The 109,761-nt window shown below is 49.6% G+C and overlaps 33 protein-coding genes across 33 annotated transcripts; 14 read left to right on the forward strand and 19 right to left on the reverse strand.

Moving 5' to 3' along the window:
* Positions 1-4,838: 4,838 nt before the first annotated feature.
* Positions 4,839-6,125, forward strand: KY384_007360 (uncharacterized protein; the record flags this gene model as incomplete). Its single annotated transcript, XM_044815851.1, has 3 exons — positions 4,839-4,939; positions 4,994-5,302; positions 5,357-6,125. The coding sequence occupies 3 exons, from the start codon at positions 4,839-4,841 to the stop codon at positions 6,123-6,125; spliced, it is 1,179 nt and encodes a 392-aa protein (XP_044667725.1).
* A 2,769-nt stretch (positions 6,126-8,894) lies between these two features.
* On the forward strand, positions 8,895-10,292 carry KY384_007361 (uncharacterized protein; the record flags this gene model as incomplete). Its single annotated transcript, XM_044815852.1, has 1 exon — positions 8,895-10,292. One exon carries the CDS (start codon positions 8,895-8,897, stop codon positions 10,290-10,292), a length of 1,398 nt encoding a protein of 465 aa, XP_044667726.1.
* Positions 10,293-13,742: 3,450 nt separating this feature from the next.
* On the reverse strand, positions 13,743-14,531 carry KY384_007362 (uncharacterized protein; the record flags this gene model as incomplete). The annotated part of the gene is made up of 3 exons (XM_044815853.1): positions 13,743-13,999; positions 14,080-14,267; positions 14,314-14,531. 3 exons carry the CDS (start codon positions 14,529-14,531, stop codon positions 13,743-13,745), a joined length of 663 nt encoding a protein of 220 aa, XP_044667727.1.
* Positions 14,532-16,098: 1,567 nt separating this feature from the next.
* On the reverse strand, positions 16,099-16,982 carry KY384_007363 (uncharacterized protein; the record flags this gene model as incomplete). The annotated part of the gene is made up of 2 exons (XM_044815854.1): positions 16,099-16,360; positions 16,411-16,982. 2 exons carry the CDS (start codon positions 16,980-16,982, stop codon positions 16,099-16,101), a joined length of 834 nt encoding a protein of 277 aa, XP_044667728.1.
* A 387-nt stretch (positions 16,983-17,369) lies between these two features.
* Positions 17,370-19,716, forward strand: KY384_007364 (uncharacterized protein; the record flags this gene model as incomplete). The annotated part of the gene is made up of 4 exons (XM_044815855.1): positions 17,370-18,167; positions 18,222-18,328; positions 18,601-19,435; positions 19,687-19,716. 4 exons carry the CDS (start codon positions 17,370-17,372, stop codon positions 19,714-19,716), a joined length of 1,770 nt encoding a protein of 589 aa, XP_044667729.1.
* Positions 19,717-20,213: 497 nt separating this feature from the next.
* On the forward strand, positions 20,214-21,082 carry KY384_007365 (uncharacterized protein; the record flags this gene model as incomplete). Its single annotated transcript, XM_044815856.1, has 2 exons — positions 20,214-20,978; positions 21,044-21,082. The coding sequence occupies 2 exons, from the start codon at positions 20,214-20,216 to the stop codon at positions 21,080-21,082; spliced, it is 804 nt and encodes a 267-aa protein (XP_044667730.1).
* Positions 21,083-22,580: 1,498 nt separating this feature from the next.
* Positions 22,581-27,416, reverse strand: KY384_007366 (uncharacterized protein; the record flags this gene model as incomplete). The annotated part of the gene is made up of 2 exons (XM_044815857.1): positions 22,581-25,266; positions 26,602-27,416. 2 exons carry the CDS (start codon positions 27,414-27,416, stop codon positions 22,581-22,583), a joined length of 3,501 nt encoding a protein of 1,166 aa, XP_044667731.1.
* Positions 27,417-28,340: 924 nt separating this feature from the next.
* KY384_007367 (uncharacterized protein) lies at positions 28,341-29,596 on the reverse strand (the record flags this gene model as incomplete). Its single annotated transcript, XM_044815858.1, has 2 exons — positions 28,341-29,239; positions 29,404-29,596. 2 exons carry the CDS (start codon positions 29,594-29,596, stop codon positions 28,341-28,343), a joined length of 1,092 nt encoding a protein of 363 aa, XP_044667732.1.
* Positions 29,597-30,201: 605 nt separating this feature from the next.
* On the reverse strand, positions 30,202-32,630 carry KY384_007368 (uncharacterized protein; the record flags this gene model as incomplete). The annotated part of the gene is made up of 3 exons (XM_044815859.1): positions 30,202-31,052; positions 31,110-31,833; positions 31,884-32,630. 3 exons carry the CDS (start codon positions 32,628-32,630, stop codon positions 30,202-30,204), a joined length of 2,322 nt encoding a protein of 773 aa, XP_044667733.1.
* Positions 32,631-33,306: 676 nt separating this feature from the next.
* On the forward strand, positions 33,307-34,314 carry KY384_007369 (uncharacterized protein; the record flags this gene model as incomplete). Its single annotated transcript, XM_044815860.1, has 1 exon — positions 33,307-34,314. One exon carries the CDS (start codon positions 33,307-33,309, stop codon positions 34,312-34,314), a length of 1,008 nt encoding a protein of 335 aa, XP_044667734.1.
* A 440-nt stretch (positions 34,315-34,754) lies between these two features.
* On the forward strand, positions 34,755-37,209 carry KY384_007370 (uncharacterized protein; the record flags this gene model as incomplete). The annotated part of the gene is made up of 4 exons (XM_044815861.1): positions 34,755-34,988; positions 35,044-36,228; positions 36,399-36,565; positions 36,810-37,209. The coding sequence occupies 4 exons, from the start codon at positions 34,755-34,757 to the stop codon at positions 37,207-37,209; spliced, it is 1,986 nt and encodes a 661-aa protein (XP_044667735.1).
* Positions 37,210-37,440: 231 nt separating this feature from the next.
* KY384_007371 (uncharacterized protein) lies at positions 37,441-41,099 on the reverse strand (the record flags this gene model as incomplete). The annotated part of the gene is made up of 2 exons (XM_044815862.1): positions 37,441-40,842; positions 40,887-41,099. 2 exons carry the CDS (start codon positions 41,097-41,099, stop codon positions 37,441-37,443), a joined length of 3,615 nt encoding a protein of 1,204 aa, XP_044667736.1.
* Positions 41,100-42,197: 1,098 nt separating this feature from the next.
* Positions 42,198-43,446, forward strand: KY384_007372 (uncharacterized protein; the record flags this gene model as incomplete). Its single annotated transcript, XM_044815863.1, has 2 exons — positions 42,198-42,388; positions 42,465-43,446. The coding sequence occupies 2 exons, from the start codon at positions 42,198-42,200 to the stop codon at positions 43,444-43,446; spliced, it is 1,173 nt and encodes a 390-aa protein (XP_044667737.1).
* Positions 43,447-44,122: 676 nt separating this feature from the next.
* On the reverse strand, positions 44,123-46,244 carry KY384_007373 (uncharacterized protein; the record flags this gene model as incomplete). The annotated part of the gene is made up of 2 exons (XM_044815864.1): positions 44,123-44,754; positions 44,864-46,244. 2 exons carry the CDS (start codon positions 46,242-46,244, stop codon positions 44,123-44,125), a joined length of 2,013 nt encoding a protein of 670 aa, XP_044667738.1.
* Positions 46,245-47,375: 1,131 nt separating this feature from the next.
* KY384_007374 (uncharacterized protein) lies at positions 47,376-49,267 on the forward strand (the record flags this gene model as incomplete). Its single annotated transcript, XM_044815865.1, has 3 exons — positions 47,376-47,954; positions 48,006-48,580; positions 48,643-49,267. 3 exons carry the CDS (start codon positions 47,376-47,378, stop codon positions 49,265-49,267), a joined length of 1,779 nt encoding a protein of 592 aa, XP_044667739.1.
* Positions 49,268-52,529: 3,262 nt separating this feature from the next.
* Positions 52,530-53,696, reverse strand: KY384_007375 (uncharacterized protein; the record flags this gene model as incomplete). Its single annotated transcript, XM_044815866.1, has 1 exon — positions 52,530-53,696. The coding sequence occupies one exon, from the start codon at positions 53,694-53,696 to the stop codon at positions 52,530-52,532; it is 1,167 nt and encodes a 388-aa protein (XP_044667740.1).
* A 2,699-nt stretch (positions 53,697-56,395) lies between these two features.
* On the reverse strand, positions 56,396-57,262 carry KY384_007376 (putative secondary metabolism biosynthetic enzyme; the record flags this gene model as incomplete). The annotated part of the gene is made up of 1 exon (XM_044815867.1): positions 56,396-57,262. One exon carries the CDS (start codon positions 57,260-57,262, stop codon positions 56,396-56,398), a length of 867 nt encoding a protein of 288 aa, XP_044667741.1.
* A 2,163-nt stretch (positions 57,263-59,425) lies between these two features.
* Positions 59,426-66,017, forward strand: KY384_007377 (Type I Iterative PKS; the record flags this gene model as incomplete). The annotated part of the gene is made up of 5 exons (XM_044815868.1): positions 59,426-59,712; positions 59,761-60,049; positions 60,097-63,495; positions 63,552-64,276; positions 64,331-66,017. 5 exons carry the CDS (start codon positions 59,426-59,428, stop codon positions 66,015-66,017), a joined length of 6,387 nt encoding a protein of 2,128 aa, XP_044667742.1.
* Positions 66,018-66,386: 369 nt separating this feature from the next.
* KY384_007378 (uncharacterized protein) lies at positions 66,387-67,379 on the reverse strand (the record flags this gene model as incomplete). The annotated part of the gene is made up of 1 exon (XM_044815869.1): positions 66,387-67,379. The coding sequence occupies one exon, from the start codon at positions 67,377-67,379 to the stop codon at positions 66,387-66,389; it is 993 nt and encodes a 330-aa protein (XP_044667743.1).
* Positions 67,380-67,420: 41 nt separating this feature from the next.
* Positions 67,421-68,202, reverse strand: KY384_007379 (uncharacterized protein; the record flags this gene model as incomplete). Its single annotated transcript, XM_044815870.1, has 2 exons — positions 67,421-68,068; positions 68,119-68,202. The coding sequence occupies 2 exons, from the start codon at positions 68,200-68,202 to the stop codon at positions 67,421-67,423; spliced, it is 732 nt and encodes a 243-aa protein (XP_044667744.1).
* A 991-nt stretch (positions 68,203-69,193) lies between these two features.
* KY384_007380 (uncharacterized protein) lies at positions 69,194-72,275 on the reverse strand (the record flags this gene model as incomplete). Its single annotated transcript, XM_044815871.1, has 2 exons — positions 69,194-71,614; positions 72,030-72,275. The coding sequence occupies 2 exons, from the start codon at positions 72,273-72,275 to the stop codon at positions 69,194-69,196; spliced, it is 2,667 nt and encodes an 888-aa protein (XP_044667745.1).
* Positions 72,276-72,967: 692 nt separating this feature from the next.
* Positions 72,968-76,406, reverse strand: KY384_007381 (uncharacterized protein; the record flags this gene model as incomplete). Its single annotated transcript, XM_044815872.1, has 4 exons — positions 72,968-73,911; positions 73,961-75,018; positions 75,065-75,335; positions 75,905-76,406. The coding sequence occupies 4 exons, from the start codon at positions 76,404-76,406 to the stop codon at positions 72,968-72,970; spliced, it is 2,775 nt and encodes a 924-aa protein (XP_044667746.1).
* An 830-nt stretch (positions 76,407-77,236) lies between these two features.
* Positions 77,237-78,599, reverse strand: KY384_007382 (uncharacterized protein; the record flags this gene model as incomplete). Its single annotated transcript, XM_044815873.1, has 4 exons — positions 77,237-77,614; positions 77,725-78,213; positions 78,275-78,379; positions 78,597-78,599. 4 exons carry the CDS (start codon positions 78,597-78,599, stop codon positions 77,237-77,239), a joined length of 975 nt encoding a protein of 324 aa, XP_044667747.1.
* A 1,390-nt stretch (positions 78,600-79,989) lies between these two features.
* KY384_007383 (uncharacterized protein) lies at positions 79,990-83,461 on the forward strand (the record flags this gene model as incomplete). Its single annotated transcript, XM_044815874.1, has 7 exons — positions 79,990-80,247; positions 80,300-80,408; positions 80,460-81,004; positions 81,057-81,667; positions 81,850-82,381; positions 82,448-83,093; positions 83,190-83,461. The coding sequence occupies 7 exons, from the start codon at positions 79,990-79,992 to the stop codon at positions 83,459-83,461; spliced, it is 2,973 nt and encodes a 990-aa protein (XP_044667748.1).
* A 1,173-nt stretch (positions 83,462-84,634) lies between these two features.
* On the reverse strand, positions 84,635-85,609 carry KY384_007384 (uncharacterized protein; the record flags this gene model as incomplete). The annotated part of the gene is made up of 1 exon (XM_044815875.1): positions 84,635-85,609. The coding sequence occupies one exon, from the start codon at positions 85,607-85,609 to the stop codon at positions 84,635-84,637; it is 975 nt and encodes a 324-aa protein (XP_044667749.1).
* A 1,576-nt stretch (positions 85,610-87,185) lies between these two features.
* KY384_007385 (uncharacterized protein) lies at positions 87,186-88,454 on the forward strand (the record flags this gene model as incomplete). Its single annotated transcript, XM_044815876.1, has 4 exons — positions 87,186-87,437; positions 87,504-87,651; positions 87,702-88,195; positions 88,269-88,454. 4 exons carry the CDS (start codon positions 87,186-87,188, stop codon positions 88,452-88,454), a joined length of 1,080 nt encoding a protein of 359 aa, XP_044667750.1.
* A 1,844-nt stretch (positions 88,455-90,298) lies between these two features.
* KY384_007386 (uncharacterized protein) lies at positions 90,299-91,549 on the reverse strand (the record flags this gene model as incomplete). Its single annotated transcript, XM_044815877.1, has 1 exon — positions 90,299-91,549. One exon carries the CDS (start codon positions 91,547-91,549, stop codon positions 90,299-90,301), a length of 1,251 nt encoding a protein of 416 aa, XP_044667751.1.
* A 3,677-nt stretch (positions 91,550-95,226) lies between these two features.
* Positions 95,227-96,527, forward strand: END3 (endocytosis defective- protein; the record flags this gene model as incomplete). The annotated part of the gene is made up of 2 exons (XM_044815878.1): positions 95,227-95,466; positions 95,532-96,527. The coding sequence occupies 2 exons, from the start codon at positions 95,227-95,229 to the stop codon at positions 96,525-96,527; spliced, it is 1,236 nt and encodes a 411-aa protein (XP_044667752.1).
* Positions 96,528-97,154: 627 nt separating this feature from the next.
* KY384_007388 (uncharacterized protein) lies at positions 97,155-98,534 on the forward strand (the record flags this gene model as incomplete). Its single annotated transcript, XM_044815879.1, has 3 exons — positions 97,155-97,451; positions 97,512-97,777; positions 97,880-98,534. The coding sequence occupies 3 exons, from the start codon at positions 97,155-97,157 to the stop codon at positions 98,532-98,534; spliced, it is 1,218 nt and encodes a 405-aa protein (XP_044667753.1).
* Positions 98,535-100,125: 1,591 nt separating this feature from the next.
* KY384_007389 (uncharacterized protein) lies at positions 100,126-101,238 on the reverse strand (the record flags this gene model as incomplete). Its single annotated transcript, XM_044815880.1, has 1 exon — positions 100,126-101,238. The coding sequence occupies one exon, from the start codon at positions 101,236-101,238 to the stop codon at positions 100,126-100,128; it is 1,113 nt and encodes a 370-aa protein (XP_044667754.1).
* Positions 101,239-102,123: 885 nt separating this feature from the next.
* Positions 102,124-102,750, reverse strand: KY384_007390 (uncharacterized protein; the record flags this gene model as incomplete). Its single annotated transcript, XM_044815881.1, has 1 exon — positions 102,124-102,750. One exon carries the CDS (start codon positions 102,748-102,750, stop codon positions 102,124-102,126), a length of 627 nt encoding a protein of 208 aa, XP_044667755.1.
* Positions 102,751-103,331: 581 nt separating this feature from the next.
* KY384_007391 (uncharacterized protein) lies at positions 103,332-106,428 on the forward strand (the record flags this gene model as incomplete). Its single annotated transcript, XM_044815882.1, has 3 exons — positions 103,332-103,777; positions 103,843-105,415; positions 105,541-106,428. 3 exons carry the CDS (start codon positions 103,332-103,334, stop codon positions 106,426-106,428), a joined length of 2,907 nt encoding a protein of 968 aa, XP_044667756.1.
* A 797-nt stretch (positions 106,429-107,225) lies between these two features.
* KY384_007392 (uncharacterized protein) lies at positions 107,226-109,014 on the reverse strand (the record flags this gene model as incomplete). Its single annotated transcript, XM_044815883.1, has 2 exons — positions 107,226-108,790; positions 108,858-109,014. The coding sequence occupies 2 exons, from the start codon at positions 109,012-109,014 to the stop codon at positions 107,226-107,228; spliced, it is 1,722 nt and encodes a 573-aa protein (XP_044667757.1).
* Between the last annotated feature and the right edge of the window lie 747 nt (positions 109,015-109,761).

Genomic DNA, 109,761 nt, shown 5'->3' on the forward strand with positions numbered 1-109,761 from the left:
TTTTATGTGCCCTGCAAGACTTTACCAACGCCGAGGCAGTGCATGAGGAGCTTACGCGTACCAAAACTCTGGCAAACCAAATATCCAGGAAGCTCGACTTCCATGGTCTGGTTTGGTGGTGTTCTCGTACCCCAACGTCGCCTGGAGGCAGGTGACTATGTCTCCATATTACGGACTTTGATATCGAGACTACAAAATATCAATTTCGACAAAGTTAAGCGCCGCGATTGAACGTTGTCTATAATCGATGAAACGATGTCTATGATCGATGGAACGATGTCTATGATCAATGGAACGATGTCTATGATCGATCGCTCAACTGTTGATCATGATCGTGGACGATCATTTTCTTTTGTCGAGGGGAGATTGTCATGTACATATGCGTGTTAGCGCTATTACTTTATGATCGATATCGATCGTGAAGGAGAATCAATCAATACTCACCCAATCTCAGAATCGCTCTTAATAACTGGTAGCAACACAGATTGCTCTTGCTTAATTGGAGTTAGATTTTTTGGGTTGAGGTCAAAACTCGACTATCTAATTGATTTACATCCGAAGGGTTTACCCAAAGCGTTCCAAGCACAAAATGTCCTAATTAAAGGCGAAGTTTCTATTATGACATGCACAAGTTATTGTGTACTTCATTCGGCAGATGGAAGCTCGCATGCATGCCGGGAATCTGACAGCCACAATAGATCCACATTTATCAGCCACATGGCCGAAATTGGATACACTGAAGAATCACGAGGTGCTTTGTAAAAAGCATAATGCACACAAACAAGTCGAACGATGTTTTTAACGTGTCGCTTTGAGTAGAAGCCAGAATTAGAGGATAATTGGCGAGCACAAGAGGGTACCCTCGTACGGAAACACTTCTCGGTTATGATTTCTCGCACATTCTCCCTTTCTGGAACCCAAATATCTTGACGACGTTGCAAGGGAGATAGTGTCAAGAGGGTAAGATTGGCAAGAGCCACCAACCAGCGTAAATATATTGGTCTTGTAAATATCCTTAGTCCTACATAGACTACAGTACAAGGACTATGATGACGAAATAAGTCACAGAATTTTCTACGTCTAACAACGTATTGAGTGCCAGATGAGGCGGCAAAGCGGGACATGGTGGAGTCACAAATTCAATTACAAGCATTGTTTACCCCATTTGATACTCTTGTGGCGTCTGTGAAAGTGGGTACTTACCAGAACGGTCGTATGTGGCTTGCTTTGTGCCTATGGCTGCTGGTCAAGTGAGTCAGGTCGTCGATTGACTTCGGAAATTTGTTAGGTGACAGGTGTAGGCCCCACTTCTAATTATGGTCTACCTATCATGTTCTGACGACCTGGTGGAAACGGGTACAGTTCTGAGTTCTAGGTACTGGATGACTTCTATCATTCTACGAGTCTATTGGTCGCCTTCATTACTTTAACTTCTGTGACTCTGTGACTCTGTGACCAAATCTGCTGCTGCATTTCTCGAAGGTATTGTGGAGGTTGAAGTGGCTTGGAGTAAGGTTCTCAATAACAAAAATTCTCTAAAGATTTTCCTTGGCGAGGACTATATATTGCATCGTCCTCCCACTCCCTTTCTTGTTCTCTCCCTTTGGTAATAGACACCACTGGGACCCCCTTCTCGACGGCTACAAACAGAAATCATCAAAAGATTATCAAAACTTGCCATTACGAGACGCTCCGGCAGCTGCCAGGTGTGAGCCCTGTCCGGAGCACCTTCTTGACCATGTCTCATGGTCACCCACCTCGCTCTTACTCTCCTCCCTCCCCTCTCTACTCTCTCCCTACTCTCATCAACCATCTCCCTCGTCTCGAAGCCGCTCCTAGCCGCTTCATCCCTTGTGACCTCGGTCCCCCTCCCCTCCTCCACACTCTCCTCACTCCCCTCTCTTTTCCCCTGCTGTGTACTCGCCCCGTCCTCCGCACCGCCACCACCGCCATCGAACCACCCCACGTCGGAGACCCGCCGACTTACCCGAACCCCAAATCACCTCCCTCAAGCGCCTTCAGCCTCCTCCCAAGGACACCCGGCATGGCTTTGCCAGAGACACTCATAACCTCGCCAACGAGGTCAAATGGTATGAGTTCCGGGCTGCTATCCAAAGGGAGCGTAGCGAGCTCGAAGCTGAGAGAATCGCCTTGAGGGAGGGGAAGAGGGAAGCGGCGTGGTCGTACGCATATGACGCTTGGGAACATAAGGTGCAAGCCTTTGGCAAGGGGATGATGGCGGTTAATGCAAAGCACACCGCCGAAAAGGCGGCAAGGGCGGCAAGGAGGGCGGCCAAAGAGGCCAGAAGGGCGGCAAGGGAGGCTAGGGTGAGGAGGTAGGATCGGGACACTTCCTCAGTGCGCCCTCAGTCATGTGACGTTCTCCGGCAGAAACACCGGGGTTCGGGCTTTTCTCAGGTCCACAACGAGATCAACGTGTACGTCGTGTGGGCTACGAACCCTCTGGTGGATCATGAGTTTGGCTACCCACTGGGACAATCAGACTCATGATCCATTCAAAGGAGCCAATAGATCTCAATTCATCATATTCAGGAATGATTCCTTATTTCAGCATTTCTGTGTATTTTTTAGCAACTTATTGAACCAAAGAAGCCGCAAAAGAAACAGAAGCGGCTGAAAGATTGCTGTCGCAGGTAGTGGCAGCGTGAGTAAGCTGTCGGCTGGGCAACCTACCTACCCTTACACATGACTAGTCAGATGATAGGCCTAGACAAGCTCACCTCAACAATTGCTCAACCGCCCGTTTTCAATTGTGGCGGACACAATCTTTACCCATACTTATCCACATGTATGCCTTCTCCTCCGAGGAGTCCGTCGTCATACGCCATTACAACTTGAGATGAGTGAAATTGATTACACCAAGGCAGTACAGGGCCCTTCAGAGCTGCGTACAAAATATCCACGATTGACCCCGTAAGACGCTTCTCGTGGGATTCAAAATGCCGAGTCCAGCACACTGAGTGCCCGGTACTCAGTGGGTCAGGACGCTAATCTCTCTCGGGACTGGCGGCTTGGCCGGCGGTGTCCCAGCGATTGTACTCCAGTATTTCAATCAACTAAGTTACTCACCGACTTTCAACATAGAGAAGTTTTATACTGAGGTGATGTAAATATCGTCGATGGTGTGAACCTGACCTATGATTACTAAGACACCAGGATCGCGTTAGCATGTGCCAATATGTCAATGCGAACTTCCTGAGCTAATAATTATCATTGCATTAGCCTGCGACGCCTGCATTGTACATGGCCGCAAGCTACTAGTCTTAGCTGATTGGCCGGTGGTCCACAGGAATACCGTCTCTCTCCAGATGACACGATCCAATGTGATGAAACTTTTACCATCTTTCAAGATTGCGAGCATGACATGCATATACTATTCCGAAATTGCCCCAGCAGAGGACCCGTCTTTGCTCTCGAGGAATCTGGAGGCTCAAATGGCGTCGGTATCGACATGGGGGACATTATATGGCTTTGAATGAATCTCTAGCTGCAATTGTGCCTACTCAGCCTGAAAACTACTTCCACTCATGTGTGTCATTCAGGGTCATAGCATGTACTGACGAGCTGATTCTCGTTTGTTGACGAAAACGAGCATCAGGTTGCACATCTCCCACCACGGCTCGATTGGAACTCAGAACGGCAGCAATTCAGCTGACAAAGAATGTGGACTCAGCTTCAGTCGTCAGATCTTCGAGTACATTGATGTCAGCGACTTAAGCCGCAATGCCACACACTTTTCCAACATCAATTTCATGAGAGCGTTGCAAGCGTGAATCACCCAAACAACAAAGCTAACACTCACGCATCTTGCGTACGCATTCGCGAAAGAGGAGCACCTGGAAATACATAGTGACCTTCCCCTTCATTATCATTCTGAAGGTGAACAGACACTGCATTCGATGGCTTCGAGACTCTTTTCGAACAACGCCCTCGGCAAGTGGTCATATACCTACGAATTTTTTCCTGAGGGTGATCTACAAAGAGCTTCCTAATCAGGCAGTACGCATGCATAGCACCCGCTTGTGGCTGCATACTCGCTCATGAAGGTGGGAGGGCACTGCGGGGTAGTGAGCAGTACAGATAGAACGGCATGGTCGCTTCTTTTACATTCTTCTACCTGTCTCACCTAGCAAAATTGAGTTCACTCGGTACGCTTCCGTCTCCTTTGCTTAAACATACCATGCACGCCTGAATAACTCTGTTCTAGGAGACGCGACATGGACGATCCAGCTTCGAGCCTCGTGCAGACGGCGTATCTTGCGTTTACCTTGAGAAACGTCCTAATTTCATTGCTACCACTTACTGCGACATTATTTTCCTATCAGATCATACATTACCGCTATTTTCACCCTCTTTCTCATTTCCCTGGTCCGTTCTTGGCAGGGGTGACACGACTATGGATTGCTTATCAGGACCTGATGGCCCGGGAGCCGATGGTGTGCGACGAACTCCGCAAAAAATATGGCAAGTCCCCATGCTCCTTCACTAGTATTGCAAGAATTATGGAATCCATTTACTGTGGAACTTGTTACTGAAAGCGGCCGCTTAAGGTCCTGTTGTTCGTATCACACCAACGGAGTTACTTGTCAGCCCTAGCTCAGCATTACCTATCATCTATCATCGACGTGCAGATAAGGCAAGCCAATACGTCGGGGGTAGCTTTGGTCCGATAGAGAATGTCTTCAACACGAAACCCTGGGCTCAGCACGCTCGTCAGCGTAAACCCTTGGCGGGATCTGTAAGTAGACAGATCTTTGCCATTCATATTGCAGTGAATACTAAAGACCAGATAGTTCAGCTTCAGCAATGTCAAGAAGATGGAGCCTCTTATCGATGTTCAAGTCAAGCACTGGATGAACAAGATAGGCAGCACAGTTTCCGAGAAGAATACGATACTTGATCTTGACGCTTGGCCGAGGTTTGTGCTTCAGGACGTCTGACATGACATCTTTTGCTCATGAAACACTATCAGATACCTAACATTTGATGTGATAACCGATGTGGCTTTCGGCGCGCCTCTTGGCTGCATTGAAACAGCAGGCGATGTAGGCGGCATCGTTGAAAATTTCCGAGTCGGCCTTACCCTAGCTGGCCTTTTCATGCGCTTGTATCCATTCACAGAGTGGATAAATACTACCTGGATGGGCAAGTACCTTCAAGTGAGGCCTACAGACAAGACGGGCTGGGGACTCGCCATGCGGCTTCGTGACCAGCTGCTAGAGCAACGACTCAAAGAGCTCGAAGACGGTACTTTTCGCGATCATACTGACTTACTGCAAGCGTATGGGCACTTTGTTTGCACTTCATGATCCAGATACTGATGATGTCGACGCAGGATTCTGGACGCACGGAATGACGACGGCACCCCCATCGAGCTCGAACGCATCAAAGCGGACCTTTTCCTCATACTAATGGCAGGAGCTGACACCGCAGGGACGGCTATCCAAAGCATAGTACGCCTGACCGTGACCAATCAGCCTGTTTATCTCAAAATGATAGCCGAGATAGACAAAGCAACCGAAGCGGGCGACTTATCAGCTATGCCTCAGTATGATGAGATTGTTCGACATTGCCCATACTATATCGCTTGCGTCAAAGAAGCTCTGCGCCTTTACCCCTCTGCGCCGAACTTGTTCGCCCGCGTGGCACCGCCTGAGGGTTTAGTCATCGAAGGCATGAATATCCCCGGTGGTACGCAAGTGACCTGCTGTGCATGGATCACAGGCCGAGACGAGGCACTTTTTGGGCCCGATGCTCACGTTTTTCGACCAGAACGCTGGCTTGAAAGCGCGGAGAAAGTGGCATTGTATGAGAAATACAGTTTTGTGTGGGGCTATGGAACGCGGGTTTGCTTGGGTAAGGAGATTGCCCTTATGGAGCTCTATAAGGCACCATTCCAGGTAAGTGCTCTCAGCATCAAAGTCAGAATGTCCATGTCGATGAACGCTGATTATATCGATGTTTCCCAGTTCATCCGAGCATATGATGTGGAGTTTGTGACCGAAGGCTTTTTCGCTTCTAGGGCAGGCGTTGGAGCTTGGGAAGACTTCAAGATACGAGTTCGACCACGTACACCTGGCCAGGCTGTCATTGAGACTCAGTGAGACGATGGCCTCTCAAATTACCTTGATTCTTCCGTGTCAGTAGCAACCATGGGATTGGTACTCAAATTGGAGTGGGCAAATCCGATGCGTAATTCAGGATGATATACCAAGCCGGATTGGAGTCGCGAACAATTATGAATGCTCAATAATGACTAGTATCCACATTCTCTTCGAGACACGACGGAGAAATTATGTCTACGAAACAAGAAAGCCCCTCTCTTTGTCCGTACGAGCTTCCCCGTTTTGGTATCTCTCGCCGACTTACCAATGACCTCAAATTGTGCTAAATATACCGAATCTGGCTGCATGTCTCTCGCTCTTTCATCAACTTCGGAGACACGCATATGCGCGCCCAAATCGGCGACAGAAGCCAATCGGAAGGATTTTGCGCATCTTGTTTCGAGATATGAATACGCGCAAAATACTACCTCATGGGGCGAATTCTATACCAAGACATTTCCTTTCGTCGATTTCATGCACTTATCCGCAGCTAATATCCATGCCTTTTCTCATGTTATGATCTTAGCATGCTTCTCCTGAGCCGTGATATCACCTTGACAAATAAGCAGTCTTCTCCAAACTCAAGGGCTCGATGTGGTGGATATTGAAGCAAGAACACACTTGAGGCAGTCTAGAGAGCAGGATAATATCTACCATAGTCATCGTCGAGTCGGGACAAAATCGACGAGTGGCATCAAATGTACGTGGAAAGCCCAGCAACAATGACATTCCGCTATTGGACGCTCTTCGCCTTCATCATATCACACGCCTTCACTTCACCAGCTCCAGCACCAACACCAGCATCAGCACCACCACCACCAGCTTTAATACCCTTAAACTCCACCAACGCACCCCAACCAAATTTTGGACCAATCTGCTACGCCGACCCCCTCGTACCCACAAAACGCCCGCCCATGACCAAAGCCGCGTGCCGCGCCGCACTCACACGAATGAAAGACCACCTCGAAGACGAAAGCCACAACGGGAAAAATCAGTTCTGCCCGTCAGAAAAAATCCACTTCGACGCTGTGGACGTGCCGTATTCGCTGCACGAAGGCCACTGCAACATCACGGTGGATATCAACGGGGATGAAGGCCAGCCGCGTGTTTGTATCCCCCTGGATATTGAGGCTATGGTGGCTGCTGTGAAGACGGTCATTTTTGTTTGTGTGGTGGATGGGTTTAGAGGGGGGAAGAGTGCTTTTGGGGAGGGGAATGCGGGGAGGGTTTTGGTTTGGGGGACGTGGTCGGATTTTGGGGAGGAGGGGGAGGGGGAGGGGGGGTGATGGGGGGTTGGGGTCTGGGAGCGTTGCTGGTAATGAGACGGGTGTAGAGCTTGCTGATACTCAATTTGTTGAACGGTAGAAGCATCAGAATTTCAGTACTACATCTGTATTCTTTTGGGAACTTATGTTTGACCGACGAGTGACAGGTTTTCACGATCCTGCTCCTATCACAGTCACAAATGCACAAAGCCATAGCTATAGTACGAGCGCTGCGTTCGAAGGTCTTGCTCATTGCATCGGATCAATGGCTAACAAATACGAAGTCGCTTGCATTGAAGATCTCTCAACCACCAAGCTCACCTAAAAGATGTTACCTTGCGGAATACGTGATTTTCAGACCTTCGATTACCACTACAGTAACAGTGGCAAGAAGTCTCGCTCCTGGCGACAAAAAAATCCTTTGACTAAAATTTCCAAGAATACGATGCAGGAAAGCAATCGATTTATCCACATCATCATACATAGAGCGAAGATAGTGGTGTAAATGAAGGATCAATTGACACTCAAGCATGCTTTACCTACGTCCAATCCAATGTATGAGACTCCTATTTTCTGTTTGCATTTATCATACCAGCCCAGTATTCCAAATAAGCTAGGTTGTGTCATACCTTCCAAATAGCCTCGTATCCCGAACATAGAATTCTCTTTGGTAAAATGATATCGATGGTCCAGAAATCTAGATATAGATTGTGCAAGTCCTTGATGATTGGACCTCAAAAGGCGTAGTTGGCCTTCTCATTATCACTCAAGGGAGAGGATACTCATTTGCTGGGCGGTGCTCCACATCCCCGGCAGGCTTCGCTCTTGAGGTGTGGATAATTGCACACCTTGCCATCAGGCTTGAGGATCTTGCACTTGATTTGGTGCACAACGCACAAACCACCTCTTTGACGACAGTTGCTTTTCATCCCTCCTCTTCCGCCTGGGCAATGGTGGCTTTTAGTCATGTCGGGTGGATGGCCGTTGAACTCGGTGCCGGATTGGATAATTCTGAGAGAGCTCGATCGATACCAAATTGATCCGAAAGAGCCGTGTTGCAGAGCATTGACTCAGCAGAGCTCGACATCTTATGTGTCGGGGATCACATCTTGAACAAAGACAATGCCAGAAGCGGACCCTCAATGTGTTCATTGTGCCGAGAACGGACACTATCAGGCACAACTCTTTGGTCGACACGGGTGGGAACATTAGCGAAATGATACTACCTGTTTGTCGTAATTGAAGTGTTTGTTTCATCGACCTATCACAAAGCTGCATGCAGAAGTCCCGACACGTATGTTCTTGGAGTTGCTCCTTGCATATTCTCAACCCCACTTCCGTGCTTTGTTTGCCTCGCAAAGACTTTCTCAACAAAAGAAATTCCGGCGATTCCTTTGGTCCCCATTGTTATTTAGCGGTGTCTCTAAATAAGGATCTTAAGATGTAGTGAAATCCTCGTCCACCCAGAGATCAAGGTTTCCAAATCAGCCTATATTCAGGTACCATGAGCTCACATAGCAAGACGCTTCGTCATGAAGACGACGATAAGACATCTCTACATTCGCGAGCATCAGGATCGAGTTCAACATCTTACCCCGAAGGAACTGAGACTTCAACACTCCGCTACTGCCAAGAACCCTGGGATGTCTACCGCCCAAGGGTCGAAAAGCTATGCCGCACGTTATGGCCCCCTCAGCAAGGTCTCATGAGCCGTGTGGCAAACAGTCGAATTCTAACATGGGCACGAACAATCAAATTCGCTGACGCCATCCTACCCGGCAAGCACGAGCCGGTGATTGAGCGAATGTGTGGCGGCGATTACAATCGTATTACAGGAATTACTCTACCACGGCACCCAAACTTGCCATGCGACCGACTGATCCTCCGCAAACCACGTGAACCCAATTTTGGTCATCCAGATCGAGATGAGGCACTCCTAAACTTTCTGAGGGAGAAGTCTTCGATACCAGTCGTACAGAGCATTGCACATGACTTCAGCTCAGACAATCCACTCGAGAGTCCATATGTCATACAGAAGAGAATTCCTGGAGAGAGCCTTGAGCAGATGTGGCCGTCACTGAATCAGGAACAGCGCTCTACCATTGCATGTGAAGTTGGCGCGATGTTTCGAACGCTGTTTACCCTTCAGAGTCCCGTGACAGGCATTGCAGATGTGCCATCATCAGACGAAACAGGATCACTGAACGTCATCGCTTTCGAGCTCATGGATGGATGCGGCGGATTAATCAAAGACCCTGGTCGAACAGACCTGATGAAGCTCAGAGAATCGCCAAATTACAAAGAGTCAACCCGATCCTTCTTTGAGACCCAGATTGCTCGATGGCGAGCACATGATGTTCGTAGAAATTTGAGCGAAGAGGCTCCAAGCGTCCAGCTTTGGGACAAAATGCTCGATATTGTGCGTGAGATGGATACCGCGAACATCTTCTTACAAGATAGCAACTGTCTTTGTCATACTGACCTGGAGCCAAGGAACATTATGGCTGAAACAAAATCAGACGGCTCGATCAAGATCACGGCAATTCTGGACTGGGATGAAGCGGTTGTTGCTCCAAATTTTGTCAATTGTAAGCCTCCACTTTGGCTATGGAGGCACGAGACTTCCGAAGACACCGATGAGGATATAGACCTGTGGCCATTAGAATCTGCGCGCGGAGGCGAGGTGCCCGATACGGAAGACAACAGACAGCTCAAACAAGTTTTCGAGGAATCTGCAGGGCCTGAATATGTGCGCATGGCTTACGATCAGAAGTATCGGCTGTGTAGAGGGTTGTTCGCACTGGCTACGCGCGGGCTTACCTGTAGCGACACATGGAAGGCGGCTGACGCAATCCTGGCCGAGTGGAAAGTCCTTCGTGAGAGCTTAATCGCAAAATCCTAGATTGTTGTTGTAGATCCAGGGATAGACAGCGTAGAATGAAAATATGGTTTTTCGAATCAGTACTGACAAAATGACCTTGTTTGCGATAGATCCACCCACGTAGGTCTGTTTCACTTGTGTATAGGAGCTCCTTTCGATATATTGAATTGCGATGAAAGTGTTTAATCATTGATTGAGTAAATTGTGGACTTTCATCGCTCTTGAGGCCCATCATATTCTCGTTCCTCAAAGACCGCCCCATCGCGATCTCAGGGGAATAAGGATCTACCATTTTCAGCGTGAACGCGGCAGAGCTTCATCGACATATTGAAGAGGGCCTTGTCTCACTGATATAAAATGTCACTTTATCCACCTCGCACCTTCGCGGCCGGCCTCCTCAGTAGAAAATACAACAAAGTATAAATAAATACACCAAAAGCACAAAGGGCGGATATCACCGAGAATCCCATCAAGTACTTCGGCCCATCTTTCTCCGGAAACAGATAAGCGCCAAAGATCTGCGACAAATTTCCCATCGAATTAATAAAAGCTAAACCAATAGCCCTGACTTCCTGTTCCTCGTCACCTAGAGTACTCGAAGCCCAAGAAAGACTTATAGGATTAGCCGACCACAGCCCGGCAGTAATGAACACCAAGAGCACGTATCTTGCTTTGAAGTCATAGGCAGCGCACACAGCGATCGAGCAGCTCATGGAAAGCGCAAGCCAGCTCGCTACCACTGGTCCACGGTGCTGAGGGAACTTGTCGCAGTAGTAGCCTGAGAAGGCGTTGCATGTGAAAGCGACGGCATACATTGGGACTACCATGTACTGAGCTTTCGTACCTTTGTAACCCAGACCAGCCACCAGGGTTGGGAAGAAGTATGTTAGAACGGACGCGCCAACAATGGGCATGTAGCCTAGGGCGAATAACCAGACTCGGCGATCTGAGAAGGCTGTCTTTAATGCCTGGAGGTGCGATGGGGTTAGCTTATTGAGTCTTGAAAGAGGTTCGACAGAATATGATTTTGGCTCCAAATCATGAAAGCAGAATATCCCCCATAGATACATTGAAGATGTGCGAGGAAAGGGAGAAGTGAGGGAGTAAAGAGGGTATGGGTTCAAGAGTATAGACAGCGCGGACTGTATACATTGCGTTGTATGACATAGTACCTTACTGGGAGTGACGTACCTGTGATAGCTGCAATGGGGACCGACTGCCAAAGTCACTGGTGTCATTTCTGGGTCTGAGACGCGACACAGCCAAGGCCTTTTCCTTTTGCGAAAGCTGGGAAGAAGTGGCTGGAAAATCCAGTAGAAAAAAATGCGATGCAAAAGCCCAGATGATCGAGACGACTCCCTCGATAAGAAAAAGCCACCTCCAGCCCCTAATGCCACGTGATCCTTCCAAGCTCGAGATGATGCCTCCGGCAAGCAATCCACCAAATGCTCCTGAAATGATCGCAGCTGAGAGATAGATTGCGAAACGCTTGGCCTGCTCTTCCTTCTGATACCAGGACGAGAAGAGTAAAATTACGCCTGGAGAGAAGCAGGCTTCCAGAAAGCCGAGGACAATACGTAGTCCAATTAGCTGCGAGTAGCTTTTCACAGCTGCCATACAAGATGTAGTTGTACCCCATAGCGCCATCATGATTGGCAAGTAGACAGAGGGTCTGGTTCTTGAGAGAAACATGCTAAAAGAATTATTCGCAACAGTTTCCCAGTGGGTTTTGGAGTCGGGTTTCATACTTGCTTGGGATCTCCGTCATTACATACATGACGAGAAAGACTACCAGCAACAGAGAGTATTGGCCTGAACTGAAATGAAGGTCATCTTCCAGCCCTGCAATCCTAGCATTGCCGATGTTGGTCCGATCGATGTAGGACAGAAAGTACATAATCCATAATGTGGGTATCAAATGCCAATCAATCTTCCTAACAAGATTCTTCTCGTCCGTCGCGCTATCATTGTCGTTTATAGCTTCTACGGAGCTTTTCGAAATCGTCTTCATATTGAAATCCAAACCAGTGATCCTGCCAGATCCAGGCTATCTAGACATTGAGATACCGATAAAGACCGTCTATGCAAGCAAGTTATGTAGAAAACCACACGATTTATGTTTAACGATTGGTTTCGAGATCATGGCAAGTGGCGTACATCTCGATCGGAGAATAAAAAATCAGATCCTCGGACATGGTCGGGAAGATCACAACGAATTGGTTGCATACAGGCGTTCCAGTCATTTCGTTGTAGGTAGGCTGCCAAAGCTTATACACGAAGAGATTGACCTATCTTAGAGACCCTCCGAGTATTAAGACCCACGAGGTCATCTCGGTAGCCTCCCAGGCGAATTCTCATCTCTACCAATCGAAGGTCAATCTAAAATGACGAAACTCTGTGCCAGGAGAGCAACATATCGAGCCACGGGTTATCGATGGATTGTAGCAAGCTCAGTAGAGCAGCTGTGGTCGTGTTTGAGGGCGTCGATGGCAAATCTTATAATATGTAAAAGGTCGTTGTCGCTTTTCGAAGGCGATGAAACCTTTGGAAGTAGCTAAGGCAAAGAGTTTACACAAGAATATCAAGCTGAGAAAGATCTTCAGACGATGCTTCTCGGGCCATGTTCGGCATCGCCAGGTCTCCTCCGAGATCTTGGAGGGGGTGACGCTGGAAGCTTTGCTCTTGACAATTTCGGAGGAAACGCGGGCTTATTCTTTGTTCACGCCCTGACAGGTAGTTCATGAGAGCTTCTCTAACGGCCTTTTTGCGCCAGGGAATGTGTGAAAAACATATGTGATGCCGAATCAGAGAAGCAATATCCGAGGCGATCGAAGCCATCAGACTTTGCCAAGAATTTCTATTTGAGGTCTTCGCCTAATTGAATCTAGCGCTACATAATGCCGTCATAAATTTAGTGCATTCATGTTGATTTACTCGCAGTCTCGTTCCATCACACCCTCCTAATTTCAAGATGTGTAAGAAGGGAACTTGCACGACTTGTCGTAAGTGCAATCCGGCCTACTCGGGGGTCTTGCTTGTTAGATTGCCTTCTGGATATAGCTGACGCGCTCCCTATCACAGAGAAGTCATCTTGGTGGGGATGCGGCATGCACGTCCGTCGATCAAAGACGACCAAATTGCCCCAAAATTGATTGACGTTAGGTTCCGGTCGTGATGGATAATATCTCAGATGACGACTGGTGCACCTGCGAGCCGAAAGTCGAGAAGGGAGGCAAATCCTACCCTCCAATGGCTGCGAAGGCAGATTGACTCCCAGGCTGGCTGTGCAACATGTTGGTGAAATCGGGAGAAGCTCGGGGACAGTAAGAGAAATAACAAAAGGAGCACAGGCCAGCCGCTCGGTAGAGCTTATACCTACGAACGGAATGTCGGATGAAACCAAGATGAGATGAGTACGGATGACGCAGCATTATTGCTTTCAGACATGTATACAATCGCTTTCCCACCTACTCAAGCCTTCGTAGCTTTCGGATGTCGCACCATGACTACCTGTTCCTCAATCTTGTGGCCCCCATGTGGGCTCATGTCCAGGAAAAATTTATCCACGTCCTCGAATCCCCACTTCACATACATTGGGTACCCAGCTGGTGTGGGATCCACATGCGTTTTTGCGCCTGCTGCATCTGCTGCTTCTAATCCTGATGCAAGGAAAAGAGAGCCCAGCCCACGATGCTGGTGTGAGGGCAGGACACATAGAATGTGGAGAACTAGAGTGGATTAAGTCAAGTGAAGAACGCTGCATCGAATTTGCCCGGTCAGTGGCTTCGGGAGAAGCAGCAGTACTTACAGTACATGGTCTTTTCATCGTACCATCTTTTTCTTCCTGTCCACAAGTTGTCATAGTATTCATCTGACAATGCTTTATTCGAGCCCGCTGGAAGTGCTCTGCGGATTCTTGCTGCGGCAGCCTTCTTCTCCTCCAGCTCAGGTGAGAGATTGATGGGATAGACCCAGCGAGCAAACGCCACGGCTTTGCTATGATACATGAGCACAAACATAACGCAAAGCGGAGGCTATATACCCTGTTGTACTCTCTACAGCTTTGGACCAACGTGCCCCGAAGGTTCCGCCCTGCGATAAGATGGTTTTGAAGTATTGGAGGTCATGCTCCCATTGTATGTCTTCCGGGACATTAGAGTGAATATGGCTCATGATATGATCATCAGCGAAGGCTTGTCGGAAGATGTCCGTGATGACTTCGGCGTCGTCAAGATCGACTTGCTGGATGGTATACGCCATCTTTGATCATACAAGCGAAGACTCGGGACACTAGAGTTGATGATAGCTGCTCACACAAGGGTTTGAACTTAGGTTTATGTACATATACTCCCAGATCAGCGTATTGACTCATGAATTGAGCCATGACGATCGATTCTGGCACAGCGGCTTAAATTTGTAGACCCTGCTTGATTAGGAAGGACTTTCCTACGCAATGAGCACATCTATAGATGTCTCTAGCATTCCATTCTCTTCTGTGCTATCTTGAGAACCCTAAATTTGACAATGTTGATTGAGTCATCCAATGAACCTTGCATTAGCGCCGACCGATCAGCAAATAGTAGCTGACCTCAATGCTTCTGCTATGTAGCACTCATCCCTTTAATGCAACAACATGACGTCGAATGCGCAAGCTGCTGATTCAACGAGCACTCCTTCTCCTCTGATCCACCCTTACCTCAAGAGTGTTGCACCGCCGACCGCCCGAATGAGCCCACCTTCGCCCAACCCGTGCTCTTTTCTCAATGCCTCACACCTTCAGCACCCTGCACCCTGATGACTAGAGTATGTCCCAACCTCCCACCAAACAAATCAGCGCCCCAACTCTCACCTCTCCCCCTCCCCAAACGAACCCTCCCTCTACCTCCAACCAAACCAAAATATGCGTCTTCTGCGCCTCCAGCTCCGGCAACTCTCCTGCCCATCTCGAAGCCGCACGCTCCCTCGCTCGAGCAATGCATAAGCAAAACATACATCTGGTCTACGGCGGAGGGACGAGAGGTCTCATGGGCGAGCTCGCACGAACACTGGTATCGCTGAGTGGGAAGGACGCCGTGGAGGGCGTCATTCCCCAGAGCATCGTAGGACTAGAACGACCCGAGGATGCGGCCACCGTGAAAGAAAGAGCGCAGTACACACATACCGGTGGGGGAAGCAAGAGCCTCTGGACACGTCTACAGCGCCGTCTCCTACCCAACCCGTCCAATCCCCAAAAAGGCAGTAAAGTAGCGGAGCACCACCCCCACCTCTCCACCTCAACAACAGGATCTACCCACGGCCCCATCACCCTCACGCCCACCCTCTCAGAACGCAAACTCCACATGGCGCGCACCATCGCCGCCGCGGGGCCGGGCAGCGGCTTCATTGCCCTCCCCGGCGGGTTTGGGACGATGGACGAGGTTATGGAGATGATTACGCTGTATCAGTATGGGGTGCATAGACGACGGGTGGTTTTCTATAGCGTGGAGGGGTATTATGAGGATGTGGGGCGCTGGGTTGGGAAGGGGGTGCGGGCGGGGTTTGTGAGGGGGGAGATGTGGGCCGGGGAACGGGATGGGGTTGTGGCGGTGAGGGAAGATGCTGAGGGGTGTTTGCGGTGGTTGGGGGAGGGAGTGTGAGAGCATGAGAAGCGGAAGAGAGATGATTCGGGCTGTGGGAGAGGAAGGTTGGGCAAAGAGTGGTGGTTGTATATTCGGCCTGTCCTATCGAATCGGGACGGTGAGTGGTGTATATCTGCTCTAACCTAAACTACGGAAATCGAGAGGTGCGTGTACTCTTTCCTGCTCTGCTCTTCAATACGGGGCACCTATCACAAAATGTGACCATCACTTTGCTCTGGTATGTCGATGTTGCTGCGGTTGCGATCTTCACTGGACTCTAACATCTCTAGGGTGCTGGAGTTGTGAGCCTCACTCGAATCCGAGATGTCCATGTCGATGCTTTGATTATCGGTCACGGTATCTCCACCTCCTGAGTCGTAGCCCTTGAGAAATGCTGACATCCACCAGTCGTCCTCGCATATTTGTTGCTTTTCTGGAAGTGGATCCGAGCTACTTGGAATCCTCGGGTCACTACCGAAGCGTCAGCAACTTTTTTAATCCCACTGCACCTGGCCACTTACCTCTTGACGACACGAGATTTCGGTACGGGTGCCTGTTCAGGCGAAGACCCAGCAGCCGGTTTATAGCGGGCTATCCTCAGGTGAATATTCGAAGGCAGGACCAGCCCCACCAAACCAGGCTCTGGGACTTCTTTATTCAAGCTCGCATTTTGGGGCTCATTAAGACTCCGCTTTTTGTAATGCCATGTCGACTGATCGCACTCAAAAGCATCGTGCCACCGCTTCCCTTCCGGATTTCCGTTTCTCTCTACGCAGACTGGAAAATGCTTTCGAACTGATACTCGGTTTTTGAAACCGTCTCCACAAATGGAGCATTTGACAGGCCAGTCTTTTCTATCCTGCGGTGGTTTTCCATTGTATGGAATTGGAATTCGCTTCGGCGAGTAGCCTCTAGGGACTAAGGATGGGGAGACCACACCGTTGACCGCTTCGAGACGCTTGTTGAGCCACATCTGCCGAGTCAAGAACTGCGAGGTAATGGAGGTATCGTCTTTGTGGGAACGGTAGCGCTTTGGAGGCTTCTCTGGGATGCAGGATTCTGGTGACGTGAGCATATGGCCAGAGAGGTGCATGGCGAGTATGGTACCTGCTGGCCTCTTCTGTGGAGGGGCAGAATCGCAGTATAAAACATTGCAACGAGCGTTGTGTTCCATTTGCATACTAGGGATCATCGTATGATATTGTATACCTACTTCATGTTGTCGGAACAATGAGTAAATAACTCCTTCATCCTCATCGGAATTGCAACAGCATTTTGCTAAAGAGATTTCATTTGTGTAAACACAAGAAGCGGGGGTGGCAACGGTGATTGGGCATCATCGTTATGTGTTGACGGCGGTATCCTGATAAGTGACTTCTTTGTTCACGCACGATACTCAAGTCTTTTACCACGCGTCAATATCATATCCTGGAGTTCAAAGGCCCAGATCAGCTCTAGCGACTTCCTCATCCCGGTCGCAATGGCTCAACCAGCTATCAAGGGGCTGTGGAGTGACATCTGCCCTCGAATTCTTGATCATGTCTTGAACTTTGACGATGAAGAATGTCTTATCACCCTCTACGGTCTGCGGCTTACGAGTCGCTTCTGGAGCGCTATTTCTCGAATTCCTCTCGAGGAGCTGCTGTACTCAAACTACTTCAAAAAGCTGAAAACTATTCCTCCCCTTGACGGTATTAATCCCACAACACTGACTGAGATGGGTCCAACGGCTACAGACACATACTTAAGATTGTTAGACTTCATGAAGAACATCGGGGAAATACCAAAGAAATTCCAATCTTCCGCAGCATATAGATTTGCCCCGAATAGACCCACTATGTTTCTGGATCGCTCTGAGTATTGGGAATTGTTCAAAAGCCCAGGCTTTATCGAAATAAATATATCCATTAACGCAAGTCTTCGTCGCCACTGGGGACAGTACATCAGGACTATGATTCAAGAAATCCCGGGTTGGACCTTTGTACATCTTGACCTGCCCCTCTTGCTCGCCTTCAGAGTGCTGAACAAGCATGTCAAGGTCAAATATGTGGCAGGAAAAAATATGTTCGTGGTGTGGAAGGAGAGATACGATATCAAAGCCGCGATCGTCAAGCGGTGGGTGCGAGAGCGTCAAGATTCAGTATTGAGGGTGGAGAAAGCACGTTTGAGGGGCTGTGGGGATGATTGCGAAGTCTGTGCCATTAAATGGGACTTGGAGCAACAAGACTCGAGGTTGGAGTCAAGCAGTCTGAGGGAGGCAGAAGAAGCGGAGTTGAAGGTCTGTGATGATAATTGTGCAGTCTGTACCATCAAATGGGACTGGGGCTTCTAGAAAAGAGATTACATCCAACCGTCTGCCGTAGCATTTTACAAAGTCAGGATGGACGTGATACGTGAAGACCAGGTGGCGAAAGCGGGGGACTTGCCACAATCCAATGCGTGTGTTTCTGAAGTGTCCTTTTTTACAAACCATAGCCCGATACTTCCTTCAACGAATTGTCAAGACATTTCAAATTCTCCAACATAATATGCCCAACTTAATTGCCGACAGTAGCTTTACTTAGTCAGCTACATCATAAATCCTCACTCGAAGGGTCAGGTATGGACAAACTTCCTGGCGAGTTGCAGGCAGATATCTTTTGTCACCTGTCGACCCTCAGTCAAGAAGATCAACTCAAGGCGCTGTATGGTCTGCGATTGACAAACCGTAGTTGGAGCAGGCTTGCACGTCGCCCGCTGGAGAAATTCTTGTTCTCAAAGTACCTGCATACGCTAGAATTACCCCCGTGGGTGTTGATACCTCCATGGCCCATGCAGCTGCACCGGATGGAATACACCAGGTTTCTACTTCACTCTATGGAGGAGTATGTCGTGAGCGTGCAGGCCTTACCGAAAAGGTTTCAAAGCTCCGCAATATTCAGAACGATGCCTGATAGGCCATTGAAATTTGAGAGTAATGTAGCAAGTGAATACCTCGTCGAAGGTGATTTCGCGGAGACGTTGGAAGATCGTATGTTGGATCCCCTATGCCTAGTTGGAAAAGACTATGGCAAGACACAAAACGAAAGGAGAAAATTCGAAGAGGACAATTTTGGGGACCTCATCAACGCGTTTCTGGAAAGCAATACAGATTGGAGATATAAACACACCATGTTGCCAATGCTTCTCATTTTGAGACAGAAATGCAAATATTTTCGGATGAAGACGGTCAAGGACACGGATACCCTCGTGATTTGGAGAGAGAGGCATAGTTCTATAGCTACCAGAACCAAGCTGCAAAGGCTCCAAATGCCTGGAGAAAGGCAGGTCGATGTACCTGTAAAGAGGGTCCCGCCGAAAATTGAAGAAAGCAATCAAAATTCAGAAAAGACACCACAGGGATCTGAAGGACGAAAGATTGAAGGACGCCAGCGCAAGGAACCATTGACCCGCGAATCTAGTGAATGTATTTTTCTGGCTAATGCTGATAATGAGCCAATTTTGGAAGCACGGAATGTCAGACGAAGGACGAATCAGTGGCGTTTGTACAACCCTCGAGAGACTAGAGTATGCTCGGTAGACTGTCCTGCTTGTGAAATCGTGTGGCATGGCGGCATGGAAGATGACTGACAGACTTGGTCGACTTCTGGAAAATGAGGAAGTTTTTATTGTCCACTGGCCGAAAAGACGGCCGAGACATTTTTGTAGTATTCCGACGCTCGCCCTGCATACAGGGTGAAAATTCACATTCGCCGTACTTCAAAGCAGCAGAATTTGCCGTTGGTTGAGAGAGGAACGTATGCTTTTAGGATCTACAGCATTTCTATTGCCTTCCTGCGATATTGTAACGTGGAGCTATCGATTTTATGATCCTTGCTTCACCCCATGCTATTTTTTTCGATTGTTTCACAAACTTGCACTACAATGCCTGGATATATCGAGATGGAAATGTCACCATCCAGGCAGCAATTCATGGTTCGCAATTGACACATGTTCCTCAAGTTGGCTCGAAAAACGGAAGCCAAAACGCGTGGTATGAGTAGATTAATGTCAGTCTTGTCGACATCGTGTCTCTGCTCATCTTGGGGCACTTAATCAACAACACTTCGCTAAGACATCGAGGTATTGTGTGGTCTCACGGCCATCTTTTTGTCCAGTCATAATCGACTTCCGCTGAATGATTGTTACGACACATCACTTTTAGCTATGATATATGTTTGACAGATGGAGTGATTTACGTGTCTACCTGAAGTGTTGCATTTTATCACACTTCGTCTTCTGTCTTTCACACAAAATCAGCTTTTGACATCACCCAAACTCCAACAAACGTCCACTGACCGGGAACATGAATGGCCTAGCTATTGATCAGCTACCACCAGAGCTATGGCTTCAAATCATAGAAGACCGACTACACAATGAGCCCGATGAGTTCAAGGCCTTACACAACCTAAGGATGACAAGGAGATGCTGCGACACCGCTCGCGAGCTCCTCGAGGACCGACTGCAGCAAACCCACTTTGGGAAGATCGAGCAAGTAATCGCAACATCAACTGAAGATCGACGCTCACGCGACTCGAATCTGAAGAGATTCTTGAACAGCATAAGCCGCCTGCCACGAGAATTCCAGTCCTCTGCCATCTTCAGATTTGCGCCAACCGAGTTCCGCACCTTCCAGCTTGCGCGGACCAGGAATAAGACAAGCAAAAAAGTGAAAGACCTAGACGCGAAATCAGGGCGAAATCGGCTCGTTAACATGCAAGCAAATTTCCACAACGAAGGGCAAGTTTGGATGGTAGACAATACTGAAGCACAACTGCTTCTGGACTTAGTCGGCAAGTGCTACCATCTGAAGATAGAGTACAATGACAGCGGCGATGTCGCTGTTGTTCGGAAGGAGCTGTATGATGAGTCGACGGTTGAGGAGAGGAAGCTAGAGCGGCTTCAAGCCCCTATGGGAATTCTGTCTGAGTGGATGGTGGAGACTTCAAATAAGAAACGTACACAACGATGGGTCGTGAATTTCTTCACGAAATGTGCGAAAGCTGTGAGCGCACTCTTCACGACATCTGGGAGGGTCGCGAGCACCTTCTTCATGTATTGTGGGAGGTTTGTGAGCACACTCTTCGCTAACTTGGTTCATAACATAGAGACCTTTCTCGAAGGAGGGCCCTTCAGATCACCGTGTCGCCATTTCGGGATTCTCCTAGCCATTAGTTTTATGACGATTTTGATCATGATTATGATCACGGCGTTGTTTCTGGAGTATCACCCTGAGATCTTCTGGCCGCCGGCAGTACAGGAGTTATTCGGCCCATCGCCGTCTCAAGTCAGGAGAAATGTGCATCGTGAAATGGCTGAGCGATGTCAGCGTGAACTAGCGATGCTCAAACGCAAGGAATGGGGGGTTTCTTCGGGTTTCGACAAGTGGAGATCCCACTGTTGCCGAGATTGACTGGACAACAATGGGATATGGAGGTGGGTGTTGGGAGAATAAGTACAGGATAAGATGGGAAATTACTCGGGAATCACTTTTCGAGTATCATGTTGGGATGGTCGTGAAAATTGTGTTCGATCTACTTATCAAGAGGCAAAAGCCTACCACTTGCATAATCTTGCATACCATAACTACAAAGTTGAAGATGAAACCCATTCGCTTGACTCTCTGTTCATGCCATTCCGCTCCCCCCACCCCGCCCTTGACCGATACCACAATTACCCCAGACACTGCATTTGCCAACAGACGATCCCCGTGAGGCAATCGTACATTGTGAGGAAAATGAATGAAGATCCAAGCTGCCATACTCCTCGATATTGTTCAGAACAATTATCTCTCTATCATCCCCGTCATGTCCGTCCACCGTCGATCTTGTTCAGAACAAGTATTTCTCTGCCACCCCAGTCATATCCTTCGCTTGTAACCTCTCTATCATCCCAGTCATATCCCCCCATTCTCGATCTTGTTAAAAACAAGTATCTCTCTGTCATCTCTGCTACATCCCACCATCCTGGTTCAGCCAGACCTGACCACCGCCACCGATTTCCCAGACACAGCCAATACTGACAGACAGTCACCAAAAGATGACCGTGCAATGTCAGTAGGCGCATCCGAGGAACGGGTGCGTGGATACAAGTCCGGCTAAATCACCATTCCCAAAATCCCAAACTCGCAAAATCAAAAAAGTGGTTCTGGTGTCGTGAGGAGAGGCAGCGATGATCACGTTGTGTAAATGATAGAGGCAGCTGATGTCAGCCATCATATCAAGTACAGACGTATCGTGCTGTGCCGAAGGAAAGTTGAAGGTTGCGAATCCCATCCGACGGTGATGGCAGCGGCAGCCAAAGATAGCCATCATGCGAAATGCAGTCGTTTGATATCATTCGAGGAAGAAGTGAGTAGTTGCGAATCTCGTTCGATGAGAAAGGCAGAGGCATCTGTTGAAAGCCATCATGCCAAGTTTACCGAAGCAGAAGATATCGACACCGTTGAGATGTAGGGAAGAGTGAATGATGATGATAAAGATCTCGTGGAAGGTCGATTGCAAACAGAATCGAGGCGAAATATGTACCTGCAAGTGATAGTGCAGACGTAAAGGTGACAAAGCAAATGATTTTGTGCCTCAAATTAGGTGATAGTTGGGTATTTTCGTCGGGTAAACAATAGGGTGAGGATTATTCGTCGACATTCTTTGTCAGTGGGATTGTGAACCCACATTTAATCTTCCTCGTCTTCGTCGTCGTCGTCAAAACCCGGAGGCATTGCTGCATTCGTGGATGCCTCCCATACATCTGTAGCCTCCTGACTCATAGCAATTGCTGCGAGGTCTATGCCCCCGTTACTTGATCCCTGAGCTACTCCGCTGGCAGGATTGGAAGTGCCAGTAGCAGCACCAGCTGAGGCAGTTGGTGCTGCAGCTAGTATGGGATCGAGCTGCATTGGATCCGGTTCTTCATTCGGATCGTAGGTGGGCGGAGGTTGATTGGAGGTTGGTCGCCATGGAGGTGGATTGAAGCTCCACCTAGAAGGGGCGAATGTTGATATATCGTCATTGGGGGACATTGAGTATCCGGAGGGCTTCAATACATTGTGACTGAAAGGCTCTGCTACATTGGAGGTTTGCCTATTCGATGTGTACGGATTGGCGGTAAAGGGGTTCGAGATATATGGATTGGCGGTGGATGGGTTAAAGGTGTAAGGAGTAAAAGCAGAAGAGGTGGAAGTGTGAGGACTGGCGGTAGATGGGTTCGATGTATGAGGATTCGTGGTAGACGTGTTCGTGATATAGGGATTGGCTGTCGACGAAAGCAGGCTGCCAGGATTGAAAGTGGACGAATTCGAGGTGCCAAACCCAAAGGTAGATGATTTCATAGTGTTGGGATTGAATGCGGATGAGTTCCGAGTGTTGGTACCGAAACCAGTCCTTTTTTCGTGTAGCTGTTCATGAAGTTCAGGCTTTAGGGGCCCATTGCTCATCTCCACGTCGTCGTTGTTGCTCTCTACGAGCTGAGCGGCGGTGTGGCTTATTGCCTCTTCTTGAAGAGCCTTGCCTGTGGTTTTCATTTCCACATCTTCATCCTTGCTCCCTACGAGCTGAACAGTCTGACTTGTTGTCTCTTCGTGAAGACTCTTGTCTGCATTTTCCATGTCGACATCTTTGTCGCCGCTCTTTACGAGTTGAACCGTCTGACTCGGTGCTTCTTCTTGAAGACCTTTGCCTGCAATTCTCATCTCAATATCTTCATCCTCGCTCTCTTTGAGCTGAGCGGTCTGATTTATTGCCTTCTTATGAGGAGCCTTGCCTTCTTTATCTATTTCCACATGTGTGCTGCTAATATCTTCAGTTTTAGCTGCCGGACTTGCTGTCTGTTCCTCATGTTCTTTGCCTGCATTATCCGTCTTCACGCTTGAGTTGTTAGTCTCTGAAATTATCGCTGTCGGACCTGCTGCCTGATCCTGAAGATCTTTGCCCGCCTTGCTATTGTCAATGGGTCTGCTGCCCTCGACATTGTCTTTTGTAGACTCAATAACTTTAGTCGCTGTATGAACCGGTTTGAGGGCTGTTTCGAATGCTTTAGTGGTAGCCTTAATCCCGACCTTGCGTCGTAGACCATCTTTGTCAGATTTCCCCAGAGGTCCCAACTGCTTTCTCTCCTTTGGCGTGGCGGCTTGGCTTCCGCTAGTATCTTTCACTTTGGGATCGAAAAGAAAGGGCGGCTGTTGTACCATGTCATCTCTTGGTACTGCAGTGACATTTTCCTGTGTTATATGTAGAATAGGCCGTGTCTGCGAAGGAAGCTTCTTATCTGCGTTCTTGCAAGGAGCGTTTTGAGGATGAGCTTTTTCGGATGTAATAAGGCAGCTTGCTGGATTCTTGGGGGCTTGTCTTGAGGTATTTATGTTATCTTGAGTAGTGTGCAAATGTTGAACGACAGGTGTGTCATTTGTCTTTGCTTCAATGGCTTTAGAAGTTGGAACTGTATTATCTGTGCATTGTACGATCGCCACTGCAGCTCGATCATTCAATTTGCGTACCACTTGCTTCACTTCCGAGAAAAACGGGTCAAACGGTGTGACATGGTGCTGGTATGCCCATCCGTGCTGGATATGGTGAGAGACCTTCAGACTCTCGTGGATGGCAGCAATGATCTGGATTAATCTCTGATGAACGGGATCGATGACTGTGTGGAACTCTGATATGTCTATTTCCTTTAATTTCTCAAGAACGTTCGCCTCACTCTTGGTCCAGGCCCACTCCTTCGCTATTCTTTCATGTTTGGCAAGAGTTTGGCTTAAAGTCCGAACCTGGATTTCGTGACCACGTTCTATAACCTTTCGATCCTTCTGAAGATTCTCCTTCTCTGAAATCCAATTTTCAGATTCCTGGGCGTGGTCTGCGTTGATACATCGAACTTTCTCCGAGTGTAATTCATCTTGAATACTGGTCGCATTGATCATTTCAAGGGTATGAAGCAGTTTCTGTTCCTTGATCTGGGCCTTGTACTCTTTTGCCTGCGCAACTGCCATCTTTTCGCGTTTGATTGCCTTCTCTACGCATTCACGAGCCTTCCTCGCTTCTTCTCTCGACGTCAACTCCCCTGTTTTGGACTCTGATATCTCGTGGTACAAGCTCTGTTCTACCTTTCTGGTGATCTCGGCTTGGATTTTTGCTCTCAAAGCGGGTATCACTTCAAACTTAAGCCGGTCAATCTCTTGTCTGGCATCACCAAGCGCCCTCTTATCCTTTCTCTGCATCCGTTCGGTAATCTGATCCTGCTGACAAGACTCGCACGGTGCTGCTCGTCGCTCAGCCGCCTCGCGCCTGAAGCTTTCGACTCTGCTGTTTGCTTTAGAAACATTCCATTCTTCAGTCACTAATTTGCCTCTCAGGTGCTCAATTTCCCTCTGAGAAAATTAGCTCCTGCGTACCTCCAAGAACGACTACTCACGATTAAGTCACCCTCGCGTGGGCTAGTGGTCCTGTGAAACTTTGGTAGGTTGCAGATTTTCGGGATCGATAAATAGGCAAAAATCAAAACAATCGAGATAGAGGCAAAAATATAAAACATGGTCAATTTGTTGAGTTCTCCGATGAGGAGACGAGCAGCGTATCCAGTGAGCATAATGATGATATGCTATTTGAATCAAGAATTTTTGGTTGGGAGTGAGATGTATGAGCGAAGAAGGAAAACGAAGCGGACAGAATCTTGTACCACCAAAAAGCGGGGCTGGGAGTGGCGTTGAGTGTAGAGTCGAAATAGGCAAATGAAAATGAAGTGTAATGACGGCCAATTTGCCACTATCTCGCGTCGCGGTCACAACAGGACAAGTGCGGGCGGGGAGGTTCCAGTATCAGTGTAAAGCTTCAGTTACGGGGAAACTCGAGGGCTGGGCATGATCTGTGCTCTAAGAAGGCATTCCTATCTTGGACAATGACGGTCGTCTTGAGCGGAAAATCAGGCAATCTCTTGAGCTACCTTTGTAAGGCAAACAAATCACCATCACACTTGACGCGGGAACCTTACGATAGAGATAGCGGGATACATTGGAGAAGATTCAATCCAAATATTCTCGCGGACAGAAACCCAGATGTTCAGCATGAATCCATAAGGCCATTATGGCTCTGAGTACAATCAAACCGCCTCCAATTTTTTCCGTCAGCTGAGAATTTATGAGTGAGCTATGCCCCGTAAATGCTTCATTCTCTCTTCGCCAACGGTCCAAAAGTCTCCACGAGGACTCCTATTGACACGGAGCTGACGAGGATCACTGAAAAGTTCCTTGCCGTGAAAGTACATTTGCTCTGGTTGCCCCTGAAATTACAGCTTGCGTACTCTTCCATGTACGCAGATTTGGTTTTTGAGTTCCATTTAGGACATGTAGATTTTAGTGAAAGGTATTGTTGACGGTGCAGAGTGAGCGAAAGTGGGACAGACTTTGTAGCTGTTCTTCACGTACGCACACAAGCAGAGATCTAGATAGAATATTGAGAGAGATTGTTGCCAAGGGCGACAGCATCATCTGAATATTGATCAAAGTCTTTGCTGCCCCCGTAAATGAGCTGCAGTCTCACGCATGATTTACATTGACAGCCTTGTGACTTCGCGAATTACCCTTCATACCGTTACAAACATTGTTTTAAAAGATAGAAAAGTAGCCATACACTCTTTGTACGGTGACAGTGTCTCATTTGACGTCTCGTCAAGTGTCTTTGTCGTTACTCGGGATAGTGACCCACATTGAACTCTGTGGCTTATTGTCCATGGCAGTGAATGTGTGCCCTGCGACGACAGTCCCTAGATCCTGTCCGCGATAAAGGCGTATGACCGTGGGCGTGGCTGCAACCGGATCACTTTCAGTGCGATGCTGTGATCGGTGATAGATCGCAAGAAAGCATGGTATCAAGATATAAAGGCATATAACGAAACCTGTAAGTCCAATGATATCGAGATTTCCCTGGCGAATTGCCCCGCGTAGATGATGTTGCCTTTTAGCAGCTCCTTTAGAGAAGTCCCACCATATCATTATCATGTCCCCTTTCTGGCGATATCTGCACTGTAAGTAAGGGCACGTGGGGTCTTCGAGGAAGTGATGAATCAGATAAGCCTTGCCCCTTTTCAAAGTCCTCCACTCAGCCCAGGGCCAAAGATACTGCACGTTTGGTGGATCGTTCACGATTGATGTTTCAAAGGTAGACAGCTCTTCATTCCACGAGAGACCAATCGGTTGAGAAGGGATCGTGCGGAACATTACATAGCGTCGATACTTTTCAGGATGCTGCCGGAAACTCCAGTAGTATGCTTCGAGAGCGTTAAGTTGCCACAGAGACTCTCTAATATCTTCCTTTTGTGTCCTGCTCTTCATCCATGGCGGCAATACTACCATGCTAAAGTATTTTGAGTCTAGGATCTGATCGAGAGCCGGCTTTGCAAAGGCGTGCCACTGTCGATTCACGTGGAGAAGGGTTTGGAGCGTCACAATTTGGTCCTCAGCTTCGAATGTTTGAATTTGCTCTGTGATGAGTAGCAGAATCTCGGTTGCTAGGGTATTCATCGACGGAGACGATCTTGTCGATAGCCCTATGGCTCTATTCTAGTGTTGTACTATCGCAGAGAAATCGTGTATACTGAGACGAAGACGACGTAGTTGCTGAAGCATTCGAAAGTATGGTTCGTGGTAATGAGGAAATATGTTGGTAGACTTGGATCGCCAGAGTTAAATTAGGCTGATGTGTCAGTTCATTCAAGACAACATATCTTACGTCATTGTTTATGAAGACTTGACACAACATCTACAATGAAACTTATACTCGTAGAATTGGCTGTGGATCGAATTCTTTTGGTAGATCAGAATCGATCGAAGACATGGAAATTACTTGCAAGCAAAGCGTACATTCAGGTTCCGTCCCTCCATGGGACCCATACAATCATTGCAAACATGTTGTGACCACTTCCCTCCCCCGACCCATCATGCCCGCATGTCGTGCCTCTTATGTTCCATCCCTATTGCTTCGAACCTTTCCTTGACCTGACGAACAATTCCTTCGATAGTGGTGGCATCTTCAGCTACCTACAACGCCGAAGCGGAGGCAGCGTGAAAGCCCGCAACACTACGAAACTAACATTCCCCTGTGTAATCCATGAACCAAGCATTGCAGATGTCTTTTTACTAGTGCATCCCTTCAGTCCATTCACCTTGTATGTCCTCCTCTGCCAAACAACATTCCAATAGTGGCGGCATCTTCAGCCACCTACAACGCCGGAGCGGAGGCGGCATGAAAGCCTGCAACACTATGGAAATAAGATCTCGTGTACAACATTCCTCTATCCCGACTTTTGATCAAGGCTGCCAAACATTTTCGCAATCTTTACACAATAATGAGGGCATCTTGACAGCCTACAACGCCGAAGCGGAGGCAGGTCGAAAGCCGCTGCATTAAGTGAAGATGCATGAGACAAAGTCGATAATCAGTCATAGTTAATCTGATGTAGCGGAGGTCGAGACATCAGCCGCATTAATTGCCGTTTTCCGGCTCTTTCGCATATTACGTCCAGCCCTGTGGCCGTGGCGCTTGCTCTTTTGCTTCACTTCGGCATGCTCTGGAGCGGGAGCAGTATCGGTGACGGGGCCACTGTCGGTGGTGGGGGCAATTTTGGTGACGAGAGCATTGTCCTGGTGGTCAAGATGCTTCTTAGGCTGATCCGAATTGGGAGTATCGAATTTCACTTTATCTTTCGCCGCGTTGCGACGTCGTCTCTTGCCTTTTGTCCCGCCTGGAGTAGGTGATTCGACGTTACTGACAGATTCCTGTTTAGCGTGTTGTCGAGGGCTGCAAGATCCAGGTGATGATGCTATCAGTTCTTTGTTAGAACCCAGAAGGTCTACCTTTCTGCCTTGAAGTGGCATCACAAAAATTTTACCACGTGCTTCCTCCGGATTGACATCCTTTTTCCCTGTATCAGCCCCATTTTGCTCTACAAAGGCTTCGTTTTCCTCCAAGTTAGGCTTCTGATGATATGGAGTGGCGTCTAGTTGCTTCGACTCGGCATTCTCGTGCTTTGAGTTGGAATCATCATGCTCTAGCTCGGCTTTACCTTTTCCTAACATGGCCTTCTCATGCTGTGCGTTGGCGTTCTGATTTTTGGACTTGGTGTTTTGCTGCTGCAAAGTGCTCTTGTCGTGATTTGCAATGGGCTGGTCCAGTTCTGGAGTGGGTTGGTGTTGCTGCTCATTGGGCCCTTGGTGCTGCCCATTGGGCTCTTGTTGCTGCACATTGGGTTCCTGTCGCTGCACATTGGTGACTTCTCTGGTCTTGTGGCTCGTGGTGCTCGTTATGTTTTCGGTCTGTTGCAATGCATTCTGTCTTGCCACGTGTGCTTTGTTGCGTATAGAAAAAGGCCAAAAGTATAATGTCGATATGATCATTATGAGCAGCAGCGCTACGATAAAGGGCCAGGGAAAATCAGCTTGGGGGCCGGGGTCTGGTATGTGCGTGTGGGGGGTTGGGAGCCCTCGTTGCTGAAACGTTTCGCGTGCATACTGCAGACACGTAATTGCTGCTTGGTAGGGAATCCGGGATAAATACCGTTAGTCCATCGTCGTGAGTCGTTATAGCCAGCGCAGTCTTGGAGGAAGTTGTCGGTGTCGCTCATTGTGTCAGGTAAGAACATGGTCGGGGCTTGGGAGATGGCCAGCCACGCCCAGAACCCAATCTGGAGGAGTGCAAGTGCCATGATGGAATCGACACGAGTTCGTTTAAGAGTGATATCTTGACGGTGGTTCAATGTAGGTAAGTCTAGATCGCGGTGGAGTCAAATGTTGTTGTAAGACGAAGAGAAGAATGTGAGGGAAGTGAAAATTTCTGTCGAGACCCCAATGCGCGTGAGGGGACGAAAGTGTTATGACTGGTGTTCACCTGTTTAATTGGACAAAGGAGATGATACCCGCGAGTGGCAAATGAACACCAGGATTGTCTCCTAACACCAAGAATCTCGGTCCAATACCCCGGCAGTCTTTGAAGAGGTTTGTATGGCAATCTTGTTCGCGAAGTATCACTTCTATTTGAATTGCTTTGAGAATGCAAATAGTGAATTTAGGGTGTGTGCATCAAGCATTCATAGAAGACATTCACATTCACGTAACAGTGCAAACGCGAGCGCCTGCCTCCATAGGGAAAGGTCCATCTTCCGGTTGACTGCATCGCTGCTGTTTTGAATGTGATACATCTTCCGCATACTCACAAGGAGCGGTTGTACAAGCTCGCGCTGCCACTCATTCAACAATGGTACAGATGCTGAAGCGCTAGGAAAATGCCAAACACTCCTACCACGACAACTGCTTACTTTGCCATGCTTCCCAGAATATCGACCTGTCCCTTCTTTGTTTCGATACTCTTGAATTTATCTCCACTCGTCCCTTCGCCCTTGGCAGCTTTAGCGTAAGCTGTGGCACTCCTGTCAGTCAATGTCTTAAGATCCTCTTCACTCAAGATCTCCGCTCCTTCCCCAGGATCGTAGTTCTCGAATTCATCCTCCGCGAGGATATCCTCAATCTCCTCATACTCTTCTTGTCTGCTTTTCTTGTCAAGTATACTACGGAACTTGTCCTTCTGTATGACGAGCTTCTCGAGTCGTCGCTTACCGTCCGCCTTTTCAAGTAACGTTTGCTCGACAGTGCCTTTAGTGGCGAGGCGATAGACGATGACTGGCTTCGTTTGGCCAATGCGATGTGCTCGATCTTGGGCTTGAAGATCTTGTTGGGGGTTCCAATCAGAATCAAACAGAATGACGGTATCTGCTGATGTCAAATTAATCCCAAGGCCACCAGCCCTGGTGCTGAGCAGAAAGAGGCGGTGAGAAGCTTTGGTGTTGAAGGCTTCGATGGCTTCTTGCCTGTCATCAGCGCTCACGGAGCCATCTATTCGACAAATAGGCCACCCCCTGAGGGTAGCCGCCCATTCCTCGAGAATATCAAGCTGTTTACTAAATTGTGAGAAGAGAATTACTTTGTGCTTCTGTTTGAACAGATGAGGTATCAATCGGTCAAGCATGATCATTTTGCCGGAGTCAGTGACCAATGTCTCGTCAGGATCCTCGGTACCCCAAGGCCATGAGAAGTGGTGCGGTGAATTGCACGCCAAACGTAGTTGCATAACAGGATTCTGCAATTTCTTATTGGAGACTTCTTTGCCTATCGGTGCATTTAGTACTTGTTGTCAGGAGTCCGACGGCTTTGATAAATACTTACGAGCCTTGGCAAGGGTATCAGCCCTGTCCTTCTCCGCTTCCTCCTCTGAGTCCACAGCATCGCTTTCACTTTCTTGCTCGAGAGCTTGGAAGTATTGTGCGTCACTGACCTCCTCATATGTCTTACGTCCCTTGCCTCTTCGAACGGAACGAATGCTGCTGGCTGGCGTTGTACTTCGCGATGTTTTCGCACTCTTGTTTGGTGTAGACAGACCACTGCTCCCTTTGCGCTTTTTGCCTTTCATTTCGCTCACTCTAGAGTCTTCAAGCTTTTCCCCAATACGCTTAATAGCTTGTTGTTCAAGATAGGCACGAATGTCGTCATCCTTGATCTTTCTGTACAGCTCTTTCTGCGCGGTGGTGAGCGGAGCGTAAAGTATATATTCACGTTTCTTCGGGAGGTTAGTTTCAACATCATCCTTGACACGGCGCAAGAGGAAAGGCTTCAGAATCGCATGCAAAGAAGCCACTGTACGCTGCTGGCGTTCCTTCGACATAAATTGCTTGTGACTCTCCTTGTCATGCACATCTGAGAAATCAAACATGCTCTCGAATTGTTCAAGGTCCGAGAACGCTTCTGGTAGAAGAAAGTTGAGGAGCGACCAGAGTTCAGCAAGATTGTTCTGTAGTGGTGTGCCTGTCAGAATGAGGCGACTCTCGGAGGGATACTGCTTCAGCTCTCTGACAAGCTTGCAATTAAAATTCTTCAATCGATGACCTTCGTCCTTTGAATTGTCAGCGCTGCGACTTTCATGTGTAAAAACCTAAAACTTACGACGACGATGAATTTCCAAGGATAATTTGCCAGGTACTTCTTGTCCCGCATGCAAATCTCGTATGATGTACACACAACAGGGAAATTTGCACCTTTGGCGTCTCCTTTCATTTGTTGCCTGCGGATCTGCGCTCTAGACTGGGGATTACTATGATACATGATTGCCGGAATCTGTGGAGTCCAGAATTTGAATTCCTTCAGCCAATTATTAATAGTACTCAACGGTCCCAGGATCAAGAAGGGACCATTTGTGCCGTGCTCCCTGAGAAAAGCGAGAAACGAGATAAGCTGGATGGTCTTTCCAAGACCCATCTCATCTGCTAGAATACCATTCAACCCAATTTGGTAGAGGCACGTTAGCCATGTCAAGCCTTCAAGCTGGTATCCCCGCATTGTTCCTCCTGCAACAAGGCTTGGTTGCTTGGTCGTTTGGGTCTTGCGCGCTTCTAGCGCCTGGCGCAATTGATCCATGATGGTTCCTGAGAACCCTTGACTTCGGCTCAGAAACCAATCCAGATCTCCAAGCGTATCTTTGCTGGATTGTGCCTCATCGCCATTCTTAGCAGCCTTCCTGTCTTCCTGTCTTTGGCGTTTTGACTCGGCTGCTAGCTTTTTCTCTTCTTGCTGCGCTTTTTCGATGGCGGGGTCATACGCAGAGTCTACCGCAGACGGAGGGGACGATGGGGGGCTTGAGCCCTCAGCGGCGTCTGATTCTGATGATCTCCGCGTCATGGGCGAGGATGACATGCCGCAAAAGATTCGGAGACGATGGAAAAGACAGCAACAATCAAGGAGGCTGAGGGGGGGTAGGAGGTGTTGACGTTGGGAGTTCGGCGTGGGTGCTGTTGTCAATTCAATTCACTTCGCCCGGTTTGAAATTCACTCGAAAGGGTGGCAAAGTCAAGCGCAAGCAGTCAGGAATGCTCGCTGCTGGAATTCCACGTTGTCACGAGCTCCGTGTGAGTCCCCGGTCAATCAAAAACACTGCCAGAAACAGTGTACTATTATACGAGCCAAGGGTCAACATTGAATTCAGGAGAATTTGCGGTTCCTGCATATCAAATTATCCATAATGTCGTCACGCGTTGAGGCTAGCGCGTTTTTGATTGGGGCCTTAGATGGAGGATCAGATCCTACGGCCAGGACGTCTTGCACAAAATTTGATGTATCAGCTTGGCGTTGATATGCATAATTCATGCCTTTGAAAATGACAAAGGAGGCTCACGAGCTCATTCCACATCATCCCCTTTGACGGTGTCATCTATTCAACATTCACACCACATGATCTCATCCTCTAGTCACAAATTTCAAATGCCTGTTCTGTAGGACTCTTAAGTCGCTGCCATTCTCAACTATGACACTTCGCAATCTACCCCACATTCCCATAGCTCTACCATTCACTCTTAGGACATAACAGCTCACGATGACCTCTGAAAGCTACTATTTCATACCTCTCGAAGATCAAGCCAGATACTCGGTGAAAAGCATGGATCGACCCCATTCCCCCGCCCAGCTCTGGTCTTACCGTGTTCCCTCTCCTCCACGCCTTATTGTACCTCCACCTAATCTCTCTATTACTGGGACACCGGAGCTCCAGATATTGCAGAATGCTGCTCATAATTTTGAATCCTCTGGCTTCGCCAACACCGAATTTCTGAAAACCGTCACGTACAACAACTTCATCAAGACGAATACGATGCTGGAATGGCAGTACGAAGACCGACGGAATGCTCAGCAGGTGCTGCCATTCCTGTACCTTGGTCCAAGTTCTGCCGCTCGCGATACACAATTCTTGCTAAGAGAGGGGATCACAATGGTGATAGCTGTCAGAAACATCCTGATTGCCCAGGCACGGATGCTGTGGAGCAAGCCTGCAGAGGCTCTGAATTTGGAGATGAAGGCCATCGATGTAGCAGGAAATCAAGAGTTAATCGCACAATTTTCAAGAGGGATCGAAATGATCAACGAACATCTGAGCCGAGTCTATCGGAATACTGGCCCCACAACGGCGAACGGGAGCGACGGTGTAGGGAGAAAAACGGGAAAGATCCTGATATTTTGCGAAACCGGAAACGAACGCTCGGCTGCTCTCATTGTCGCCTATATCATGGCCATGTACTCGCATGATGTCGTGACCGCTATCCAGATCGTACAAGCGCAGCGTTTCGCGGTAGCCTTTGATGATTCTTTGCGCAACACACTTTTGACATATGAAGGGATTTTAAAGGCGCAAAGGGATTCAGTTCAGGCAACAATGTCTCAAGCGAGCCACAAGCAGAAAGCTGTGGCGTTGGGACCAGCAAATGGCAAAATTAAAAGGAGCTATGAGGACTACGATGACGAAGACATGGATATGGAGATGGATGGGGATGGGCAAGTCGAAACAAATGGTGTTCTCAGCAGGGAAGGGTATGAGCCTTTCCATCAGTGAGATCATAGTGCAGGCGCACAGCATGATAAGACGAACTATAGAAGCATGAGATACCCCTGCATAGATTATTGACTTGCCACTGGCTAATGCGATACCAAACTTCACAGTCCGCTTCTTGATGGTCGTACAGATCGTGCCCCGCATCTTCTTCATTTTGTTTGACACGTTTGAAGAAGCGTGAATGACACAGCCAATGGTGTTAGTGTACGGATTCCGTACCTTCACATCTCAACCCGCATTCGGGTGAGACGCGCCTTCCCAAGCAATACCCAACTCGTATCACAGGTCACGCAGTGTTGAACAAATATGCCAACAATGGACTACTCGAATACATTGGTCGACATCTTGTGCGCGACATATCATATATCAACAATCTATTTATACTTCCACCAGCAGTGCCACACGAAGTCTACTGGTGAACAAAGTTGCAAAGGAGCACAATGGCGGACGAGGCGCCAAGTGGACGAAACCTACGACCCAATGTTCGGCGTCCCAGGACTGACGAAGAATTATTCAATAACATCACGCCCCCAGAGCGACCTCGACGTTATCAAGCATTCACTGGGGGCGAGTCACACCCCGGCCCATCTCAACGATCGCAGCGGAATAGCAGAGGTACGTCTTGTCCAACACAATCAATACCACCGACTTCCCTTCTTACCGCTCTATTGATTGTGGGTAGCATTCTGTACTACTTCCAGCTAACGTGGCTGCTGCATAGCTGACGAGACTGATGATCGTGTGGAAGTTCCACAACGAGAAACAAGACAGCCTGGAAAGTTGTTTGCACCCCGCGAGTACAGCTATCAGCAGCCTACGCAGCCTACAGAGGAGGCCATAGTGAGCGTGGAGCCGTTGATTTTTGACACCGACAATTTTGACATAGACAATCAGGGCACAGACGATCTCGGGTCAGACGATTCTGACCCCGACAAGGTCCCAATAGGCCTGCAACCCTTGCAATTTGGTACAGACGAGGATCCTCAATACACATATCCGTCTGCCAACTCGGACGATCAATCCGAAATGAGCTACTTCTCCGACAATCAAGGAGACAGTGCAAGGCTAATGACGGAAGACGACGACTCTCTAATCCCCCCTGGTCGAGAGCCATTCGTAAGGCGAAGCCGCTTCAGAACCAAAACACCTTCACCGCCTTGGTATTCTCCAAGCGAGCAATTCTCCCAGGGTGCCGATCACTGGAATAGCACGGTCAATCAAGAGGCACAGTTCATGAACGAAATGGAAGATAGTGACGACGAACCCCCTGGGCAAGAGCTTTCCTTCAGGACACCAACGGAATGGGAAGATCTTTCTGATCGCCTGCAACAGGATCTGATTAATAGCGTGGCTGCCATCACACCGAGAGCAAATGAAAAAGACCGCCTAGACAGTATTCGATTATTTCTTCGTATCAGTTTGGAACAATGGCGGCAAATCAAGACACGAGTACTGCAGAGGCAAGTTGCCTGCAACGAAGAGAATCAAGCTATTTATAATCTCATGCAAGAAACGCATACCAGAATACTGGCAGGGGATAGAAGTGTTGGAAAGCAAAGCGTCCGCGAGGCAACCAGGGATCGTCATTTTGAACCCCTGATAGAGGAGGATGCCGATGAGAAGGGTCCTTATACGGAGGACGAGGCAAAAAGGGCCATGGATTACTGGACATACTGCGGATTCAATATCAACGACCTTAAATTGAGTGCCGAGATACAGAAGACGCGCGTGTATTGCTCCTTGTTTACCAAAGACGATCAGCCCACCATAAGTGAAGATCAGACGCCTACACAGCCCTCACCTAAGCGACCGCAGCCTGTATCATCAGTGTCGGGAGGGCAGATGCCGACTCCTGAAGCGTCGCCCAAGTCCCCTCGAACCAATCCAGGACTTGCAGAAAGTGCTAGCGAGCAAGTGATAGACAAACGTTCAACCCAGCGACAAACTCAGCAGCCAAGCTCACCCCAAACGAATGACGCATCTCAATCATCATCATCATTATTACAGCCGACCATCCATGACAGATATCCCCTGACCCAGCCTCAAGGCCTTAATCGACCACCTCAAACAACTCAATTCAGCAGCTCAATGCGGACACTCCCTCACCAACCAAAGAGACCCAGCCCACTGACTCTCGCCCCAAGAACGCCAACATTAATGTCGCCCTCGCTGACACCGTCGACCTCGAGATTGCGGAGCCCGACAAATCCCTGGCCGCAACCAAGTCAAGACTCGCCTTTGGCACACAAAAGTCCTGTCCCACCAGCCACTCCGCAAGCGCCCTCATCAAGCGCCACTCCATCTCCGCATTCCCCACCCCGGGCATCATCCTCGCCCCTTCCCCTTCAAGACGTCGTAACCCGGCACGCAGCAACCCTCTCGCACGACCTCGCCAGCCCATTTGGGCTTCTGCCGCACCCTGCGGCATACCAGAGCCCCACCCTTTATCAAAACCAGACTCAACACCACATCCCTACCTATCCTACCCAACAAAGCACCCAGCAGCCTATTCAACAACCCGGCCCATATCCCAACCCCTACTCCACCCAACAGCCGCGCCCACAAGCGCCCACAGCTCCCATGACCCCCTTTTCCTCTTCACAGCAGCAGGTTGAGGCGGTCAGACTGCACGCTATGGTGGTTGCGAGGCAGAACATGGCACATAATCGGATGCAGACTGCTATGGCGGGGATGGGCAGGGGACAGCCTCCGGTGAGGGGTGAGGATGTGGGGACAGAGCCGAGGTCAGAGGGGGAAACCGATAGGGTAACAGGAGGACTTGAGGAAGTAGAGGGGGAAGAGGGGAACGAGAAGCCTGTGGGAAAGGTGGTGGGGAAGGGTGTCGTGAAGGAGAAGGGGAAGGGGAGGAAGAGGCGGAGAAGTCCCGAAGCTTGAGGCATGTGGATGGGTGTTTGTGGGCAGGTTTGGAGGAGAAGGGGGTGAAAAGGGGGGTAAGGGGTGGGTAAGGGATGCGTAAGGGATGGGATGGGATGCGTGGAGGGAAGGTAGGGAGAGATATGCTGGTTTGTGATAGTGGTTTGGGTATGTAGGGAATTTTTGAATATGTAGATCTTGATGCTTTGTATCTTGAATTTTGTCGCTGAGTTTTTGCATACAGTGCGTGCTCTACCTCTTCACCCTTTTACCCCCTCCCTTCCCCTCATCAATCCCTCCAACCCCCTCCCCCTTCCTCTTCCGTCCCTCCCGTCTCCAGTACTCCTTCCCCTCCCTCTTCTCCCTCGCCTCCTTCATCTTCCTCCCCTCCTCCATCCGCTTCTGAAACGGCAGCCTCCGCTCCTCCTGCTTCTTCCGCCTCTTCTCCACCTTCTCATTCCTAATCGTCAGCAATTTCTGCATCAGATCCCTCGCCCGTCTCTCCTCCCCGCCGAGCACGACCGCTCGTTTCTGCATATACGTCTGCTTACGCTGCGGTTTCATTGTCGCAATCTGCGATTTGAAGGGCAGATCTGCGGCGAGCGCTTTCGGGACGCGCAGGGGGTTGAAGTGCCGGTCTTGGCGGTCGATGGGGCGGTAGGAGGAGTTGGGGAGAGAGGGGGTGGGGAGGGAGGCTGAGGCGCGGATTTGGCCCGTGAGGCGCATCAGAGCTGGGGAGTGGGTGGGGTTGGGGCTGAGGTTGGGATCTGCGGGATTGGTGAGGGTGGAGGAGGAGGGGGGGTTGTTCGCGGCTTGTTCGAGGAGGTTGGTCACCGGGTTGTAGAAGCGGTGGGGCCGAACTGGGTACCAGGCGCGCAGGAAGACGATGTCGCTCATGAGAACTTTGTCTTCGAAGGTGGCGCGGAAGTGTCCTTCGGGCTTGCTGAGGGCGCGCTTGATTTGGCCGCGGATGCCGGAGACGGTGCGGATGCTGGCGCCTTCGAATTTTGCGATTTCCAGCGCGGAGTTGAACATTTCCCGGATGAAGGCTGTGTTGCGGAAGATTTTGTAGGGTTGGCCGGTCAATTTGAGCTTCTTGACGATCTCAGTCGTTTCGTCGACGTTGAGAACTACGCCTGTAGCTGCGATGCGGAAGTTGGGATTCTTGTTTGAGAAGGATTGGACGCAGCAGAATCCGGTGTTTGGGGCTATCAATGGCCCGTAGAAGGTGCCGAAGCAATGCATGTGCTCAGGAGTGTATTTAAGCATACGGTTGCGCGTTCGGGAGTCCGAGATGCTGTATGTTGGGAGAGTCTGAAAGCGCCGCCATCCTAAGGAGAAGATCAAGGGGTCGTTGGTTTTGAGAATCTTCTTATGCCACCGATGTCGCTTGATGCGGATTTGCACAAAGCCAAAGCGGGTTTCGGTCGGTGCCAGGCCGCCGATGATGACAGGGTTACGAGGGTTGAACGTGAAGGCAAACTCAGGAGGAACATTCTCAAGGACCAACCGCACATACGTACCGGCTTTATAGCCCTCGACTCTAACGCGGGAGCGTTCATCAAGCGAATCGAATTCGGCGCGGTTGATGGTGAGCTGCTTCTGAATCTGAGCCTTTTGGGCTTCATACCAGTCGTCTTCACCAAACTCCTCATCTGGGTCCTTAGCTGCTTGATCATTTTGCCGACCAAAGCCTTCGGCATCCTCGTTTTCAAATCGTAGCTTAAGCTCTTCTTTACGACGAGCATTCTTTTCTCGCTCGGCGTCAAGCGAAAGCTCCTTGTCTACCTTTTCTGGTTTAGGAGAAGAGTTGTCTGCCGCTTCAAGGTCTTCGAAATCGCCATCGCCTTCATCAGAGTCTGCAGCTTCTCCATCACTATCCTCTTCTTCGCCCTCATGCTCCTTGAATGGCTTTGCAGCTGCGAAACGTTTTCGTAAGGCCTCGAGATTGTCTAGATCTTGCCATTTCTGGGTGAGAGCGTCGTAATCGTACTTTGGCATCAGTCGATCCTCTAGGGCCTCGTCTTCATGCTGCTGCGTTTTCCGAAAGAAGTTCTCATCGTCTGAGTCTTCGTGTGCCTCCGCTGATTGCTGATCCACTGCCTTTCCTTTCCACCTGCTTACGACTTGCGCCGCCGTTAGGGACTCGTCATATAGCATCTTTGCTAGGTCAGGAACAAAATATTGTCTGTTTGAGCCGTGGATCTTTCTGACATTTGCTGTCATGTTTTCTTTCCATCGCAGAGCGGCATCCTCTTCATCTAAATCATCTTCACTTCCTTCAGACGCGCTTTCGAGCTCCGGGTCTTGTGCACTCGACAGAGACCCAATATCTGAGTCGCTGTCGGCGAATGCGACGTCACCATCCACCAGCTTTCCATGTGTAGTGATATTTGAGTCCTTGAGAGCTTTCCCACGCTTTTCCGTTGAAACATCATCGTTTGTATCAACATCAACACCTTGTTTGTCTTCACCACTCACGAAGCCTGCATCGTCAGGCATTTCATCCTCATCCGCAGCTTCTCTTTCCGTGATTCGAGCTTTTCTTGGCTCCTTTCTCCCCATGTCGACTTCTGGGTCGTCCTGCATGAGATTACCATCAGTGAAGAGCCTCACCCCATTTTCGGCCTGCCCGAGTAGCCTTCTCTCTCCTTGCAAACCCACTACCATCTGTTCGCCTAGCCCTCTTTCTTCGTCAGGTTGAGCGTCTTTATCGAAAGTGTTGGTTTTGACATCTATGTAGACAGCGTCTTTGTCCACCATCACTCCACCAACATCAGACATAGGCGCAAAAAGCACCTTCTGTTTCTCTCCCAGTCGTTTTCTTTGAGTCTTCCCTGTCACCTTTGCGACTTCTGACTCCATAGACGGCGTGGCACAAGGATCTGGCAGTGCTTCAATAGCACTTACGTCCAAATCCCCGACTCCTGGTATGTGCACCTGCGCGCCCTCAGCAGGAAAATTCGTCCCTCTCAGATACCCGTATAGCGCAATCGTGCGATCACACTTCTGATTTTCCTCGATCTTCGTAGGCGGCGTAACATCCAGCATTCTATCTGCTAGACAGTAGGGATGACTGTTTCTCCATACCAGCGGCCTCGGACTCTTCATCACACTCAAGAAGCGGGAAAGATTATGCACCTCGCGATCAGGATATCGACCATTGATCACACCAGAAAGATAGAAGAGCTTTGCACCTTGATATAGTTCGCTCCAGAACCTATGCTTCAGCCTCTTTTTTGCATCTTTGAGGGCTTGCGGCTTCTTGAATAGATCGAGATGGGTAAGGATGCCAAAGATGTTCCCTGGCATGCCTGACGCTGACAGCACGTTCAAGAATTCCATCGTCTCCATCTCGAAGCCGTAGTTGCCGTCTATCATCAGGAGAACTATATCCACGACCTTCGCCACATCCATCATGGCGGCCAGAGAATCGGACGGGCATTCTATGAAGGTCAGGCGCTTCCGCTTAGAAGTGACGACTGTGAGAGGCCCAACGGGCGAGGAGAGGGTTTGTTTGGTATATCTTTTGATCAGAGACTTGACAAGGGTTGTCTTGCCCACACCGGGAGGGCCAACAACCGCAACGACTTGGGGTGGTGGGTCTGTGGGGAGGCGGTCGATGAGAGGGACATGGAGGCGTTTCTCTTTGATCTGATGGCGTCAATGCAGCCTGCTTGATTGAATGAACGATTTACCTCATGAGAGCGGATTGCCTGTTTCTTGAGCTTCCCTGGTTTGGCGAAGGCGAAGGCTTTTGGATTTTTATCTGCACGAACCGTCAGCTTGTGAATAGAGTGCAGAGATTGATCAGCCTGCCTCCATCGTGCTTCTTCTTTTCCTTTTTCTTGCGATGAGTACGATTTTGTTGCTCCTCCATCGTCGCAGTCCTGGCTTCCCTCCACTCCCATCACAGTAGAATAACAGAAAAGACGGTAGATATAAGTGGAAAGATTAGGCGAAGTCAGGGTCTCTGCCTGGCTTGGCGTTGACGCACGTGTTCAGCCGGGCCGAACCCTGCTTCTCTAGCGGCATGTATTTGCGTGGGCTTGAGTGGGGTTTATCAAGCGTCAGATTACGCAAGTTTCTCTTGTAAGATCTCATTATATTCTCTCATTTGGCCGCCCACGCTTTGACCCAAATCCTCCCAAAAAGTCTCCGTGATCTGGTACAATCATCCTTCTTTCAACCCACAAGAGGAGACAGTATCAAACCCGCAATACCGCAATTATGCCTGTCATGTTCAACGTAAACAGCCATCGCGAATGACGCTGGTGGAAAAATAATTGCTGACTTATGTGCTAGATCACGCTCAAGCAGGGTGGAAGCGAAGACCAACTTAAAAAGTGAGAAATATGGGTAGAAATCGCGTGCATCACGGACTAAGACATATCTCAGGGCCAAAGACACCGCCGTCGAGAAAGGCGGCATCATCCGCCATGAGTACAAGCTCATCAAGGGCTTCACGTGCGCACAATCTCTGGCATGAACGCAGTACCATCCTGATAAATTACAGTGTCGAGTTCCAGAATGACACAGTCCACACCCTTGAGTCCAATGAGCACATCCACGTGGAGCAGGATGGCAAGATGACGACGCAGTAGGCATCTTTGGGAAGATAGTCTGGCTAGCTCCATGGGTATCTGGAGCCAACAAATGTGCTTCGATAACGGATCAAAAGGGAAAAATTGCATTAGCCAGGCGCACGGTCACTACAGCATCACTAGAAAGGGACATATCATCTGGTCGCCAGCGGAGTGGCCGCAAAACAGTACGCAACTATATATGTTGCCAAAGTGAAAGTGATACAAACAAGGACTGTGCGAACTATGTAGTCTAATGAGTTCATCAATATACATATTCACTAAATATTGGTCCCCTTTCCTCTAAGCCAGGATCCCTGCCCTTCGCATGCAAGGCCGTTGGCCTGATCGTCGGAAGCGCCAAGACGAACGATCGCAGCATCCAAATTCTAGACTCCTGCTATCTCCAACCTTGCTGCCTCCTTCATGGCTCTACGAGCCACACATAATATTCTTCCTTGGAGACCCAAAGCTACGCTTTTGATCAGCGGTTCGAGATGCCTTTCTGCGGCAGCAAGCCCAATTGCAGGTTCGGGTCAAGCCACGCCCGGTTCAAATGCTTTGGACACCGTCGACAATGAGACTATTGCGCGACTTGCTGCGAAACCACTCCATTCGTTGGTTTTGGCCGATTTTGTGAGGTAGCTCCTCCAACAATGTCTCAATTGGAAGTACCCCTGATGATTGATGCAGACATGGCCGCCCACCGCTCTCCACCTCCTCCCTCCTCGATAGCGCCAACTTCTCCCTCTCCCTCATCCCCATCCGGCTCGCTCACCGCCTCAAAGCACTTCGAAACCTCCCCTTCATCGTCGTCTCAAATCCTCATATTGCAAGAATTTACAATATCTATATGCACTCCCTATCGACGCTTGTTGGGTACTCCAACCGCACAATTCAGTCCTTGGAGGAGGAAGAGGAATTCACAAAAGTAATGGCCGATCTCGTCCAAACACATAACAACACAATCCCAATTCTAGCTCGCGGCTTCCTCGAATCCCGTCGCTGCATCAGCCCGGCAGCTGTAACTCAATTCCTTGATGAGCATCTACGCGCAAGGATTGGTACCAGATTGATCGCCGAGCAACACATCGCACTACACCTGTCCTCACAACCTCACTGCGGCAGCCAAGGCTCAAGTACCACTAGCAAACAATACGTAGCGGAAGACACGCCATCATCACAAATCGGCGTCATTGACACCGCCCTCAAAATATCCGACCTCGTCCGCAATTGCGAGTCCTGGGTCGGCGAGCTCTGCGAACTCACATACGGTGTGCGACCAAGCGTCATCATAAATGGCCAACCAGAGACCAAGCTCGCGTATGTGCCAACGCATCTCGAATACATAATCACGGAGCTCCTCAAGAACGCCTTCCGCGCAACAGTAGAGAAAGGGCACGAGAAAGAGGCAGTCGAAGTCACGATCGCCGGGTCAGCAGTCCCCTATGACTCCTTACTCCAAAACGCACCCATTTCAACCAAAAGACCACTTGATGTCGACAATGCGGCAAGCGAGGAAGCAGCCCCAGGCGTCACGATCCGCATCCGTGACCGCGGCGGCGGTATTCCCCCTGCCGCTCTCCCGAACATCTGGGCATATAGCTTCACAACGTTCGACTCTGCCACTTCCTCCGCGCCCTCTCCCTTCTCTCACCAATACCTCTATGAATAGCACCACTGACTTCGCATCACGGAGCCAGCATAGCGGGACGTCCGATGCGCTGAACATCATCTCGGGGGCGGGAGGAGGTGGTGGTGTGGGTGGTGGAAGCACACTCGCGGGCTTGGGGTACGGATTACCACTTGGGAGAGCGTACGCGGAACATTTTGGGGGTGGGATACAGTTGCAGAGTCTGTGGGGGTGGGGGACGGATGTTTATGTTAAGGTGAAGGGGTTGAAAGGGATGGGTGATGGAGGAGGTGGATGAGAGGGTTTGTGGACTCGAGGTTTCGTGCACATGTGTGAGATTGTTTTGGAGTCTGGTGTGGTTGATGGGCAGGGGTGAGAAAAAGGGGAGCGGAGGGATATAAAACAATTTTCATAGATATCTTTGTATACATGGATCAATGATGAATATGACTTACGAAGAATAGTCAATCCTGTCAAATGAACTAATTTTCGAGGATCAAGTATGTAGCCACCTCATGCGATGGAGGACGTCATCGGCACTTAAAACTTATCGCACGCTGACAACGAGAACCGAAATTGTCCGAGAAAGAACGCGAAAGCGTGAATGAACTCGCTATACAGTCTATATGCCCCCTCCCCACCCTCCATTTTTCAAACGACCCAACCTACCCAATCATATCAACCAAACTCCCCCGTCTCTCTTTCTCCTCAATAACCCTCAGCGCCTCCTCAACCGCCCTATCCACACCCTCCTCATCCTCCTCCCCCCTTCATCGCCTTCCACCCACACGGCCGCCGGGTCCTCAAACCCCACCTGCTGAGACCCATTAGCGAAGGCGTTTTCCTCCCCCAGCACCCCGGACGGCACCTTACCCGTCTTTGCACCTCTAACATCGCCCACACCAACCACGGCCCCTCCGGCCTCCGTCCCCGCCTCAACAGCCTTCCCACTCCCCTGCGCAACCAAGGGATTATACCCTTTAAACCTCACATGCTGCTCCACGGCCCTCTCGACGAGGAAATCGTCGCCCTGCCCCTGCTCAGGCGCCAGGCCCGTGGCTGCGGCGTCGAATTCTGTGAACGTGGGCGGCGACTCGATCTTTTCGACGGGATTGGAGTTTTCGGATTTCGGAGAGGAGGGCGCAGTGGAGCGCTGGGAGGCGGGTTCGGAGGATGCGGGGATGGAGGAGGGTGCGGATGGGGTGGGGGAGGAGACGGCCGAGGCGGCGCGCGAGGCGGAGGCGAAACCGTAGTCTTTGTTGAAGCGGTCCGAGGGGTCGTACTGTGCTTTGAGGGAGGCGAGGCGGGGGTAGTTCGTTCCGAAGATTGTTTGCGAGGAGGCGCCTGTGCCTGTGGGGTGGGAAGCTGGTTAGCGTTGTGTGTTTCTGGGGAATGAAGGAACAGGGGAGGGAGAGAGGGAGATGAATGCAAGAGGAGGGCAGGGGGTGGGTGGACGAACCGTCGTAGTTTCCGTACTCGCGGATGTCTTGGGAGGCAGCTGCGTCGTTGAATGTTTGTTTTCGCCAATCGATCTCGAGTCTGAAGCGCGAGTGGATGTGGCGTCCCCAGGCGCGGGCGGTCTGGTCGTGTTCGGCGTCTATCCAGTAGGGGCCGATGATCACGTTTTGATAATCGCCGCGATTGTAGAAGGACATGGCGTCTCGGGGCACGGAACACCACTTGTCGGTGGAGTACATGTCGATGTTCACCATGGTTCTCCTGGCTTGGTTGTTAGGGAGCGATTTTTGGAAAAGTTCAAGTTCGGTAAGAATGCTGGCGACGAAGATTGGCGAGAGAGGGTAGATGGCTGAGGCACCCTTGGTGCACTTGCGTCCGCCGTAGTCGGCGACGTTGTTGAGCATTGAGTTCATGGTGCAGTATGGACGCATGCCCAAGTCCTTCTTAATGGCAGGTATGACAAGAAATTCACCGAAGACCTCTTCTGCTTTTTCCTGTGGACCTCTGTAGAAGCACGTACAGACAATACCGGGTCTTGGCAAGAAAGGAGGTGGGCCTAGAGCCATCGCGACACCTGCTTTCGGGTCGTTAGTAGCCTTGAGGTTATTCATGGCTTGTACGACTGGTTCCAAAGTCTCAGCGGGATTGAAGACGATAGCACCAGCCCAGATGGGCTCCTTTTGCTCTACACCTTGGAAAGTGAACTCGGTGGCGACACCGAACGAGTGGCCAGCACCACGGATAGCCCAGAACAAATCGGAGTTTTCTTTCTCAGAACACTTTTTGATGCTGCCGTCAGCCAGAACCATTTCAGCTTCGAGAAGATTGTCAACAGTGAGACCGTGTTCTCCTGATAGCCAACCGTAACCACCACCAAGAGTCAGACCACCGACACCAGTGTGATTGACCGTCCCACCAACCATAGCCAGACCGTACTCAGCGGCGGCTTCATCAACATCTCTCCAGATGCAGCCACCTTGGACACGCAGCGTCTTGCTTTCGGGATAAACGGTGACCTCCCGCATTTTAGCCATATCAATGACTAGGCCGTTGTCGGTAGATGATGCCCCACTAGACGAGTGTTTTCCACCAGCAACGACAAAATCAATTGAGTGCTGTTGGGAAAAGGCAAGGCATGCCTTAACATCTTCAGCAGTCTTTGGGTAGACGACGACCCCTGCGGTCTTCTCGATGGCATCACTCCATCTGATGATAGCCTGCTTGTAGCCAGGACGCTGTGGTGTGAGTACTTGAGCATTCTCGCTTAAGCTGGTTTCGAGTTCTTTGATGAGGGTGTCATTTTGGTCTACTGCCCATCGGTTCTTGTCTGTGATGAGCTCAGCATCCGACAATCCTGAAGTGATGACACTAGGTAAAGACATGTTGAGTAGCGATATCAAACCCTTGGGCGAAAATTGGTCACACGGTGTATAGTATAAGAATGCTAGAAAAGGCGCTGGAAAAGCAATTAGAATGGAAACAATCTTAGTTGCCTACCCTTTGTTTCACCAACGTAGGCAAGAAATCGAACAAAGAGATGCATATCGTGGCCTACAAAGGGTCTTCTAATCGTGTGCCCTGAAGTGTTTTCGCTGAACCCTCATGATCCCCGAGCACCGGTAAGCCTGCATAGCTTGGCTTGAGGTCTCGTAAAGCGAAAACGCAATTCTGTGATACTCATAGCCAGCCTATCAACAGAACTGATCGATAGACCTATCGACATCAAATCCACAACGTTGTGGATAGGCTTTGATATGTAAACTTCATCGCTGTACGGATGAGGGTGAGAGCGAAGAAGCATCCGCAAGTTTCCGAAGAATAACGCGTGTACCTTGCGTAATCACGAATATCACTCATCTCTGTTAGATCCAACTGCATGGTTGACGACGCCGTAGCACAGCCGTAGCTGTGGAGAAAGGTATCGCTGTTCGTTTCTGCGAAGATGGAGGATGAAGTTGCCTTTTCAAAGCGCAGGAGAGTCAAATCTACGGGAAACCCTCTTAGCCAATCGGATGAGACTATCGGCCCGGTCGATCTGACTCATCCATAAAATCTTGGCGACGAATTGACTTTCGCTCCCCGGACATGCCCAATACAACCTCGCTGCCCTTCGTGGCCAACTCTGTCGGCAATTCTTTTTGATCGACCAGAGCAAAACTTTGAGATCCATTGAGGATCCAGTCCGTTGTGTGGGCGCTGTACACTCTAGCTCGTTGAACGGGCGAGGAGATGCAGGGTCTAGCGAAGCACTCAGGGCAAAAGCACGCATGTGCTTACGGTTCCTTCGGCTCATTGTAGCATATGGCACCCACATGAGACCGTTCGTGTATGTTGCTATACCGGACTCCGCTACCATGCTGTGGAGGCGTTTCCGTTACTACGTTTCAATGTGATATCACGTTCATCCCGTCGTCCAGACATTCCCTCCATTGTTGCTCTGATTATCAGTTGTCCCTGGGTCAAGACTGTTCTCCCCTTAGGGTGTCGTTCGTTGCATTGCTTGCTCTCTTTCTATGGCGTCTCTCAACTTCACATATCCTAATCGCAAGAGGTTCTCGGCTACTGACAGCATCAAGCGTGAATCTAACAGAGTTTCGAGCTTGTTCACAGACCTCAGCATTACCCCTCACATCCTCCCTTACCTCTTCGACCATGACATTACACACCGGCCGCTCTCGTCGTTGGCAGCTCCTCAAGGTACCTCAACGCCAGGACACATAGATGACACGATCGGTACACCTCTCCATACTTATTCAGATACAACAGTACATACCCTACAGACAGATGGCGGCGAGCTGGAAAAGCAGTCACCTACGGGGACTACCCCAAGAACAACAAGCACAAGTACATGTACAAGCGATCTGAAGCCAGGAAAAGATCCCAATCTCATTGAGTTTAGTGACCTCGACCCCTCCTTGGAGCCTATGAGATGGAGCAGCGGATACAAATGGGTGGTCACGGTCATCATGGCGATATTGACTTTGGCCATAACATTCACGAGCAGCATGTTCAGCACAGGTGCCGAAGCTGTAGCCGAGGCATTTCATATCAGCAGGGAAGTCACCGTGCTGGGAACTAGTCTCTACGTTGTGGTGAGCTTGCTGCATCCTTCTCCTCGCTCCGCATCTTGACGTTGTCAATAGGGTTTCGCGTTCGGACCAATCTGCTGGGGACCTATGTCTGAGCTCTTCGGCCGTCGCGCTCCATTGTTGATTGGCGTCTTTGGCATGAGCTGTCTCCAGATTGGTGTTGCGGTAGCACAGAATGCCTACACAATCTTCATCTGCCGCTTCCTGGCGGGGTTCTTCGGCTGCTCCCCACTTGCCGTCATTGGAGGCGGCATCGCTGATATTTGGGACGAGACTGAGCGAGGGGCCGCGATGGGCCTCTTTGCAGTCATGACCTTTGCTGGACCAGTCATAGCGCCTGTGGTTGGCGGTTTTGTGGTCGAAAGTTATCTCGGCTGGCGGTGGACAGAGTGGTTGACAGTAATCTTTGGTTTCTTCTGCTTGCTGATAGGTGCTATCTTCATGCCTGAAACATACGCACCAGCTGTACTGCATCGAGAAGCCAAGCGACTCAGATACCAGACCAAGAATTGGGCTATTCATTCGAAAGGGGACGAAAACTATATTAGCGGCAAGGTTATCTTGGAAGTGTACTTGACCCGGCCATTCAGGATGTTCTATTTGGAGCCCATCCTCGTCCTCATCACGTTGTAAGCCCATCAATTTGCCCCTTACGTCCTTCGTTCTATCTATCCACTTACCTTTCTCGCAGATATATGAGCCTCGTATACGGCATCCTCTACCTGTTCTTTGTCGCCTTCCCCATCTCCTTCAACGAAGACCGCGGCTGGTCTTCAGGCATAGGCTCCTTGCCATTCCTCTCGCTCTTTATTGGCGTTATAGTTGGCGGAGGCTACATAGCCATCTGGAGCAAACTCGTCTACATGCCCAAACACCGTGCCCTAAATGGCCGTGTGTCCCCCGAAGCTCGCCTTCCGCCCATGTTTCACGGCGGCATCGTCGTCACCATTGGCATGTTCTGGTGGGCCTGGTCCTCCTTCCCAGACGTCAAGGCGCTGTGGGTAAGCCAGTGTATCGCTGGCATTCCCATTGGAGCGGGCATCATCATGGTGTTCGTGCAGTCACTGACGTATATGGTCGATTGCTATAAGTGGTTGGCGAACAGTGCCATTGCGGCGAATACGTTCTTTAGAAGCTTAGCGGGAGCAGGGTTCCCATTGTTCGCCACCGCGATGTTTCATACGTTGGGAACGCAATGGGCAACTAGTGTTTTGGGATTTTTATGTGCGGCGATGATTCCTGTGCCGTTGATTTTCTATAAGTATGGGAAGGTGATACGGAGGAAGAGCAAGTTTGTTCCTGATGTGGGTCCGTGAGTTGGGTGAGATGAGTTTGTTCAGATTATCTCTCCTGATAAACGGAGGTATGAAGTCCCCCCTGCAATTCTAGAAGGGGCAGATATAAGACTAAATCGGGAGGACAAAAGGCCTGGATAACAAGTCTTCTGCATTGTCCACCTACTCAGCACAGAATGCGGTGGACTGCCTGGCCCTGAGAGGTGACCATGCTTCACTATCCCATTGTCACCTCACCCCTCTCACTTTCCTGCATAGCAACCATACCACATGGCCATCTACTCTTCTACTCTTAGTATTTGACTTGGTCCTGCCGAATCTAGGAAAAACGATACATACACTCCTCCATTTCTATCCACCGAGACGAAAAACGCTGCGCTGGATCCCCTTCCACTCACCCTTAACGACAATGTCATCAATACTTGTCAAAAAAAGGTACAATCTCCGATCACCGTCCTTCCAGTCCCTTCTGTTCAAGATCAAAGACGGGAAGGGTCGATCGCCGATCGGAAGTCGGGCAACCTGGTGACCGAAGCCACTTTCAGATCAGGGTTTTGTAAGCCTGTACTGGGAGGAATCTGGGGGTACAGCAGTATTACCAGTGGTATATTTATTCAGTGGGTGAGCCGATAAGCTTTATTGAGTGTAGTATGGAGGCAAACTAATAGCTTGAAGAAGGCTGATCCCAACTAGGTTTAGCCTGCTGCTCTGTCAAGCTGAGCCTGCTGATCACTTATTAAAAAAACATATCCTCGAGAATATGATTTTCTCCAGGAATTGAACTTTAGTATCGAGATACATACTAGTCATACTGGTAGTGGAGAAAGTTGATACTCGGTATAATAATACTCCGAACCACTAGTATTACTGGTAGTAATGCCGGGAATACTACTGGGTTACAAGGAAATATTTCTAATTACCGTATCTATTGATGAAAGTCGGGGCCTGTTACACCACGCATATCATCTACATCCCTATTGATTAGAATGAATGGAGTTTTCTAATTGGTGACTCTAGATTGGGACAACATGATTGTACAGTCCTTCATATGCGAGAGGATCATGATCTTGTGTCTTACATTGCTCACTGTCGGAGTTGAATTGAGCTTTGAGCTTGCTAATGCTCAGGGTACAAATGAAGTGTGTATATGGACCCGTGGACATTTGCACGTCAGAGCCACCCTGGAAACATCGGGTTTCGTGCTACGGCCGTGATAGCAAATTACTCACCTGCTTGGATTGCGAGAGTATTTGCTTTTCGCTGTGGCGTGACGAAATCAAGGGCTCAAGATGGCGAAGATGAAGGCTCGCCTGGGCTTGCATGACGACCACGTTTGTGTAGATCGCACGAGAAAGAAGCGAGGATACCTTGGGGCGACATAGGGGCAAGACTTTGGTGTAATGGTATATAAAGTGGTGTTCTGGCGGCTTCCTTTCTTCCTCTCATTGCATTTTATTTTGCGATACAAACACATTCTATCATCTCAGATCCGTAACAGCATCGTCGAAACCGAACACAACCCCTCCATTTTGTTTCCTCCCCGCAAGGTGGTTTCCTAAAACCACCTGATCTACCGCCGTCTTCGAGTGCCGACGACTACATCTACACGATATCCTCCAATCTGCCTTAATCCGAGCGCGGTAATCGGCTTTGACTTGCTCCACGAGACAAAAACGACTTTCGTTTAGAGAAACGCTTTTCGACACGAAAGCCCCTTTTTATGGTAGAAGGTGCGCTGACCGAGCATTTCCCCTCATGTGCCAGGCCTAGGATACTCACATAATTCTACAGAGTACTCGTATCCACGACGATGACGGAGAAGACAATGAGGGCGAATAAAGGAACCCCTGACTTTTCAACAAGCGCTCCTGACAAAGACTGAGAAAGGGCTGTTTCTGTTTTGAGACATGACGGAAGGTAGACAGAAGTAGATGTACGCGCTCGGTATGCGGCGGTTATAGCCATCTCCCCCCGCCTTATCACGCCGTCTCCATATTCATAGAAATCGGCAAGGACGGCGGCGTCTGCAGCGGTATCTGATTCAGCACATCTACACGCTTTCCACACAATAGAGTATAGATTTCTGAATGGAACATGTCATAACTTTATCTCCTCCCCAAAGAACCTTTACGTTTGCCTTATGAGCCAGGAAAAGGGGGTCCAGGGGTCCACACCTCCTCAGCGAAAGTAGGCACGAAAATTAGCACTAGCTTATGCTTCCTGACCCAAGCCATCTCCCAACCCTGTCGGTGACTGCGTTCTCCACGTATCCCAACCAATCAAGGAGGGACAAAGCAAGCAGGGTTCTGACTGTTCGCTCACCGGTGCCCCACGGGCCGTCGTTTATCGCCTTTAGGGGAGAGGCCGAGGAAAGGTAAATTGTACCTTACTTTCGACGAACAGACGTTGACTATTTTGGGCGACTCTGTCGGCGGGAATTGTCAGGATGGGCTCTAAACTCGGCCTTCGGGGATAGGTGGGAATAGGGGGTGGGAATAGCTTCATCTACTCTCGCTGGCCGAAAGGGGGAGGTACATCCGCATCCCCCTCACCGCCCCCGTTTTGACGCGATATGCGGTTCTCGCACGCTCGTTCATGGGGGCTCTCGGTGAACCACCCGTCAACACTCCAGATATATAAAGACTCCTCTCTTTCTCTACCTTCGCCGGCCTTTGGAGAATTGAGGCTCTTTTGCTAGTTCAACATGGCAACGACACGCTTCTTCTGGTTCAAGTATTCTTTCGCGAGTTTTACATCGTTGTTTAAACCCCGGCAGGTCGAGTTCGAGGCGAAGAACGCTGCTTGGGCGGCACCGAAGCGGGTGGGACGTGCGAGAGTCTGATGACGTGAAGCTCGACTTATTTGCCGTGACGAGAGCGTCTCTATGCCTCCCTCGAGGAGATAATGATGCGACGAAGGTTATGAACAGATACGAGAATAATGCCAGCAGAAACAGAGTGAATACAAGTTCAAGGATATCATAATACATTCAACATGTGACTGACCAATCGTCGACGATTTAAAGCCAATGCAGCGGCACCAGGCGGGACGAAATTCCCACCATGGAAATGCTTTCGACCCAAAATCCAAACCAGCTGCCATTGAAAAAACTCCACGGATAACCACCGCCAGCTTTTTCTGCCTTTAATTCCCCACGCAATGATGATCGAAACCAACAAGCATTTCTTTCCCACTTCCCAACGCAAAAAATGCCAGACCAACCTCCCCAAATACCAAGATACATACCAACAATAATGGTACGTCCCCGAACCCCTTCTTCCTCTCAAACAAACGCGCTCATAGCCCCCCTTGGCATCTCCATACTAACCCTCAACCGCTTCTGCAGATAAAACACCATATCGTCATACGCCTTTGCCTCGAACATTTTCTGCGGCTCCCGCACCGCCATGACCCCCCCATCGCAATACTTCTGCTCGAAGGCCCTCAACAGCTGCCCGACCTTCGACAGCTCGATCTTGAAAATATCCCATTTGAGCTTCTCCTCGTCTTTTTGATCGAGGCGGTATGTGCCGAGTGTCAGGCGCATCGGGAAGGCGTGGGTGTGTGGGGAGTTGAGACTGCTGCTGAAAGGGGGCGTGTTGGGTCGAGTGGGGAAAGTGCTGGAGGGCGCGGACATGGAGATTGGGTCGATTTGCTCGGAGGCCATGTCGAGGTTGTGAAAGGTGGTTAGGTGGTCTGTTGTTAGGGCTGCGAGGTCGTTGGGGTTTGGGCTGGGGTTGGGTTGGTTGAAGGGGTTGTAGATGGCGTCGTAGACGGAGATTACTTTTGCGATTAGTGCGGTCAGGGTTAGGACGAATGAAATGTCGTGGTGGTGATGTGTTTGGTCTTCGAGGATGTTATGGCATAAGTTTATGATTTGTTTGTTTTGATTGAGTGCTTCGTCGTAGGCGGATGAGATTTCAGGAATGGAGGAGAGTTTGAGGAGGTGTTGGAGAATCTTTTGGTTGCAGGAGCAGGAGGCTACGGGACTACCTCTCCGTGAGGTGGGTTGAGACTGGTTTGTGGAGGTTAGGGTGGAGTTGGTTAAGGTTCGGTTCTCAAAGTAATCAGGGAAGGTCTGTGGGCTGCCTCGGAAGAAGCTTTGGTTCATAAGATGGGAAGGGTCTAGTGACAGATCGGAGGGTGATCGCACTGCAAAGTCGTCGCTGTAGTGTGCTGAGAATTGTTGATGTTTGAATTTATCGGTCTCGAGATCCATTCCAGTTGGCATCAAGTAGGGGTTGCAGTCATCGGCCAGAATTGAAGACCAATCGCCATTGGCAGGCATTTGCTCAATCATCGATGCTACAGTAGCGTCATACGGTTCAGGCTTGACCTCTGAAAAGTTCTGCCGTGGAGTGTCCTTCAAGGACGAATGTCTTGATGCCGCAGATTCTGGCTTTGGCTTCTGGATGTTACTCCCAGCCGCGCGATGTTTTCCCGCTCTCATGGATACCCCATAGATGCATTGGACTCCTTGAATCTAGTACGTAAAGCGTCAGCCCTACCAATCCATAAATGCCAGAACTTTGTTAAAGTACGCAATGTCGTGTAGTATCACATTCGAAAGGGTCGGCAGGCCGTGAATGGCGCTCACCTCACATCTCGTACACGAAGGTCGACCTTTAGAGCACTTGACTTTGGCAAGGTTGCACGAGTCGCATGAGTTTCTCAACTTCTGTCCCGTAGGCGTTGTTTGTGGCATAGTGATCGCTTTGTGGAGGCGTTGTTGTACGATAGATTGGGGTGTCTAAAGATCTCGCAGCGGATGCTTATCGCAGCGAATAGTATACCCAGCGAAAATCAACTTTAGATGGCCAAATCCACCACGTGCAATAAGATCTTCATTCAACGGTGCTGCTAAGATTGTAGATGGAGAACAATGGTGGCTTGCAGCAAGGCCAAATATAAAGCCAAGTAGATGTCAGGAAGACAATTGGAGCCTCGCATGGAGGATCCTTACGATCGGTTCCTTGTACTTGCCGTTTTTAGTAGGTGTGTATAGCCTCAAATCTCACTGGCTATGTCGGCTACTGCTGGCCAGAGAATTAAAGGATGATGGTAAGCTTCCCGCAGGCGATCTGGCGTGAGAGATAGCGGAGGTCCGTTCAGGCACGGAGCGAGCTCAAACCAGCGTTGAGGATCCGAGTGCCAAATGTATTGGAGAAGATGCGAGGCGTCATCAGGCCAGAAGGTTGCATTCAGTCCAGGCTAGGGGGGAAGGGGAAGGGGGGTCAGCACAACCAGGCGGGGAAAGCGGGCACGTGGTAAAGCGGCATGGTCCACGCTAGTACCTTCCGTATTCGTTCGTTTTGCTGGATTGGAGGATTGATTGCCTATTTGATTAGACATTCGGTTGGATGCTTGTCAGCTTCTGCTATTCTCCATTTGAGTACCTTGAGCTCAACAGTATTGCTCGCTGTCAGGAATGATCCCACCCTGGGAACAGTCTAATGAGCTAAGTATCGATTGATTTTCGAGGTATTTTGCAGGAATGTTTGTATTGGGTGCTTGTGTATTATTAGGGTATGACTAGATCTTAAAAGTACCTAGGGGTGGCTGTATCTAGTTCACACATTCCCGAAGCGCGGGTTATCATTGTGGATTCGAACGCAACGAGCCCGGCTGGCCTGTGAGAATATTAGCCTGGAACTTCGAGTCATCAACAGTGGAATCAAGTCTGTGGCACAATGAGCTGAAATGTGGCTGTGAGGCTCCAGCTTTCGCAAGGACTTCCCTTCTTTGAAATACGTCTGATTCAAAGCAGGCCAACTGAGCAGCCGTGGGGCAGGTGCCCGTGAATCTTTGTGCGTAGGTTCAGCCCTACACGATAAGGCCTCGCCGAAGGCCTTTTGAGCGCATGGCTCGATGGCTCTAACGCTAAGGTGGTTCTTCCAGGATGTAGCTGCAGGCTGAAGCGCTAAAGGACTCGAGCGGGGCTGTCAAGCTTAGTCAATGCTAGGCGACCTAATGCAGTGGGGCCAAGAGCACATTCCGGAGGGTTGTTTGTTCATGATCGAGTGGTCTCGTATTGCCGTATATCTGCATAAAGGGTCTGACACGCTTGCTTTTCCTCATATCTGGACTTGTTGACCCTCAGCCACGCAGACGTCAATTCACAGACCAAACTATCGCTCAGGTGATCTATGTTTATTCTTCCTACTTCGGAGCCCTATCCCTTGCGATATTGGCTGTTTGATTCGTCCGCGGACAGGCTTTGAGCCCTGCAGGGCTTGTGGCACGCCACTGTTTGCAGGCTTTGACACTGGGGTCGACCGGGCCGGGGCAGGTACCACTCTTCAGGACGGCATCAGCAAATCAACGTCTGGACCTACTATGGTCAGGTATCCTCAAAGACGCTAAAGAGCTGACGATCTTCAAGATAGAGCTGAATTCGGTGGTTTGAAGATGCACGCAATCTTTCGGTGGAGATCATCCGTGCCAAGCATTCGGCCCCTGAATTCCTCCCTCCCGCCTGCTGTCCGCACGGTCCCCCGCCGCTTTTAACTGCCTGTTCTAGCGCCTGAAATGACTTCCTCTTTGGTCCGGGGACTATTTCAACATTTCAAGCTCAAGATGTGACTGTCCCCGTACCTGATGATGCAAGATTCCCGAGACAACAAGCCATGTATCCATCGGGTACGCACCATCCAGTCATTCTCCACACATGAAACTTTCCTTTGAAACGCCTAGTACTAACGACCAACTGGGCCGAACCAGGCTTGCCTTGTCACACGACTCTATGCCGTTAACAGCACTGCATGTCTTAGATCTGAAGAGTCAGCCAGCTTTCGAGCCTCACCTCCCGAGAAGAATGCGTCGGGAATCCGGCGATTCATTATTTGATTCGCCTAGCGCAATCGCTCGCATGGTCTTTCAAAATGCCCATTGCTGAAAACTGCGCCACCGAGGCCAAAGCTGCACTCAGGCAAACACCCGTTGCATACAACCGACAGCAGTACATATGAGGAGCCTTCAGAGGATACGCCATGCTCCAATCCCTGAGAAGCTGAACAATCGTGAGATGACACGAGTTGGGGCATGACCACCGCAGGACCCTCACTTTAGTTGAACTATCGGGCGACACAGGAGAAAATAACGTTCGACTATCTACACTTTGCAAGGCACATGTGAAATACTTTGTTCTGACTACAATGGCATTATCAGTTTGTGACCACTAATACCCCCTGGACCCATGCGGTTAATGCACTCTTGCACTTTGCCCAGACCCCCTTCTACCCTGATCTGTCGCGTTGGAATGATCCTACCAGAGTCTAGCGCTTGTGGCACATACTGCTCATAGAACCACTGACCAAGTTCTTCATTGGCTTCTTCAACAAGTGCTTGAATGTATGACCCAAACCGCCGATTGACGTTGCTTGGGATCGGCTTCTCCCCTCCGAGTGGCGGTAGAAGGGTAACATACTCACCACCCTTGTCCCCAAAGTAGTCGAGAAACACATTAGTGACGCTGGGGAGACCGATCGAATCAAAGATGGCATCATATGGACCGTTGGCTTCGAGAGCTGACACGATCGTGTCGGAAGATTCGGTGTGGTTTAATACGGCAATCGGACCAAGAGTTTGTACGAAACCTCGGTTCTTGGGCGAAGATGTGGTAACCACATCGTAACCTGCATCGACGGCATATCTGACAGCATATCCGCCACAGCTCGAAGACCCTCCGTAAACCAAGACCTTCTTCCCTTTCCACGGCGCTTGGCCTTTCAAAGGTGGTCGATCAAGCCTGAGATGTATCGTCATGGCGGCGACTGCAGCAGCAAGGTTGAGAATCACCGCCGCGCCATCCTCAATAGAGGTATTCGTCTCCAGCTTTGAGGTCTCCCTCACGGAAGCAACAGCATACCTTTGATAAGCTCCATATCGACTATCCTCAAACCCATAGTCTGGTCTATTGCAAGCTACCTTATCACCAGGGGCGAAGTCTTTCACATCTGGGCCCACTTCGATGACTGTTCCCGCGAACGAACTACCGAGGATTCCAGGATACTTCATCGGGTGCAGCAGGAACCTGCAGATCAGCCAGGCCCCTAGTCACAATGAATTGAGATTGACCCACTTCTGGTTCTTGAAATCGACCGGAGCAAAGGATATACATTCATTCCTGACTAGCAGCTCTCCAGATCCAGGCTCATATATTTCTGCCTCTCCAGCCACGACATCTGCCTTTGCTTCTGGACTCCAAATAGCTTGATTTGTCAGAACTGGCTCACCGTACGAACCCATTATGACTAGAGAGCCTTGAGCAACAGGTCAGGGATTGGGATGGACAATGGTGGAATAGCCAGATCCTACAGCGATCAATTTAGCTTTTAATTCCCTCACTCATTCACAGGCTATGTGATATATCCGAGACGATGTGCCAAGCAAGCCGCTGCCATAGACCAGGGACAGTTGTGGAACTCAATGTAGAACGATTAAGCTCAAAAATGGCAGGAATCGAAGCACAATTAGCCAGTTTCAGAGAAAAGAAGTGCCTATCGCTGCTGTAAGAGGGTGGGGGAAGGACCAAGCTTTGGACTTGTACGAAGACGTAGGAGACTCGAATGGAGCTCCGCTAGTCCGGGCTCAAAATTATAGTCTTCGAGCAATTTTGGAAGTGTACGGACAGCGAACTTATGTTCTTTGATGCTGCATGCGATCGCCTGTCCACAAGAGATCTATACATCAATGAATGACGGGTTTATCTGTGCCTATGTCACTCACGCCCCACCAGGACCCTGGTCCAAGGTCTTTTTTGAGATTCCCAGCACTCCTTTATAGGTAAATGCTGCACTGATATCAACAATATTACACCACGGTTAGCGTGAAGGGTTCCTCGTGGCATATACGGTTCTAAACCCTTGAATCTGTCTGCAGGATGCTAAATATATGGTTGCTCTCTAACTACCTGCCTTTACCTGCCTTTTCGGTACTAGCAAGGCTAATCACATCCCCGAATAATGTTACCCATGGCTCACAATTTGCATAGGATCTCCTCACATGGTAAAAGATAAGTTGTTCTCCGCATACTGTACTGACTCCTTCATTTGCAACGTAAAGTATGGGTTTCACGAGCGCGAAAAGATGAACGACTAGACTTCTTTGACCTATAGAAATGAAACCTGCACAGCCGTATGACCCTTGCAAACCCTGCAGCAAAACTGCAGATCCGGTCATTATCCGTAAACGGTGCGAACAATTTTTATATCGGCAAGCGACATCATGCTACGCTAAGTTTCTGCCAAGGCTCAAGCGAGCCAATTGGTCCAGTGTAGACATCACTAGCGCCCTTGGCCTACACGCGTTGACCGCGCCGGGAATCAACAACAACCGATTCGCATCTTGCATCTTCCACGTGATAGGCTTTCTATTCCACCCAGAACTAGTCGATGAAGTGTCAGAGGACGGTACCTACATGGCTCGGATAAATGAACCGCTCGGAGGTTGCCAGATCCAGCTTAAGGGCCCGATCTGAGCCTTGGTACTGACCAGCTTATCCACTCATTACTACCGCGTATCATGTTCAATGTTCGAGCGGGAACTTTGAGCCGATTTACATCTCTGACGGCGCTCCAACGGCTAGGAGCTGATCGATCTGCCGAAGAGCCCTAGCCTAGTGGCGTGCTATGAGAATAGCCCGCCGGGAACACAGGACCCCAGCAGCATCTATGACAGAGAGGAAAGACCTTTTACATTGGGTACGGTACTTGACCAGATCTTTCCTGCCAGAAAATGCGTGATCATGTTGAAATGCCACATCAGAGCGGATCTGGTAATTCTATCGTCCCCACTGAAAATGGCTTAGCAGGCACAGAGGACAGCAACATTGGCGTGATTGCCTACTATTCTGAACCTCAGTCTTCTCGGTAATCACCGACTTCACCGATGAATACCTTCGACAGCGAATCACGCAAAGTAATCCCGAATCTTGGCGCATATCCAAGGTTTTACCGCTCTGCGAGTTGGTGTCTATGCGCTCGCTGAACGGTCAAGTTCACGTCTTCGCTCTCTCGTATGTTATTATGTAGATTTTAACGTTGTCACACCCTTTCCACAGCCATTGCATCCCTTTTCGCAGCCATTTGTCTTGCCAAAAGCCCCTTTGCCCTTGGTCCAGCCCTTGTGTAATTAGCTCTTCTTGGCTATACCTGCTTTTTGTTTCATGTCGCTCCCATCATGACTGAAACAAAAGAGATCCTCCTCTTTGGAGATCAAACCAACCCGTTTGATGATGGTATACGCAAGCTATTTCAACGCAAAGACAACATCTTTGTGGAAGCGTTCTTGAAAAGAGCAACTTTTGCTGTCAGGGAAGAGATTGGGAAATTGCCGTCTTTATTGCGGGCCGAATTCCCTCGATTCAGCTCTATTCTTGACCTCTTGACGCGGTACAGGAAAATCCAAGACAATCCCGCCCTCGAAGGAGCATTGACTTGTGTCCATCAGATCGCAACGTTCATAGCGTAAGCCATTTTGTAAATGCCACTTGACAAAGCTAACAATAATGAAAGCTATTATGGCGAAGAAGCACGAGTATACCCGTTGGCTTCCGGTTCATACTTCAGTGGCCTTTGTACGGGACTACTTGCAGCAGCAGCCATCAGCTCTGCTCATGCTGTCTCGGACCTCATTCCTGTTGCAGTGGAGACGGTGCTGATCGCCTTTCGGACCGGTCTCCGTACCCTACAAATGCGTGATCGGATCTGTAGAAGGTCAACGAAGCATGACTGGTCTGTAGTCGTCTCAGGAATAGACGAAGGCACAGCTACACCTGCGCTGCGAGAATTTTCGCAAATTAACGTAAGTAGCTGCGTCGGAGACTTATGAAAGCTGCTTACCTCTGAGAGGGTGTCCCAAAATACTCAGAGCCATACGTTAGTGCCATCAACGCAAACAGCGTCACAGTGAGTGGCGGTCCACAAATACTTGAAAAGCTGCTGCAACATCAACCATTCGTCGCTCAAAAAACAAAATTTGTGCCCGTACATTCACCATATCATGCTCCACATCTTTACAAGGAAAAGGACATCGATGCCATTTTCGCACAAAGCTCTAGCGATGTTTACACAACTTACGTTCCCAAAATTCCAATAATTTCTAGCACGACCGGAGAAATCGTCCAGTATAGCAGCTTTGGCGAGCTCATTCGGGCTTGCCTACGCGAGATCCTTCTCCAGCCCTTTAATTTCGAGAAGGTCTTCCAGGCTTGCGATCAGATAGCAAAGTCGTCCGACGCGATATGCAATCTCATTCCCATTGCGACAAATGCAATCCAAGCCCTCAACTCTGCACTCCGTCAAGCTGGGAATGCAGTCGAAGTCAATGCCATTGCCGGCGCTGTCCCACCATGGGAGTCATTGAAGACAGGCCGTCCTGAACAGTCAAAGATCGCTATTCTTGGCATATCCGGAAGATTTCCAGAAGCGGAGTCTACTGAGGCGTTTTGGGACTTACTCTATCAAGGGCTTGATGTTCACCGAGAAGTCCCACCAGAGCGTTTCGATGTAAAAACTCATGTCGATCCCACGGGCAAGAAGAAGAACACAATGGCAACATCATATGGGTGCTTCATTCCGAACCCCGGTCATTTTGATGCCAGATTTTTCAATATGTCGCCTAAGGAAGCTGCTCAATGCGATCCTGCTCAACGGTTGGCTCTGCTTACTGCTTACGAAGCTTTAGAGCAAGCTGGTTTTGTCGCAAATCGAACACCATCTTCGCAGCGTGATCGTGTTGGCGTGTTCTATGGTACCTGTTCAGATGATTGGCGAGAGGTCAATGCGTCTCAAAACATTGATACATACCATATTCCGGGTGGTATTCGCGCTTTTGTTCCTGGACGCGTCAACTACCATTTTAAATTCTCGGGTCCTAGCATAGATGTTGACACAGCCTGTTCCTCGAGTCTTGCAGCTATTCACACTGCTTGCAACGCTCTTTGGCATGGTGATTGCGATACTGCCCTTACCGGCGGTACGAACGTCCTCACAAACCCCGACCTATTTACTGGTCTAGATCGTGGGCACTTCCTGTCACGGACAGGTAACTGCAAGACTTTCGACGATGGCGCTGATGGATACTGCCGTGCTGATGCTGTTGGCTCCGTTTTGCTCAAGAGACTGGAAGACGCTGAAGCCGATAATGACCCAATACTTGGAGTGATTCTCGGAGCTGGGACCAATCATTCTGCAGAAGCTGTCTCTATTACCAGACCAGATATGGGAGCACAGGCCTCCCTTTTCGATAAAGTACTCAATCAGACCAACGTGGACGCGAAAGACATTAGTTACATCGAGATGCATGGTACGGGTACACAGCACGGCGATGCCGTCGAAATGTCATCTTGTCTTGGTACATTTGCGCCAGACGCCAAATTTCGCAAGGATTCACTGCACCTAGGCTCAGCCAAGGCTAATATTGGGCATGCTGAGGCCGCCTCAGGAGTTTCTGGACTTATTAAAGTTATGCTCATGATGAGAGAAAACATGATCCCCCCACATTGTGGGATCAAAACCAAGATCAATCACAACTTCCCTAAAGACCTTACTCAGCGCGATGTCCACATTGCATTCAAGCCAACTCCGTGGGAACGACCTGCTGGCAAGAAGCGTAGAGCCTTTCTCAACAACTTCTCGGCTGCTGGTGGCAACACAGCTCTACTGCTAGAAGACGCTCCCCACCGAAAGGTTGAAGACAAAAACCCACGACCTCTGCATGTTGTTGCAGTTTCCGGGCGCTCTATCAATGCCGCTCAGAACAACGCCCAGAATCTGATCAAACACATCAGCAGCAACCGTTTATCTATAGCAAGTTTATCTTATACTACGACTGCTCGTCGTTTGCATAGTACTTATCGCCTCATGGTCAGTGGCTCTGACCTCGATCAAATTGCCACAAGCCTTGAGAAAGCAGCAAACGAGAGCATCACCTCTATCCCCGCTGCTCCTAATCATATAGCGTTCGCTTTCACAGGTCAAGGCTCGCAGTATTTAGGAATGGGGAAGCAATTATACAAGGGTTTCTCCACCTTCTGGTCGTACATGCAGCAACTTGATTGTATTGTGAGATATCAAGGGTATACCAGCATTTTACCAATTATCGAGGGCAGTCCAGAAGCAACCGATATCTCTCAGGTTTCTCCAGTCACTTCCCAGCTTGCAATGACCTGTTTGCAGATGGCTCTTGCAAGGCTCTGGATATCATGGGACGTAAATCCGAGCGTAGTCATTGGTCATAGTCTGGGAGAGTACGCTGCTCTCAATGTTGCCGGTGTCCTGTCCCCTACTGACGCTATCTATCTCTGTGGTAAGAGAGCTACACTCCTTGTGGACAAGTGCAAGGCTGGCACGCACAGCATGCTAGCTGTGAAAGCGTCTGCTTCTCGCATAAGTCCATTCATCGAAGGCCAGCCTTGTGAGATTGCCTGCATCAATGGGCCTGAGGAAACTGTGATCAGCGGTACCAATGAAGATTTGGATTCATTTGCTCAGGATCTTTCAAATGCCGGTATAAAGGCGACGAAACTTCGTGTGCCTTTTGCCTTCCACTCTGCTCAAGTCGAGCCGATCTTAAAGGAGTTTGAAGAATCTGCTCGTGGTATCACCTTCAACAAGCCCTCGGTTCCAATTATCTCACCCTTACTCGGCAAAGTCATCACTGAAGCTGGTACATTTGGTCCGCAATATCTTGCAAGACATTGCAGAGAAGCCGTCAACTTCCTTGGCGGTCTCTATGCAGCCAAGGAAGCTCATCTTATCAACGACTCGGATATCTCGATAGAAATTGGGCCTCACACAGTGTGCTCAGGCATGATCAAGTCGACATTCGGAGCTAAGTTCACAGCATTACCATCTCTGCGTCGCAAAGAGGATACTTGGAAGCTCATTTTGGGCACTCTTTCCACGCTTCATGCCTTGGGCAGTGAGATTAACTGGAATGAATATCATCGCGACCATGAACAATATCATGAGGTCTTACAGCTGCCCTCGTACAGTTGGGACCTCAAGAACCATTGGATTCAATATGCGAACGATTGGTGCTTGTACAAAGGCGATGCGCAACCTGCCATCATGGGCACAGAAAATCCAAGCAAGCCAACATTGTCTACAACCTCTGTTCAGAAAGTCGTTGAGGAGTCGGGGGACGACAAGGGGGCTTCCATTACGATTGAGTCGGATATTGCGGACGACGCACTGTATCAGGTATTGCAAGGGCACAAGGTTAACGGAGCGGCTCTCTGTCCATCGGTGAGTTTGCTGTTCGTTCACTCTCCATATTGGCAGTCCACTGATGAGCTTTGCAGACTGTTTGGGCTGATATTGCCTTGACCATTGGCGATTATCTTGTCCACCGCTACAACCCCAATAGCCGTAATAGCTCGCTAGATATCGCGGATATGTCGGTTGTGAAGCCACTCATTGCCAGCAAAGACCAAAGCACGCAGCTCGTTCGTGCAGTTGCCAAAGTCGACTGGTTCATGAATGCAGGGAGAGTCGAAATATTCAGCGTCAACACGGACGGCAAGAAGACAACGGACCACGCATCCTGTGCCTTACGATACGGCGATGGCCACACATGGCAAGCAGAATGGCAGCGTGCTGCTTATCTGATTCAACCTCAACTCACGCGCTTACGTGAAGATGTTGACACAGGAAATACTAACCTCATGAAGCGAGGCATGGCTTACCGTGTCTTTAGCTCAATGGTCGAGTATGCCCCTGCATTCCGTGGTTTCGAGGACGTCATTCTGGATAGCAAGGAGCTTGAAGGTACGGCGCATGTCAAGTTTCAGACTTATGAGGAACAAGAAAATTTCTTATTCTCCCCGTATTGGCTTGATTCTCTAGGACATTTGTCTGGATTTGTCATGAACGGCAATGATGCTGTTGATCTCAAGAAGACAGCTTACATCAATCATGGATGGGAGTCTGTCAAGTTTGCTGATATCCGGCATTTCGATTCCTCGACGACTTACCAGACATATGTGAAAATGCAACCTTTCGATGATAGCACTTTCATTGGTGATGTGTATGTATGACCCTTCCCACTTCCATTTATACGAGACTAAAAGCATCTACTTAGATTCATATTCAACGAAGCCAAGATTGTCGGCCTTTACAAGGGTATCAAATTCCAAGGTATTCCACGCCGTATCTTAGATAGTGTTCTGCCGCCTGCGAATGGTGCCAGATCGACTGCTTCACCCCCCAAAGTTGCACCAAAGAAGGCTGTGCAAGCGCCAAAGAAAGTCGATCTCTCTCCATCGCCTCCTGCAGGTCCTCCAGTGCTTGACCAAGCTATGAATATCCTTGCGGAAGAGATTGGCATTTCTCGGGAAGAGCTTTCAGATGAGACCGAATTCAACGACATTGGCGTAGATTCACTGCTTTCCTTGACGATCTCGGGAAGATTCAAGGAGCAGCTGAACATTGACACCGAGTCTTCTATCTTCACAGAATGCCCTAGCGTGGGTCACTTCAAAACATACTTCTCGAAAACCCACAGCGGCGCTTCCACCGCAGCCCAGTCGACTGCACCATCTACGCCGGCCATCGGCTCCTCAGATGACGGACAAGAGTTAGCCAACGACTCAGGTCTTACGACTCCAGACAGTGAGAACACGGAAGACGGACCAGCCGACAAGACAATGTCCATGATAAAAGAAATAATCATTGAAGAAACCGGTGTTGACATAGGCGAACTCACTCACGATGCCGACTTTGGCGAGCTGGGCATGGACTCCCTCATGATCCTCACAATCACAGGCCGTATGCGAGAAGACCTCCCCCAGGTCGAAATATCCGACACCTTCTTCACCGACAACAGCACTCTCCACAAAATCGCTGACACCCTAGGCCTCGCTCCGAAAGGAGAGAAGATAGTCGCTCCTCCTGCTCCTGCACCTCAAGTCGTCTCCACCCCGCCCTCCGCGCCAGCCACCACAAATACGCCTAAATCATCGTCCATCCTCTTATCAGGAAACCCCCAAACCGCCACCCAAACCCTCTGGCTCTTCCCCGACGGCTCCGGCTCCGCAACCTCCTACACCTCCATGCCCGCCGCCTCCTCTACCATCGCAATCTACGGCCTAAATTGTCCCTTCATGAAAACCCCTGAGCAACTAACCTGTTCCCTCGAAGGACTCACAGCGCCCTACCTGACAGAAATAAAGCGGCGCCAGCCAACAGGCCCATACAATCTCGGCGGCTGGTCCGCAGGCGGAATCTGCGCCTACGACGCCGCCCAGACACTCACCTCTCAAGGCGACAAAGTTGAACGCCTCATCTTCATCGACTCGCCCTTCCCCATCGGCATCGACGCCCTCCCAGCTTCCCTCTACGATTTCTTCAAATCCGTCGGCCTCTTCGGCGGCGGCTCGCCCCCGGATTGGCTGATCAAGCATTTCCTCTCCTTCACGCAGGCTTTGGACAAATATTCCGCGAAAGCAGTACCGTTCTCGCAGGGGCAGGGGCAGAGCGTGCCGAAAGCGCATTTCATCTGGGCGGCTGATGGGGTGCTGAAGGATACGGAAGGGAGGAAGCCCGAGGGATATACGAATACGGCGGGGAAGGATGGCAGGGAGATGAGATGGTTGCTGGAGCAGCGCTCGGATTTCAGCACGAATGGTTACGCTGGCTTGCTGGGTGGGGAGGAGAATTGTAGAATTGAGGTCGTGCAGGGCGCGAATCATTTCAGTATGATGGAGAGGAGGGAGAAGGCGAGTGAGGTTGCGGCGTTTTTGAGACGGAGTATGGAGAGTGCTGCTTGAGGGATCAGATTTATCGGGGGAATCGAATGAGATGGATGAGGGAAGGGAGGGGAGACTGAACAGTAGTAGGCTTGTATAGGATGATGTCTCTGCCAGCCTGCTTTTTTGGCGTTTGGGTCATAGATGAGCGTTCTGGCAATGTGCTTGTTGATGAATATATATAGAGATGCATTCACGAAGCGTTCGCACCACTTTCATGCTCTTATCTCATCGCTCCTTAAGGTTCCGTCCGGATCGTGCTGTGTTCGAAGATGAGAAGAGGACGTATCTCGGACATGCGCACGCCATACACAGTAGCTGTCTTTTCATCCCCAGACGTTCTCCACCCCCACCCACGCTCACGCTCATAACCCCATTCCTCTCACCCATTCAGAAATTGATACTCGAACCACCCTCCCCCACCTCCTTACAAGCCCGCCACTTCCCCGCCTGATCCCTCAAGACGGTATCATTCCTCCACGCCCCCGTCGCCTCATCGCAGCAAACACTCGCATTCGGCGCCGTCATCTCCCTCGCCACATTCACCCCCGTCCCGTTCCCCACCCCCACCGCGCTCCCGACACCCAAACCCTCATCAAAAACCAGCTTCGTCGCACTCATACAGCACCCACTCGAACAATACGTGCAATTACACGGACAATAAAGCCCCTCAAGGACCCCTATCCCCGGCGAGGTGGGCGTCTTCAACGCACTAATCGTCCCATTCGCATCATCAAGCAACCTCCTCCTTCCCACAAACTCTTTCGCCATTAATGTGCCTGCTGCGATCATCGCCGCGACGTTGGGAATGTACGTGCACACTGCGCTTTTGAACGCGGGCGATATCATGGGCGCGTCGATTTCGAGGGCGCAGATTAGGTTGTTTTTGGCGAGGTTTGCGGAGGTGCAGTCTGTGTCGGCGCCGCAGGAGGAGCCTTCGAGGATTTTGTCGGAGTCGGAGGGTGGGGGGTTGGGTTTGTGGTCGGGTGCGGGGGATGTGGGGTTGCAGATGTCGTTGCCGGAGTAGTCGGTCGCGCAGGCGTAGTTTATGGAGAGGAAGTTGGAGAATTTGGAGTTGGGGCCTGAGAGGGTTATGGCGAGGGGGTAGATCTCGTGGTTGCCTTCGTTGCTGCCTTCGCCTGGGGGGACATTAGTTAGGGTATGGATGGGTTGGTTTGTTGTTTGATCTTGGAGACAGATTGCTGAAGGGAGGAGATAGGGTTGACCGTGGTGAAGAAGGAACTTACCAATACGTCCCCACCCTCCGACGCCGAAAGGCGATACACAGCGTTGACGGATTGCTTCTGCTCTGTGACTCAAGGTTGTCCAGGCAGCAACAACACGATCTGGTGTGTGATAAGAACCTTGAACAGGGTTCTCCATCATCAGCGTGACAGTACAGGTTCCTAGCTAAACTTAGTCCACTATTCATTTCGAAGGTTCTTGCATTCCTGACCATGAGTGTACGAGTACGGCAAGCGGACCTCTTCATCAGGATTCCCCGATGACGCTGTACCTACATCAAGAAACTCGGCGTACTGCCAGCGATTATGGCCATAGCCCAGCGTCGAAGTTGCTAAGAAGCCTACTACTCGACTACAGTCGTCATTTCCCGGAAAGCCATACATATCTCCATCACTCGTGATACCCCCATCAAAGAAGTTCTGCGTACCCCACGAAGGCGAGGGCGAGGCAGGTGCGGAAGGCGATACACAGGGCGACTGCGCGGCACCAGGCTGCGTTCCACCAGGCACTGGCTGTGCATCATCGTCGCTATCACAAGCTCTTCTATCTGTCCCAAAGTCGGGGTCCCACTCGTAATCAGGAGCGCAGACGCACTTAGCCAGGCAAGCAATCTTGTACGGCTCTGTGACCGGGTTCTGGTAAAGGAGTGTGTTAGGGACTGCCGGTAGGATATGGCCGTCGCCATCACAATAGTAGCCTAAGCCGTCGAAGGGGTCCTCGCACATTCCTTGGAAGTTTCCCAAGAAATTCACTGCCATCAAGTGGTTGATGGTTTGTCCGCTCGCGCCCGGAAGGACTGGGAAGGCTGCGTCTTCACAATCGATGCGCTTTGGGGTATGTCAATTCAAGGAGTTTGAGTCCGATGTGCTCTACTCACTTGCATGACTCGCTTAGCTAGATTGTTAACTTGATTGGGCGATCTTTTTGCATTGATATCTATAGCAAAGAGACAAGCTGACATAACGAGACCAGATTTCATTATGCTTGACAATGAACAAGAGATACTGCAGACCGGGATGTTCGAATGAAGTAGGTCGCTACTCTCGTACTGGCTAAGCTTTGTAAAGTCGTAGAATTTTAGTCGCTTCGGTGATATATCTTCAGGCCCAGCGAACTTGAAGTCTTCTATTGAAGCTCAACCTCCACGTCTTCCGCTGTTGCAACAGAGTGCCTTTCTCAGAAATTCGAGGCGTAGCATGTTGTTGAAACATTGAGCTGTGTATAAGGAGAAAACGACATGATTCTGTTGGACACACTGTCACCAGCCGTCAACCTCCCATAAACAATAAAGCGTCATTTGATGAAACCTCCTAAAAGACGGGCCGTGTGACGTACAACACACGGTTCCACGCCCAAATAACCCGCAGCAGGCACTTTGCCCCGAGCTATGCGCCTGTCGCATCTTCAGTGACAAAATTCATTGTTGGTTGCCTGCCGATTCTTGTCTGTACACGTAAACAACAGCAATTCTCATTACGAGCCAATTTGGTGCTCGACTTCGTTGGACGGTTTCGTCGGTATGATTCTGTGGTCATCACATACGAAATGTGGACTCAAGCGACAGATACAACGCGAGCCTAGACTGCCACCAGAGCTTTATCACAAATTCAATCTGTCGAAAACAATATTTATCATCAGGAAGAGAGTACCTCACTCTCGAGAACATAGATGCTGCCTTGGCGACGTTGTCAGAGCATGTAGTGTAATTGAGATCTTCACCTACGCTTCCCGCAAGCCATAGCTATTTCAAAAGCTCGGTCCACAGGGGAACACTCGGTGTCGCGATCCATTCAATCATTGTTTCAGAAACGTCGTGCTCCAAAAGGTATTGTGCGACCTGTTTTGAACAGACCTGAATGTTACCAGCGACTCTTCTTGTCGCTGGTCCATACCTTGAACAAGACATTGTTCGATGCAGGCTAGGCGTGGCGGCCGCGACAAAGCAATAGCATCTAAGCACGTCTTTGTTTCTTTCTCGTGTCTCGGTCATTCAGCTTAGACGGCAGGTATGGGCCATTTTGGGATTTTCTTTTGTGGGTAGATGGCCTTCTCTGCTGACTGTCTACCAGTTGTTGCTGATCATCCACCGAGGGCAGAAGACTCATCCGGATCTTTTCTAAGTCTCTAACATCCTTCGATGACATATCTTTCAAGATCTGAAAATAACGCTTTTTTTCACCAGCCAGACTTGGATCAGCTCCATGGAGAAGAAGTGCTTCGATAATTTCGCACTCTGATGTTTCGCACTCCTTGTGTTTGCACTTGTCTGGACATGCATCTGACTTTGAGCTTTTTGACATGATGTAGCGTCGCCATTCAGAAATACCCCCATGATCTTCCTCGTTTGGGTCAGCGCCTTCGTCTAGAAGGCGAAAGACCTCCCTGTTCCTGTTCTGACCTTTCATATGATTTAATGCGATGTTGAGGGGAGTCTTCTTAACATCTTTTCCCTCTAGGCTGACGATATCAATGGTTCCACCAATACCTTGCGAAAGATAATTCCGAACACCGTCATGAGCCAACACATCAGCAAGCCAACCTTCGTGATACCATCCGTGAAAACTAGATTCTTCCAAAAGAGAATGAGAAGGAAGCCATGTGCCCCATCCTGCTTCGGTGGGTAATTTTCGCGAGAATTCTTTACCAGATTTAGCGAGCTCTGTCAAGAGGGTCAAATTCAGCTCGTTATTGTCATCTAAATTGCGCGCATGTTGGCCGAATGAGCGAAGCTTCGTGGTAAATGACGCAGAGTGAATAGCTGTTGGATTTGAAAGACGAGCCTTCAACCTTATCTGCAAGAGCATTGAGTTGCAGAGAAAGTTATGAGGATTGAAGTTCGCCCCAGCTCTTGATTTTAGTTGTGTTGAAATATCATTGGTTTCTAAGAAATCTTTGACGGTCCGATGAAGAAACTGCAAGTTGGCGCTTGTGAATTCTAGCAGATCCTGACATCGAGCCTTGACTCTTACAACAGTTTCGTTACTCAAACCTGAGAGTTCAGAAGAATTGAGTGCCAGCAGTCTGTCACTTAACCCGAAAAACGGATCCTGCTCAGCGAAACAACTGACGTCGAGGGCCGAAATTTGGCATCGAGCCACTAGGCAGATTTGATATAGACGGGCAGCTTGCTGGTGATAGACTTTGTCTGTTTTGTCGAGTATATGCTGGAAGAAAGCCTCCAATTCCGTGGGTAGCTCACGTAGACGGCTCTGTAGCTCGACAGGGGTATCGAGATTTGTCATTCCACGGCGAAGTGATCTTACGACGAGAAAGACCCACAGAAATACTCCGTCACTACTATCGACTATTTCGTCCACAAGGTTTTGGTATGATTCCTGATGCACCTTGAGGCTCAATGTTTGCCTTCCCTCAGCAAGCTGTTCTTCAACAAAGCGTGAGATGTCGTCACGAGTCAGGTCCTGGAGCTTGATTTTGACTTTGTCTTTGTGCCCATAGGCGCGTTCAAAGACGTTCCAAGGCCGACTAGAGCAACATATCTTGATTGCTTTCGAAGAGGTGAGTTCATCCAGAGTGCTGATGATGTCATCATCGTCACCTTCATACTCATCAAGACCATCAATGAAAAAGCAGAAGCGAGCAAAGTCTATGTGCTGCTCCTTGAGCCTAGTAAAAGTCGCAGTGATTTCGTTCTGTTTCCAAGAGCTGCTTGACTTTTCCTGCCAGCGAGTCGGGCAAATAGACGCAATCAGCTCTGGGGCTTGCTTCAAGATGTGGTAAAGAAGCGTTTGGAGAAGACCATATTGACTCTTCTGCATTGTGTTTCCAGCATTCCAGAAAAAAAAGCTGGCAACAAGCAAGCGTGTGTCACCGGCCCAATCTTTAAGGGTAGAATAAGTCTTATCGTGGTTGTGGAAGAACTTCATCAATGTTGACTTGCCAGATCCTGCTTTACCACTGATCCAAAAGATGCCAGACCCGGTCCTAAGCCAGTCAAGTATTTTGGACTGCTCATCAATGTCATTGTCGTAGTCTTCTGTCTCATCTTCAAGTAACCAAGTGAAAGTTCCGGGGTGCGCTATCTTAATGTTGTCTTCTCGATCATTCATTCCTGGAAATTTCAGGCTCTCAATAATTTCAATCTGCCTCTGCAAAACAGTACTCGTTGTTGCCAATTGCCGCAGATTTCCCTGGAGGGTTGACGGAAGTTGGAACGCCATGCATTCCGTCTCGCCGCCTGGGTTCTTGCCATGTTCTTTCACCACCTCTCGTAAGGAGCTAGTAATTTCTTTCCTCAACGTGGCAGACTGATTTACGGAAGCTATCTCCAGACGACGGTGACTTTCAGCAAGACGGTCCAATATATTGGCGACGCCATCAACTTTGGCCGTCACTCCCAGCTGCTCCTTCAGAATCTGATCTTGTTGTTCTCTAATATCAAGAGAGAGTTTCCGTCAGCAAGTGCGTTTAGAAAATAGGGCATGCACGCCATACTTCAATATGGTAAGGATATGCGCGGCAATCTCAGATCTATATGCTTCTAGTTGCTTCTGGTATCTTTGGATTTCTTTCGCACTCCACACACACCTCAGGGCCTGTCGAAAGCTGGCCCACTTCTTTCGACTGCCCTGAACCTTGAGTTTTTGAAGTGCTGCCAGGAAATCGTGCCCTACTTTACTACATGCCTGCCCGAAACATGACATTAGTAAAGCCTGCTCGTACACTCAGAGGTAGTGTTACGGATCTCATGCAGGAATGCTTTAAGACATGCGAGGATAGACCCAGAGGAGACGTGCGCGCTGAATACAATGACCGAATTCTGAGTCTTACCTTCACCAGAGGCACAAGCTGAGCTTCAGCCTTATTGCTGAAGCCACCATCGCGTTCATGGGCTGTCGAATCTAGACCGTTGCAAATCTGAATAAGATCCTCAGTAACACGTTCCAAAAGAGCGTTCGAAGAAGTCGCTCCGTCGACAGCTTGGTAAATTTCGAATGCCTCAGAGACTAGGCCTCGAGCAAAATCCAAGAACTGGACAACGTTGGCGGCCAAGCCGATTGCTGCAAGTGGCTCCATAATAGCCTAGGAGCCCAAGTTGAGCAGTACGACTTAATTGTGACAAGATCGATCGCTGAAGAAAGAGATGATTGAGATGGAAGGCTGATCAAAATTGGAAATTTTTCTTCGAGGCACAGCCACATTCGCTGCGGTCAGGTGGCGCCCAATCGGAGGCGCTGCCCCCTCTTAGTTGGGCTGCTCATGGGGCATTTTTGGCACTTCGTCGGCATCTGACGAAAGTTGCCAAGGGTCCAGCATTTCTCATTCTGGTGATAAAGGAAAGAGTGGCGGTCGATCAAACCTCCTGGTGGCTCTGCGGCAGACTCAACCTCCGGGCTAAGGTCGCGATTGCGCACGAGAAATTCGCAGGGAATGGAAGCTTTGCTTCTTACATTACACATGGGTAACTTGTGGGATGGCTTGTTAGGTGTTTTAATGCTGCCTATTATACGATTGAAGTACGATGTGTTGCATGCCGCTCAAACGTTGTGTTTTGTTCAACGGAAAGATGCAATAACGTTCAGGTAAGAGTGGATTCCATACCCAATTAAGGGCGATGAAGAGCGACAATTTTCAATTTGGAGATTGCTGCTGCCGCGAGATCTCGAACGGCTCGTATGAGCATAGTAATTTTCCGTATCGATTATGCTGTTATGGGTATCAACCTCCAGTGACTACTTCTCACATATTGGGTTTGTGAGAAACGGTGTCTATGCCTCACAACACTCCATGTTTTCACTTGTGATGTCAAACTTCTTGATCCGGACCTGGTGTCCAGACAATGACCCCAAATCGTCTGAATAAACATACCCATCACTTTTGACAATGCCACAAAGGTATGAGTGGACTTTCTCATGAGTGAGAAGCAACCTCAGGTGATCTTTGTTACCCTTCATAACCGCATATTGTAGAGCACCCATATTTTTATCGTCACAAGCCAGAGGATCTACTGTTGGGTGCTGAAGAAGAAGCTTTAGGATGTCGTAACTTAATCTTGAGTTTTCTTCCTCGGTGAAATCCCTTGTCTCCCCTTCCTCTTTCACATACTTCCCCGATCTTGCATAACGCCCTTGGCCGTATCTACTACCACCTTCAACGACCGCTAGCAATAGCGGCGTCCGGCCGTTCCTAAGCCTTAGATTTGGTTCGATATCGCTGCGAGATAGAAAGTAGCTAACCACACTTTTCCATCCATAGCTGACTGCATAGCTGAGCGGAGTTCGACCGACAAAGTCTTGGGAATCTGGCTTGATGCCCGGCTGGTGTAGAAGTAATCGCACCATTCTGCTATGTCCGGCCTGAGAAGCGTAAGTAAGTGCTGTCGCGCCTGCATCGTCTTTGCCATTTACGTCAATATCATGTCGCGACAACAGAGACTCCACTACTTGGACGATTCCGGTCCTAACAGCAAATATCAATGCTGTCTGTCCTCCACTATGTTTCCCGTTGATATCAATGCTTTCGCGCTCCAAAAGGACTTGCAATGTCCGTAAATATTCTCCGCGGATTGACAAGGGTCCAGAATGTGACCCTGTGTATCCAGAATAACCAACGCCATTGATATCCAGCTCGTGAGGACCTAGCAGTAATTCTCCGATCGTTTCTTGCCCGTGTGCTGCCGCAAGGCTACAATGCTGTGCTACCGCACTTATTTCTTAAATTCAAGTCAACATCACCGCGAGCCAAGAGGAGTCGGACGATACCAAATAGACCAAATGCAGCCGCCAATGCAAGCGGTGTATTCCCCTTATGGTTTTGAGCATTGATATCTACATTGTCATGTTCCAGAAGAACCTTGACGGCTTCTGTAGAGCCTGCTTTGATGGCATAATGCAACAATCCGTCTCCGTCTTCGTCACATGTCCATTGTCTTTCGGGATGACCCGTCAGTTTCTGGCTTACATTTGATCGAGGACCACATGAAAATTCCATCAGCAGTGGTATGATATTGATATTGTCTTCTCTGATTGCCCAAGCTAGTGGGCTTCTCGAAAAAGTTTTTCCGACATGTGGATTTGCGCCCTCCTCAATCAGTCGCTTGGCTAACACATCCAAGTCAAAATAAGCACACATGTAAATGCTAGCAAGCTCAGGATCAGGAATCATCGAGCTCCAATACCTATCTCCCAATGAATATTGAATCATGCTGAAGATTACCTTCACGTTATTTTCCTTGCCAAAGAATGTCAAGGCAAGACTCTCAAGCTCGCTCTGTGCATGTCTGGCATGCTCACCCCAATTACGCAAAGCGTAGTTTTCCAACTTGGAATCAGAGCCGCGCCGTGGACGTTGTTGAAAGTTTATGCAAGAGATACAAGTGAGACAAGTCTTTGCAATGTAGGCTTGCGCTTTAGGTAGATGCTTCTCATGTGTAGAATCGAAAAATTCCCGAACAGTATAGTGTGAGAAACGAACAATTTCGCTCTCTCGATCAATAGTTGCAAATCCCTTGCATAGACTGGTCAGGTGGTCAATATTTGTGATGTTGTCTTTGTCAAACTCCTCTGAACCGATTTCAATTGCGAGTGCTGCTTCTAGTTCGCTTATGGATAATGGCCTTAAGGCAAAGAAAAGCCACGAGAGCACTTTGATAGCCTGGTCGCGGGAGTATGAAGTCTGATTATTTATCCGGTCCATTTTACTATTATAGACGAACGGTAGGGCGTTCGACCCTTTTGGGACCTTCTCAAGGGCGTTCTTAATGGCTTTGGGGCTAGCTCTGTCCAGCAAGGAATCAAAATGCAGACGAGCGAGTAGAAACCTGCAGAGAGTTTTAGCCTAGACTAACGTGGTGATTCAATCCTTACATTCCATCAGCTGCATGTATAATTTCATCCGCGACTAGAGCTTGTAGTTCTGGTCTTGATCTTATGCAATGCAGCGTTGGTATTCGATTAGAAATGTACAACTTCAGATCGTCGTTGTGCGCACGGATCTCTACCTTCCTGACGTTTTCTAGGCGCTGCTCAATTGAGATGACAGGTCTAGATGTGATGAGTATGTTGATACTAGTAGATTGTTGCAAACGGCTCAGCATCTCGACGATACCAGGCGAGTCCTGATATTCGTCAAGGGCATCTATAATCAGATAGATTCGATAGTTTTGACTGCAGATGTGATAGATCAATTGCTAAAGCTCGTTTTGCGATGGCCTTGTCCTATCCTTGACGTGTTTACTGTATAGGGAGTCAAGGCCTTGCGGGACGTGGCCTAGGCTTCGTACAATCTGTTCAACGATGCTGCCTACCAAATTTTGCAGAGTCTGAGTATGGCTCTCCTGATAATTGCAGTAGATGAATGCAATAGCGAATGCGACGTGGCTTTGTTCCCGCTCTTGTAAATGATGGACGATCTTGGAAGCAAGAAATGTTTTTCCAGCGCCAGGAATCCCCCAACAATGCAAAACTTCGCCTAAGCTGTTTACCCATTGATTGAATTCTTTGAGCTTCAGAAGCCATTCACCGGTGCCTACTTCGCACTTTGCGGACAGGTCAAGCTGTTGATTCCAAAAATTCAAAGGTGAGAGCCAATCAAATATTTCTGACTTTCTCCGAGTATCATGTTGAGTGTTTTGGACTTCATGACCGGCTCGTTGATCTAGACCGCTTAAAAACTTGAGCATGCCATTTTGTCAGTGCAAGGCTTACCCAGCATCAATTGCGATAGCTTCTCGTCGATACCTGACATTCTTTGCTTCATATCTGCAACATCATATCTGATAGCCTGAGAAAGACGAATATGATCGTTCTGCTGTGCTAGATCAAAGAATGCCTTTTGCCTCTCGAGGCTTGCAAGAATATTTTTCACCTCTTCCTTCCGAAATGGCCACAAGAATGATTTACCAATTTTCTTGGCGCCTCCTCCCACAACCAGCTTTGATTCTAATCGCTTCAATAAGTCGGCAAACTGGTCTAGAGGCCCTTGAGGCGCGACGAGCGTCTGCAAGGTGGCAAATATCTCAGGATCTTCATTCGACGCGGCCACTTGATCCTTCAAAAAAGATAGCATGCCAGTGATCATGGAAATCTCTTGTCGGACCCTATCCCGATCCTTCTGCCCATCCTTGACGGCTAAGAGATATCTTGATACTTTGAACGAAACCTCAATCAGTGTCGTGATACTGGAAACGGCCCCTAATACCTCCGCCATGCTCGATGATCAAGTCTTCGCAGGTATCAAAACTTGATTCGTAATGTCAAGGCATAATGCAAGTAGCTCGGCGCTCAAATGACTGGCAGCCGCTCCTCTTGGTTAGATCCATTAAAGAAAATACCTAACATTGTCCACCTCTTCAAAAGTCGCATTGTCTTAGATGTACTTCTCTTAGAAGCCTGATTTCAAAAAGTTTCCTCGCTGGCACAGCCCCCTCAGCTCGTCAGCAAATCTAATGCACAGCGCGTCTAATTGACCAATGAGACTACTCGTTAGCATGAGGGGCAGCTCTCTTGCACGAGGCAGCCTATCGAGAAAAAGACCGTTCTATGAGAAAAGAAGGATTATCTCGACTACTAAGGAAATGCAATAGCGGCGGAGAATGCATCTTAAAGACTGCGAAGAAGGCCGAGGGCTCGAAAGTAGCGGCTTCGAATCCTGCTGCCCTAGGGAGCTCGGCTGGTCGAAATAGGCGGCCAAGCCCGGGGGCCTTCCCTAGAAGCATCCCTTATTTCTTAGGCAGTCCACCAGCCACGATCGAATCTAAATAATAATAATGGACCACTCGGCCATCGGTACAACTTAGGGAAGAAAGCGAAGTTATATCCGTTGCGAATGATGTGGAAGTCATGAATTCGTTGCAAGCCTAGTCGAAATGATAGTAGTAAGCCTCCGCGCAGCAGCAGGCGTAAGGTCTCGGGCGTCGTAGCCCATGAAGTCGTCCCAATAGTCGAACATTACCCTTCTACCATACCTTCCAGCCATCTATTCTATCGAAACCGAAACACCGCGCACCTTCTACCCGTACACTGTACCCGAGACCGTGCCTACCACGCCCTCGCAACGTTTGCCCCATCACCAGACTGCCTCTCCACATCCCCATCATTATCAACACTAATCCTGATAAATGTCTTCTTCACAATCCCTTCGCCCGCGCCCGCGGGATTATCTTTCAGCCTAACCATATCCTCGCTGCTACTCTCACTGAGGTCGTTGATGCCGGCGTTGGAGAACCGTGTGCCATGTGTGCGCTCACCGTATTTCTCGTTTGAGGAGATATGAGAGGTTCGGAGGGGTCGTTGGGGAGTGCGTGAGCCGATGGCCGAGAGGTGATATGCAGAGGGTTTGGAGGGCGTGCGCTCGATGGATGTGCCGCGGAAGTAGGGGAATAAGGGACCCAGTGTTGGGATGCAGGTGAGTATGATCTAGGAGGGGAGGGTTGTCAGTAGCTGCTGAGTAGGTCGTAGTATGGACCGACTCAGAGGAGAAGTGGAAAAGGTCAGGCAAAGCGGCAAGGTAAGGGAAGGCAACTTACTCCAATGTTCAACTCGATGACGCCCCACAAGACCAGCATGGTCGAGTTCCCCGTCCTCGCAATCGTCTCGATCTGCACCATCCTCAAGACAGAGCAGACAGTCGTGAGCAGCCCTAGCAAAAATACGCAGACAAGCGCGAGCTTCTTCTTCATACTGATATTGAGTCTCAGTAGTAACGGAATGGGCAAGAAGAAGATCACGACGTCAAAGAAGATCGTGACCGCTGCAAGCCCGTAAAATGTGGCATCGTTGGGCATACACTTGCCAGGTGTGCGCGGTCGCCATGACTTCTGAACTGGCTTGCATTGGAAGATTAGAACGAGGGTACCCGCAACGTGGCCAATGATGCAGGCTATCATCACAGACCAGGTGAGCGCGCGGTAGAAGTTGTAGGAGCTGGATTTCATGATGCGAAGGTAGGCGAAGCACAGAGCAACTTTGAACCCGAGGATACCAAACATGTAGAATGGACGGCCAGCGAAGTTGATCTGAGGTGTTGTGTGTTCAGCTTATTGGCAGCAGCGTGGAGAGATGAGGTAAGGTGCTTACCGTAGAGTAGTCGTCAATGTTTTGCTTCGGGCGTAGCTTGATGTCCAGCCCAAGACCCCATTTTGATTGTCCAATGCACAGACCGCTATATATGATTGCACAGATCTGAGTTGTGCGACAATTAGTACCTCTGCTGTGTGGGATGGGTAGGTACAATTTACGCCGGAGAAGAAGGTCACATAGTCGTCGATTCCTAGTACTTTGAGAATGCGAGCTCTGGCGAAGGCACGGAGCGATACGATAGTCGTCGTCAGGATGGACAGAGAAATACAGACGCTCAAAATGGTTTGGTATTGTGATACGCGGTCGAGCTCAGGCGTACCATTGTTGATCCAGACCATCTTGATCGTTCTTTTGATATGACAGCACAGAAAACGAAGGGTAGAGTAAGACAGCAATCATTGATGACATCGAAGGGAAAGGAGCATTCAAAAGCCATTCGCTTGACGAGAAGTCAAGATAATGGCTCTCTGATATCCCGCTCGACGCATTGCCGGTGCAGTTGTCACCCGCCAGAATGGCCGCAGCGAAACCCCTCGGAATCCATTTGAACATGCTCCTGTTGTGATGCTAAGTCGACGCCATTGACGCAGGTACTATGAAGCTTGCTGATTCAGGTAAAGCCTAAGCTCAGACAGAGATTGTGAGCTTTCATCGCCCAGATCTTTGGAATTGAGACCCCGTAGCTAACTGGAAAGAGCAACGAAAGGACGCCAGTGAGCTACAAGGGTTGTCAAGCTCCCATGCAGGCCCCAGGGGCAGCCAACATCCAGCCGATGAGACTATCACATCAAAGGCGCACCCCGTTCGGTGCTCCGAATGATCATCACTGCCGCGTCGGCTACTTGCACCTTTATAATTCAAGGTACCTGCCCTTTTGAAAGACATTGTTGGTGTCTGACGGATAACATAGAGTAGGAACGTCCTGAGAGGTTGCATGTATTAGGAAATGTCGGACGGGGAGGTCGGGGGAGGACGTCCCCCCCGAACATGGATCGGCTACGATGGCAGCAACCTACACCCGCGCCATCCCGTGTGGCTTGAGATCTGCGGTTGGGCCGTGGCTGGCATTGGTCAGGAGCTTCCTTCCATATGCACGACAAGGGTTCCCTCAGACGCCAATTCGAAGCCATTGTCCAATAGAGCCAACTAGCGACACCTCATCCCGCATAGATGCTAGGGGCGATGAAATGAACCTTCGATGTCGTGCCTTGGCAATCTCAATCGATAGCGAGAGAGACATACTGAATTCACCCGAATGTTGACGTATCGAAGTACGGCAGGTGATTGCTGTTGAATGATGGAAGTCGTTTTCGTGAAGAGTGAATTTCATCAACAATTTGATTAACTGGCGAGATTCATTCGACGTGGGTTAAAAAGCCTCAGCGCCAAGTTTCCTACCTGCATGAAATGGGCAGCTTGGCTTTTCGTGCCTTCCTTCGTGGGCCTTGGCTGGTCGCTCTTGCCAACATGCGTCTAGCGTAGTAACCCTGCATGCCACTAATGTCACTTGCGCGTCGCCATGGAATGCCATGAGATAGCGGGCAGATCACAATTTGCTTACGCCTGACATTGTTGTAAAACGGGGCCCCACTCGCTTGCATGTTCCGCGGTTGGATGGAACGTGCTTCCCCAGCTTTATGCAACTGTGTCACTTGCGTTCTTCCGCAACTTTTAGGCATTTTTGGAGGCACCTAGAGCCCGTGAGAACCAGTATGGCTTCAGCGAAGCACCCGGAAGCGGCCATCGAAGAGCGAAAACGCGATTCGTCAAGCCAAGGCAGCACGCCAACTGCGACAGCGGGTCAGGATCTGGATGCAGCATACTGGTTTGTGCAACGATCCGGGAACCACAAAGATGAAGAGGCGACTCCGAACGAATTGAGGGCCTTGCGCCGAAAGATTGACTGGAGGATTGTGCCCATCATGTTTCTTTGCTACACAATGCAATTCATTGATAAGGTTTCATTGAATGTAGGTATCCGCACGTAAGTCCGACGGGTGATTGCGCTCATCTACGTTTTAGTATGCTGCTGTCATGGGGCTCAATAAGAACCTGAAATTGAAGCCGAACGAGTTCTCGAATGCGGCGACGTGGTTCTTTACCGCTTACCTGATAGCTGAGGTCCCCAATGGTTTGTAGTGTCTGATCCAGTTGAAGGCCTACGTTTGACTCACATGTTCAGCTATTGTACTTCAAAAGGTGCCAGTGGCAAAGTGGCTTGGCGCGAATGTTGTCCTCTGGGGCATTGCGACCGCCTGCACAGCTGCTGCAAAAGATTATGGCACTTTATTGGCAGCAAGAATCTTCCTCGGGATCTTCGAGGCCGCAATTGCTCCCTCGTTGATGCTGATCAGTAGTCAATGGTATACGAAATCCGAGGCAGCACCGCGTTTCAGCATCTGGTACATGGGTTTGGGGTTCGGCCAAATCATTGGAGGAGTAGTTTCCTACGGATTTCAACAAGTCAAAGGCTCTTCTTTCCAGGGTTGGAAGATCATGTTTGTCGTCTTGGGGCTTGTCACCGTCCTCATTGGCTTTCTGACCCTCATCTTTCTGCCGGATACGCCCATGAAGGCTTCGTGGTTATCTGAAGCCGAGAAAGTCGTCCTCTTGAAACATGTCGCCATCAACCAGACAGGTATTGACCAGAAGAGGGTCAATCCAAAGCAGATTGTAGAACTTCTGCTCGATTTGCAGCTATGGCTAATGACAATTCTGACGATCTTAGTGGGTGACCTAATGAATTCGAGATTGGGCACTGCTGATATGAGAGTCGTAGATTTCGATCTCTAGTGGCGTTGTTACGACATATTCCGCAACCTTGATCAAGAATTTTGGATACACGCCGCCCGACGCTGCGCTTCTTAATATGCCTTCAGGCATTGTATCTATCATAAGCACTTTGGTTGTCGGCTTTGGTGTCCGACATACAGCAAATCGATGGGCCTGGTTAGTCCTTTGTTGCATTCCAGGCATCATCGGTGGCGGCTTGTTATCTTTTGGGAAGGGGAAGGCTCCTCAACTGGCTGGTATCTACCTCGTCAATGCCATCACTGCGACTCTGATCGTTATCTACCAATGGACGGCATCAAATGTAGCAGGACACACCAAGAGAGTCATTGCGGTTGCTCTGATCTCTGGAAGTTTCAGTGTCGGAAACATCATTGGACCTCAGACCTTTCAAGCGAAGGATGCGCCGAAGTACACTCCTGCAAAAATCACCGTACTCGCAACCCAAGCAGCCGGTGCGGTCATGTCATTCGTACTCTTCTCGTACTATGTCTGGGCAAACAAGCGCAGGAGCGCAACGCCCGTCGAGACAGTAGTCGAAGGTGAGCATATGGAGCAGCTATATGCAGATCAGACCGACAAGGAAAACAAGACCTTTAGGTATGTATATTAGAATGACTGTAAATAATGGGGACGAGGATTTCGGCTTCCTTGGTATTGGGTGGCAAAGACTTCCAAGTGAACTGTGACGGATCTTGGTCTGATGTTGGAGAATTGGTAAAGCCATATGGTTGTACATACTCAAAAGTATCTCCATGGCAGCCCTAGGAATAATCGGATAGGACAAAGTCCGATAGTGGGACAATGAGGCGCAGTCTAGTGAGCGATGCCGCTCCTCCGAAAGATGCAGAAGTATTTTATAGAGCAGGCTTTCGGAGCATCCTATCAACATTTGTCCCAGTAGACATCATGGCAACAGTTCTATCGAACGGAACTTCTTCTGCAGTCAAGCCACACGTCCTCATCATCGGCGCTGGCATCACTGGGCTTGTGCTTGCCCAATCTCTCAAGAAGAACGATATTCCTTTCACTATTTTCGAGCGTGATCCCTCTGTGTCTTTCCGAGGTCGCGGTTGGGGTCTGACAATTCATTGGTCTCTTGATACCTTCATCTCGCTCCTGCCGCAGCATCTGGTTGACCGTCTCCATTCCGTGTATGTAGACCCTGACGCTAGTGCGAAAGGCGAAAACGGAAATTTTCTATTTTTCGACCTGCAAAACGGTGAAGCAAGGTGGAAGGTGCCGCCGGCGAACAGAATACGCGTTTCTCGAGAGCGATTGAGAGCACTGTTATTGGATGGACTGGATGTTCAAGTGAGTTGTTGTGTGCCCCGTTGCCCGATTGACGTCGTCGTACTAATTTGCCCTAACCCGATTTAGTGGTCCAAAAGCTTGACCTCTATTTCTACTGACGACTCTCCGCATGAAGTCACAGCTCATTTTTCAGACTCTACCTCTGCGATTGGTACGCTCCTCGTCGGTGCTGATGGCATTCATTCACGGGTGCGCCCTGCACTCATAACCCTCTCCCATCAGCCCTCCTCGCTGGGAAAGAACACTTCCCTTCCCGTGCGCCTACTGGGCGTAACCATCACCTATCCTCCGCCTCTAGCCTTGAAATTGCGGGCTCTCGATCCTTTTTTCTTCCAAGGTGGCGACCCTGCAACCGACACCTTCTTGTACTTCTCCTTTCTCGATACTCCATCGAGCTACAAATTGCGTGAGGGGCAAGAGACGGGTGGATATGAGTGCCAGATCATCATCAGCTGGCCGTATCGTCCAGGATGGCATGGACAGGATAGACCTTCCGAAATTCCAGCAAATGTTGAGGACCGTGTGCGATTCATGAAAGACGTCACGAAAGAGTGGGCTGAGCCTTTTCGGGGGATGGTACAAGCAATTCCGGAGCAGGGAGCGGATGTAAAAGCCATCAAGCTGGAAGATTGGGTGCCCAAGAAAGGAGTGTGGGGTACCTTAGGTGGAAGAGCGACAATGATCGGAGATGCGGCGCATGCTATGACTATGTGTATGGCTTCCTTCCCCTCACCCACAAAACTCCAAGGCTATATCGCGCATGACAACCTCTCATCCGTATGAATGACTGGCTGATTGGCGTGAATAGTTCGAGGCGAGGCTGCCAACCACGGCATCGCAGATATTGCAGTCCTTGTGCAGCATCTACTTCCAATACTCCACGATACTCAGGAAAGTCCCAACCGGCAGCCGTCTCTTCTGAATGCTATCAACGCGTATGAATCAGAGATGATGAAGCGCACGGGACCTGCTGTGCTTACTAGTCGTCGCGCGTGCATGGATGCTCATGACTACGCGCGCATCAATGATCAGAGTCCTTTGGTCTCAAAGAGGGTGATGATAACGGAGGATGATACATGAAACTTGTTTGTTGCTGGTAGTGCTTAGGCCACCTACCCAAGGACAACATATATCAGGGCATACCTGATGATGATATGGAGACAACGCTTTGCAACTTTATATTTGATTCAAGGCCAGTGAAGACGCCTCAAGGAAAACCACTCCTTATCTCATGGGACATCGACATACATGGAATTGCCCTTCTTCCTTATCACGAGATACCGAACAATTAGAACCTTCAATCACTTTTGTACTCAATGTGCTATGTCTTTAATTGTCTAGCAAAGGATGACAAGGGACGGAACACCCGGCAACGAAACCAAGTTGATATGCTGCAGTTGCCAAAGACGCAACTGTAATGATTTGACATTAAACGAGCGCCCAGTGGTAACGGAACGTCACGGAGAGAATAGATCAAAAATGTCAGGGCTTTCCCAGGGTTTCATATGAAATGATTATGATCAAGCTGGCACATTCGTCTCATGTTTCTTTTGCGAGGTGTTCAAACCCCAAATTCGCTCTTTGCTACCAGATGGTTAAAGCCGACTGACACTATCCATATCATTTTACTCTCATTCTCAATTAAAGAGTAAGTTGTTGAACTCTCAATGCATAGCTGAAGTCCAGAGAAATCAAGTACTCTCACAGAAAAAAGCTGCATCGATTTATGGGCCTCTCCATTCATCTACTTTGCCTCTGACTATTTGGGATGCGTTAGTCAGCCGCTTCCAGCAACATGAGACTGAAGGGCGACGAGTCTGGATTTCGAGGCATCCAACAACAAATCTCGTCTCCCTAAGGATGCAACCAACGCTTGTAAGATGGGCGAAAGGTCGTTCTCTCGAGAACTCTAATTGACCATGGGCGCCAAGAGCATATGAACTTGTGAAGAGCCGCTGTCTTCGTAGTTGATACTTCACGCGCAGCTGGTGAAGTCTTTGGACTGTGGTATTGAATAGGAGGTGGGCGTTTTTTTAAGGCATAATCAAGACGGATGAGGTGGAGGTAAGCTTGGCAAATTTTGGTCAGGGGTGGAAGATATTGCATTGAATGCCAATATTGTAACAGTGCCGGACGTGGCGGCAGGGGGCGCGGTGGCACTACAAAAGGGGAAGCAGTCAGGAGTATGGCTCGATCCAGACAACGTCGATTCTAGCGTGAGCTTCTAATCTTAATTTGCCAAATACAACCATCTTAGACAGGCGATCTCTTCTTCGCTGGCCACAACGCCCAAGCAATGGCAATGCCGACCTTAATTCCCCCCGCAATCCACAGCGGTATCTGCATCCTCTCAGTCCCCTCCGCGATCCACCCACCGGCCACTGATCCCCCAAGCAAGCAGAAGAAGCCCGCTGCTCGTCTATTCCTCTTCACATTCTCCCTCGGCTTAGCCAACAACATCCGATCAGTAGTGAGATCGTGTATCAAACTGGTCAACACCACCGTCGGAATTTCCGCCAAGCTCAACGCCCTACTGCCCACAATCTGTCCCGCGCTCTGGAAGCTCAAGAACGCAATGGGCAGCACTTCCCACCAATCTATATCATCCGTAATAGTATTGATATTCCCGTTCGCCACTCCGCCCTGCACCACCGCAGCCGCTATGAACACCAATATTGCTTGCACGCCAAAACTCAACGCTAGGGTCCCTCGCCGCAAGTTTCCGAGCAGGCGTGTGGAGTGCGAGAAGCTAAAGCAGCCGAGCGCGAAGCAGACGAGGGAGACGAAGGATTTCGCCCAGCCGTAGGGCTTGGAGGTATTGTGCGGCGTGGAGCTACCCAGGCCGAGGAATACAGTGTTGCCGGTTTGCATGGAGACGAAAGTGCCGAAGGCGTCGTAGATAGTGGAGTCGACGAGGCCGGAGATGAAGCAGCAGCAGAGGAGGAGGAGGTCGGTGTGGGTGGTGGAGATCTCGGCTGCGAGGTAGGTTTGGGCACGGTGGTATGTTGAGAGATGGGACTGGGTTTTTGGTGTGGGATGGATGGAGGAGAGGGAGGAGACCGAGGGCGCGGAGGGAGCGGAGGGGATTTGCGCTGGTGGGAGCGGATCGAGGGACTGCTTCTCGATGTCTTTGCTGGTATGGTCGGGTTGTCGCGGTTCCATGACGATGTCTTCCTGCAATCTTTCTCTGCTCTCATGAGGAGTTGCTAGCTTGTCATCAATGTTCATAAGGTCGTTGTGTTCATGTGAATTTTTTCCATGTTAGAGCGGATTCGAATGCCAAGCAAGTTTTTTCCTTCGGGACACAATACGGGGAAACGGCCTGTGCTTCGAGCAATTCATAGTGTGCTAGGGGACCTATCAAGCCTGGTAGTTCGAACAGATATTAGAGTATGTCGTCACCGATGAAGTGGAAAAAGCGGCGTACTGGGACGGCTTGCGAGGAGGTTTGCCTCGGGATTTTTACGGCTTGGCACTCCGGTTCTCCGGAATTCAACCACCCTCGACCCGTTATCCATGTGCTCCATTGCTCCACCGCCTTGGATGTCTTATCGTACCTTGGGGAGAGATGGCTCCTTTGACGCTTTGCCTTGCATCTACATCTTGCCGTCTAGGCGTGACATCAAGCCCGTTCAGGTTTACGGTATACCAGTCCCAGCGGGAATTCTGACGTGAATTGACAAACTCGATTGGAAAGGCCATATGATAAGCGCCACACGGGATTTTGGTGAGACTTTTACCAAAAAGGGAGGGAATCATACCGGGACGGCACGAGCACGACGCCCTTTCCAGTCGACGGTCCAAAGGCATGCGACCGATTCGTGTTAGAGGCTTCATCGTTGCGGCTACTCAACCTTGCCTGAGAAGATTCCTTCCGGATAGAAAGCTACTTTACTCAATGCAGTCTGGAGCAATTTAGAAGTGTTTCTGTTCTCAAAGAAGAAAACCATTTATCGACTTGGCCAAACTTGGTATTTAGAAGTTTGCCATGTGCTCCACAAGGTGTGAGGCTTCGTAGAACCTTTGCTGTATCTCTCAATGGTCAGGAACATAGTACTGCTCTTCACATGGCGTGAGTCCATGTGAAGTTTTATACAGTGAAAGTACCTCTGGATGGCCACACACACCACTTAGGCACCTTCAATTCTGACCGCTAACGTGTGCAATTGGTGCAGTATCCGATGCTTTCTGATATCTTGAGCAAGAGTCCTAATGCTTTCTGATTTGTACGGTGCACCACATGCCAATCATCAGCAGCAATTTAGCTCAGAATGTTGACATTTTCTTCATCAGAGTAATTATTTTAGCGTACTTTTACATTCTCGCAAGACTAGACTTAGCGTGTGGAACGGACCACCACTCGCAGACCTTTTTGGTAGTTTGGGATTCATGCAAGATCAGAACCATGGTAGGAGGACAGAATCGACAACGCGGGACCGGTGGCTTCTGGGCAAAGCTGCGACTATATGAAAGCAGTGTCCGCCCACTCATACTCGGACCTATTCAATCCTACAAATTCAAATCTTGATCTTCCTTCCGCCCTAATTCTGTTATCTATTCCACTTGCAACCCCACAGGCTATTTGTATAAGCATAATGACGACTGATAGGACTCTCTCGGGCAATGATCGCCCCTACAAAATGTGAACATTGCTTCAGAAGGAAATTCTGTCCCTGGGTTTGACAAGGGCTTTCAAGGAACGAGGAAGTCCCCCTTTACCAATGCTCCGAATACTCCCCCAGAAAGTCCACCAAAGGCCATTGTAGTTCAAGAGGAAGTTGAGTACGACACCTCTCAAGATAAGATGCCACAATCCAGCACCCAGGCTAGCGAACCATCAAGTGTGGACAAGGTGACTTCTCCCGCCGACGGCCTCCAGGCTAAGGTTGCAACTTCACCAACGACGACCCACTCTTCCCTCAACGCATCTCTGTCGCCAGCCACACGGCTCAAGTTTCGTCTCCAAAACACAAATGAGTTGGTCGTCTGTCCCGGTGTCTACGACGGCTTGTCCGCTCGTATCGCCATGTCTGTTGGCTTCCAAACTATGTACATGGTGAGTTCCTGCTACAGACCAATACCTCACCACCATACAGTCTGTGGTTAACACACAAAATCTCAGACGGGCGCAGGCTCAACAGCCTCGAAATTAGGCATGGCAGGCCTTGGCATCGCCTCCCGCAACGACATGGTCTCTAACGCCGACATGATTGCCAACCTCAACCCTCACCACCATGAGCTCATCGCAGACATGGACACCGGATATGGCGGTAAGTCTTGCACGTCCACTACCTTCATTATCCCCGTCACCCCTGGCCAGTCCCACCCCTACCGCCTACTAAGTCCCCTGCCTCCCTCACAGGACCAATCACAGTAACGCAGACCGTATCCCAATACATCCGCGCCAACGTCGCCGCCTTCCACATCGAAGACCAAGTGCTGACCAAACGCTGCGGCCACCTCGGCGGGAAACGCGTCGTCTCTAACGACGTCTACCTCTCCCGCATCCGCGCCGCCCGCCACGCCATCGACCAAGCCCAATCGGACATCCAGCTCATCGCCCGCACCGACGCGAATCAGCAACACGGCTACGACGAGTGCATGGTGCGCTTGAAAGCGGCCAGAGACCTCGGCGCAGATGTTGGGCTGTTGGAGGGGTTCAAGAGTAAGGAGGAAGCGAGACGGTGTGTGGAGGAGCTGAAACCATGGCCGTTGCTTTTGAACATCGTGGAGAATGGACATAGTCCGCTCATCACGGTCGAGGAGGCGAGGGAAATGGGGTTTAGAATAATGATCTTTTCGTTTGCGGGTTTGGTGAGTGCTTTTGGTCTTCTTTTGATGGGATAGGACGTTAGTTGTGATCATGCTGACGGGAATGGTGATGCAGGCACCGGCGTACATGGCGATGAAGGAGGCATACGAGAAACTTCACGAGCACGGTATTACGGGCATTCAGGGGAGTGGAGTGGGACCAAAGACGTTGTTCGAGGTTTGTGGGCTGCAGGAAGCCGTGGAACTAGATGAGGCTGCGGGAGGGGAAGATTATAAGAGCAATGATCTGCAGAAAAGTTGAATGGTACAGGAACTCTGTGGTCCGTAGAGTAGTACATCAGGCAAATCAGTCACCCATTGACCTCGTATTTCACGCCAGGTGAAGATTTTGTTTGGTTTCTTGTATCCTGCATTTCATCTGTTCGTGTTTCGACCTCCAAATAACGACTGGTCGGAAAAGTTTCGGCAATGGAAACTTGCACAAGGGGCACGTATTATCCGACACGAAGCCTGCGGCGATGCAGTAGGCTATGCAATGTATAAGGCTGGTGCCACGTACTTCTGGGTCTCTGTGAAAAGAACCCTCCTATTTAGTTAGGTCTCCTTTCATTCTTCAATCACGCTATCTCGATGAACAGATCATCTGAAATGAATCAGACTGAGGTGTTTTGTCCTTTGAACAATCGTAGAACTCCCCGTGAGCTCTACGTCAAGCTTTTTGTCGTCAACTCCGTTGTCCTGGCAGCATTCTGGCAGTTCTTAAGACTTCGCAACGAAAGGTTTAGACCATTATGGCTTCTAACGATGCTTTTTTGCCCAGTTGGGGGAACGCTACAGTGCCTCATTCTGCCTTTAGTACTACTTACAGTGCAGATGATCATGGCTAAGGGCGATCGAAACAAAATCCGAGAGTCGTATTGCATGTTATTTGGTCGGTTACCTGGAGAAAATTTCGAGGGTGCATCCCTAGCGGAACGGTGTGTTGGCGTCCAACTTTCAGTGGTAGCAAAGTCCGACAAGGAGTCATCCACTTGCTCTTGCTCTCACAGTCGATTTCTTCTATTTTCCTCTTCACCCGACGAGCACGTCATGGTAGTGATGCCCTCTACGACCATCAAATTCTGCAACTCGCGATATTGGGCACAAGCACTGCCGTTCTATCGCTGCTTCAAATTTTGTTCGATGCCTCCCAACCGCGAGTATCTATTGGCGGAGGCAATCGTCTTGTGGACCAACAGTCGCCTCAGGGAGTCAACGAAAAACAGCAGCAGAGTTCTATGCATCGCGCTAAGTTCAAGACGCCATGGTCTCTAGTCTTCGCTCCCGTCGGATCAATCACAATCCGAAGCTTCGGCCTCATTCATGGCCAAATCGAGCTGGAAGGCTTTACGTTACCGGGCTCAACGGTTGGACTGGTGACTGTAGTTTGTTTGACTATGCCGATCTGTCTATATCGCGGACTTTTGCTCTTTGTAATGACTCGGCAAAGATTATCACGACCTCTGAAATTCAGTCATTTTATATCTAGTACTATATTCTTCCTGATCAGCGTCATTAGTTTTGGAGGTCCTTTGTTGCTTGGGGTAAGCGATTATATCAAGCTGCTGTCAAGTCACGAAGATGCGAGTATTGCGAATTTTGCAGATTTACCAGCCAACTCACCTTGCCCGAAAGCTTGGAAGGACCCTGTCGCAGACTGGTTATGGTGGCTGGCGTGAGTAATCTCCAAAGCTTTGAGTCTCATTCGACAAATTGGATGGTCTGCGACAAGATTCATAAGGGATCAAGCGATAGATGCCTCCAGATAGCTCGGTCATTCAAGTCAATTGGCCTGGGAGGTTCAGCGCTCAATTGGCTTCATCGTCTCAATAGTCGTCTCTGCGGCGCTCTCTCATCTCTTGATATATACACGGCGACATACGTATCGCATGCGAGGTGCAGTTTGCAAAGGAAATTGAAGGCTGGATTTTCGAGAATCAAAACGAAGATCGGGTGTAATTTATTGATTCCAACAAAGATATCTTAGATCGCCCAGGACTCTCTCATGCGTCCGTATTCGCGAGAATCTAGCGTTTGAACAATGACTTGATCTAGTGACGGAAGGCTCTGCCTGGAAAGTGAAGTGCAAGACATGTCTTTTCAAGGCTAAGGCTCGTCCGTGTATCCTCGAAGACGTCGTTCCAAGCTTTTGTAAGGTTTCTCTCCATCTTCAATCAGATCAAGCCACAATGACACGACTTCGAGAGAGAAGGGACCGTCGCAATTTTCTACTGCCATGTCAAAGTCTCTCAGCCTTTGGCTAGACTGATACACCTGAATCCAACCCGGTTCGAGCTTTGACATCTGTTCAAGGAAGAATTCCCGTAATTGCGTCTTTTGGTAGTCTTCTAAGTGATACCAGTAGATTTCATTGATCTCGCCATTTTCCTCGTGGGCGTATGTATTCTCATCTGGTTTCTGGTACCTCTCACTTCCTTCGATGAGACGAGGGTAATTACATGCTTGCCAAAGTGGCACGGTTGATACACATTCCCAGTCTACTACGGCAGTCAACTCACCATTTGCGTCAAGCAGAACATTTGATTGCGAAAGATCAGGGTGAACAAGCATTGTCTTCTCGATTAAGTCCGAGGGGAAGAATTCGTCGATATGCCTATGCAGCCGTCTTATATTGCTCAAGATAGTCTCTGCCTCCTCGCGTTCATCGTCGTCCTCACTTTTTGCAAGAGCTTTGGTGGCATCCGCCTCTTTGAACAGTAATCGAGCCTCCAGCCATTCTCGACTTGTCCGAAAAGGACCCCTTGGTATTGGTAGCACTGGATGATCTCCATATAGAAACGGGATTGACACTAATTGACCCAGCTTCAGTGGCTGTAAGCTTTTCTGTCCCTCTTCAAGTAAATGGTGGTTCCCAATCTGGTCGAATTGATTCTCATACATTGCGGCACAGTGCTTTGCCAGTCTCTGGATAAGTGCCTCTTTTGCATCCCATGTAATGTGCTTCCAAATCTCACGAAGTGGCCTCCCGGGCATATATTCCATCAGAATCCACTCGAACCCGATTGGATTGGCGGCAGACGAGTTGTGTGAACAGACCTTCGGGACTGGAAGACTGCCTCCTTCGCGCACATATTGTAACGTAGCGACTTCGCTATTCGTCTTATTGAAAGGGTCTACCGGTAGAGAAATGCGCATTGCAAATAAATGGCCATCACAAGAGATTTTGTAAAGCTTATTGAAAGCACCCTGAGCTACAAATGTAATGTCAAAGTCGTCATGAGGTTGGAGAATAGGTTGTAAGACTGTCTTGATGTCTGTAACACTGGGATCTCTGGTCCATTTGGGCTCCAGACTAAACGTGCCTTCGTCCCATTGAAGTCCGTCTTGATTTATCATGTTACAAAAAGAATGAGCTTGTAAGTCTTTGGGCGACTGAGCTTGTTCTGAGAGACTTGCTGTGAGGAAAAAGGATTGATAGACAAATAAGTCAGAAGGAAAGGCGGAAAAGAAATTGTGTTACCACCGGCTACCTTGTACAACATGAGGCGACTGAGGTGACGAGGCAAATTTCCCGCTATAGTAGGGGGCAGCTACTGCCAAGCCGCTTGTACTCTAGCGTAAAGCTTGTTCGCATGTGCCCTCATCCCCCGTCGTCTTCAAATCATTTAACATATATTCACTTGAAACTTCAATAGATCTTCAGGAGAATTGCTTTGATCGTTTACTACGTGTCCGATTTGCTGATGACAGACTGACAGTGTCGGGAGCCATATTGAAACAACACATGAATTCAAATGTCTCCGAATAGAGACAACGAATGTTTTGTCATTTGCATCACCATTTAAAATGTTGTTATCATCTGACGACATCGTTGATCCTATGAAATCGCAATGAAATTTGAACAAGAAGATCTGTTGGGTCATGCCTGAGATATCCGAGTCGCTTCAGGCACAGCGGTGTATTGAAAACTTATCTTGTTGACTAGTTCATGCATTTCATGTACATACTGTTGAATAAATGTATTCGACGATGGGAATACTTACTCACTTGACGGAAAAGGCGTGACATCTCCTCGTCTATTTTCTTGAGCAATATAGCATGCAATGTTGCCCTATCCGATCCCGGTTGTTGACAAACTTCAGTCGTTTCCGATACATAGCCACTCAGCAACAGACATAAGTGGAGTCTGTGATTGTGGGAAAAGATCGTGATGTCCCATCTCCAGATCAGAGCCTCTAGAATAACTCATGATGTCAAGCGAAGAAGTCATGTGGAGCCACGGCTTTGGCCCAGCTGTACGACTTACTGCAGTGTCCTACATCGTAAAGCTGCGCAGTCGTACAAAGAGCCCACATGACCGGTGACTGTACCACAAAAAGGAGTATTTAAGACCACAAAGAAGCCAGGGAACTCTTCATCTCAGTAATCATTCGACATCAACCAAAGGACGCTCTTGCACTATCTCTGAGAACTTCAATTCAGGAAATCGACATCATGCCTAGCAAAAAGGTGAAAGCACTTGCAGACTTCCTCGACAAGATGCCTAACAGCAAATTGTATCCTCCACTCGGGGGCAATGGGAAAACTATTCACAAAGATCAAAACTTCCGACTTGACATGCAAGGCGTACGCAATATTCTGTGGGCACTTAAGAGAGTAAAGGCTGCTGATCATTTTCTACCATCCATAGATCACAACAGACGGAAAGTACAATCTTCACGTTCAGGTCAACTGGGAATGCAAAATCACCAGTGTGGCTGGCATGGCACCAGATACTATTGCGAGCGTTCGATGCCCCGTAAAAAATTGTTGGAGCCCAGAAACTATCAAAGATGAGCTGTTATTGAATAGGCACCCACGATTGTAGGGTCGGAGGAGGCGTACTCTACCTGTGAGCATGTAATAGGTATGACGGTGGTACGCTAGTGCTTTGGTAGGAAAGAAGATAACAAATCCCATGAAGCACGCGGGTAAACATCTAGTTGAGTGGTTCATGCATGAGACAACGGCCAGATTCAAGCCATCTTTAGCTTCTTATGCCTCTACTTGACACTTTTGCAAGTTATTAGTCTTAACGAAAGGGCCCGCATTTATGCAGATCATCCGAAATTAGTCCGATGCAGAGCCATATCACCCAAGTCTTCTATCTGTATTGATTGTATCGACACCAAGATCTCAAGCGTAACAGCTCAATTACAAATAGCAGACCCACCTGTAATGGCATAACAAGCTCGTTCCGTCTATTCCGATTACGCTTCATGCTAAGCCAGGCTCAATTTGAATGCTTCTTTTCCCACTATCAAACTCAAAGGCTTCCATGCACCCTCTCTTCCGGTAGCACCACCAATTCCCTAACCTCCTCAGCTCTACCTTCCTGCCACGCCATAGCTTCCGGGAATTCCTCCCATTTCATTCCAGCATCTTTGGCACGTTGACGGATCTTACGTGTCCGAAGTAGCCAAACGCCTTGAGATATGAATATTACCGCTTCAATGGCTGCACTGCACAGACCTACATTAATTTCAATCTGTATGACATGCGAGTAGTTCACTTACCACGCAGCATACAGCACACCACCCAGGACATCGAAAGTCCGTTGTGCCACTAGTCAGAATCTCAGCCATTCCATCAAATAAATCAAGAAGCACATACCGAGGGCCATCAAAGAAAAAAAAGCGCCGAGCCAGTCAATCGCTAGAAAGCTAAAGTCAATCCCGACAACCCTGCCTCTCCGTTTCCACAGCTCGAACGGTATAGGGAAGAACCCCGAGACCAACAGTACCGATGCCACCACTCCCACGAACGTGACCGGCCATTCCACGCCTCGGCGATATGCTGGACGCATCAACACAATCCCCAACGCCTCTAGGCCGGCAACAAGGCTCATACAGCCTAAGGTCACCACTGTCGCTGTCCACCTTCGCCAATTCTTCCCATAATGCAAACACTGGCCCCAACTCCAGAGACAGAAAAACGTGAAGAACTGAGGCTGGATCTGAATGGGGATATTGAAGTTTTGGACGATGGCGTAAATGCCGAAGGGCAAGCCGGCGGAGGCCCAGAGAAACATCATCAGAGCAGGAAGTCCTTCGGTGGATTTTGTACGATGGTTACGGATGACTTGTGGGATTAGCTGGACGCACCAGCATATTGTGCCGATCGTGCCCAGGACGTTGGCTGAGACGGGAATGGAGGTCTGGGGCGCCATGATGGGCGTAAAGAAGTTGCTGGACCGACTTTCTCTAGTAATTATAAGGAATATGAACTCAAATGTGTGGAACTCGATTCTTGATATCCGAGCATGAAGGAAGGTTTCTATCCGCCAGCTTTGGCGCAAGCGGCATGTCCGGATATTTTCCGTTAGATAGTACAAAAACTCGATTGTAACGCGTGAGGAATGAGCCTTGCACATGGAGGAGAAACGAGGCTTGCTTGCGTCCTAATGAAGGCGACTTGTCGTCGTTCAGCCTAGCTAATTCAGGGAAACGCAATTCATATCTCGGTACCATGACTTGAGCGACAATGCAACAGAATATCAGTACACGTCTCTATCATCGTTGTTGGACCACAATTAACGAAGATTCTCCTAACCATCCCAGTATTCCTACAACTGTTGACACGCAAGAGGTTGTAGACAAGACTTTTTGTCAACTGTCTCAAAGCAACGCCTAACAGAACCTCCTAAACATGATGGCGCCTCTATGATGTCTGCAGCAGAGTCTGGACAGAGTGGCCACAAGCCTCTCAGCAAACAATTCTAAAGATACTTTCATGCTCCACGACAAGTCTTTTCAAGTTCGCGAGCAGCAATGCCCTTCGGACACCTGCACCGACCCCATCTTGCAAGTTTGTTCACAACTTCATGACTAGATCCTTGCTAAAGAGAAAGGTGTTATGAGGCCACTTCCTCTATAAGTCTACATGATTTTGGTATGGAAAATTTGAAAAAACACTTGCGAGTCGAATATTTTGGGCCATCTGGGCGATCCCGCTAAATCCGTCTTAACTCCATAGGCATGGCTTCCTATACCCAACGAAAAGCTGTCTATACGCTCGCAATTCTACCTCCGACAATGTCTAACAAGCGAATAGAACAAGCTGAGATCGAGAAATACTGGGAGATCTTCTCCAGCCTTAGTGGCGGCGGCAAATACCTCACCGGCGCTCAAGCAGCCTCCGTCCTCAAAAACAGCCAGCTTCGAGATGACCAACTGGAACGAATTTGGGACCTCGCGGACGTGGACAATGACGGCAATCTCGATTTCGAGGAGTTTTGCGTGGCCATGCGCATAATCTTCGACCTTGTGAACGGCGTACGTTCCTGCTGCACAACCCTTGCCGTCCCCCTCGGACAAGATCTCGGCTTACCGTACATTAGGAATACTCAGACGTCCCCCCTACCCTCCCCGACTGGCTCGTCCCCGAATCCAAGGTTCACCTCGTCCAAGCCACACGCGCCCTATCCGATCCATCCTCCCAAAGCTTCTCCTCTCCAGCGCTCTCCACCTCCTCAGACGACGAAGGCCTAAAAGACGGGTTCGACTGGTACATGCCACCCTCCTCGCTCGAGAAATACTCCGCTATCTACACAACACACAAGACACCCCACGGCGACATATCCTTCTCCTCTCTCACTCCCCTCTACGAAAGCCTCGATGTCCCAGATACAGACCTCCGCTCCGCCTGGAACCTTGTCAACCCCGCCTCCTCAGAGGCGATTGGGAAGAATGCCGCCGTCGCTTTCTTACATATCTTGAATCAGCGACATGAGGGGTTTCGCATCCCGCGGTCTGTGCCGGCTAGCTTGCGCGCGAGCTTTGAGGAAGGCAGGGTCGACTATAATATGGAGAGCTCTAACGGTGAGGTTAGGACGAAAGGAGGAAGGGGGGCAGGGAGGTACGATGACAGTAGCTCCACAGGCCGAAAAGCCAAGTTTGGGGATGCATATTTAGAGCGCCTGGGGGTCGGGGATCGAGGGGTCAAGGGCACAGATTTCAGCGGGGTGAAGAAAGATGGGGAATGGGAGGAAGTCCGGCTGAAGAAAGAGTATAGGGAGCTGGAAAGTAAGATTGAGAGGGTGGAGAAGGAGGCGCAGAAGAGGAGGCAGAGAGGTGGAGGCGGTGGCAGGAGGGACAATAAGCCAGCATTGGTGAAGCGGGAGCTGGAATTGTTGCTGGATTACAAGAGGAAGGAGATTAGGGATCTGGAAACGGGCGAGGGGAAGTGGAAGGGCGCAGATGATCTGCGGAGGGTGGACGGTGAGATACAGGGAGTGAGGGAGATGGTGGAAGGATTGGAACGGCATCTGAGGGAACGAGAGGGTGTGCTGGAGGGGCTGAGGAGGGAAATTGAGACTGAGAAACAGGGACGGTAAGAGGTCGCTCCCACTCAGCTGCCAATTGGAAGTTCTTGCACTACATTACGTTTGGTCTATCTTCCCAGTCTCTTCAAGTCTTTGGCTTGTTTTCCTTCGACCTCCTTCTTTCCTCCCCTCTTCTTTCTGCCACCTCAGCCACGCCTTAGGTGTGCATCTTCAGTATCCTCCTAAATGAAATGGCAATCGCAGGGATGATAAATCAGATAAGGTTGACTCAAAGGCTTTCCCGGCTTGGAAAAGCTTGACGACAAGGGACCCATTCGAAGCATCGACGAGTACCTACTCCTCCATCGCATTGAGCTTGGTCTCGCGGTACCAGAAAGACGACTGCAGCAATACACTCCAATTTCCACTGGCTTCCCAAGTTGAACCCCCACGGGCATTCCTGCAAGGTTCCAATGTACCACCGTATACTCCAAGCTAAATGAAACGGTTCTGCACGGCGCCGCACTACGTACGATTGCGCAATCAGCAAAGCTGCCATAAGCAGACCAATGGATTTGTGAGTTGATGCAGATCAGAGACTACGTCATATCTACGACCGGAATCTATGAATCTCCAACACCTGCTGGCCTTGGTGGCAGGCATATCATTCACCCCATAAAAGCTCGATTCCTATCGTCAATGGCACCAACAGCGGTGAGTACGTATCCGGATTCTAGGACCAGCGATGTTGCTTCGAAGTCGAAGGTGAGGGACGGCCTCATCACGTCTGGACAACATCCACCCATATATGAGGCTTTAAAGCAGTATGAGGATTTCCCGAAACACATTGATGGACGGACAGTTTGGCGAACGGAAGATTACAAGGACAATCCAGAACGATGGACCCATAGGTTCACATCAGAGGAAATCAATGAATTGAGCGACACAGCCGACAAGTTCAGCCAAAGTGGTGTTCCCCTTACCACAATATCGAAGGTACGGTCATACATTCACAAATCACACCTTACAATAAGTCTAACAACACACCACTAATAGGCCTCATTCCCCCTCCCCACTTTCTCCGCCTATCTAGAATCCGTGCGCGACGACCTTGTCAACGGCAAAGGCTTCATCCTCTTCAAAGGCTTCCCCGTCTCAGAATGGGGCGCCCACAAATCCGCCATCGCATACATGGGCCTCGGCGTGCACCTCGGCCACCTCGTCAGCCAGAACGGTCGAGGTCACGTCCTCGGCCACGTGAAAGATCTAGGTGAAGACGCGACCCAGATTGATAAGGTGAGAATCTACCGCACAAACGCACGGTACGTACCCTAACCCTCTCTTCCTTCCCCCCCAGCCCCATTCTTTCAGGCAAAGCGTCTCCACCCCAGCCCAGCACATCAATTAAGCTTTAAATAACACAGACAATTCTTCCACCAAGATTCCTCCGACCTAGTCGGTCTGCTCTGCCTGTCCCGCGCCCTCTCAGGCGGCGAATCCGACATCGTCTCCGTCCACCACGTCTACAACATCCTGCAACACTCGCACCCGGACGTCGTCCGCACTCTCACGCAGCCAATCTGGTATTTCGACCGCAAAGGCGAGGTGTCCACGGGCCAAGACCCTTTCATCCGGGCGCCGGTGCTGTACCTCGAGCGCGAAGCGCCAAGTGGCAAAGAACCACGGGTCAGCAGTAAATGGGATCCGTACTATGTTCGTTCTTTGTCGAGATTCTCCGATCCACCGGTTTCGCTGATCCCGCCGCTGAGTGAGGAGCAGAAATATGCTATGGATGTGCTGGAGCGGGTTTGTCAGGAGGAAGCGCTGCATATGGTGCTAGAGGTGGGGGATCTGCAGTTTGTGAGTAATTTGCATGTTTTGCATGCGAGGACCGCGTATAGAGATCATGCTCCGCCGAAGCCGAGGAGGCATTTGATGAGGCTGTGGTTGAGTAATCCGGAGGGGGAAGGGGAGGGGAAGGGCGGGTGGAGGTTGCCGTTTCATGATTCGGGGTTTGAGAGGAGGGGAGGTATTCAAGTCAATGATGTGGCTGCTGTCGCGAACTTGGACGCTGAGTAGAGGTGATGGCATTGAAGGAAATGGTAAAGTGCCTTGTGGCTGTTCTCAAAGACGGCGGGACCATCCTGTCAATGAGTTTGCCACCTGCTGGTTTATCGGAAGCTTTGGGGTTGGACGTGCTGGTCTTGGCGAAAGACGACATGAATCAACCGCTCTTGAAAAGTTGGGCTAGTGAGTTGCTGATACATCGAGTCGTGCGATATCTTATATGCCTTTACACTTGTTTGGGGTTATTATCTGCCCATGTCAAAAAATATGGCATAAGCCTTTCGGGCTTCTTAAAGCAGCAAAATCTTTTACTTGCATAAATCCCTCCCATTTTTCCTCTCCTTCTTTCACTTTGTCGCTTCTTGATCACGAATGGCGTTCTCTCCCCCGTTTGAGTGGCCTGATGGCAGTGACGCAGGATGGTAGGAGATTGAGAATATGTGGCGGTACGTAATGGGCCAGCCGGGCCGTATTGTGAGTCTTGAGGTAGTAATTGTATTTCAAATATCAGCACATACAGTATAATGTGTGGTTTCATGTGAGAAATGCAGAGTATCAACACCCTGGTAGCGGAGTGGCGAAGCATGGTCACGTGTAAAATATCACGAGTAACGATACTCTAAAAAGAATGAAGAAGTACGAGGGCAAAAAGAGAATGACGAAGAGAGAAAGAGACTTTTGTTCGCCTTGACTGTATCCATATTAAAATACTTGCACTGTACTTTAAGGACTTTCTGGCTGTGAGTGTCAGATTTGAACCCAGGACTTCCAGGATTTGAAAATGACAAGAAGGGAGCGGACGAGTGAGTGTGTCCCGGACAACCACACTCATACTTCATCCGCCTTACTCCCGTGCACCCAGGGAGGACTTGTCGTGTTAATTTATATATACTTATAAAATGAAATTGATCTGAATTTTTTGAATGCTCGTGACCTACGTGCCTTCCGGTCGCCCTACTATTGTACTCGAGGCTTTCTTGTGACTCCTCTACCCCTCGAAGGGGTTTTTGCTCAAGTCAACGAATCCTTCTTTAGTGTTTCAAATTCTCGGAGCTGATATTCACAGGTCGTACACTTGGAAAGGGACACCTGTGTTTGGGCTGAAATCACATTATGTCTGTCTCCAGGAAGTAGACATACACGTTTGCCCTACACAAGTCATCACCGTTATGTAGGCACAGCGATTTCAAAAAGGGGACCAACTTGCAGCCTTCTAGTGGCCAAATCAGTGACCCTTTGTTGGAGAACTTATCTGCTGTCCATCGACCTATTCGGCTTTCATGAATTACGATCTCATAGCTTTTGGTGCAGTGCACAGTTTTGCTGACTTGACGCACGACTATCTCAAAGTTCGCTTCTTGATTACATAGAAAGCATTACCCGAGCGTTTGTCAGGATCGAATTTCTTCAGAATGAACTCTTTTCTTTCCAAGATGGACCTACCTCTAAGGACTTATAGGTGTTTGCTGGCTTACATTACTTGAAGGTACCGAAAGCTGTTGTGCATTACCCAAGATTGGCGAAATATCAATATCATCATGCAAAGCTTTTCAAATCAAATCGGCTCCATCCGCTATTCGTCGAACATCAATCTTTGCATACATTACTCATATACAGCCGTATTCGCCTCATCAAGCACTCGTCTGACGTCCTTTCTGATCTGCTCAACAATCTCCGCAGCGCCCATTCTCTCTCTCACAAGCCCAACTCCCGTCCCGGAATACGTCGCCATCCTTCCCTCCGCCTCCCCCCACCCTTTCACCCCCTTCTTCGCTGCTTCTGCATGCCTTTCTTGAAGCAACTCGAACGACACACCTGCTTCATGATCTCTCCAACTCGCATTTGCCAGTCCACGGGCATCATATTCAGCGGGCCAATCCATCGTGCCCCGCAGATGATTATACAATTGCGTACGCACAGTGCTTTGCCCGCCATCGGTAGCGTCTAGAACGTGCTGTACGTATCCTGGATTTATATTGGCTTCATTCGCTGCAAGGAAGCGCGTACCCATCGCGGAGGCGGCTGCGCCTAGGACTGTTCCAGCGACGACACCGCGGGCGTCGATGATGCCGCCCGCAGCGACGAGAGGGATTTGTGGGAGGTTTGAATCTTTCTTAAGTTCGTCTGCGATCTCTGGGAGGAGAGTCATCAGTCCAGCTCCTTTGGTGCGCGAATGGCCGCCTGCATCAGCGCCTTGAACGACTAGAACGTCTGGTCGTTCTTTACTGGCCGCTGCAGCTTTGGCTTCTGCCACAGATGCGATCTGGATCCAGATCTTTGTCTTACTATCTGTTGCAGCGCGGATACCTACCGACCACTCGTCCAATTCCTTCTGGCCATGTCGCGGTGCAAAGAGCCAGGCTGCAGCCGGTGGTGGGTGTGCTCGCATGATTCTGGCCGTGGTCTCAAGATCACCGGCCCAGGTCTGGAACCCTACGCCAATAGGTAGGATTACATATCTATCCAAATGAGCGAGCGTTGGAGATGATTGTGGCAGTGATTCAAGAAGGGACGGCGTCTGCGACAGTGAATCGTCAAGGTCTGCTGGCTTCGCACCTGGGCCGATGAAACCAAGACCACCGGCGCCGGAGATTGCTACGGCAAGTTTAGGACCCGAAATCACACGCATAGGGGCGCCGACGATGAAAGGAGGTGAAATCCATGGATAGGTCCGTTGCAGCTCACGTGCTGCAAGTCGTCCTATGTTGGAAGCCATTTAGGAAGATGTTCTAAGTCCAGTATGAGGAATATTGCCATAAAATACTGTACTTCTTTTCTTAAATGGTAGAATCAAAGAGTAAGCGCAGCTTGTGTAGGAAAAGAAGAGTTCGTCGTTGTGCTGACACCCTGCCTAAACCCTGTCCTGAAGCGGAATCTAACGGAAGAGTGGCATTCGTTAGTCAACGAAAGGAGATCCTGGAGTCGTCAGCACGGAGGTAGTAAAAATCAGGTGGTGGATATTTGAAGCCATATATATATGGGTCGGGAGCACGGATGCTTACGTCTGATGAAGTGAGGACCGCCCTTAGCCCAATGTGGAAACTACGTCACGTGAAATGCTTGAGTGTTTTTCTGCACGCGCTTTATTAAGTATGCAATTGACAAGCTATGACAAGAATGCGATTTATTCAAAGAGACCGTAATAACAGCTATGAACCCCGAGGAGTTGACTTCCAGGTCGGGGTACCAAGCAGTCACGCTCTAGAAATGCTCTCCGTTGAGGTGACAAAGCAGCAAATAATGCTTCATTTTCCTATAGGGAAGACTGTAATTCTCATGAAACGGACAGAAATCTATTCGCCCAAGCTGTAATATTCGATTTCTCATGTTAGGCCTTGAAATGACCAAATTCCAAGTTTCTCTTGCCTGATGACTCTTGTCGTTTTACGTACCAAGACTCGCAGTGCAATGTCGAATTCATCATGTGCCTTCAAAAATGCATATTGGAGCCCGAACAGCGATCTCTAAGTACCTTGCAGTAATTGTGAGCGTGGATGCTGAGCTCGATGTCACCAAATATGTCATAGTGATATGCGCTGCCAACATAGTTGCGGCTGGTCCGTGAAGCGGCTACCAAGACTGGAGTCAGACTCGGAGAGCATCAGAACAACCTTGCGTATGACATGATTGTATGTCCTCCGTCATACAGCATGTCATGAGACCCCGCGTTACTGTTATTGTAGGCAGGCTTGACGGCATCTGAGTCCGGGTCCAGCCCGTAGACCGTGTAATTTGTATTACTGAGGGTCTCAAGATCCTTCGTTGCCGTGTAAAGCGTCGTCACATATACGTTTTTGGTGGCTCTGGGATATGCTTTGCCCGTGTCGTATAAAGGGTAGCATTTTCTGAATACAAGTTGCGCACTATTGACCACGTCGAGCATAGTGAAGGTGTCTGTCTCTCCAAACCTGTCTATAGCATTATCGATGTGGATCTCGCAGTGGGCGGGCTCTATCCACTCGTGTTTTCTTGTAAGCTTGAAGCCAACCGGGAGATGGACGTGGGTTTTGTTTGTTTCCTCGATGGTCCGGCCCCATATCCTGTCTCCTCCTTCACCACGAATGACCTGCTCGTAGTAGATGCGTGTGGCCACCTCGCGGCAGTCTAATTCAGGCGCAAGGATTCCAGCTGGTGGGATGCAATCGCAACCTGCATAATTTGCCGGAAGAGACCAGATCCGAAAGATCTGATCTGTTATTAAGAGAAGATATAACCATATATAGCACATGATAGAGGCTTAAGGATCTTTCATCTCGGGCATGGGCAGGCTATGGTTCTTGAAATGAACGTAGCTTTTGCTAATTGATTTCTGGTTGGGAAGGATGACATAGTTGCCCGGTGGCTCTCAGCCGAGCGAAATACCTTGGACTTGAGCATTCATTGTATATATAGCACTGATGAGCCCGGCCAATCAGTTCCCCAGCGCGACATCTTCAGACACTTGGATTGACAGGGAGAGAAATGATTAGACTGCGTTTTTTCTGCGCGGACTGGGAAACCCCTCCACGATTCGATGAAACAGTCGCAACACGTGCACGAATATTGCACAGAACTACGAAGTCTTGAGAAGTTTCGCAAAACAGGAAGTGATGATGATGATGATAACCCCTGAGCTAAAAGTGCCCCTAAATCGAGTCTGGCTAGCCGCCGGCGGGAGTAGCTTTAGCCTTAGATTCGGACAGGACCATTATTACTCGTAGAATGAGGCAACATTATCTTACCTCACCAACTCAGCAAAGCTGAGGACCTAAGCCAGAGCAAGCCGTGAATTGAACATGACCACGCTCTTGGCCATGAGCCTTTTGCATCATGGTTCTCGAGGCACTGGCTGCCTTGAGTCTTGCCACATCTGTTGTACAGTTCGTTGACTTCACCTCAAAGTTGCTATCCAAGGGCAACAAGTACTATGAAAGTCCGGACGGGGTCCTGACGGAGAATGCAGAGCTACAAGGGAATGTGGAACACTTCAAACGCCTCAACATAGACTTGAATAACTCCCTCGCGTCGGTGGCGGCTCCCCATGCGCTAGATTCAGCAGAGCGTGCTCTTTGGACTGTGACGAAAGAATGTGAAAAGATTGCAAAGGAGTTCTGCTCCACCCTCGACAAGCTCAAGCTTGTTGGTAGCCGCACGAGGTGGAGAAGCTTTCGTCAGGCACTGAAGACGCTCTGCAGCAAAGAACGGATTCAAAACATGCTACAGCGGCTTCGATCGGCACGTGAAAACCTCATTGTACACCTATTGGTTGTGATCAAGTAAGAGGTCTTATGTCTTGGATTGTACTGAAGCTTATACTGTACCTATCTAGCAATAGGCAAAGCTTTGACAAGGAACTCGTAATACAGAGTAATAGGGGCTTGGAAAGTAAGATACTCGCCGCGGTACAACACTCTTCAGGACAACTACGGCAAGACGTTGCGGACTTGTCTAAAAGCATCCTAAAAGAGCAGCATGATAAGCGCAAAGAGACCGTTGACTCCTGGATTGATGATCACAGACACCAATTCGGAGAGGTTTCCCAGACAGTTTCGACCGTTGTTTGGCATGAAAGAGAGGAATGGACTGGGAACTCCATTCTGCGTAGCCTTTACTTCCCTCGGATAAAAGAACGCTACAAGAGAGTAGCTGTTGCTCACGCAAAGACTTTTGATTGGATCTTTGAACCTCCTTCAGACGCTTTGGTTCCATGGGCAGATTTCAAACTTTGGCTTAGAGATCTGGCGTACCAAGGGAGTCTATACTGGGTAACTGGGAAACCAGGCTCCGGCAAGTCAACTCTCATGAAATATTTGTACAATGATCCACGAACAAGAGACAGTCTTCGATGGTGGACTAACCCCTTCGAACCAATTATAGCTAGCTCATTCTTCTGGAACCCTGGAACGCCAATACAAAGGTCATTGCACGGCCTGCTGCAGTCTCTGCTTCATGAGATCCTCTCCCAGCGTGTAGATCTAATCAAGGTGGCAGTACCGTGGCGGTGGCAAGCGTATGAAACAACTTTGGAAAGCGTCAGCGAATGGACTGACCTCGAGCTTCTCGACGCGTTGAGTAGACTGGTGGAACCCTCGATAAATACAGCTCGCTTCTTTTTCTTAATTGACGGACTCGACGAATTTGAGGGGAACGATATCGCTCGGTCAGAAATTGTCGAGCTCTTTACCAATTTGAGTAAATATGAGCATGTCAAAGTCTGTGTTTCAAGCCGTCCGTGGCCGATCTTCGAAGACGCATTTGAGGGTCAGCCGTCACTGCTTCTACAGCATCTGACACATAATGATATTGTGTCCTATGTCAAAGCAAAATTTGAAGAGAACAAGAAATTCAAGCGATTGATGAGCAAAGATGCAGTCGGGTGCACACGGCTTGAAATGGCTGTTGTGCAAAAATCCGCTGGGGTGTTCCTCCGGGTCTATCTTGTGGTACAATCCCTCTTGGAAGGTTTTAGAAATGACGACGATGCCATTGATTTGAAGCGAAGACTGGACGAGCTGCCATCCGACCTTGAAGAATATTTCGCTCAAATTATAGGTACCCTAGAGCCTTTTTACATCCGGCAAGCTGCTCGACTTTTACAAGTAGCCTTGAATGCGGAATCCCTTTCCCTCATGGCATACTCTTTTATGATGGAGAAAGATCCAGAATTCGCAGTGAAAGCTAACATTACAATTTTCGCCCCCGAAGATATTGATGATCGAAGTACGTCAGCCACGCGGCGCTTGAAAAGCCGCTGCAAAGAATTACTCGAGGCCCATCAGGTCTCAAACCTGGATGATTACTTTTTCGAGATCGAGATTGGCTTTTTACATCGAACTGTTAAAGACTTCCTCCAGACAAATTTGGTACGCACGATGCTGGAACCCCATCTCGATGATTCCTTCGATGTCAACATGGTGATTTGCAAGGCGTATCTAGCGGAGGCAAAATGTATAGGAACTTTTTTTCATCAACAAAGCGTGCGAGCGCGTCACAAATTTCTGCGCCAATTCCTGCATCACGCTCGACTTTACGAGTGCAGAATGATAAAGGTCTTAAGATTGTGATGGATAAGCTCGACGAAGTTCTCATTTTCCGTTTCAACGAAACAAAAAGTTCAGCCCAACCCATGGATTGTCGCTTTGACAAGGAGAACCATTGGACGAATTACCAGCTGCTCGAAGTCGATAAACCCGATTTGCTCTGTGGAAGATCCTTCCTCAGTTTCGCAATAGCAGCGGGCCTCCACCGCTACGCCCAAGAAACGCTTATGATTGATACGAGTCTTGTGAAGCTCAAGCAAGGCCGGCCGCTTCTAGACTGTGCCTTGCGCCCTATGTCAGGCGAAGACCGTCGCATATCTGCCCGTATAAGCGTGGCACAGTCCGAGCCGATTGTCGATACCATTGATCTCATGATTGTCCAGGGGGCAAACCCAAATGAAGCATATTTTTTTCAGTATAGGACAAGTGAGTCACAAGGTACTGGGTATAGTGAAGATACAATATGGAGCCTTTTTGTGGCTCATGTGCGCACAAGTCTTGCATCTGAGGATGCAGCCAAAATCCCCAGTTCGTGGTCTAAGGCTACAGAGTTATTGATCAATGCTGGTGCCTGCAGATATTTGGTTCCCCTGAGCGCCAAAGGATTCATCAAAAGAGCCAGGAAAAGCATGATGACACGACTTAATATCTGGCCAAGAATTGGCGGCGTAGCATCTGATAGTGACACTGATACTTCGAGCATCGAAAGCGATGCGACGAGTACAGATTATGACATAGCAAGCGAGGGTAGTGATACCCAACAAGCAGTCGAGTCTTCCGAGTGCTTGGGAACGGACACCTTGGCGATGCTGAGCTCCGTCTTTGGTCAGGAGGATATTCGCAAGTTTGAGAAAGCTTTTGCAAGTAGGGCAACACCTGGAGGCTGAGACCACAGAACCGAACATCATCAAGCACGGACTTCCACTCTGAATTCCTGTCATGCCGAAGCAACCATCAAGCATCCCCACAGCAAGGCTCATCACTCAAGCGTTAAAGGTGATTGCCTATGGCCGTTCCTTCCATCTAACGCATCCTCTCACTCGTGTTTTGGTCGACCTGACCTGGCCTTAGACCCTAAGAAATCAAGCGCTTGTGCCTCGAAGCCTTTCTGAGCCACAGCAGTCAAAGAGCTGAGTCTTTCTCTTGGCTGAATCCCCGTAGACCTGAGAGAGGGGACTTAGCGAACAATGCATATAGACAGCGGTACGTGAAGTTTGGTGTCTTGTGAAGACGTCAAAGCATACCTCGGTACATCGTTCGGATGTTGAAAGAATATTGGTAAATCGAGGTGTGCCACGGAAGGCCCACCTGGGCCATCAAGCAACAGTGCGTTCTCTGCGCGATCCACTACATAGAGGTCGTCGCAGACGAGATGGAGCGAGACTTGGTAGAAAGGCAGATTGGAGTAACGAAGCAATTGAGTAGAAGTGACCAGATGATTGATTCATAGATAAGATCATCGTACAGGATAAAATTGAAAGACATGGTCTCTCTGAAATTGAAAGTCTATCCACAGAGAATGAAAGTCCCATCCCATCCATTATCGTCACATTCCACCAGGAAGAATTACAACCTGTCTTCGTCGCATTGCAAACACTGCACAGGGTATCACTCCGATTCCAAAAGCATACATGACATCACTATACCTTCCCTTCCTCTATCCCCCCCATGAATCAAAGAGCTCTCACATCGCAAGCCCCACAGCACTAACCTCATTAACATCCGGTCCACTCCCATACCTAAAGCCCCCGGCCTCCTCACCGAACGCTTTTAGCAAATTACCACCTACCCCAAGAACCCCCTTCTCCACATACGTACTCTCCGTCCCACTCCTCTGCCTCACAATCCCTCCCCCAGAGCCGACAACCCATTTCTCACTTGCTATCTCATCCGCGTCCACATCCAAGAAGTGCGAGTTGCGATTATCAAACCAAGACCTCTCCGACTTATCGTCCGCGGAAAGCGTGCTCTTCCTTACATCAGCCCTCTCGGCAAACGTGAGGATGGAGGGTGTGAAGAAGGCGAGTTCGGGCTCGCTGTGGGCTTTGGTGTCTTCTATGTTTGGTCTTGCGGCTTCGGGGGCGGCTTCGGGGGCGGCTTCGGGGGCGGCTGTGGGGGTGGGGTTGGTAGGGGCGACATGGATCTCGTGAACGGTAGGCTGGGAAGCTTTAGGCTCGGAGCGGAGCATGATATCTGGTGTGGCGGTCGTGGAACGCAGGCTCTCTCTGCTGAGGGATTTAGAGCGGGAGAGCCATTGGGTCAGGCGCTGGGAGACGGTGGTCATGGATGGTTTTTCATTTAATGCGATGACTGTGGTTGTGACGGAGGGTTTTGTGAAAGCATCTGTGACGATGGTGGCTGATTGCAGACGCGCAGTGATGTCTGGTGTTCCTGTTGAGGCGGAGCGGTTGAGAAGAGTCGCACTGCTTGTGGAGGAGCGGGGGAAAATGTTGTCTTGGGAGCTGCGGGAAGGTGCTGAGGCGGCGCGGTTGAGGGAGGCGGAGTCGCGTCTTGTGGTAGTAGCATCGTCTTCGGGTTTGGCGGAAAGGGAGGCGGTTGGAGGAGCAAGGTCGTGGCTTTGGGTTACTTGGGTTGTGGTGAGGATGCCTGCTTCGGGGGAGACGGCGTCCGTGATCGCGAGGCCTTGTGGAGTAAGGGGAGAGACGGAGGCTCGCGAAGGAGCGGATAGAGAACGGTGGCGATTGGGTTTTGGAGAGGTGGTGGGTGATCGCTCTTCAGCAATGGTACTACAGTCGGGGGAGCTAATGTCTGCTTGGGCTTGCTCGCGCTCTTGAAGATGAGCTTGTAAACGCTTACTTTGCTCACTTGCGCTACGGACAATGGTGGGATGCGCTTCTTCTGACTTGGTCTCCGGCTGCTTGGTGATGATCCTAGGCAGGGCAGGTAACGGGGCGTTGATCAGTTCCATGAACTCTTGGTTGCTCCGCGTCGTGGCATTGCTAGGGCGACGGGATCGATGGTAGGAAAGCGAGCTTGTTCGTGGTCGCCATGATGTTTCTACCATCGTCATTTCGCTGTCCGTGCTTGTGCGACCAAACTCCATCGACGACTGGGTTGACAGGAATGGAGCCCGAGGTGCTGAAAAGTCTGACACCGGCGTAGCCAGGACAGCCTCAGACTTTGCTCTCATGACAGCCTGTGGTGGACGAGGGATTGCTGGCACAGGAGGTATCCCGTCTTTATCACTAGAGTCGTCACTGAATATTGGAAGCTCCGGTAGCTCAAACCCTGGCAGGTAGATGCTCAATTGTAGTGGTCGGAAGGGCGCAACATGCTGTATTGGTGAGATGCACACCCTCTGAGGCTCCGCGGGTTCCTCGGGCTTTCTTCTCCGGCGGCATGACAGACTCTTCCTTATGCTTGTAGCCGGATCCTCCGCCGTGCTGTGCCTCGACATTCTGCGCGCCATTGCAGTGGCCGAAGACGTCAAACCCTGGCCCTCTTTGAACCATTGTGGGGCGGATGTTCGTTTTGAGATGCGCCGTAGGTCTTGGTAGGCATTGTGCTCTTCGACGATATGAGAATTGGTACGTTGGTGGAGGCGAGGCGGGGCATGCTGTGGTGGTTGGCAAGTCACAGTGGCTTTGGTGTTGTATTCTGCCATGATGTTAGCATAAACCGATGTCGTCGCGCTGTGGATCTTACTTGATAATGGGACGGGCGATTGCCTTCTCGACGAAGTCCCAGACTCCAGATCATCAAGCTTCTCCAATCCATCTTCAGGCTCGTCGTGCGACCTTGGAAAACAACAGGTGATGGAGCTGGCCAGCCAGGTCGTGTGCGCCCTCATGACATATCCATTCAAACGCTCCATGATGCAAAAGATTCAGAGGAACTCAATTGCACCTGGCCAGAAACTCCCCCCAACGAACCTATTCACACATCATTGAACAATTGCACGAAGAGCGAGGGCCACGCACGAGGCGGACGGGTCGGGGGCCATATAGGCTCCCAATCCGAAACAGCCTCCTCATCTCTGGGCGTCGTTCACGAACAGTGGGGAAGAGTTTTTCAGACTAGAGCCCAAGACGAGACATGTCACGCCACAGGATCGAGACAGGCGCCAATGGGGGAGACAGCGTGGGATACGGTGAATGTGAGGTGCGGCACGGCTTTCTTCTGCGACGACGCAAAAGCCTCCGGATTGGACCAACAGCAGATTGCATAAGATCGAGACAGAGACGGGCCAGAGGATGTGT

The sequence above is a fragment of the Bacidia gigantensis genome (genome assembly GCF_019456465.1).
Source record: "Bacidia gigantensis strain McMullin 20006 chromosome Unknown contig_255, whole genome shotgun sequence".
Taxonomy (NCBI): Eukaryota; Fungi; Ascomycota; class Lecanoromycetes; order Lecanorales; family Ramalinaceae; genus Bacidia; species Bacidia gigantensis.